Source organism: Symphalangus syndactylus, chromosome 4, assembly GCF_028878055.3.
Source record: "Symphalangus syndactylus isolate Jambi chromosome 4, NHGRI_mSymSyn1-v2.1_pri, whole genome shotgun sequence".
Taxonomy (NCBI): Eukaryota; Metazoa; Chordata; class Mammalia; order Primates; family Hylobatidae; genus Symphalangus; species Symphalangus syndactylus.
Window position 1 is genome coordinate 59,273,529 of NC_072426.2, and position 144,179 is coordinate 59,417,707.

General features: G+C 37.3%; 1 protein-coding gene across 4 annotated transcripts; it reads right to left on the reverse strand.

Moving 5' to 3' along the window:
• Window positions 1-10,054: 10,054 nt before the first annotated feature.
• Window positions 10,055-102,731, reverse strand: UGT8 (UDP glycosyltransferase 8). Of its 4 annotated transcripts, none has more exons than XM_055274738.2 (6): window positions 102,126-102,731; window positions 65,364-66,187; window positions 24,904-25,046; window positions 23,288-23,364; window positions 20,759-20,978; window positions 10,055-12,690 (listed from the first exon to the last, which is right to left on the reverse strand). In XM_055274738.2, exons 2-6 carry the CDS (start codon window positions 66,183-66,185, stop codon window positions 12,327-12,329), a joined length of 1,626 nt encoding a protein of 541 aa, XP_055130713.1. In that variant the 5' UTR covers window positions 66,186-66,187; window positions 102,126-102,731; the 3' UTR covers window positions 10,055-12,326. The 4 variants fall into 4 exon arrangements, with proteins under 4 accessions (XP_055130713.1, XP_063494027.1, XP_063494028.1 ...); XM_063637957.1 differs by having other exon boundaries at window positions 102,044-102,682; XM_063637958.1 differs by lacking the exon at window positions 102,126-102,731 and adding an exon at window positions 101,043-101,948.
• Between the last annotated feature and the right edge of the window lie 41,448 nt (window positions 102,732-144,179).

Genomic DNA, 144,179 nt, shown 5'->3' on the forward strand with positions numbered 1-144,179 from the left:
GATAGTATTAGGGTTATGATTTGAAGAGGAAACATTTGGTCAAGGCAAGGGTGAGGACAGAAGTGGGAAGAGGTGAGAAAAAAGATGGTAGGTAGTGGGAACTCAAGAAAGAAACAGATACTAAAGCATATGTTTATTAAAAATAGCATAATACATATGAGAAATTGCAAATGACTATATTGAGCAGGTAGGAAGTGTAGAAAGTAAAAAGAAATGAGTTTGGAGATGCAATTAAGCACCAAATAATGAAGGGTACTATGTGCCAGTCTAGGTTTTATCTTACTGTGACTAGGGAACTACTTAAAGACCTTGAGTAATTATAAATAGAATGATCACATTTGCATGTGTACACAGATAATTCAATAAGTGGAAGGAAAATAGGTTGCAAGAAAGACAGCCTGGAAACAGAGCAAACAATTAGGGAACAGTGGCAATAAGCCAGGAAAAACATGCTAACCAGCTGCATGAAGGCAACAGCAACAGAGCAGATACTCAAAAGATATCAGGGAGGTAAACTAACAAGACTTCGTTACTGGTCGAAGATGGTTGGTGTGGAAGGCATCTAAGGTGACACAAGGATTTATTGGCTTGAGTGGTGGTATTAATTCTGGTGTCACTATTTAAGAAAGGAAATGAGGAAGAGGATGAGATTAGGGAAACAGGGACAAGCATAGACTGATGTTATTGAGTGTAATATATGTGCCAGCCACTGTTCTTCTGCCACAGTTTTAATCCATCTTTATTTGCTGCTGAATTTCAAGCATGAATCTCCAACCAGGCTTTCTTGAGTTCCAGATTTGTATATCAAAATGCCTCCTAGATATTTTCACTTGGATAGCTTGAAAAATGAGATTAGATTTAGGCACTAAAGAGAATATGTGTGTGTTGTTAATTTTTGCTATATTTTTTTTTTCACTGAAACTATAGAAAATAAGAAAAATAGAGGTATGGATACAAATAAGTTAGGACAAGTGGCAGCAAGATGAAGAAACATCTTTGGAATTATTTCTTTCAGTAAGTAAAAAGAGATAACCTGCTGAAACCAATGGAGGTAAATTGGCAAATTAAAAAAAAAAAAAAAAAAACTGAGGGGAAAATGGTGAAGGTTTGAAATAGCTACGGACAATAAGAGAGGGAGCCAAAATGGAACATCTAAAATGGTGTGCAGGTATCATTGACAGTTCAACTAAGATGAGGACCTTGACCTGTGGAATTTCAATTTTAGTAGCACCAATCCATGTGGCTATTTGATTTCTGTAAAATTTCTTATGAGTCCAGGTACGGGAGTGGAGAACACAGGTGGTTATCCAGGATTGGACTTTTGCTTCGTGAGTGTAGCAGGAAAGTAGAGTCAAGTTTTGTGGGTGTAGACAATAACTGCTTCAGTTAGAGATCAAAGGCCCAGAGTGATTATCAAATAAAATGTATCCACGAGGGATCTTTTAGATTGGCAGGGAAAAAAAAGGAGCAGTTATGAGCTGAACATCAAGACAGTGTAGTGGGAATGGGAACTGGAATGTTAAGAGGCTAAGAACACAGAGGAAATTTTAGAGCAGAGTATTTCAGAAGTGGGGAGACCCTGGGTGATGCAAAGACCCAGGTTTGGAATGGAGTTGCTGACTGAAGAGGAAGGAAGGAAAAGTCGAGGGCTTGGACAAAACCAAGGGAATCTGATATTAATTTGTCAGATGGCCCACCCAGTATTGGAAGGACTTTCAAGGCCACTAGTCCAACCTCCTTAAACAGAAAAGTATATTAAAGTGTGACCTTCAATAAATGTTGGCCACAGAGCAGGCATCCTGAGCATGAAATAGTCACCCATCATAGAACATCCTATGCAAATGATTTAGCTTAAGTTCTCTAAAGCAAGTATAAGTCAGTGATAACTTTCTGTTTTTTAAGTATTATTTGCATACAGTAGTTTGTGTTTCTTTTGTTTTTAGAAGAAAATGGTTGACATGATTTGAAGGGAAGGAGCTTTTGATTCCCTCTTGGACAAAAGAACTTCAGCAAAAATCCTAGAGGGAGAAGCAATAGGGGATGTAACAAATATTCTCTTAGAGTTGACATCTAAATGACTTTTCATTGTAGAGGCATGGAACCAATCTAAATTCTCCCACTTCATCTTGTGTTACCTATCAGACAGTTAAATCCTATTTTTTTAATCCTCATATAAATGTAGCTCTGGGCTTAATATGGAAACATTTTTTGAATATGGATTAAAAAAAAAATCTGTTTGCAGTTTTTAATTTATTTGATTGTACCATCATCTGCCTCTAGTGGAAGAAAATTCAAGGCTGTTTGCTTTCCTGGCCTCCTTTTCTCACTTTCTCTCCAAAACGAATCAGGATCAAGGAAGAAAAATCATTTTCTTTCATCCCTAAGGAGGAGTAGTATTGGTTATTGCCAGTGTCTAGGATATAATAGACTCAATGAGCTAGAACCATCTAATCAAATCTTTGTAAAAGGGGTTAGAAGGTACTGTACCTGCAGGGGCTCCACACACAAACCTGAAACTTTTCCTAATTCTATTACTTTACAGTCTGTGTTATTTACCTGTTGGTAGAGAAAAGATAATGAATCTGAGAGCTATTAAATTAATAGTCAAATGTCATGATTACTTATTTTACCACATTTCATTATTGCTCTCACTTCAGCCATACAGAAGTTTGGTTTACCTATCCCTTTCCTTTCAAACATTTGGGAAGCTTTAGAAACCACACTTGGTATAATTCTGGGATGTGGGTTTGGTATTTGGAATGCATACTTTTGTGAAATGAAGATTAATACAAATAGAGTAATAACTACTCAAGCAAAACCAAAAATTGCAGGAAGAAGCAAGTGCTAATTGAATAATGTGTATGGCTACAGTTAAAATCTCTAAAAAATATAATACATGACATTTGGTTATTATATTTCTTGTATAGTAACTCCTTAATGTAGTGATTTCTCTTTCTATACCAAAGACAACATTATATAGTAACCCATGCACACCTATTTAATTCATGACTGCCTAGATAATTGTAATATTATACTTACTCTGACACTGTTATTTCTTTCTCTTTTTTTTTTTTTTTTGAGATAGAGTCTCACTTTGTTGCCCAGGCTGGAGTGCAGTGGTGCGATCTCAGCTCACCACAACCTCTGCCTCCCAGGTTCAAGCGATTCTACTGTCTCAGCCTCTCAAGTAGCTGGGATCACAGGCACCCACCATCGTGCCCAGCTAATTTTGTATTTTTAGTAGAGATGAGGTTTCACCATGTTGGCCAGGCTGGACTCGAACTCCTGACCTCAGGTGATCAGCCTGCTTCGGCCTCCCAAAGTGCTGGGATTACAGGTGTGAGCCACTGCACCCGGACTGTCACTGTTATCTTGAACATGCTGTCAGTCAGTACTCTTAGGCATTTATATTTATTTACTATGTTAAGTAAAAAATGGTTTATAAATTGTTGCAACTGCTGGATTCTTTTATTACCAGATCGTATTCCTTTTCATATTTTAAGAAGAAAAAATTCTCATTTCTCTTCTGCAAACTAGCTAAGAAGAAGCTGTACACACTAAAACTGTTTTGCAGATTTCCCAAGCCAAGAACAAGTAAACTTGAGTGCTATCCTTTTGTGTATCTACAATACAGCTCGAATAGAGAGCCTTTACATTACATCAAATCATCTGTAACACAAGAAGCTTAACACCAGCTGTTTTGAAAGTTGTGCCATATGGCCAGGTATCGAACACTCAGGAACATAAACAGGTATCTTGGGGAAAGTTACTGAATAGTTAATGCAAAGCAGATTGTGTTACAGTAATAAACTAAAGAGCCAAAAGTAAGACTGAGATCAGTTAGGAAAGTTTTTTGTTGGTTTGTTTGTTTTTGCTTAGCATAGTGGTCACATCTGTTCATCATGTATACTCCTATCAGAGCAAACTACCTGCAGTTCCCCAATGTGCCACACTCTTCCATAACTCAATGCCTTTGACCATAGGGTCATGCCTTCCAAAAATTATCTCTATGTATTTCTTTACCTGGTGAGCTTCTATTTTTTCTTTTTGACTCAACTGAAACAATCCCCAGGTGGAAACTTCTCTCACTCTCCTCTGTTTCAATAGCACATTGTCTGTACCTATATTACAATATATATTCCTTTGCTTATTGAAACTGCTTACTTGCTGGTTTTGTCCCCTGGAAGTCAGAAACTATGGCTTCTTCATCCCTACATTTCCAGTATTACATACAGAGCCTGGCACTTCGGAAACAGAAAACAATGTTTGTTTGTGTTTTAATAAAGGCAGTACTTAGAGCAGTGAGATCAAGAGAATAATAAGAATACTGACAAAGGAATATTATTTGGTGGTGTTATAAATGAAGAAACATATGATTTTGTATAAACTAATAAATTTTACTAGCTTAGGAGTGTAAGAGATATCAGTATGTTCAGAATTATTAGCAAAATAAGTAGGTATCTTTTGATATAATATTAAGAAATATTAGACAGAAGGTAGCAAATGAATGTAAACAAGGGAAGTGCAAAGACTGTGATAAAAAGGCCATTAAAATGTAGCCAGATGGAAGTTCCTATAACAGTTTTAGGAGAGAAAGAAGATCCAATGAATATATCAAAAACTACACTACCAGTGAAGAAGAATATTCCATTACAGTGCTTATGTTAAGGAATGAGGCAAACAGAAAATGAAAACACTAGATTAGGTATAAAACGTCATGAGAATACAGATCACAGAAGAAAAATTATTAAAGTAAATGATCAGATAATTCAAGTAGAATGAAGAAAAGAGGTAAACTGGATGTTGAAAGAAAGGAAAGGAGCAACTGAAGTGGTAAAGCGATGTGCAATGAAAGCCAAGGTGGAGGTAAAAAAATATCTAGGTATGTTTGAGGACCGGAAAGAAGACCAGCCCCAGGACAAAATGCTGTTCTGAAAGGTGTAGATGTTTGGGTTAACATTGAAAATTTGAGGTGAAATATACCAAACTTTGTTATTTTCATAGACCTTGAAGTCTTTTTCTATGGGCTGACAACAAAGCAAATGGTTATTTAACTTACAATGAAATCCAGAGCCCTCAAGGAGCAGAGACACCCCAACAAGAACAAGCGGAGCTATTTGATGCTGATAATAACAAGATGTACTCCTGCCTGGAACTAGTAAGAAAATTTGGGCTGACTGGTAAGAGGATTCAAGGGCCGGAATATCAATAATGTTCAAGTGACAAGTAGTCTTGGACAATGTTCTGCATTACAGCCCAAAATTAACAGGCAATCCACATTTTCAATTGTTAGTTTATAACTGAAATCCAAAACAAAAGTTTATAGAAAAACCTGGAAAGTAGCAATAAACATGGCATCTCAAGCCATACACAAGGATAATTAGAGTTTTAAAAACTGACAATCATTGCTTAATTGCACGAATAAATGGGTTATTTGCAGGCTATGGAAAAGCATATTATTGCATATTATTTAGTCTCCTTTTGTACTTGATAATAGGATTTTAGGATGACACTCTTAATACTGTTAATTTTTTTTTTTTTTTTTTTTTTTTTTGAGACGGAGTCCTGCTCTGTTGCCCAGGCCGGAGTGCAGTGGTGCGATCTCGGCTCACTGCAAACTCTGCCTCCCGGGTTCATGCTATTCTCCTGTCTCAGCCACCCGAGTAGCTGGGACTACAGGCACCCGCCACCATGCCCTGCTTATTTCTTTTTGTATTTTTTTAGTAGAGACGGGGTTTCACCATGTTAGCCAGGATGGTCTCGATCTCCTGACTTGGTGATCTGCCTGCCTCGGCCTCCCAAAGTGCTGGGATTACAGGCGTGAGCCACCACGCCCAGCCAATACTGTTAAACTTTAAAGCCTGAGTATTATAAAGTGGTGATGTAAGGCTACTACTCATTTAACAGAAATAAGAAATTAAAGCAACAGAAATAAGAAATTAAAGCAACAGAAATAATAAATTAAAGCAACATAAATTGCATGAAATCTTAAGGAATCTAAAATACCTTTTAAAATTGTACTATTTCCCCCATCTGTTTCTTTTCTATTTAGTTTTCACAGAATATGTTGTGCAATTTGAACAGATTTACTGTACATATCTAGGGGCAGTTTCTTAACCAGTGAGGAAGAGCAAACATACTAGACCTGGCATCTGAAAGCTGGTAGATTAATAGAACACACAACTATAAAATAAAATTCCGTGTCACCTAATGCTAAATTTATTTATGATTGGAGAACAAAAAAAATTTAAATTTCTGTGATTTACCTCTGATATAAGAAATGATAGCCAGCAGAGAGATGTTCTGCACCTTCTGTCTTGATATGCACAAACATGTGAGTTGATGCCACCTACACTTCCAGTGGTATAGCCATATTCTCAGGTAGGACACCCATTTATGTTGAAATTTGCATCACTAGAACATGCATGACATAATGTGGTCCATATGCTTATAGATTCCTAGATATTGCCAAAGTCTTGCACTTGCCAAATTCCACTGACATCTTTGTGTCTTACATTCAAGACTTTTAAAGGTTTTTGCTTGATCTTTGCTCCTTCCCACCTTATCTCTGATGAAATAATAATTTAAAGAAAGATGGATGACCATTCCAAAATATAGATTGCATAGTTGGGGACCCACCTATCCAATTCAGATAAGCTTCTCCAGAACATCACTGAAACATACCAGAGAGAATAAAAATACAGTTTGAAAAGTATGAGAGGAATTCTGAGGTAGTTTTTGATCTGTAACCACTCACTGCTGCTTCCTTCCCAGGTTGTCCTTGCCTTTGCTATCCACACCTTTCTGTTCATTGCTACAGGAAAGACAATTACTGCTGCAATCCTAGCTTCAGATACATTTTTGAGTACCTGCCACCTATCTGTCTTGGGCTTTTATCGTGCTCTAGCGAACAGATGGCTGCAGTTCTAGCACATTTTAACATTAGAGATGTGAGTGATGTTACAGAATCAGAGACAGTACTCATTTCCTCGTACCAAAGGATCCTGTTAGGAGCATCAAGAATGAATGTTTGAGACAGGCGTCCACAGGGGAAAGCCAATGTCTCTATTTGTACAGGTAGTCGTCCAAAAATTTTAGCTGACCAAGTTGGGGATAAGAAGATTATATGTGGCTTGATAGTTTAGTGATCATTGAGCTATGCCCCAAACAGTTCATTCAGTGCCACATCCAGAGCGTCACACAGTGCCCTGAGGGTGTGCAAACTCATTCAGTGGTAGCCCTCCTCCCAATACCCATAAGAAGCACCATATGCACATCCATTGTTTTTGATCTTACACACTAAATGGCATTCATCTAGTACAGATAAAACATTTTTTTAAAAAAAAGCTAGATATTTTCTTAGTTTGCTTTTGTAAATTACAATGTTTGAGTTTATTTTATTTCCACGTTGTTAAAAAACAAAAGCATCTGGCTGGGCACGGTGGCTCACAGCTGTAATCCCAGCACTTTCGGAGGCTGAGGTGGGTAGATCACTGGAGGTGAGGAATTTGAGAGGAGCCTGGGCCTGGCCAACATGGTGAAATCCCGTCTCTACTAAAAATACAAAAATTAGCTGGGCGTGGTGGTGCATGTCTGTAGTCCCAGCTACTCAGGAGGCTGAGGCAGGAAAATCGCTTGAACCTGGGAGGAGGAGGTTGCAGTGAGCTGAGATTGTGCCCTCCAGCCTGGGTAACAGAGTGAGACTCTGTCTCAAAAAAAAAAAAAAAAATCACTGGATACACATTAGATAGATAGGCACAACCTATGCACCATAAACTTGAAAAGGATAGGGCAGCTTGGAAAATACCTAAGGGTAATAGAAAACCCAAGAGAGGAAACTGAAAGCTTGGAAGCAAGAAGATGGGAGAGAACAGGTAAGGAAGGTTGTGTCATGTCAGTAGTACGAAATCTGGACCTGAAGTATGGCATGCTCAAACTCAAAATTAATTGTGCTTTCTCAAATGGTGCAACTGGTGTATCCATCCTCTTGGATTCATACAATTTATTCAGAGGTACCCAAAGTAAATTTCTTTCTTGCCTTCATCTTTGAGATTGCAAATAAGTCATTTGCCAGTTGTAAGAAAAATGTTATTTATACTATAATCTAAGTGTAGTTTAAATTTCTAAATCTCAAAATGTTTTCCATTTTAGAGTAAGAAGATGGAAGTACAAGAAATAATACATTCAAAGCAGTGACTTGATTTTATTTTGTAACAATTTCATCCTATTTATTCCTAATATTTTAGCAAGAAGTGTTATGGAGGGTACATCTGACCAAGTTTCTAAACTTACTAGTCCTTTTGAATTTTATTTAGTTTAAAAAAGCTAGTTTTTGTTTCTTAAAAGACTTCAAAAAGTTCATAATACTGTCATTCTTTTAAAAGAATTGAGAGACCATTTTAAATTTTTTAAAAATCAAATTTCAAAAGAATTACGAGGATAATTTAAATGCTAACTACACACATAAATATATATAAATGGTATTAATAATACATATTTTTGTTCAACTTAATATATGTCTTTAGCATTTGTTTTTCCTACTAAAAATACAAAAATTAGCTGGGGATGGTAGCACATGCCTGTAATCCCAGCTACCTAGGAGACCGAGACAGGAGAATTGCTTGAACCTGGGAGGCGGAGGTTGCAGTGAGCTGGGATTGCGCCACTGCGCTCCAGCCTGGGCTACTGAGTGAGGCTCTGTCTCCAAATTAATTAATTAAGTAAATATTAAATTGACACAGTGGAACTGAAGTCACCTCTGCTGTCAGGAATATGGAATAATCACTGCACAAAATAGGGTTACTGAAAAGTTAAAACTAATTGTAGATAGAAACTAACACAGAAATAAAATACTTTCAAGTCTATAAAATTCAGCAAGAACTTCAGGTTTTATTGGTTAATAAATGAAAAACCCGAGATAATATATTACCTGAGATTAATGTTGATGTTGGACTTCTTTGAGTAGACAGACATTATTATAATTGTTTTCTTTGAATAGCATAATTCTACAAGTAGTTCTGATTTTTCAGTCTGAACTTGGATTATATACTACTATATTGAAAATAATCTGCTGGTTTTATTTATAATAAGGAAGATCACTAATCTTGCAGGATACAGTATAAATGAATTATCTCTTACATCATGTCTGCCTTACCCAAAAGTGAAGGTATGAGTCATAAAAGTATTGTGTTCCTTTGGTTTCCATATTTTAAAAGCTAGGAGTCTTGGTACAAATACCCATTACCTGCCCTGCTAACCCCAACTCAGTAACCCAAACACCCAAGTGATCGGGGATTTTTAACACTTGCAGGACTGGCAGAAAAATGACAATATGAATACTTTAATTGTGTGGACATCTAAGTCCTTTCTGATTAAATTTGTTGGAAAAATGTTTTTGCTGTCAAAAGTATCAGTAGTATCTTCACATGAAATACATGTCTTCAAAAGCTGGCTAAAATGTTACCATCTTGGAAACATGATAAGCAGCTCTTTAATGCACATTTTGGAGAAGTTTCAATAATAGAACTCCTATAATTCTCAAACTTCATCATATGAAATGTAAAATATTTCTATTTCAGACTGTTTTTGATTATATCAACTGCAAATAACCATTCTCTAATGTGATTTTATATTTACAAGCTGGTTGAATTACTTAGAAGCTAGAATGAAATATGAATTATATTTTCAGTAAAACAGATTGTTGGATTATCCCTTGAGGTTTTTCTTCAACTTATTTTGGTTCTTTCATTTATAAACCTTTTATTTTTGAAGTGGAGTCATTCAGTTTTAGTAGCATTTGGGACTGAGCGAGTAGCTGAGTTTTGAAGGGAATCTCTAGCTTCAATCATAAACTATTACTTTAACCCAAACATTAGCTCTTTTCAACCCTGGACATCCAAATCCTGCCCCTGTGTCTATGTGGAGGGATATTAGAAGCTGCCACTCTAGAGGAAAAATGTCTTAATTCTCATTTGTGTTTTACATGATGATAACCAGTTATGGGAATATTTTAATAGTTGCAGAAACTCTTTCTAAATAATAAATGAATAAATACTTTCTTGAAAACTTTACTTTATTATAGAATCTAGCCCAAGTGTGGAAAATTTAAAAATCACCCTATTTACCAAAACTGTCTAACAATAATCCTACTAGAAACAAAAAACAACAACGATCAGTAAATACCTACACTTAACATTCTTAATTCTGGAACAGAATTTTAAGATCCATGTTGATGTCCTTGTAAGGTAAATCCCTCTGTTTAACAATAAAAAAAAAGTCTCACATTTAACACATTTTTTCCACACTCATAAATACATACAAAATTTGGGAGACCTGTCTTAGAAACACGTTTAAAAGGAATATATATAATATTATGAAATAAAATCTGAATAAAAATTTTATTCCAACAACACTTCTCTATTTTAAATCATGTTTATTATTTAAGTTTTTATCACAGTGGAGATTAACTTATGCTTAATCATCCAATCAGTGCCTACTGTCAACTTAATCAAATTCCAAAAACGTAAAATCAACTCATTCATACACTCTAAGTCCTCTTACTATCCCACCATTCATTGCCTGTGTCTTTTTTCCCTTTTAACGGCAACATCGTAATAAGATTGTGAAAAGGTATAACTAATAGGTTTCTATGTATGTATAATACCATTTCTTCAAGTATTCAGAGAGCAGTACATTTGTCTGCATTGTACATTAGAAAACTACTTGTGATATTATTTCTAAGTGCAGGAGAGCAGCTCCTGGTGGGAGAGTAATGAAGTTGTTTGTCATAGTGTATGCCAAAGATTTACAGCACTCTAGAATTTTCACAACTCTTCCATGTTAGTGAGTGACATTAGGTAAATGTTGTATTTGCCTACTCTCAGCTATCAGATGTGGGATTTCAAACTACAAACAAATAAAGCATACACTCAACCAACAAGGGTAGTGCAAGTGCTAAGTAAACAGAATGACATGGAATAAATTCATAGTTGCCAACTAGTGAATGCTTCAGCAGGGAGGCCCTGATTTTATGATGTCTGTGACTTGCATCCCTGTTCTCAAATGAATACTGTCACTGTTCCATGTCAGCCACAATGACCGGAAAAGGCTGCTGGGGTGAGGGCTGAGGGAATGAGGAAGATGATAGGAACTCATTTTCACAAACATGTGGTTCAATTTATCTGTGACGTCTGTATATAGTGTAAAGTCTGATTTGTTAACAAGATCTCAAACCTCTCCAGAAAAAGCAGGTACCAATATGGAAAACTGCAAATGTTCCATTTAAAAGAATTAAATGTTGGCACCTACGTAATATAGATTGTGTGGCCCAGACAATAAAAGGGATCAGAAGATGGTTTTTTAAAAGTAAAACTTTGGAAATGTAACACCTGAACATTCAAAAGTTACATTATAGAAAAGCCAACAGTTACATAAACATTCAACAATACAATGGTGCTGTTTAAAAATGCCCTAGAAGCAATAATCTTCAGTACTTTGAATAAAGTCAGAATTTCATTGCTTTGTCTTAATTATGCATTTAACATATTGTTACTCATTAAAATGAAATAGAAAAAATTATAAAATTCTTCCAGAGGAAAATTATTGGTAGTGGGAAAACAAAAGTAAAATGTGAAAACCATTGTATACATTTACTTAATTATATGTTTTTCCCCCAGAAGTGGCCATACTCTATCAGAAAAGAAAAGCAATAAAAACAACAACAACAACAAAAAATAACTAAAACAAAAAATACAAAAAACTGTGCCATTTCTTTTTTTTTTTCTTCCTCTGCATCCAGTTTTTTGGGGAAAATGGTCTTTCATAGTAGTGTTCTGAGTTCACACATATTAAATGCTAGAAAAGAAAAATCTGGATCCTGACTATCCTTTTACTTTATTCTTGGGTGTGTTGTACCCTCAACAAATGTAACAAGCAGCCAGTAAAAATTCTCTTAATTAGGACGCGCACACACACACACACACACACACATATTAAGAAAAATGAAACCATTCCTGATCTGGGACACACACATATCAAGATTTAAAACTAAGGTCTGACACAGTCACTTAATTGATTTAAATAATTAAGGCTTCTAAAAGGTTCAGTGCCAAAACTCTCTACATCAGTATCTGAATAAAATACATTTCTGCATTTTAGGTTTGTGCTTTTTACAGCCATCTTAATTCCACAGAATTTCATTAGTAGATCTCATAAGGGCATGTTAGAATTGTTTACTGATGTTTTACTTTTAGTAGCTGTTAGACTAAATAATAGCAATAAAAATTCAATGAGTGAACCAATTTATTTCTATCACCTGGGCTGTTGGCTCATTTCACTTTCTTTTCATGTTTAATATGGCCATTTCTTTTGTACTTGCCATTGAGGATTCCATTGTGGTAATGTCCATTAACTGTGCTATGCTTATTTCTAGACCACAGACTTTTGATTTTTCTGTAGATAAATTTTGTCACCCAAGACAAGAGAAAGTATAGCAAGGCAGCACCAAGCAAAAGCACAAAGGCAATATCCAGTAAAAAATACTGACAAAAGGAGATTTGATGGACAGCGGCACGTAGGTGATGGGCTCCATTGTGACGAATAATATAGTCTATCCAATAGATAGTTCGATTGACAGGGTGACCAGGTTGATCCTTGTGAATTTCCGAAAGCTTCTGGGCCCTCTGACGGTAGCTATGGAGAGGGGACAAAACACAGAATGATGGTGTTTATAATAAAGTTCTATATTTATGCATATCTTCATTTAAAAGGGGGAAATAATTAAAACAACTATTCTTTGGTAAGTACCTTGCATGTACAAGCACTGTGTTAAGTGCTTTAAACACATTATCTTATGTTAACCCAATAAAATGTATTTTAAGTTGGTGAGAAAAATGAAAATCAGAGACTAAGTAACTTGATTATGTTACAAAGTGAAGACCCAGAATTTTCCGACTCCAAACCCTATGCTGTTTCCACACTACATTACATGTAGTTCTTTTCTCCACATACTTTTAAACAATATAAATCAACAAGTTTCAACAAGGATGGAAACTAAATTTATTAGATTCTAAAAGAAAGATGGAGAAAAAGACACAGAACTTCATTCTACCACTTTTTTAAGCAATAATATTTAATTTTGTTTTAATTTAAAATAACGTTAAATATGGGGTGAAGATATATTAAAGAGATAAAGAGTTGGGAAACACCATGAAGTCAGATTTGATGTTATATGCAGTATATATGTATAGGTAATGTATGCATGTATATATGTATAAAGAAAACACCCTCTTAAATGATTAAAAGACCAAGGAAAATGGGGAATCACCAAGTGATAAAATATAAGCATTTTATTTTAATCTAAAAACATGTGACTGCACATTCGTGTGCCAATCTTTGACAAACGGCTAAAGCCCCCTTGCATGAATTCATGACTGAAATTTGTATTGTTTAGACATAAGAAATAATTTCCACCTCGAGAGATACAAAATCTATCATGGAGGATATAGCACTACTGAGTTGTGCATTATAGAGGAACAAAAGATTGGACATGTGTGAAGACCTGATAAACTCAGAGAAGAGTGTAAACTAAATCATAAAAGTGGGAGAGTGAGAATATGCCCAGAACAAATTCATTTGGAAAAAGTATGAAGTTTAGTTAGAAATTAGATTGGAAGAAGATGAGTCTTCCCCATGGGTATTGTGAATGACAAGATATAATAGCTTCTTTCTTAGAACCAAAGAGCCATTAGATCAGGGAGACTGGCTGTTAAAGCAGAGGGAAGATACTCGTGATGGAAAGTCCGTTAAAAAGACCTCAATAATGGCCAATGAGAGACTGACTAAAAAAATGGTGGTGGGATTAGACAGAAAAAGGGAAGGGAAATGGTGTAGTAGAAGAGTTGGCAGGAGTTGGTAAGTGTGGATTAAATGTGAAGGGAAAGGGAGAGATCATATGTAACTGCAATGTTTCCATCTTGAATGACTCACATGGCAGAGTTAATTAACAGGACACAGTAACACAGAACACGGGGCATGCTGCTGGAAATGATTACAGTTTGGGATGTAATGAAAGGAAAGGGCCACAGAGCCACTAGAAATGTGAGGATGGAGCTATGAGGTTACAAAGCCTAATGAAAAATCTACTCAGATATTTATGAGTTGATTTGATGAGCCTTTATTTTTTATTATTTGACTCTAGACCTAAACATTAAGTTTTAACAATTATGCAAATAAATTTGAGAGGCAGTGAACAGAAGGTTGTTAGGAGTGAGAGAAAAAACAAATGAAGGCTATTACATAAGAGTATGTAATTAACAGGCATGTGTTCTCTCTCTTCAATGCCTCATAAGAAAATTACAACCAGATAATAAATCTAGTTGTATTAAAAGTATAAAAACCTCACCAAATATTAAAAGGCCATCCTCAGTTGCTTTGTAATTTATCATAATTTCTAACTGATGGCAAAAGGGAAACTAGAAAGTTTCTACTACTCCATTTTATGAGAAAATGCTTATGGGGCAAAGGAGTATCTTTAAAATACAAAAATGAAATGTGACATCTTAGAAAATAAAATCCACTCTTCAACTCTTTGCTATTGTGAATAGTGCCGCAATAAACATACGTGTGCATGTGTCTTTATAGCAGCATGATTTATAGTCCTTTGGGTATATACCCAGTAATGGGATGGCTGGGTCAAATGGTATTTCTAGTTCTAGATCCCTGAGGAATCGCCACACTGACTTCCACAATGGTTGAACTAGTTTACAGTCCCACCAACAGTGTAAAAGTGTTCCTATTTCTCCACATCCTCTCCAGCACCTGTTGTTTCCTGATTTTTTAATGATGGCCATTCTAACTGGTGTGAGATGGTATCTCACTGTGGTTTTGATTTGCATTTCTCTGATGGCCAGTGATGAGGAGCATTTCTTCATGTGTTTTTTGGCAACAACGATAGACTGGATTAAGAAAATGTGGCACATATACACCATGGAATACTATGCAGCCATAAAAAATGATGAGTTCGTGTCCTTTGTAGGGACATGGATGAAACTGGAAAACATCATTCTCAGTAAACTATCGCAAGGACAAAAAAACAAACACCGCATGTTCTCACTCATAGGTGGGAATTGAACAATGAGAACTCATGGACACAGGAAGGGGAACATCACGCTCCGGGGACTGTTGTGGGGTGGGGGGAGGGGGGAGGGACAGCATTAGGAGATACACCTAATGCTAAATGACGAGTTAATGGGTGCAGGAAATCAACATGGCACATGGATACATATGTAACAAACCTGCACATTGAGCACATGTACCCTAAAACCCTAAAGTATAATAAAAAAAAAAAAAAAAAAGAAAAGAAAATCCAATCTTTTATTTTAACAGAGATGGAAAAGGAGGATAAAAACAATCTTAAGTCTTCAGGTACCTTAATGTCACTGTGTATATAACCCTTTCTCTAGTGATGATTAAACAGATTAAACAGATGCTTTAATGGGAAATCTGACTTCTTGTACTCTTGAATAAATTATTAACTCATACGGAACTCCAATATGTTCACTTGGTCCTAGATAACTAGTTATCAGAAAAGCTCTTGACATCTGACTCAGCTTATCTGAACAGGGACTTTCATCAGTCAGAATCTTAGTCCCACCTAGGAGTAGACTTATAAAGCTGTATTGCTTACTAACGGATTTCATTTTGTATGACTATTCTGTTCAGAGGAGGTCCATGGATCAACTGGAAAGGAATATTGGAGAATTCACAGATAAATTTTTGAGGGGCAGGTATTTTCCATGCTGAAACTTGTCTCAAATTTAGTGTAGTGGCACTGTCCCATGAGCATAGTTTATTTTACAACTCAAAATTCCTTCCAGTAAGAATGTGAATATTGCAAAAAAATAGTGTGATTAAAATGGTCACTCCAGACACCTCTTCAGTTATTCCAAGAGATCTCTTAGATAAAGCCTCTTTTAATAAAACAATTACCTTGTAAGAGGCTCACATGTACATTAAATTTTACAAAAGTATAAATATCTTCTAATAAAAGTTGACCACAGGTTGGATATGTGCTAAGTTAATAATGATCAACTCTCCATCTTTCTAACTTATTTTGTAATAATAAAAGCTCCACACTCAAAAGAATCCTCCCAAACAAACAAAAAAGCAATAGGCTTTTATTAAATGAATCCAAAGCATTAGGAAGCAGAGATGTAAGATGTGTAATTTTACTTAAGTTGTGGATTAAAAAAAGGAATACTTCTTGGGGTTTTTGTTGTTGTTGTTATTTCTTCTAAAAAAAGAGAAAACAGAATACATGTGCAGAATGTGCAGGTTTGTTACATAGGTATACATGTGCCTTGGTGGTTTGCTATACCTATTGACCCATCCGCTAAGTTCCCTCCCCTCACCCTCCATCCCCAACAGGCCCTGGTGTGTGTTCTTCCCCCTCTCTGTGTCCATATGTTCTCATTGTTCAAGTCCCACTTATGAGTGAGAACATGCGGTATTTGGTTTTCTGTTCCTGTGTAATGTGCTGAGGATGATGGCTTCCAGCTTCATCCATGTTCCTGGAAAGAACATTACCTCTTTCCTTTTTAATGCTGTATAGTATTCCATGGTGTATATATACCACATTTTATTTATCCAGTCTATCACTGATGGGCATTTGGGTTGGTTCTATGTGTTTGCTATTATAATTGGATTGCAATAAACATACATGTGCTTGGTGTCTTTATAGCTGAATGATTTATATTCCTTTGAGTATATACCCAGTACTGGGATTGCTGGGTCAAATGGTATTTCTGGTTCTAGATCCTTGAGGAATTGCCATACTGTCTTCCACAATGGTTAAACTAATTTACATTCCCACCAACAGCATAAAGCGTTCCTATTTCTCCACAGCCTCACCAGCACCTATTGTTTCCTGACTTTTTAATAATCACCATTCTGACTGGAGTGAGATGGTATCTCACTGTGGTTTTGATTTGCATTTCTCTGATGATCAGTGATATTGAGCTTTTTTACATATGTTTGTTGGCCACGTAAGTGTCTTCTTTTGAGAAGTGTCTGTTCATAACCTTTGCCCATTTTTTAATGGGGTTGTTTGCTTCTTGTAAATACGTTTAAGTTCCCTGTAAATTCTAGATACCAGACCTTTGTCAGATGGGTAGATTGCAAAAATTTTCTCCCATTCTGTAGGATGCCTTTCACTCTGATGATAGTTTCTTTTGCTGTGCAGAAGCTTTAGTTTAATGAAATCCCATTTGTCAATTTTGGCTTTTGTTGCAACTGCTTTTGGTGTTTTAGTCATGAAGTCTTTGCCCATGCCTACGTCCTGAATGGTATTTCTTAGGTTTTCTTCTAGGGTTTTTATGGTTTGGGGTTTTACATTTAAGTCTTTAATCCATCTTGAGTTAGTTTTTATATAAGGTGTAAGGAAGGGGTCCAGTTTCAGTTTTCTGCATATGACCAGCCAGTTTTCTCAGCACCATTTACTGAATAGGAGATCCTTTCCCCATTGCTTGTTTTTGGCAGGTTTGTAGAAGATCAGATGGTTGTAGATGTGTGGTGTAATTTCTGAGGTCTCTGTTCTGCTCCATTGGTCTATATGTCTGTTTTGGTACCAGTACCATGCTATTTTAGTTACTGCAATCTTGTAGTATAGTTTGAAGTCAGGTAGCGTAACACCTCCTGCTTTGTTTTTTTGTTTTTGGTTGTTTGTTTTTGCTTAGGATTGTCTTGGCTATAGGGGGTCTTCTTTGATTCCGTATGAAATTTAAAATAGTTTTTTCTAATTCTGTGAATAATGTAAATGGTAGTTTGATGGGAATAGCATTCAATCTATACATTACTTTGGGCAGTATAGCCATTTTCACAATATTCATTTTTTCCTATCCATGAGGATGGAATGTTTTCAATTTGTTTGTGTCCTCTCTTATTTCCTTGAGCAGTGGTTTGTAGTTCTCCTTGAAGAAGTCCTTCACATCCCTTGATAGCTGCATTCCTAGGTATTTTATTCTATTTGTAGTGATTGCTGAATGGGAGTTCATTCATGATTTGGCTCTCTGCTTGCCTATTGTTGGTGTAAAGGAATGCCTGCGATTTTTGCACAGTGATTTTGTATCCTGAGACTTTGCTCAAGTTCCTTTCAGTTCAATAAATTTTTGGGCTGAGACGATGTGGTTTTCTAAATATAAAACCATGTCATCTGCAAACAGAGACAATTTGACTTTCTCTCTTCCTATTTGAATGCCCGTTATTTCTTTCTCTTGCCTGATTGCCCTGGCCAGAACTTCCAATACTATGTTGAATAGGAGTGGTGAGAGAGGGCATACTTGTCTTGTGCTGGTTTCCAAAGGGAATGCTTCCAGCTTTTGCCCATTCAGTATGATACTGGCTGTAGGTTTGTCATAAATACCTCTTATTATTTTGAGATATGTTCCATCAATACCCAGTTTATTAAGAGTTTTTTACATGAAGGGGTACTGAATTTTATCAAAGGCTTTTCTGCATCTATTGAGATAATCATGTGTTTTTTTGTCTTTGGTTCTGTTTATGTGATAGATTACCTTCATAGATTTACATATGCTGAACCAGCCTTGCATCCCAGGGATGAAACCAACTTGATCATAGTGGATAAGCTTTTTTTTTTTTTTTTTGAGACAGAGTCTTGCTCTGTCGCCCAGGCTGGAGTGCAGTGGTGCGATCTGGGTTCACTGCAAGTTCCCCCTCCCAGGTTCACGCCATTATCCTGCCTCAGCCTCCCCAGTAGCTGGGACTACAGGTGCCCACCACCATGCCCGGCTAATTTTTTGTATTTTTAGTAGAGACGGGGTTTCACCATGTTAGCCAGGATGGTCTCGATCTCCTGACCTTGTGATCCACCCGCCTCATGCTGCTGGATTCGGTTTGCCAGTATTTTATTGAAGATTTTCACATCGATGTTCATCAGAGATATTGGCCTGAAGTTTTCTTTTTGTGTTGTGTCTCTTCCCAGTTCTGGTATCAGGATAATGCTGGCTTCATAAAAGGAATACTTCTTTTACAGTATTAGTTACTTGGTTTAAACTAGAATATCTCGGACACAATATTAGTGAAGCAAACCAATATTTTCAATAATTATCACCTGTTAAATGTGGAATATTATCACATTTGAAACAAAGATAAATGACTTCAGTTTATATAATGACTTTTAGCAAAGGACATGCTACACAAATCATTGGCATTTTTACATTGACTAAGACATCTTTCCATGTACAAAATCCTTTCAGTTAAATATTTAAGGTTTTCAAGTTACATGCAATTAACTCATCTGATATGTATACTTTTGGGAATGATATAAATTTATTCACTGCATTGAATAACTCTTAAATTAAGCACTTACATATCTTCAATATTCTATAGCTGGAATTTAATTGCCATGTGACCTAAGATTGTAACCTGTTCTTGCTCTAATTCAGCCTGGTTCATGCCTCACAAAACACGGCTGGACTAACTTCTTGCGAATAACCTAGATTTTTGCTCTTTCCTTTTTATCTGACCCAATCTCAGCAGTTCTGCAACTGTTTCCCCATAATTCTGCTTAGGGCTATATTTTACAAACTTTCCTGAAAGACTGCAGATAGATACATACATACACACACATATTGATACATGTATGATGTATATGTATGTGTGCATATATATATATGAAATAACACCATGTTTTGAAAAGCACACCTTTAAAGAAAAACTATAGATAACAGAAGAAGGGATATACTTAGGCAACCCTAGTTATGGAACACATTGCTCCAATGGCAGAGCTGTATCCGACACTGGATCCTTTAAGAGTCCAGAGCATGAAGGTCACCCCTGAGCTCACATAAAGGCAGCATAATGAACTTCAGTTGAATTCAGCATTTTATATGCAAGATGCACCCTTTTATATGAAATAATTTTTCTTATTATTGGCTGTTCCTTAGAATGTGGCAGTGTTTCTCAAGTGTTTCTCAAGTGTTAAGCCATATCTCCTAGGCATAAAAAGAAAAAGCTTATACGCTTCTAATATTTAATGCTATTGGAAATGCAAGATAAATTAAATATAATGTCTACAAATGAAGAAAACTGCTGCTTTGTTTTAAAATTACACAGGCCAGTTCTTCACCCTTTGAGACTGATTTGTGAACTAGCTTAACTCAGGACCCATCGATAATTTAAAAAGCAAAATAAAGATTCTGATTCATCATTCACCTGTGTAAATAAATCTCTGTATTTCTGCAATACTCAGTGCTAGGGAAACCCAGCAACACCAGGCTTACCATGCAGTACAAAGAGCACTGTCTTGGGAATCAGACAGTCCTGGCTTCTAATTTCGACTACAATTGCTGTGTAAGCCAAATTACTTAAGTTCTAATATCAAGTGCCTTGCCTCTATAATGTGGATAATAAAAACTGTGACATACAGCTGTTATAAGTATGAAAATGAAATAAAGCACATAACATTTGACACAATGTAGATATCCAAAGATTATTCCCATTGCAGTTTCTCCCTGTTTGGAAGATCCTTGTAGAATATTATCTGGTGTCATAACATGGTGGTCAAATGACTGCTGTTTTCATTTTCTAAATTATAGAAAACATGCATAAAGCATTATCATAGGAATCTAAAGGATATTTCCATAATTTGATAATTTATTGAAAATCTATTGAAAATAATTGGCTACTGACAATATACTGTGGTATGTACGTTCATCAGCTTTAATGTTAATTGAAACCTTACCTGGGATTATTGATAACTTTCACTAGTGCTTCATAGAGCTCTTTTTCAGTAACTGTCTTCCATTCTAGTAATATCCCCATGCCTTTTGCCTGTACTCTGGTCATAGTATCATAATGGTCTCCAAAGAGTGGAATTCCCACTACAGGCACACCATGATACATAGTTTCAAAAATACTGTTCAAACCACCGTGGCTCAGGAAGGCTTTAATCTTTGAATGCCCTGAAGAAAGATGAAAAAGAAAACAACTTACAACATTATTACTCTACAGAAGAGATTTTCCCAGAAATTTATTAAAAATCGACACTACAGTAAACATGCATTTCAGATAAAGGATTCCTAAAGGTGTAATTTCACTGATTCCTGCTCTACACCAATTAAAATATTTGTTATATACATAATTGTCAGATTTTGATATATCAATTAAAAGCCATTTTTAGGTAGTTGAAATGTACATTACTATTTTTAACACAAACTTTGCACGACTAACAACACATATTTAAATGGCCCATAATTATTACGAAGCCAACGAAAGCAAGAAATGCCAAACAATACCAGAGTGAAAAAATAGACATCTACCTTCTGGCTACTCAAATGTTTATCAATATTAAAGTCAAAAACACTTTTTAAAAAAAATGTAAAAAAGGGCTGGATTCCAGAAGTCCATGAAGAGTTTGTGTGCTTCTCCAAAAAGAAATGTTGTAATCACTATTTACAACATTCAAGTTCTATCAGCATTAATATTTCACAATTTTAGGGTTTAATTTTACATTTATGTGCTCAAACATGTAGAGATAAAGATTTATAATCATTTATAAGACATGAGACATCATATAACATTTAGTTGTTATAAGAATAAAAGAGATAATTTGTCAAAATTAATATGGAAGTTCAAAACCAAGATTTGTTCTCCTGGTAAATGGCCCACATTTCCATAAAAGGGATCAAAAGTTGGCATTAGAGTTGTAAAAACAAAACAAAACAAAAACATTGTATTTAGGATATATGTTATTGGCCAGAAAGAAATTATAGCTAGCCAAAATGTCGACCTTTTAAAATACACATGTGCCAGGTACAAAATTAATATGTGTGGGAACCATGGTCTCAGTGGTGCTCCCAGAGCTCTTCCATTCTGAAGTCTAGTGGAATTGGTTAGTCAGTGTCTCTAGCCCTTACCCACAAGTGGCTTTTCTGACTCTTAGGTCCAACTAAAGGATCTGCCCTAGAAGTGGATTTCAAACTTTATTTTTAGCAAAAACCCCTCTCTTTGAACAAAACCTAGCACCAAGCCCAACAGTAAAATAAAGCAGAGCTGCTGTGTAAAAAGGAGGGGTGGCTACGAGGGGCGGGGAAAGACATTGATTTGGTTCCTACTTCTCATCCCGGAAGAATCTTTTGATCATAGTTAGAAGCTATTAGAGGACTCACAAGGATCATGCCTATTGTTAAAAAAGATACTGATCTTGAAAAAGTCAGAGAGCTGACACTGAGAAGCCTAGAGCAGCTATCGACTTGAGGAGAGTTTTCAGGCATGGACCTTGCAGTAGAGCCTCACAGTCAAAAAAAAGAAAAAAGAAAAAAAAAACAATAACAAATGGAAAACCCACACACAATGAAAGTTTAGATGTTCATACATAACAGTGTCACACTGTCGCACTGAGATAGTTGATAGGTTATCTTAAACTTCCTGCTTCTTTCCTATCTTCTAAGGAATCTAAGTCATAATAGTAAAGCCATAAAAGATTTAAAAATAAAAAAAATACAAGGATCAAGAAAGGTAAATTGCCTTGTATTCTTTTTTCTTCAGTTTTAGCATTTATAGAATAGTATTATAATAAGCTAGATGAAAATAAATTATATACATAAATAAAATTCTTTACTGGTTTTCAGTTAAATTATCTAGATTCAAACACACTTAAAAGATATGCATACACTAATTATTATTTTAATTTTGAGAATCAAAATCCCCAAGATTAAATAATATAAAATGCTTCAAAAATGCCCAATGATTTAGGACTAAACAGAGCAGATAATCCAATTAAAGTTAAAATAAATTGACTGTTCCCGTGGTCTTCTGATTCTCTTTGGTTTCAGACAAATGAATAACTTCTAATTTCTCTTGGTTCTCAGACCATCTGTAATAAACCTGTAACCTAAATCTACAGTCTTATTGTTTTAACTGTTCTACTTTCACCTGATTACTCTAATTAGGTATAATCTTATTCACTACTAATTTATATAGTTCATTAAGTACATAATTTCCAGATAATTAAAATTGATGGCTGGTCTAAAAATTTTAATACAGAGGCTCAAAGGTTCACATTTTGCAAAATGTTTTCCAATAAATAAAGAGTTAAAATTTTGGCCTCAAATTTAAGACTTGAGATACTGGATAAAAAACATAATAACTCTACCATATACTACACACATACTGTATGAACCTCTCAAGTAAAAAAAAAAAAAAAAAAAAAGTCACATTTACGTAATTAAAACCTAACAGCCAAGTAAGTAACCACACATCACTGACTTACCAAGCAGGTCATTTTGTGGTAACCATTCTATGAGTTTAGTGTTGCTTCCTAGATTCTTTGGTTTGGGTCCAGAAAACCTAAAATGTACACCAGACAATTAGTCTTTTAAAAATCAAACCTTACTCATAGTATGGGCTCTCTGATTAAGTATGAGATTTAAAATAAATGTTTGATGATCTTTTGTTGATATTCTTAAGAATGAAACCATGCTTTGGTAACAACAAATATTTGATTAAGTTTCTTTTTAATAAAAACTTTCACTGGTTGGAGGAAAAACAAGAAATAATTTGCTTACATAGAGATCTATTTTCCATTGGTTCCTCATGCCTATACACATGCAGAGATGGGAAAAACAAACAAACAAACAAAAAACAAACAAATAAACCTACACTAGAAGTTATTCCCCACAAGCAGCCAGAAGCTGGAACAAGAAGTGGCAGGGAGGGCTGCCACTGCTATGGCAGTCAATATCCCTAAATCCTTAACACCCTGAGTCTGAGGGAAGGCACAAGTATTGAAAAAAATCAGAAAGTTCTCTTCTTTAGCTTCACCAGAAATAAAAGTTTTGTGGGGCAAAGCACATAATTAGGTTGCTTCCTGCCTGATCTTTAAAAGATAAAACATAAATATGCTTAACAACTAAGAGGGTGACAAAAAAGTCTGAATGGAGTAGACATAAACTGTCCTAAATGAAGCAGAAGAGGTACTTTCTGGAGTTAAGCCTAACAGAGGAAACCCAATGGGACTGGAATCTGAAGGGAAAAGTCCTGAACAGTTAGAATAAAATAAATATCATTGCATAGTTCAGCCAGGAGAAGTGGGAGCTAATCCTTACTCATATGTTATAAAGGGAAAATCTCTATTACTCAAAGCCTACTTGCAATGGCTTGAGGGGCACTTTCTTCCATTCATGGTAGTAACTATGGGACCAACGTTGTATCCCTAGAGTTCAACAGTGGTAGTACGTGTTCAATAAATACACGCTAAATAAAGTGTTCATGTCTGATATTTCACCACTGGGTTGGAAATTCCAAAGACAGTCATGTGTTGGCAATGCCTTCCAAAAGAAGCTGGGGTCAATCTATGGTTCTGTCTTAAACTGTGTTAAATGGTAAGTGATTGTGTTTTTAAACGCCGGGTTTCTTAAATAAAATAAATCAAAAACATATGTAAAAGAGACAAAGTGGGAGCCCAAAAGAGTCCACGGTATTTTAGGTATTCGTTAATCCATCATTTTCTTCCTCATTTCAAAACTGATTTGAAGGAGTATATAAAAAGGCATGCAATTAAAACTAATTTTAAAAATCATAATAAATAATAAAAGAGTAAACGAGGGTAGAACTCTGAGAGAAACATTAAGTATGCATCTGACACAAAGAAAAGTCATTCTGAATCATATCTTCTTTCTGTGCTATAGGTCAGAGGTTTCTTTATCCATCATAGAGCCTTATGAATTAATTCCTAGATTTCAATACGCTAAGAAACAAAATGAAAGTCAAGAGCATCTTGCTAATCTTGTCAGGGAAACAATGTGCTGTGCTTTACTGGGACCTGTGGACTAAACAAGGAGATATTGAATGTCAAGAGCAAAGAAACAATCTACATTGTTACCTTACCTCCAAATCACTTTTTGAGGCAATCTCCCCAGAGCTCCTGCCAGTTTGTTAGCAATGTCTTCTGACAGATACTTGACACCAGCTCCAAAAGACACCAAGACAAAGCCATGTTCATTAGCACCATTTACCCATCTTTGGAGATCCTGTAAATCAAAACATGGCAGTAAGTTTTACGAAGACCAATCTAGTTTATAATTGGTGTTATTAACAGCCCAGTTAAAAAAAAACACCTTTTAAGTAATTTTCTTAAACAATTAGAAAGTAAAGGATACGATATTTTCTTCTAAATAACTGCTTTTGTTTACAACATTTCATCTGATAATGCTAACTGAAATGAGGATATATGGTTTATTTGGTAAGATCAATAAGTAACAAAAACAACTTAAAAAATCAGTAGCTAAAGGCTTAAAATCTCAGAAAAAGGGCAAAAATTGGAAATGACAAATGATGCATGGTCAGAAAAAAATTTGTATGCAGACACAGGCAAAAGATGTGGATTAAACATATGAAAAATCAATCATACTGGCAAAAATTTGTTAATGCATCATTTACAAATTTTTGCCAGTATGATTGATTTGCATTGAAAATCAAAGCAGTTCATTTTAAGAAATACCATCCTTACTTCATTTTATTCTATAGGCACAAGCTTGTTTTTAATGATGTCATCCCTTTGAATAAATCTTTGCCAAAGACACCCAGCTTCAGTTTCCCATAGGAAAACAAATAGAGACACGGCACGTTGAGGAACACATTAATTCCACTGTAAGAATGACACACTTGCTGTCCATTGATGACTCCTATGCCATAATGCAGTCATGAAAGCAGAAGCCTGACTCATTGTGTGTTCATAATGTGTAGAGTGAGCTGCCACAGTTATATCTCACAGACCCTGCAGGTCTCTTGCTCAGTAAGAATGAGTTATTGCCATGGCTGTGTCAGCCATGCTTCTGCATTTCGCAGCACTTTGTAGCATAACCTGATTTGTAGCTAAGGAGTACTGCACGATAAGAAGTATCATCACAGCCAGGCACAGTGGCTCACGCCTGTAATCCTAGCACTTTGGGAGGCCGAGGCGGGGCGCATCATGAGGTCAGGAGATGGAGACTATCCTGGCTAACACGGTGAAACCCCGTCTCTACTAAAAATACAAAAAAAAAAAAAAAAAAATTAGCTGGGCGTGGTGGCGGGCACCTGTAGTCCCAGCTACTCGAGAGGCTGAGGCAGGAGAACCTGGGAGGCGGAGCTTGCAATGAGCCAAGATTGCGCCACTGCACTCCAGCCTGGGCGACAGAGCGAGATGCTGTTCCAAAAAAAAAAAAAAAAAAAAAAAAAAAGCAGGGTCACGATGGCATCACTGCACAGCTTAATTAAGTATTTAATGGAACATTAAGCCTAGGTTTTCCTTCCTTTCCCTTTTTCTCTTTTCTATTCATTTTATCACCAAAAGAGATTTGTATTAACTTTCTCTATTGCACTCAGCAGGGGACAGGAGACCACATTTTATGTCCCTCAAAAATTAGCGAATAATGTCACTGCATGACCGAGAGTGATGACAGAAAGGAGGTACATCCTTCTAGCTACTGAATGAGTAAAATAGGCTACCATTATTTGGTAGGGAAGAAAACCTTACCAAAACATCGTATTTTCCAGGAAGCTCTATTTATAAATACAGATAATCTTTGACTTATGATTTTTCAACTTTATGATGCTGTGAAAGCGATACTCCTTCAGTAGAGACTGTACTTCAAATTTTGCATTTTGATCTTTTCCAAGGCTTGTCATATGCCTGGGACAGTGACAGTGAGCTGTAGCTCTTAGTCAGCAATGCAGTCATGAGGGTGAATGGCCAAACACAACTGTATACTGTCTTGGCAGATGATTTTCTCCAAGTGTAGGCTAATGGAATTGTTCTGAGTACGTTTAAGGTAGGCTAGGCTATGACGTTGGTATGTTAGGTGTATTAAACACATTTTGACTTAAAATATTTTCAACTTATGATAGGTTTATCAAGACAGATCCCCATTGTAAGTCAAAGAACATATGTATATAAAAGAAATAGAGACTATATCAATTTTGAATTAAAACTTTTATATTCTGCTACATTTACCAAGTATATGTAAGATGCTGAAAATTTAAGTGTTATGCATAGGTTGAAAGTAATAAACAAGAGCAGAATGATTTAAAACTTTATGTACAGTCGTAAGTTAGATGCACTTAAATATAAATGCTACACAGTAAAATTATATGAATACATATGGTGTATGTAAGCACCATATATAGCCTCTACTGATACATAAAAGAGTAGAAAAAATTATATTCATCATGTTTCCTTCAGGACAAAAACTCAGTACTTTTAGAAGATATTATTCCACTTGGCTTAGAAGGAAGAGTGGGAATCAAGGTGACATGCAAACTCCTATTTCCTGAGTTAGAGATGAAAGGCTAGAGCAGAGATAGTGAGCAAGTGGATGCCTTACTGTCCCTCAGTGTAACCCCTCCCCATGATCTCTAATCTTCAGCCGAAATTCACAGGACATTTGGTGTGATGGATGCTTTATGAGAACATTGAAGGGGTTGGATTTTGGATTCGGCTGACAAGCAGGTGATTCTGCAGTCATGAACAGATGCAAGAGCCAGAAGTTGAAGCAATCTTAAATTTGCTGAACTCATGGCAAAACTTTGAAATTGGAACTTCATGAAAAGTATACTGATATCTTCCAGTGGTTTGGGAGGCCCTCAGGATATCTTAGCTATATATAAAAATACAAGATTTTTTGGAATGTAAGACCGAGTTATAAAAGGCAAATTTATTTAATAACAACTCTTAGAAAACAAACTCTATGGTAAATGTGTTCAACACACACACACGCACACACACACAAATCCAAACTCCAGAAATGTAACATTTTTAGAAGTAAAAGTACTTCTGCTCCTGGTCAAATATCTTCTGCTCCTGGTCAAATACCAAATTTTAAAACTGGACTAAATAATTCATTTATAATAGCAACAAAATTCATAAAGACCTAAGAATAAACCTAACAGAAATATACCAAATATACACGAAGAAAACATGAAAACTTTCCTAAAGGACAAAGAACGAAGGAAACCTGAATAAATGGGGACGATGGAACATGATGACAGAGACAATCAGCTATTGATTGAAGAAAAAATATGAGGTTCTATCCCTCCGCTAGTAGAAGTCAAAGAGGGATTAAAAGTTAAACTGAATTATAATTTTTTTTTTTTTTTTTTGAGACAGAGTCTCGCTCAGTCACCCAGGCTGGAGTGCAGTGGCACGATCTCGGGTCACTGCAGGCTCCGCCTCCTGGGTTCACACCTTTCTCCTGCCTCAGCCTCCTGAGTAGCTGGGACTATAGGCGCCCCCACTAGGACTGGCTAATTTTTTGTATTTTTACTAGAGACGGGGTTTCACCGTGTTAGCCAGGATGGTCTCGATCTCCTGAGCTCGTGATCCGCCCGTCTTGGCCTCCCAAAGTGCTGGGATTACAAGTGCAAGCCACCACGCCCGGCCTAAAAGTTAAATTGAATTATAATTTTAAAAAGACACTTTAAAAATCAACAAAATAATTAATAGACTGGCAGAAATATTACAATACACCTAATAAAGGATTAATACTAAAATAAAATAGGGGGAATAAAACCACAAACACCAGAAAACCAGAAAGCACCCAATTCACAGACAACAACTAAACGGCATAAACATTAAAAGAACCTTTGTTTCACATGAATAATCAGAGAAACAAGTTCAAATTGTTTTCATATTGTCTATATAGTACTCTGTTGATATTTAATATTTCATTAATATTTAATTCATTTTAAAGAATAGAACCTAGAATTTACCCTTTAGATACTATTTTTTTGTAATTTTCTTGTAACTGTTTCTGTTTGTTTGCTGGAAGGATAAATGTCTTTTCTTAAATGACCTCTGGGTTTACTGTTATTAGCAAGCTTTTCCCACTTCAAGATTATCTTTTAAATGGTCCATATTTTCTTTTCATAATTTTACAGCATCATTTCTTTAATGTTTTAATCTTTTATCCAATGAGAATTTATTTTGAAGGAAAGAATAACAGTGACATCCATCTTTATTTTTAACCAAACGGTTAGCCAGTCTTCTCAACATTAGTTATTTAATATCTCATCATCTCAATTATTTGAAATGCCACCCTCACAGTCTGTTTCTGAATTCTATTCTGTTCCAATGATCTATCCATCTCTGTGCCAGTACCAAAGAATTTTATTTTACATTTTTATATTTGCAATGTTAGATTTTATTACTTTTCATTTTGGGGATTCTGTTAGTTACTGTTATACTTAGCATATTTTTTAAGGACCCATTTTTTTGATAACTCATAAATGGCCATTTACTATCAGTACTACTACTACTTAAGTAAGTTATGAATATTTGTGCATAAGGTACAGAATAGGCCTTCCATTTCACTCAATACAGGAATTTAGAAATTGCATCGTCTTGTACAGTAGACCAGCACTGCATGCACATTTCTCCACTAGATGGCAGGACAGGAATGGAGCGACATCTGGGCTCAACCTGCTTACATGCCCAATCCCAGACTACCTCTATGGGTACAGGGGAACCTACACCAAGGGGAAAAACTGACATTTTCAAATTGAAAAGAAAATGATCACAATAAGGCACCAAATACCGAACTGGAAATCATCAACACCCATAGGCACTCCCCTCACTATATCAGAATGAATAATTCCATTCCTATGCAATTTAAGTAACAGATACCTACCTATACTTAGCTATAAAGTAATTTTCTATGTCTTTTGAAAAGATAACCTCACAATAAAAATAATCATTTTATCTTCTTGTAGGATTAAGTCATCTGTTTGAAGTCTTTTATGGGAAAAGGTAGCATAATAAGGAAATATGAATAATATACATTCTATTTCCTATAATCAGTTGCTATATGTTAAGTATTTGCATTTATTTTAATGATCGTGATCCAGATAGACACTGATTTGTTTCTAGTATTGCCAGATTTCTTATCTTGGAGTAATTATATACCAAATGCCTTGACAGGACCACAGGAAGAATGAAGTAGTGAGGAGTGTGTTGTCCTCCCATGTCCCTCCATGTGGTGCTGTCCAGCTTAAGCCAGTAAAGCAGCCTGGCTCTGTGAGGCTGGAGATGGGGCAGAACAGAAGTTAAGTAATGCACCAGAGTCAGACTCGGGGAGCAACTACTCCCAAAGTATAAAATTTTCATTATTTTCAGGTAATGTTTTGATATTAGGGATGCCAAACAATGGAAGATGGTGAAAAAATATTCAAAGAAGTGGAAAGCAAGATCTTGAAACTTTTAAAGTTGGGTAATGCCTTCTTAAAAATATACTCATTCCCCTATCCGAAAATAAACAAATTTTTTTTACTCATTGTGGCCAATGTAAAACACATCCCAATGCAAGAAAATCATAAGTAGCTTCTTAAAAAATGAGCTTCAGAAACAGTGCAAGAATAATTAAAAGTTGAATGGTGCAAGCCCAACTCCATCCTTGCTATCCTGGATTCTGAGGACATCAGAGTCTTTTAGACCTCTAGAGAGGATAACAGGTCTGAGGTGTGGGGACACACTAGGCTGTCATGTTTGCACTCCAGATCTCTCTTGATACCAGCCTGCAACCCAAACCCACTCTTTTCTCTCCTCCAAGAATGGGAGCCTTGAGAAGGGGCCAGCACAGTGGAGAAACCTATAACACTGCATCCTTTGTTGGCCCCATCCATTCTGAGGAAAAGAATGCCTGGACTGTGAGAGAATCCTACACAGAGATGATAATGGGAGATGAGGGGGGTGGGTGTTGGAGTTCCTTTTCTTATTCCCAACACCAACATCAATAGGCCTCTTTTCCCATTTAATGTTTCTGATATAAAGAATGCTCTGCTTTGGTCAGGTGGGTTGCAAAGAATTTCATTCTGCAAAATTTAGTAGGTAAAATGACAGTGAATATTTTGATAGAAAATGCTCTTAAAAAATCTTGGGATATCAAATGTGATCTCTGACTACTGCTAATATAGTTAACCAAGACTTATTAAACAACAACAACAAACAACACTGAAAATATAAAGGTCACCATTCAAAATAAAAATGCACCAATCATTGTTTTCACTGATTTGTTTGGCAAGAGGCTTGCTTCAAACCCCAATTCCACAATTTGCTGTATGATCTTAATGATGCCACCTATTCCCTCTGAGGCCCAGCTTCCTCATCTCTAAAAATACTTATGATACTTTACAAGGACATTGCAGAAATTAAATGAGATTAAATATATAAAAGTGCTTTGTCAACTAAAAATTATGCTGTTCTTTTCCCTGGCCATGATAGCTGATAAGTAATACACAGATTATGGAATGAAATGATATCCACATTGAGAAAAGGAAAAAAAAAAAAGGTCATTCTGCACCAAGATATTTTCTCTCAGTTATATTTGTTCACTATGTTTTAGATTTTTCAGAATAAAGCTCTTTAAAACACATAAATGAAAAGTAGTACAAAAAATGTTTACATGCAGCATCAAATCTAGTTTTCAGTTTTTCAGAAAACTCAAATGATTTCCCAGATCATCTAGAAAGGTATAAACTACAATTACCCTATAGAAGCAATAGAGACATCAATGTCAAGGCAATGGTTCTACTTTCAAAATCTCAAAAGATGCCTTCAACGCAGTGAAAGTTCAGGAGAATGAAATAAGCACCCAGAAGGGTGTATTCATTTCCACTGAGATTCTGCAGTATTGGTTTTTCTTCATTGTGAGATTGATTAATTTTGCCAGTACAGTTACAATTAAAATAAGTAAGCAAAATTTGAAACCCTGATTTGACTTTGAAAAGTTAAAATTTCAAGGTTCTTAAGACCTTCAAGGAACTGAACACAAGCAGCAGGGACATCCCGAGGATACGATGACGGCAAGGTGCTGAGGAGATATGGAAAGTAACCACGAGATAGAAAAAAAAAGGACAGAAATAATAAACGGAGGTGAAACTTTCACCAGAAAAAAAAAAACACTAGGGAAATGACATCTAAATCTTTCTTATGTTACAAAAGAAAATTGATTAATGGACTTGGAAACCCACCTAATTTGCTGGGTCACTATTTGATAAATGATTATTTGATAGCCATGACCAGCTGCTATGTACCATATCTGACACTTGGGACATATCAAAGAATAAATAAACAAAATGTTCTGCCTTCAGAGAGTTTATATTTTTTAATGAGGCCGTACCTACAGTAAGTAGATACGGGGAAATGAAGAGCAGATAAAGTATTGAAACTTGGTCTCAGATTCATCAGGTACCAATATTTTATCTACTCTTCACTCCCCCAAATACAGCCTGCCTTGGGTGCCTGAAACTTCCCCCTCACGGCACAGTTCTTTACCAAGATCGCAACAAAGTATCACCTCTATTGTTCTCCCCTGCGAGACCTGTTCTTTGAACAGGGCACCTACCACACTTCTTGTAGCATGTGAGTTTATGCACAAGACTTTTCTTCTCCTAGGTGTAAGATGCAGTAGGTGCTCAATACTTATTTCTTTTAATAAATCAAGAAAGCTAATAGTAATCTAAGTCTTTGAAAGGATAAACAACAAGTACACTGATTTATTTTGCCATTCAATTAACAGGATAAATAACACTGTCTTTTCCCTAGAACTTAAAACAAACTATTGAGCACTTTAAAGAAATGTCTCCTTTTAAAAATCAAGCTTAGCTACTAAATTATGTGACCTACATAAACAAAAGAAAGGCAGTCTTGCTAGGTAATCTGTCTGCCTTCTTTCTTTCCAGAAAAAAAAAAAAAAGAAAACACCCAACTTTTTTTCATGATAATCAGTATTATGCCATAAAGACACACAGATTTACATAGCTTCCAATTCTGACTACCAAGGAAAAATTAGTAGTGTGACAGCAAAGAAGTCTTGTACATAATGCCTTAATCAAACGATAAAAGTGGACATCATCAATAATGAAGCAAGTAAAAATCACGTACCACCTAATCAGATGCAACATGCAGAATATAGCATCCCTTCTGTGATATTCCTGTAAGGATGCATAACCTGAATCCAATTATGAGGAACATATGATAAACCCAAATTGAGGGACATTCTATACAACAGGCCGATATCCTTCAATAACATCAAAATAATGAGAATCTAAGAAACACTGAATAAGTGTTCAAGGAGAAGGAGCCTAAAGACATAGCAAATAAAGGCCACTGATAATTCTGAACTGGATCCTTTCCTTATTAAGGACATTATTAGTGGATCTCACAAAACTTCACTGAGGTGTAAAACTTAGATGGTAGTAATATATCATTGTTAATTTCCTTATTTTTATGGTTTGTATTGTGATTATGCAGAAAAATGTCCTCATGTGCTATATATATATATATATATATATATACAAAATGTATATCAATGTATATGCAGAAAAATGTCCTCGTGTGCTATATATATATATATATATATATATATACAAAATGTTTATCAATGTTTTGGAGGGTGACAGGGTATCATATAGAAATCTTATTGTCAGATGGTTCTGGTAAAAAAGAACTTTGAACTGAGTTTGCAAATTTCCTGCAGACTTAATACTATTTTAAAAATAATCTATTGGGGGATTGTTATATTACAAAAGAAAAATTAAATAAAAAGAATACAGCTTTCAATTTAACAATTCCACATGAGAAACATGGTTTACTATCAACAAGCATTACTACCAAGTAACAAACACCACCACCTAGAATAAGCCCCTGTAACCAATAATCTTCGTTTCAAAACAACTTATGTGGACTTCTTTTTGTCTCTAAAAGCTTCCCCTTACTCCAAACCCCTCAGATGCATGCATGGTCTGCAACAGCATGCATATCCAGCATTGCAGACCCTTGCTATTCCCAAATAAACTGTTTTAGAGAAAAAACACACAAAACAAACAAAAACAAATATCCCAGGATTCTGGATGATGCAAACTAAATAAATAAAATTTTATTGTGGAAAAATCTAGATAATCGATTAATTTTTATTTTTAAATTTAAACTTCCCTCCATCAATTTAAGCATCTGAATAACATAATGAGCTGCAAATTACTTTACAAAAAAAACAAAACAAAATAAAAAAAACTAGGTACCGGGAATTGGTAAGCGTTCTACTTTGTAAAAACAATGTAGGGAAATATAAATTATCAGTCATAAGTGAAAATTATAAAGCCATTGCAAAAGACATAGGAATTATATTGTGTGGCAGACTGTATGCTCCCATAAACAGCTAAATTAGTATTTCCAGTCCCACATGTGTTTTCAGAAAGTCCCCATCAAGAGGTGCTATGCCTACACTGTATAAACTTGGGCAGGTAAGCTTTGGCTGACTCGTGACTTCTCTGGTCAATTGATCACAGAAGTAATCCTATGTGACTTCTAAGGTTAGATCATAACAAAAGATACACTTGACACCTACTTCTCTCTCTCTTGCAAAACTCACCCTTCTTTTCCAAACACTATGCCATATCAGTAAAGAAGGCAACATGAAGACAAGGGAAGGTGTTGTAGCTAATAGCTCAACTAAAGTCTCAGCCAATAGCTAATTTTAACTGCCAAACATGAGATTGAACAAGCCTGAGAATGATTCCAGCCTCTAGCTCTCAAGTGTTCTAGCCAATTCCCCAGACAGTATAGAGCACAGAAAAGTTGTTCCTGCTATTCTGTCTGAATTCCTCACCTGTAGGTATAATAGATGGTTGCTTAAACGTTACTAGGGTAGATTTTGCAGCTCTAGGGGCTGAAATGTCTCAATGCATGTTCACTTGGTTTCTTTCTCAGGAATCATAAATGGGATCTGAAAAACAGCACTAAGAGATCCACATGAGGTCCCTAACATTTTTTTTTCTCATAAAGATCAGGGAGAATAGAACATAACCAACAGTCACTGAATACCTACTTTGTGACTTTAAACCTATTAAGTTATCTCTTCTAAGAAAATACGAGAGTGGATAAAGTTGAGGCCCAATAATACCAAATAACCTACTTCTAATCCATTAACCTATGGTCTTCATTAATACTCCAAAAAAGAAAATGTAATACTTACTACACGTCCAAATTAATTCCCAAAATAATTCTGGTAGCTATATTCCCTTTTGAAGTCCACTGATATTACCAACAAAGACAGAGTGCACTGCAGATCTTGTTTAACCTGCATGCATATTCATCAATAATTCAGTATCAGTTAACAAACTTTTACTGGTCACCTTCTATGTGCCAGGCACTAGGTGTCAGGAATATAACAGAGCAAGATATGGTTTCCTCCTCAGAAGTTCACAGTCCATTTCAGATTCATGAGCTTCATTAACAGCACATTAATACTGCCTCTGCCCTACTTCCTCCCTGAAGACTGGGGAAATAAAGAGCCTGAAAATAAATAATAAATTTTCCAAAAATGCACTTATATTAAATCTCTGTAAATTATAGCCCAGTTTTCTCATGATTTCAGAGTTGAATTTCTAAAGGAACAGTTTAGTGACAGGCAATTAAAGGTCGCACACCAACATTTCCAAACCAATTAGAAATACATTTATAATCAGTTAAATTATATGTCAAAAATTCATTGGCAACTAAAGAATCCCTTCTTAAAGAAAATTTCTTTTTTTCTAATGTAATACTGATATTTAGCATTTCTAGATTATACATCTATATAGAGAAAGACAGTAAGTGCAGGACTTGGCTAAAACAGGTCAAATTCACATAATTTCCAGGGTAAATCACTCAAATAGATCCTTCCAGGTCAATGACAGTATCAAAGTATACTTGAGTCAGCTTCTCTCAAATGCCTAATGTAGTATGTATAAAGCTAGGCAAAGGCCACAATATGCAATAAGGTCATATCCTATGACTATAACCTCATGGATATTTCCATTAGCTCTAGTGTTTCTATCTTATGAGCATGAATAGCATATATGTTCAAGGGAAGAGAAGTCTTTAACTTTTATGGGGTAAGTGATTATATAGACTAGAAAACTAGGAACTTGATCACCCCTTCTCCTTCATCTCACTCCCCACTTTTCATAATCTATTTCTACAACTATTCAGGAAGTAAACTCGTTTGCAACAATGTCAATGATCCAGAAGGGTATGGGCAATGGTGCATTAATCCTGGGATGAGTGACTTGGTCATCTCAAGGAAAGATTTTGTATCTTGGGCAGAAACATGCAGAGCCATGATACAGTGCCTGCTAGACTGTGTACTCTTCCATGTGCTACCTTATATAAAAACAATTTAAAAATAAATCTTATTCTTTTCCTACATAAACAATGAGATTAGAATAAGATAAAAATCCTAACTGGACCCAGCAAAGACTCCAATGTTAGAATAAACATCAGTTATCAAACATAGCTATTTGGGGTTGCTATGACCCTCAGCCTCCCCTAAAGGAACTGACCTGCCAAGAGCACTCTTTCTTCTCATTATATTATATACAGCCAATTCTGTGGAACTAAAATTTGGATTTATGTGCTCTTCTAATCCTTCAGTACCATGACTTCTTTCCATTAATACAATTTATCACTATGCTCACAGAGAAGTCTGTTATAATAGAAGTATATCTTTGAATAAGCAGCCCAAAATGTACTTTCTCACCAATTTCTTATCTTAACTCCTAGACCCACCCATAAAAGTGCACTTCCCAATGCCAACCAGTTTATTTTAAAAGTCCTATTAAAATACTCTCCATTCAATGCCAATGCTCAAGTTCTCTACACTAGTTACTTAAAAAAAAAATACCCACGAGAAAAATCTTGAAATTTTCATTGGTCCAACTACCAGCTGACATCCAAGGTCCTTCTGTTTCTTACTTCCTACTTTGATCAACACTACATGGTTCTACATTCCCTTAGCTTATCCCGTCCCTGACCACTCTGGTGACTTTATTCTCTCTGATTTCCTTTCTTAGAAATACTTCCATCTATTGAAATTCAACAGGTCCTTCAAGCTCAGCTCAAATGCTAACTTCAACAGATCCTTCCAGGTCAGTTGAAATGTCACTTACTATATCAATTCATGTCTAATTATGCCAAATTTAAGAATTTATCTTCTTTGAGAGTACTTTATAGCTTCTTTGGTTCTGTTCATATTTGAACGTGTGATAAAATTATTTGTATACATATGTCATTTTTTTTTGCAGACTATAAATTCCTCTAATTTCAAGGCATCCAAAATAGTGTATTCCCCATAATTTGTGTACACTCAATAGTCATCTGATAGCTTATAATTTTCATTGTTTGCTAAATCAAATCCATAAAAAATCCATCAACTCATAAGAGTTTATTCCAATAATTCATTTGTAAATCTTTTCAGAAATCTATGCACATTTTCCCAAAATGTTATTGTTATACATGATAATTTAGGATAAAATTACACTTCAGTATTTCCGGTATATTTTGGATGGACGATTACTTCAAAAGACATCTGGAAGATAATTTAAGGTCCTGGGTACCACAAATTAATATTCTTTACTTCTAATCCTGGGTGTCAGAGAATGACAGACTCTCTGCATATGCTTAACAGTGAGCATGTTAAAGAGCTTATGAATCTAAGATACGTTTGTAACAGAAAGGGCAGGAGGAAAACCCATATCAGTGTAGTTCAGCAAGAGGGCAGAAGTGGTGTATATGTGGAAAACTAGTTTTTCTTGCTTTTAATCTTGAAATTGCCTTAAATTTCACATAAAATGAGATGTGAGACTTCTATATTTATAAAAGAGAAACATGTATAAAGAAAAAAGCTTAAGTAATACTTACTAGAAAAGAACACTTGAAGTATTCCCAATTGTGGAAAAATGGAAAGAGCCAATCGTAACTTGTCAAGTCTTTTCAAATCAAACTGCATATTTTCTTGGTGTACTTTATTTTACTACGTAACTTCACAGGAAAATTGGTAACAGACACTGCTCACTAGAATGAAAATTGAAAAAAATGTGGAAGTAATTTTTCCCCACTAAATTAACAGCTACAAGGAAAAACTATGCTGGCAAAGGTCTCAAATATCTTGTCAAGTTCTAAAAACCTGAGTCTAAGATTAGGCAATTGGGGAACACAAGTACAGAAGGAATGTTAAGTAAAGTAGAGATAAGATCTTTCCAGGATCAATCAAGTAAGGAGTTTTTGAAAAGGTGAGTTTCAGGTAGGAAAGTCTATATTAGAGACAGGAAATGGCAGGATGAAAAAGGACGTTTTGGGCAAAGGAAATGACATGTTCTATGAAAAAAAAAGGTGTTGCAGGATAGAAAAAAACTTGCATATCTGCAGAATCAAAACCTTTGTATGAAAAAGCAAGAAAGAAATATATCAGTGAAAGAGTAGGTGCAAAAGATTTTTTTGTTTGTTTGTTTTTGTTTTGTTTTGTTTTTAAACAAAGCCCTGAATTTATGAGTTCGTTCTGGATTCCTGTAACCTGAAGACTGTGACAAACTGAATATGCCACAAAATAGATTAAAAACCAATGACCAAAAGTCAGAAACATCCCCAAGAAAACAATTCTTTCTAAGGAATGGGAAATCATAGTCATAATATTGGACTAAGTATCTCATAAAATATAAGAATACATATATTACACTTTAAATAAAAATTGACAAATCAACTTTAATATATTTGTTAGTTGTAGTAACAGACTGCTTCAAAAGATATGAGGCTTTAAAAAATAGCTCACACCCACTTATGGCTAGTGTTCCATTATTGGAATGCTACGCATGTGGGAGTTATTTATATCCTACTGCTCAAGTCATCACCAAGTTCTGATTTTCCACTCATGCAAAAATTCAGAAAATTGCAACCTCCGGCATAAATGGGTTAAATAGATACAAATGTGGAAAAATTCCTTAATAAGTGCTATTTGCAAAACGTTCCAGGAAGATAACATGCAGATAAGATGCTAGGAAAAGGTCTCCAAGGCCAGCCAATTGCCAGGCATTCTGAAATAATGCAACTCCAAAGGCAACAAATGTGACTACACAGCTGGAGTCACTGCAAAAGATTTAGCACCTGAGGAGAGGAGAATCAATGATCCTAATACACTTGAAGTCCTCAGGGCAATTGCAGAATCGCCATGTGAGCCCAGGGTGGGTAAAATCTCTGCATACCAACGAAAGTGGTTAAAAAACCCACTGATCCAAAACATTGCTGCTTTTAATTAGCAGCTCTCATACAATTTTATATCAGTGTTTATTGAATTTAAATAATCACATATAAATCAGTACTTCTCAAAGTGGAAAAACACCAAAGTGTACCAAGGAATTAATACTATAAAGACATAAGATGAAATTTTAATTTTAATTCATAAAGTTTAAGGGTTTTTTTTTTAAATAAGAAGACAAACATAGGTAGATCACTGTGGAAGACACTTCCTCCACTTCCTTAGTAACAACTTTCAACTTTTAGCTGGGCATACTGCAGCCAAGCTAAAGACTACATTTTCTAGTCTTAGCTGAAGGTAAGTGTGGACACATAACCAGCCAATGTTCTGGTCAATGAGATGTAACAAAAATGCACCATTTGGTGGCTAGAATGCAGCAGCCATCTTGAACGTGGGGTTGAGTGTTGCACAGGAGGATGGTAGAGCAGAGTGTTGAAGGAGCCTGGGTCCCTACTGATTCTCAGCATTGTCATACCACTCTGGACTGCTTATCTCAGAACTTCCTTTATGAACACAAAAATAAACTTCCACTGTGTATAGCTACTTACTTTTTTTCAATTATGTGTGTTAAAACATAATCCTAATTGATGCAACCACAAAGAGGAATACAAAACAGGAGACTTCAAATAAATCAATAAATGTTCACGCTTCTGATTGACTGTAAATATGGCTAGGCCAGTATCACTCAGATAGGCAAACTGATTCCTCTGTGGTGTGCAGGTTTGAGAAGGACTGCAATGTAAATTATTAGTATAATACTAATCTGTCATTTGAGTTGCTTTAAAACTAGAATACTCTACCCACGCTACATTGGCAACCTCTAGTACCCTACGGATCAGAAATTGCATATCCAATATGCAATCCAGTATTATCCCCAGCATCATTAATTTTAAAGAAAAGCTAAAATCATATTGTGTTAGTAATTTATTTTCCAGCTGAGGAAACTGAAGCAAGATATTAACTGCTAGGAGGTAATCAGAAGCAGAGTTAGAATTAAGCTCCAGTTCTATGTTCTAGCCCAGTGCCCTCCATCCTAAAATATTAGCATGGCCTTATACTCTGTGAAATAATCTAGGCTATTTAAAGTTCCTCAGAAGAATAAAGTTAATAAATTGAAGCAATTCATATGTTTTTACAAATTTGCTCAATGGTAAGAAATTATGTTATATTATATTCCCCAAAGTTACATTTCTTTTTCTTCCCTTATGCCATATATTTGAAGGGACAAACAATGATATACATAAAGAAATCTTAACCAATTTCGCAACTGGTAAACACTTTGTAGTTGCTGGTCATTCTTTTCTTTCCTTTAAAAGAATTTGTTTTATTGCATAGGCATTAATCTACCCTAGGCTCTGCAAGTGAAGTTTTAAAAACATGTCAACAGCTTGTTCCTCATAAATATATTCTTATTTAATTATAATCCATGACAAAATTGAAATAAATTATATACATCCGAAGTCTCATTTTTGTGCCATAATGGCAAGATTTAAAAAATAATGCCTTTCCCCAAAACTATTACAATACAGCCTAAACAACATTCATTAAGTATCCTGAATCTGATTTGACTAAAACAAAATAAATAATAGATTTTCTGTATGTCTGAGATGACATATTAATGATACTACTGAACATACATGCTCATGCTGACAGCATTTGCAACCCCTCCTTCCTCACCACAGGCAAGAAGTGCATACTCTTCATTTCTCATATGCTTTTGAGTATTAATAAGGCACATAAATGTTATCACATACTGATCTGCTCAGAGTAAGCTCAAATATGTTGGAATGGCATTCTATCGTATACAATGAAGAGACATAAAGGGAATCAAAACAAGAAATCTTTTATTATATATGAAAAGTCAACTAGGCAAAGGACCTCAGAAGGCAGGCTGAATTAAGTGGATTTTAGAGTCTTCAGGAAATAAGAAAATCTCTCTGGCAAACAGTGCACCAAACTGATATCAACTAAACGTAAGAATAAGCAAGAACACGACATTGTCCGTGAATTGGAATATCCATCTATGTTCACAAAATGTCTTCCAGAGTTATGTTAATTAACAATCAAGAACAAGGACAAAGCAATAAGAGGATATAAGGGACAGAGGCTTGGTGATGCCTAAGAGCCAGTAGCCTGAGTTCAAATTCTGTCTTCTACTCCTCACTGGCTGTGTAATCTTCACAAATTCCAGTACCCTAGGGTCACTTAGCCTCCTTGGACTTCATGCTAATCTGAAAATGGAGACACAAGCAGTCCTTACCTTCTAGGGATGTTATGAGGCTTGAAAGAGCTAATTCTGGTGGCTCATGCCTGTAATCCCAACACTTTGGGAGACAGAGGTGGGCAGATCATTTGAGATCAAGAGTTCGAGACCAGTCTGGCCAATGTGGTGAAACCCCACCTCTACTAAAAATACAAAAAAATTAGCTGGGCATGGTGGCAGCTGAGTAGTCTCAGCTACTCTGGAGGCTGAGGCAGGAGAATCATTTGAACCTGGGAGACTGAGGCTACAGTGAGCTGAGATAGCACCACTGCACTCCCGCCTGGGTGACAGAGTGAGACACACACACACACACACACACACACAAAAGCTAATTCATGTAAATTGTTTAGAATGGTAACTGGTATATAAAAGCATTCAATGAGCATTGGCTATTATTATTTAACTGTCATTGTAAGTAATGACATAAAAGAAAATCAGAAATTATTACTATAGATCCTCAGGAAGGAAGCAGTTGACATCTTTTATAACATCTCAGGCAATACTACTGGAGACTACTTACAAATTAAAGTTATAATTGATATATTTTATAAAATCTCTACAGATGTCAATATGACTTTCTAAAAAGAATAAATTATTTACCACTGAAATTGTCAATCTGTTTCTAGTTGTGTATACTTCTACAAACAGAATCAAACTGCTTTAGAATGAAGAGTTCAGACTAAATCCCAGTGACGGTAACATGCTTCTTTCCCTAGATCAATTGTCATGTTTCTGAATTCCAAAAGATTTAGTTCTGTCTCAATCTCTGAAACTTCACAAAAGCCTCTCCCCAATGATTGTGGAAGTACATTTCTGCAGGACTATGACTCCAACATGAACGTGGCAGTGGCCTCAACAATTTTGACCAAATTGAAACAAAAAATACTGTCATTTCTAGGCATATCAAAAAACACTACATCATAATCATGAATTATTAGCATCACATAGCATGGAAATCTATTTCAACAGACTTGCCAATTTGCTTTCTCATCTCTGGTTTTGTGAGAGAATTAGAACTAATGCCCTATCCAAGGTGTCTATTGTGTACAATGAATTAACTTCTCTTGAATGCATCTGGAAATGGTACTATCTCTGTGTCTTTCTGCAGGGCTTAATTCTCCTGTGAAACCCCAGTTGTGAAATGCTACTTCTGGAAAATAATTTTTTTCATTAAAACAGAAATTATGCCCATGATACTCTTTATGATTATTATCATAATGATAACAACTTCACTGTTTATCACACTGTTTCTATGACATTAAGGCTGAAGTGTTTTATCATGCATATATACATATATATACAGATATACGTAGGTGTATACAGATATATATATATGTTCATCTGATATACCTTAAATTAGCAGCTTTTTTTCACATTGAATTTCAAACAAATAAATAGTTTATGTTGCTCTTTTGTTCAAATAAAGATATCTGATTCAGGGTTCTTTTAATTAGCAATGAAAATAAATTAGAATTTTTTCCCTGAAAGGCACTTTTGTTCTGTCACTAATCAATCCTATGGAAGTTTTTCTTTAAGTATCATATCACACATAAATCTTGCAAAACAGTATATCTAAGTATATCTCCTGAGCTAATTCACTTTGAAAGATCAATAAATAGATACTCTGCAATACTTCTTATTACATATACTACATACTACATCATATGGAAAAAGATATTGTGTCTCTGTGCAGTTATCTATTTAATTGCTTACATCTGACTTCCTGCTTAAAAATGTACATTATTGTTTCATTCTCTCTTCTGTACCTTCAACCTAGACAAGCTCTATCTCACAGTATGCACTCAATAAACATTTGCTAAATCAACAGAGTCCTGAAATGTGTAAAATCTACCTATTTCACTAATCTATCCCTATACAACTCAGATAAATAGAAGCCGTACATGTGTATCATATCAAGGCACAAATCTAACAAATCTAGCCTTTGTGAAATTGTCTTTTCCCAGATGACATGTCAACTTAAGGTAACTGGTATATATTTGATGACTACTTCTTTAGTATAAGCAGGTTTTTCTATGATGACCATAAGAAAATTTTCCTTGTCTCTATTTCTCTTTTCATCTTGTATAAAATATTAGAAATGTTAGTACACAGTTACCATTTGTGGTATTTTTCTAACAATGTGATACATAAGCACAAAAAAATATTATGTGTAATATGGCGTGATGAAAAAAAATTAACTCTATAGTGTCCAAAAACAGTGGTTAGAAATACAGGCATTCAAAAAGACCTGAGCTTGATATCTCGCTATGTGACTTGAATGAAATTACTCATCTTCTCTTACCTGATAAGGAAAATGGGGTTGTCAATACTTCTTACACCTCACAGGATATCATGAGGATAAAATGAAATAGTACATGTAAATAACACTACACTTCATGGTAAGCACTCACCAACCAATCACCACTGGGATTGTTTTAAAGGGAACTTGGTAGTGAAACTCTTGATGCTTATCCTCATTCAAGAAATGTTCCCATGGCTTGCTAACAACTTTTAACCAATATTTGGATTTGTTAATTTTTTTGCTCATTGAATGTTCTTCAACATAAACACAGTCTGAATTCCCCCTCAAAGGTTCCTTATATTTTCCAAACCTTGAAGATGGTTAGGAAGTCTGTCTGTCTGTGAATTGCATGTGTAGAGTGTTATAATTAATTATAGTAGAAGAATATAGCAGAATTAACTATAGTAGAAGAAGCTGAAAGTAGCTTTAAGGAGCTAACAACCAGATTAGGAATATTAAGACATAAAGATTTGAATGTATAACTACATGTGAAAGTAGTGCCTAAGAATGATAACTTAAGAGGCAAGTGGGCCACTTTCAGCTGTAGAGGGACCATGCAGAGATGTATGTTGACAACTCCATGCTCAACACACCCTGCAGATATGAGGCACTCAATAACCATTAACTGAAAGAGATGAAGGATAGGTGGGATTTTAATAGGCATAAAGCAAGGGATAGAACATTTTAGGCAGCAAAAGGCTTGAAAATGCATAGATCACAAATTATAAATTGTATCAATTCATCCATTCAGTGTATGATTATGAAAGGACTATAATATACCAGCCTCAGGGAGACAATGAGTGCCTACCTCAAAAGGTCCAAATGAGGGGCCAAGAACTCATCACAGTCCAAGTAGGGAAAGGTGAGTAAAAGAATCATTGCAATTCAATGTGATATGCTAAAATAGGTTACGGGATTCAGACAAAAACATCAAAGGGTCCAGGAAGCCTTCCAAATGAAGTGATGTTAAAAATGGGAAACAGATCAGTTTACCTGAAGTGAATAACTGTGAGGCATAAAATGAGAAGGATACCAATGAACAGGTAGGTCTGACTGCCAGCATCAGATATTCCTAATCTGGTTATTAGCTCCTTAAAGCTACTTTCAGCTCCTTCTACTATAATTAATTATAGCACTCTACACATGCAATTCACAGACAGATTTCCTAACCATCTTCAAGGTTTGAAAAATGTAAGGAAACTTTGAGAGGGAATTCAGGCTGTGTTTATCATCATTTACACATGGGGCCCCAAAAGAACTATTTCTCAAGACAGAAATGGCATAAGAAGTGCTGTGTTATTTGCAGATTATTCAGTCATTGTTTTCAGTGTAGATTAGATTCAGAGAAGAATGGCACCGTGGCTGAAGGGTAAAGCCTGGAAAACAGGTTACTAGGTACTGCAGTTGTTCACACGTGAGGTCACAGCAATTTGCAGAAAATGGGAGCAGAAATAAAATAGAACAGAAAAATATAGATGACATTTCTAAGGAGGAACCACCAGTATTTGTTGAAACCAGAAAGAAAGAAGCATTAAGAGTTTGAGAAATGTGTATTTCATGTTTGATGTGTTGTGGCTTTTAAGGGATCCAAATAGCATATTAAAAAAGAATGCCTATGTTAGCCAAAGTGATTCCCTTTCTCTAACTCTTATGTAATATGCTTAGTCTTAGTTTTTCCACCACCTGAGAAACTGATGTAAAAACTACAAACGCATTTATTTGTCCAACAGATTCACTGAGTACCTACTGTGCATAATGCCAAATACATACTGTGCTCAGCACTATCAGAAGGAAATACAGTTGGAGTGATTTATCTTTTGTTTGTGAAATACGATCTGAAACAATGCCCTGAAGCTATTTAAAGGCTAACTAGTATTAGCTTCACTCAGAAAAATGTGATAATATAACATTTTTTCTAATCCCCATAAGTTTCTCTTTATCAGTACCAAATGGAAAAGCACAAAACAAGAACAACTTCTTCTGGTTACTATACAGCTCAGTGCTATTTTTTTAAAGGACAGTCCTGCCTAATTATTAGTCCCAACTGTAATTCAAGTGGCTTATTTAGGTGCACTATCATTCCCCAAACCTGTGTAACTATTAAAATTTAAACTTCTGTTTATAGTACTTCTTTCTGTTCTGAATATGAGTGCCTAATTACCTAGAAGCCACTGCCATTGACCCGCATCCAGACATTGTTTTTATAACTTAATATAAACAAAAAAGTCAGAGAGTATGTGACTGTGCATCTTAAGTCCTGGGCACTACTGTTTCATAGTTTTTACCTTGGACCTTCACCTACAATTATACAAACTAAAACAACATTAAAATAATAAGAACCAAAAAAGCCTTTGTTCTTCTTTCAAATATCTAAAAAAGCTATTTCCCATTGTGGATAAAAATAATCCTTTAAAGGAGTAGTTGTTTCTAATTTTGTTCTGATTGAGGTATGATACTAATCAGAGATCACATAGCTGATCTCAGAGACCCATAGATAATAATTCACAAAATAAAAATACCATATTCTGCATTAAAAAGAATTTTTCTAAAATATTGTCATTAAACAATTCCACACTATTTATTTTCTATCACTTTCCCCTTAAGGGCCTTTAAAACAACAATGTTTTTGAAATACATTTTTCTCATATACCAAAAGAAAGCCAAATGACAAGCGAACAAATCCTATTGCTTACAAACTAAAACAGCTACAAGAGAGAAAGATGAAATAAATAAAATGAGCTTTTATTTACTGCAGTGATGAGTGCTAGTTTATTCAGCTGTCCATGCTGGGTGATTCAATATACAGCTACTCATTCAAGTGAAAATATAGGAGGATTCAGGAAGCAAAATAGTCACAGCCTGAGAAGTTAGTTGGAAAAATATCAGGTTTAGCTGAGCAGTCTCATATTGGAAGAACACATCAATAAAACTCTACCCCCAAAAACTGTAATCATATGTTAATCTTGCTGCAAGCTAAGTTATAGCTACTGCTCATTGAGGGCCTAATATGTGCTGAGCATGGCAGAAAATGTTGCTTTACTCACTTTATTATCCCATTTAAACTGCAAAACAACACTATAAAATAGATCGTTTCCCTTAAAAATGAGAACAGAAGACTCAGAAAGTCCCACTATCTCAAAGATATAAATCGCTAAAAAAAAAGTCAACAAAGGTTAACATACGTTGAAAAAGCCCAGCATCTTTCAGCTACACGTTGCTGCATCCGACCTTACAATTCTATTACATACATAAGGATCCTGTTAACAATTTTAACAAGAGGAGGCTGTTACTCAAGCATCTAGGTAGCACTAATTCCCATCTACTTTACAAGGATAATAAGCCCCCTTTCCTCTTTTTATTGATATTTATTTATATCCCTTTAAATTTCCAACTTAAAAACTATTGAATGTCATCTTGAAACATCTCGAATTCACTTTTAAAACTATCAGTCACGTTGATTTTATTTTCAGTACACAGATATATCGAAAAATATAATGTCTACCAACTTTTCCTTTTTCTGTCAAAGTGTAAAAGAAAATGAGAAGATTAATTCAGGCAATAAAGAAATTTTGATCTTATAATTTATTCAAGTTTGTTTCTGTTTCAGGTTCCAAAAATCTAATAAATTTTTTTTCTGTTCCATTCTCCTCTCTCGTTTTTCTCCAGTTTACTACAGTGGTTTACTACATGGGTTACTACAGTCACTTTACTACAATGGTTAATCTCTCACTTTATGAATCAATAAATATCATCAATAGATTAGAGGTCTTCGTATCACTGTAACCCTGGCCAGATAAACGTATATGAATAAACCTGTGTCTAGCATCCAGCATCCATTAGGGTTTACAGACACCACAGTTTTTTAAAAACTAACATATTATGAAAACTTTCTAGGTCTAACATTTTAAACTATGAAATAACTCTCTCATAGTTTCCATGAATTGGAGTCTATGATTGGGTCATTCAGGGCAGTTACCAAACTCAAATTTAATATAATCAAAATTCCAAGTATTGCTTTGACTGTGGGAATAAAAACAAAGTGAGACCGAACAAAGAGGGACAGATTTCTCCCACGGATGAAAGGGAAGGAATAAGCTCCTAATGATGCTCTTATTTTAGGGTAACGTTGTCCATGAAGATAGTAATGCCACCAATAGTAGAGCTTTTGTGGTTCTTTTAGCAGCAATTGATTATCAATTGATAAAGATTCATTACAAATTAATTCAGGCTTTAGCTTTAGCCTTTTTAAAGGCTATTAATTTTAACTATTAAATTTAGATATTGTCTGCCAACCTTTTTTGAACACAGCACATGCAAAAGTTTAGTAGAACTTCTCCACAGAAATACTCTACGACTGATAACAATGACTAAAATGCCACAAAGATCAGAGATTCACATAAGGTAAGACTAGCCTGTCCTTTTGGTGATATTTTCTAAGATAGGTCCTGATATGGTTTGGCTGTGTCCCCACCCAAATCTCACCTTGAATTCTCATGTGTTATGGGAAGGACCCGGTGGGAGGTAATTGAATCATGGGGGCAAGTCTTTCCCGTGCTGTTCTCATGATAGTGAATAAGTCTCACAAGATGTGATGATTTTTAAAACAGGAGTTTTTCTGCAAAATCTCTCTCTTTGCCTGCCACCATTCACGTAAGATGTGACTTGCTCCTCCTTGCCTTCCACCATGGTTGTGAGGCTTCCCCAGCCAAATGGAACTGTGGGCTCTCCATTAAACCACTTTCCTTTGTAAACAGCCTAGTCTCAGGTATGTCTTTATCAGCAGTGTGAAAACAAACTAATACAGGTCCTTTGGTGAGATCTCCTAGCGTATGTCTTTGAATTAAATAAAATCCAGCTACCTTAGGGTATATCATATATTTTTTTTAACTTTAACACTTAAAAAATCTCTTATTTTACTTTGGATGTCAGCTAGGGCCTACTTGAGTCAATAGCTATAAATATATTCCTCCTGGAAAATATAATAGAAGTAGAAATCTGAGAAACTTTTTTCTTCTAAAAAGCATATTTTTACATGAAACTATCAATCTATAAGATCTTAACAGTAAAAAGGGAAATGCACTAAATATGAAACTAAACTGAAGTCAACAATTGACGTTCCCTGCACCCAATAAGGCATCCATCATCTTGATTCCAGTTCATTGCTTTCATGTGATCCCCTTCTCCTCCAGGCAAGCTCTGTTTCAGGAAGACAACGCTAGGCAACTAAGGAGAAGTAGGTTTACTGTGTGCCAAGTACTTAACACAATTTATTTTGTTTATTGTTTTACATTTCATGGATAAGTTGAAGTTGTGAGAAATTAAATCATTTTCCCAATGACTTAAAACTAGTAATAGTAAACCCAGGATTACAACACAGGTTTGCCTTGTGTTAAAACCTGTGCTCATTCTAGTACCAACGAACCTCCTTAGGTCATCTCAAAGATGGTTTCCAAAAGGCATCATGTTCAGTTGTTATGGAAAAGTCAAGAGACAATAAAAGAAGAAAAGGCAAAGCAAAATAATGGGAAAGATTACAAAACACAGATTCTTCATTACAAATTAACTAAAGGCCAGCAAGGCTACCTTTCATGGCACTACTTTCTGGATACATAATCCCATTCCAACTCTTGGCTTCAACTATGCCTAGGTTTAATGAGAATGTGAATGTTCTTATGTTAAACAAGAGAACCAGGGATATCAGAACACCTAGAAGATGATGTAGCGGCAGGTTCTTCGAGTATCTGACTGGAATAGGTCCTGATACTGAATATATATTTGCTGAGAGAATTGACGAATGACAGAAATGAGTGAATGGAGTCTGATAATGAGTGTGGAAGAGAGTCAGAGACTGCTATTCTTTATTTCCATTTGGGTGTTCTTTCACAAATGGAAAGGACATTGGAATCACAGTGAGCTAGAAAACTTACAGATTGCCTGAAAGATCTTTGAGGGCTTTAACGGCTATGGCATTTTATTTTGTATCTCCAGCATCTAATGGAGTCTCTTGCAGTTGATAGGTACTCAATAAATATTTTCCAAAAAGTAAAAGAATAAGCCAATGATATAGGTATGAAGGGCTGGGCATTTTCTTTTACAAGGATAAATATTCTCTACTAAGATCCCCACTGTATTAGGAAAGTCTGTGAGAAATCCTCAGTGAGCTTGGAATGGAAGCTAGAAAATCTTCTGCAGTAAGAGATATGTAAAAATGCCAGTCAGGCCTGAGTATAAATGGGCCACAACAGACCTACAAAACTTAGTGGAATTACAAAATGATATAGAGAATTCATCACCCAAACAAGTAGCCAGTGGGAGGAATTAAACTTTCCAATAAAGTAGAGAACATTCAGCATAACCAAAGATGAGAATGACCTAAAATGTCAGTCATGGTAGGAGGAAGGAGGTCCTTGCTCTCTGTCACAGGAGATGAGTTTAAAAGTGAGACAGTGCACAGTGTCTTACACGTGGTGACCTTCAATAAATTACTATGGAAAGAAATGAAATGAGCAAGGAAAACAGATGGAGGGAGGACAGATGAATGCTCCTAAAATTTGCCTCGTCTGGAGTTTTTCGTCTTACTCCTGTTAATGAGCTTTAGTTACTGGGTTCTCCAGAGGGTCTTGATGTCAGTTACCTAGTAAACATTTTCTTAGCACAGATCCAGAAGTCAGGGATGGAAAAACTACAGTGGAACACTGTTCCTTACTCCCAGGCCCTAATGTCATACTCTTCAGCACCCTATGCATTCCTTCATAGCACTTCTAAATGTTGAATAATGGGATTCGTAGTTTAATAAGGGCAAAAATCAAGTGTGTTCTGCTAAATCTTGTCTTCTCAGGAGCTAACACAGTCACTGGATTTAAATGAATACATGATTTACTATTTTTAAGTGTCATTTTCTGGTCTCATCATAATGATAAAAGGATATTTTTTGCTGTTTTAAGTAAATAAAACAAGCACCACATGTCATTCTAAATGTATACCATATATGTATTCTATGGTAAAGTTAATTTCAAAAAAAAATCTGCCAGAGGTTTAAAATATATTAATCTGGTAGAAAACATGTATGAGGTTACATATTTTAGCCTGTAATTCTGAAGGTTAGTTTAGCCCAAACTCTTTATTTTGCAAAAGAATAAACTGGGCCTATCATGATGAAGTAGTTCTGGAGCAGTGTCTCTGTTCTGTCAGGTTATTAAATTGTCAGTATTCATTGCTTTCAGCATGCCTGCCTCAAAAATGTACTTGCTGTTTTTAACCTTCGTAGGCTTGGAAATAAAATAGCCAAGCTGTTTAGCAGGTATATAATTGGAATAAATTAACTCTGCGTGATGAAGGCCTAAGGGCAGCTACTGTGAGTCAAGTAAATAAATGTTAGTTCCTGGACATTTTGGCATTTATTTTGGCCTCTCAAACGTCTTTGTGACTTTCTTTCTAGCTCTTGGTGTCATTCAGGTAAATGAGACCTCCAGAAAAAGTCTGTTTATTACTGGAGTTAGTAGAAGAAATGACACCAAAACTCTAGAGCTTTGGTTTTCCATTAAATGTTCTCTTAAAAATGCAGCTCATGAAAAAACTAAGTGTGTACTTACTGAATTTCAGGAAATCACAACTTCATTAATTCCCAAAATGTGTATTTCTAAACAAGAACACATACTCAACAAAATATGTACATTCTAAACAGCAACATGGGATGTGTCCGGCCTATTTTATTCTCAAATCAGAAAAGAAATAATTAAACCTACAGGAGGATGTTAAGCATCATGCCAGACATTGTAGCATTCACTATTACCTGTGAATTCACAATGGCCGTGAGATGTGAGATGCAGATGAAAATGCTGCCTTACCTCCTTCCTCAAAGTTTGAGCCATAATCACCCGTAGGAGTGGACCATAAAACTGGTATTAGGGGCATTCACTATGTGTCTTCCTAATCCTCTGGAACCATCACCTCTCTGATTTTTACTAACCAGATTATGCTGCTGGTATTGATTCTTCTGACTAATGCCTCACTGTTACTAGACCTCCAATTTCAGTATAAAATATTCACTACTGCTTGAAAGGTAATATGTTAAATTGCTATCAGCCATTAACACATAGTGGTGAATGAATGTCTTTTCCTTTATTCTTTGCTGCAGCTAAGTGTATCTGAGGTTTAGAAACAAAGTGGTTTAAGTTTAAGAAAATAAAAAGACAGAGAGAGAGAAGGGAATAGGGAATTTTGGAGCCTGAGCCACAATAAGGTTAACTGAGGATGCTACAGTTGGTTTGTGGCCCCACAGGGTTCCAATGTAGGGTAAAACAAAGCAGAGTGGAGAAGGCAGCGGGAAGTTTGGGGGAAGGGAGAGGGGGCAGCAGAATGCTGAAATGGAGCAGAATAGAAGAAAGTGAAAAATAGAGAAATCAAAGGCTAAATAGAAACAATTTTGATAAGGCTGACCATATTTTAAAGAGATTACGGATTTCTGTGAAGGGATAATATCAAGAAATTATTTCTAGTGAGTTAAAACATTTAGTTAAATATTGCCTGCTTTACACATTCAGCACAAATGCTTATAATGAAACACTAATGCGTAAAGATTATTTATTTATGGTTCTCAAACAGAAATGGTATTGTATCAACTCCACTGGGTACGCTTTGTCCGGTTTGATTTTCTAATTAGCAATTCTTAGCATGATTAAATGCTAAATACACAGCTGTGTAAGGCTTCAGCTGGTAGTAACCAGTAGTGCCTAATACTGACTTTTTAAAGAGAATAACAAAAGTACTCAAATACTGGATATAAACCTTTTGAGGCCTTATTCCCTATTCAGCTGAAAGAAGTAATCAACATAAGCACTGATTGTATACAATATGTGAATAAAGCTTGTATCTATGTATTATTTGTCATTTCTGTTAAAAAGTTATGTGGACTAGATGGAAAATAAGCCTAGCTTAAATAATGTATTCAGTTGAAATCACATATATAACATATTACCATGATTTCCATTACACTGTAATTTTAAAAGACTAAAGTTATTGCTAAGCAAGTCTAGAGGGATAAACTATACCATCCGTATCAAAACATTATCAGAATCCCATATGTTCTGAAAAATGAGCTTTGTATTCATATGAAAAGTTGTATATAATCTAGTACATAAATAACTTCTCTTTTCATTTTTACATTATCTCTTCTTGTAACATCTAATGCTTCTAAAAATTGGAAACAATAGAGACTTTTCTGTCTTCATAACAGGAAACTGACTCAAATTACATATCAGAATAAATTTCTGCTCTTTAAATTTGTAAATATCTGGTAAACAAGCCTCATTTGAAGTTTTATTTACAAAGCAAGTTACTTAAAACTTAGCTGAAATAAATGGATCTTTTTTTATGAGGGGGAAAAGCATTTGAACTTTACCAAAATAAATTTGCAAAAGCTTGAAACATTTTTCTATAATTTCAGTTTTTTCCTTAAAATGTTTCTAAATAAATATTTTACAAAATCTTTTCCACAAATTCTCTATCACAAAAAGCTGAAAGGTATAATTTTTAAAAGGTAAGAAAATTATGTATATGGCTTGATGCATTTCAAAATTCTCTTTAAGATTAAACTTGAAGAAAAAAGGTCTTTCAATAAAAATGGTAATTCAATTATATTCTCGGGGGAAAAATATGTACTTTCTGTATTGTACAAAATCAAATAATACGGTGGCTTGAATTTTTTTTTTTTTTGAGACAGAGTCTCACTCTGTCACCCAGGCTGGAGTGCAGTGGCACAATCTCAGCTCACTGCAACCTCTGCCTCCGGGCTTCAAGTGATTCTCCTGCCTCAGCCTCCTGAGTAGCTGGTATTACAGGTGCATGCCACCATGCTCAGCTAATTTTTGTATTTTGAGTTGAGATGGGGTTTGATCATGATGGCTAGGCTTGTCTCGAACTCCTGACCTCAAGTGATGGTGGCCTGAATTTTTAATCATTGGTTTTTAAAAAACAAATATTACTTGTCTCAAGGCTATTTAAAATTATTGCTCATGGTTTACTAAAAAAAAAAAAAACAGTTTCACTAGTACACAAATTGGAAAATTGATCCTTTTCTATGCCTCTCGCTTGTCCATCCTCTGCAAGACTCCATCTTTATGAATTATCAGAGATCTGCCAACTGCACTAGAAGTGAGAACGATTTAAGAATGGAAGTCTGTATAAGGTCCAAAATTTTCTCTTTCACACCATCACTGAAGTGGAAGACACTTTAAAGACCGTCCAAGCCCTATCACTGACCCACTCACAATTTAGTGATAAAAAAAGGTAAAGTGATCTTGTCAAGGACTAGATATTCACCTGGTTCCCAGTGAGTACTCTGTCACCTCTACCAATGGTCTGATGCCAGAAATGTAAGTAGATTTGTTAAAGGAGAGTATAAGTTTAGTCATTTATTACTATATATCTACTTAGCAACAACTAAAATTGTCCAGTGACTCAGGACCACAGGTATACATACCCAACTAACTCATGGAAACATCCAATTCACCAACACCAATAAAGGATGGACCTATGATATCATTTTTTCTAGTTATCTTTTATCCTTTCCTAGTCATGACTTCTCAGAATTCTTGGAGACTCCTCTTCCTTCCTCCTCTTCCTTGGAGAGTCAATAAGCCACTGCATTTATTTCCATGGCTTTACTATAATCTCTTGGAAGGTAACTCCCATAACTGAATACCCAGCATTGACCTTTCCTATCAACTCCATGCTCACATGTTCAAACATCAATTTGACTTTTGAATCCCCTCATATACCCACAGGTTTCTCAAATTCAATATGCCCCCAATTAAACAATGTATTTTCCTAAAGAACTTCATCCCTTACTCTTTCGCATCAAGGAAATGCCATCCACCAGTTGCTCAAGCAAGAAAACTGGGTTTTTAGGACCGCCCATCACTCAACTTCACCCCATTCAATTCTACCTCCCAAATATACTTGGAATTATCCCACTTCTCACCATCTCTGCAGCCATCAATGCACCTCTGAGCTACTGCAACATTCACTCAATTGATCTTCCCTGTCTCCTCTCTTCCCCTTTTATTGTTTTTTTTCCACAAAGCAACCAGAGTGATTCTTTTTTTTTTCAGACAGAGTCTCACTATATCCTCCAGGCTAGAGTGCAGTGGCGCCATCTGGGCTCACTGCAACCTCTGCCTCCTGGCTTCAAGTGATTCTCCTGTCTCAGTCTCCCGAGTAGCTGGGATTACAGGAGCACACCACCATGCTTGGCTAACTTTTTTATTTTTAGTAGAGATGGGGTTTCACCATGTTGGTCAGGCTGGTCTCAAACTCCTGACCTCTTGATCTGCCCACTTTGGCTTCCCAAAGTGCTGGGAAGACAGGCGAAGCCACCACGCCTGGCCCAGAGTGATCCTTTCTAAAAGTAAATCCAATCATGTTAAAGCCCATCTAAAGCCTCAGAAGGAAATCCAAACCTTGGACAGTGAACAAGGCTTTGCATATCATCTCTGTTCATCTCTCTAAGGTCACCTCAGTTACTCTACCCTAGCTCCATGCCATCAGCTTCTCAGCCCCCACTGATCTTTCTCAGTTCTTCAAAATGTAAAGTCCTTCCCACTTTGGGATGGGTGTTGGTTGCCTGGAATACTCTCCTTCCATCAGCTGTCTCCACCTTCTCAGGAGGCATTACTCTGATCGCCTGAGAAGACTCCTCATTTTCTATCACTGCATTCTTTTGGCTTCTGTTACAGCAGTTTAGCTTTGGAAATATAAATCATATTAATTTGTTTACATCTTTATTATTTCCCCTATTAGACTAAAGCAACACAAACAAAAAAACTATGGATTGCACTTAACATTGCTAGCTCAGTGCCTGGCACATATTAGGTACCCAATAAATCTGCACTCAATGTATAACTAAATGGCCATCTATCCTTTTTAAGTGTGGCCATCTCTTTGTGGTTTGTAAAACCTTTTCAATGTTATACATGTGAAAAAGTTCTAAGAGGACTTTGTAGTTAAAAAAAAAAAGTCAAGTCGGTTTATCTGTTTCTCATCATGGCCTGAAAACGGTAGTCAAGGAATTTAGTTAGCCTCAAGGTTTTAACAATATTTATCAAGTCAATTAAGTTGCTTTTCACTGATAAAAAGTCTGGAAATTTATAGTGTAATAAAAGTTTTATTCCATTTTTGCAAAATAAATTAGGCAACTGTATTGGCTTTTGCAACTTCGGATTACATTAATTCAAAACATATGTATTGAAGCCCATACTGTGCAAGCACTGTAGTGCTAGGAATGAAAGTGGGTGGGACATAAAAGTTGACTGATCTGAGATCCCTCAGTATTGCTTCCTCCATTATTTGTTTCTGAAAGATTTACAATTCCTTAGAACCTAATGTTTTTCTTAAAGATCTGTGCAAATCAAATCTTTTTAAATGCTATCAGAAGACCTTTTCTCTAAATCTAATTCAGTATAAAATAATTCAATAGACATTTATTAAGTAGTTACTATATTCAATGAAGTATAGAACCAAGTCAGCTTACTTTGTAAAGTTTATTTTTACTCTATCACATATCCAGGGAAGAAAAAAGCAGAAGAAAATTAAGGGAAGTTAGTATCCACCATGTGGTCTTAAGTTTCCCCTCCTGCATACACCATAATTTTTCTGAAAATCCACCCTGTCAAAGGCCACCCATATGAAATACTATATGTAAATGACCACTTTTATAGGAACTTCTTTGAAGTTTTAGGACAAAGGAAGACATGCTTGTCTGTCTCTTTTTCTCTCTCCTATCTAACAGCAGTTTCATCTCTCACAGCTCTTTCTAGAATAGATGCTCTGTTAACCAACTAATTAACTCTCTATGTTTATATTAATCAGAATTCTTGAATCTTCTCCTCAAAGTGGTTCCTACAAACAGCAATAAATGCTGCTTTACCAAAATATACCCGAAGGCCAAAAGCAAATGGTGAAGATGAATTAAAACAGGGAGAAGAGTTGAAAGTTATTAGTTCTGAGGCCCTTACCTATTACTGACATGGCTGTACATGGCCATTCTATTTAGATCTATATCTTAAAGCAAGAATTGATCATTCAACAGCATCATCTTAGTTTCACAAAATGGAACTGTAAGGTAATGAGCTGTTCAAATCTACAATGTAATCCAGGGCTTTTTTAGTTATTGAAATCTAGATACATACCCATTTGTTTGGGTGCAATTTACACTGAAAATAACTTTCTAAAACAGAGAAAATCTTTAATTACCAGAAAAAAGATTCTCATACAAAATACATTATGCAATGCTATTAAAATTTATGGATCACATGGATTGTATGAGTTTAAATTAATGGTTCTCAAATAGTGGCTGGTCCTCTGACCAACAGTATCAGCATTACCAGGTAACATGGTACAAATTATTAGACCCACCCCAGATCTACTAAGTGGCCTACAATCATGTGCTGACAAGAATTTCATGGAATTCTGATCTAAACAATACTGAAAGAGAATACAATACTGAAGGAGAATACAAGGGATACAATGGAACATTACTTTTCTTTTATTGTTGTTTTTGTTGAGATGGAGTTTCACTCTGTCGCCCAGGCTGGAGTGCAGTGGCACGATCTCAGCTCACTGTGACCTCTGCCTCATGGGTTCAAGCGATTCTCCTGTTTCAGCCTCCAGAGTAGCTGGCACTATAGGCATGCACCACAACAACGCCCTGCTAATTTTTTTGTATTTTTAGTAGAGATGGGGTTTCATCATATTGGCCAGGCTGGTCTAGAACTCCTGACCTCAGGTAATCCGCCTGCCTCAGCCTCCCAAAGTGCTGGGATTACAGGTGTGAGCCACCGAGCCCTGCTGGGATATTAGTTTTAATGACAAAAACCACAATTACTTTTGCACCAACCTAATAAATAATATAGGAAGAAGTCAGTATAAATATTGGGGTTGGTTGCTGAGTCTGAACCTTAGAAGAAATTACTAAGGCTTTTTTGGCATTTCTAGGTTACTGAGTCTAGTTCTTCAGGGTCTGAGTGTGGAGGAGATTCAGTACAATGCTGGGCTAGAAGGAGGGCAATCATGTATTTGCCTAGAGTTCTCCCCTAAACTCCCTCAAAAATGAGAATCACAGAGTCAGGAGAATGGATAGGTGTGGAGCCAGCAGAAGAGGGGCTGGAGTCCCAGTTCCTCCACTGAAAGGCCTGAAAAATCACAGTGTCCCAGAGGTTAAAGAAGCCAGCATTCTGATGAAGCTACTCCCTTAATGCTTCTTTCTACCCTAGAGAAGATATATCTATCAATTTCTGTTCATTTCTTAAGAAACTCCAGGTGATCTAAGAACCACATATCTCACACAATTGTCATCGTCCTTCTACTTCAGTAAGAAAAATAATGGAAGAAAGAAAAAAATGATCCCCAAGATGGAAACAGACGTACCAGTGTCAATTGCCCGAATGAAGAGAGGTGAAACCATAGATGCTCCACATCCCTCCTATATCTCTATCCACTCTCCTGAGAACCATTCTTCTCCTCGGCATGTGGAAAATAAGAAGTGATCAGTGATTCCATACTCTTGGCTCACTGTAAGTTACAAGGGTTATTACAGCAATAATAAGAGTAATAGAGTAATAACTGCCACCACCAGGTATTGTCATGGCTCTCATATACCAAAAGTCCTCTGAAGTAAGTACTGACATGCTATCCTCATTTTAATTAGGCTGATTCCTTTATCCAAAAGAGTCATATGAAGGTAAGACTAAAAGTCAGGGCCATTTGACTAAAAAAGCCCCTGTTTTTCCACTTTGGTATTTTGTACAACAAGGAACATACCTGGAGAGGTGAAATACAGTTTTTTCATATACAAAGCCAGAAAATAGGTAGTTTGTCTTCAGTGCCACTGATTTGTCACAAGTTCATGCTTACACCACAAAATCTGAGCTCAGAAATAGATCTGACAAACCCTTTGGCAGTAGCAATTTAAATTTCATAAATAGACCTGTTTGGCTTGGAATAAGAGTATTTGTGAAGAATATCATCCCCCAAAACTAGTGTCAACAGTAATTTAATTGAGAAAATTGTCATTTCTAAAAATTATCAGTTTAAAATATTTCCCTTAAAAATATTGCCAGTGTTTGACTTAATACCTAAATGAACAATTCTCTAGGGCTTATTAAAGCTTAAAAACTTAACAATGTGTGCTGGGGTTAAAATCATGTCAGATCTTGCAATATCAATTCAAAACAAGTTTGTTTGATTCTGTTCATATATTGGATCTCCTATCATATCAGGAAATCCTTGTAAGCCCATAATGCTTATAGAAGCAGATGACAAGCTATTAAAAACTACAATGTTGCTTAGAAAATTTCTGTATCAGTGAACTGAACAGTTAAGTCATTGACAGTTTCAATAGTGCTTGATTTACTTACTTCCTGGATAGATTTCTTTAACAAGAAATTTGGTTTCTTACTACAAATTTGGTTTCTTACTACAAAATAATAAGAAAATACATGATTAACCTATAAAGCGTCTGCAAAAACATTTTACATTAATGAATTCCCTTAGAGAATTTATTTTTTCTGCCAAACTATCAATTAACAGTTCATTAAATATTAAACTTTTATTGAGTGCCAACCACTTTTCAGGCATTCAGGCTATAGAATATCAACCTTTTGAGGTACTCACATTCTGGTTAAGAGAGCCATCCAACAAACAAACAAACAAACAAACAAACAAACAAACAGTAGTTAAAGTACTATCATTTCTGAACTCAGAATTAGTAACTGGAATGAAATTATTAGTCTCTTATAAACATTGTCATCCTCAATTTTCTGACCCCCACATAGCTAACAACATAGCATAGTACTACTATATAGATGAAGCTTTACATCTCCAGCTTTAAATTTCATAAGACAACAAATTGCATATGTAATTATCAATAAAATGGCCTTAATTTTCCACATCTGCTGCAACCCTAGACCAAGTCTTTTACCCCCAAGGACCCTGGTCCCATATCCAAGCCTAGAGACTTCTTTCATTAATGGTGAAATCAGCTTTCAATCACCATATGTAATAGGAAGTAATGGCTTCTATGTTAATCAAGGTATAGAAAGCCACTATTTTGTTTCTTCATTTCATTTTTCTTCTCATAAACTCACCTGCTCACAGTGGCTAATCTAATAACTCTGTTGCTCAATCTCTCATTGTCCCCAAGATCATTCTCTGAGGGAGTCCAGCAAATAACAAAATGACAAACAGTGAATATCTCCTGGTCTAGTCCTTGGTCCCATGTGCTTTCTTATCTCTGTTTATCTGTTATCTCTCGCCAAGACTATGCTTCCTTAAATAAAAATGTCTCCACAACTGGTGAACCTAAGATGCCCTAATACTCCTAATGTGGAAATATAGCATCTCTGAAGAGCACCAAATGAGTGCCATGCTGCCTCAAATCATCTTTCAAGACAGCAATAGCTGGCCTGACTTTCAATACTGTCCCTGTTTATATGCATATTAGGAAGAGAGAAAAGACTATTTTCGTTCACAATTGGGTAATGGTATGGTTATCTTCTTTTCTCACCATCAGTAACATTAGTTATTCTAATTCATTAAAATAACTTAGTACCAGCTGGGGCAGTGGCTCATGCCTGTAATCCCAGCACTTTGAGAAGCCAAGATGGCCTGATCACTTGAGGTCAGGAGTTTGAGACCATCCTGGCCAACATACCGAAACCCTGTCTCTACTGAAAATATAAAAATTAACTAGGTGTGGTGACACACACCTGTAATTCCAGCTACTTGGGAGGGTGAGGCAGGAGAATTGCTTGAACCCAAGAGGCAGAGGCTGCAGTGAGCCAAGATCACGCCACTGCACTTCAGCCTGGGTGACAGAGCAAGACTCCATCTCAAAAAAAAAAAAAAAAAACAAAAAAACTCAACAACTTAGCATGGATTTTGGGGTTGCTTAATGGCTGGGACAGTATACAGACACAAATTTAGAACAAACAGATGATAGTTATAATATTAACATTGTTGCACTAACTGAATCACCTATTTTTGGCAACTATTTCTATTTGATACAGTTCATTAAATATTAAAGTTTTATTGAGTACCAACCATTTTTCAGGCACTCAGGTTATATAGTATCAACCTTTTGAGGTACTCACATTCTAGTTAAGAGAGCCATGTAAAACAAACAAACAAACAACAACAAAAACAGTACACCAACAACAAACAGTAGTTAAAGTGCTATTAGGTGCTATAAGAGTTCAGGGCTGTAGAAGTTGAAAAGTGGCAGAGGGCAACTGCCTGGCAGCCTAGGCCATTTCAGCCAATGGGAAATCATCTAAAAAGTATCACTTGAAACATTTACTGTTTAATAACTATTAGATTCCCTGAGTAAATATGTACTATTCTTTGGTGGATTATCTGCTAATAAAATTAATAAAAATTAAAATCACTTTCCAATTAGATGTCATTATTTCATTCACATTTAATATTTAAAGGATCTATTTGGCCAGGCACGGTGGCTCACACCTGTAATCCCAGCACTCTGGGAGGCCGAGACACGAAGATCACAAGGTCAGGAGATCGAGACCATCCTGGCTAACACGGTGAAACCCCATCTCTACTAAAAATATGAAAAATTAGCTGGGTATGGTAGCACTTGCCTGTAGTCCCAGCTACCTGGGAGGCTGAGGCAGAAGAATCACTTGAACCTGGGAGGCAGAGGTTGTAGTGAGCCGAGATCATGCCACTGCACTCCAGCCTGGGCGACAGAGAAAGAGATTCCATCTCAAAAAAAAAAAAAAGAAAAAAAAAAAGAATCTATTCGAATAGGGGCCTGTCTACAGACCTCCTTCTTGATCAAAGGATTTTTATTTTTTTATCTTTATCCATGTTCTCTACTAGCCTGCAATGATAGAGTAGGTAAACCACTATATGAATGTGATCCAACTCAGAATGTGATTCAACTCAGAATTCTTCCCCTTAGTCCACATCGTTTAAAGACTCCTATTAGAGGCAGCCAGGTAGTAGATGATAAGTTGTCTTTCCAGGCACATTTCTGACATGCATTTTAAAATGATTTCTACTATCAAGGCACACAATTTCTTCACTCTACACTGACACAACATTTTGTAATCAAAAGCATTTGAATTTAGGCTGATTTAGTTTATCAAATCTCTAAAGCATAAATAAGAGTCCATATGGTTTCATTTGACTTGAGTATTAAGCCCTGACAATCTTTGAGAGATATAAAATAAATAAGATTCAAAAAACTGCTGTCTCTGCATGGTTTTATCCACAATTATAAGTAAGTAAATGACTAAAATTAGTGACAAGAGATGCAATCACCTTGAAAAAACACCTAATAAACAGAAAAACAACCCACATTACACCTGACTTTGCCACAGACTATCTGTGTGGCTTTTGATGAAGTCTTTGTATCTAATATGTGAGAAATGGATGGACTATTCCCTATCTCTATTCTACCTACTTTAAAGGAAAGAATAAACAAAATGAATGGAGCCGAACTATATGCTCTCTACAGGATTTCTTTAGGATCAAACATTGTGAAAGCTTATTTAAAATGTCCTTTATAAATTTTCTCTACCCTTTCATCCCAGGTTGTGAAATTCAGTCCCACTGTCCAATCATTTACAGACATCTGGAAAACCTAATCTATGCCCAGTGTAAGATACCAGGGCAATTAACAATTAAGCTGCTATATGTGAATCATGTGTTCTATGCAGCTACTTTCTGGGCCCTCCTGTGTTACTGTCACAACAATGCCCTGTAAATAATACAGGCATTTGAGAAACTCATTAACTTTTAGAATGAAAAGGTACAGTTTATTATCTCAAATAAATCTACTAGAAAAATCTCACTGGGAACACGTGTTCATAAGCATATAAAACAACATCAGAATAAGGAATACCTGAAAGAGTACTGCACATCATTCTTCAAAATACTCCCTGCTCAAAAACTATAAATAACATTCTGTAATGAAAACAGCCCTTCACAATGATAATCTAACAGACTTCCAATAATAATAATATACTTATCTATGTCCACATACTATATATAACACATGCACACATGCCATGTCTGTGCATGCAACCAAACTAATTGGCACAAAGCAAACTTTGTAAATAAAAAACACATTTCAAAAGAACCACTACAAATAGCACAGAGGAAAAAGAAGAACTCCACAAAGAAAGTCAAGCCAGTGTCAAATGAGAAATTATGGCAAATTAAAGGATATTTTGAGTAATACCTTATGTCAAGTACCAAAAACCACTAAAAAGATGTTTTTCATGTAAAACAAAATAGTGACACTAGTAAGGACATCTGTGTGCAGAGGAATCCAAGAGAGAAAAAAATGCTTGGATGGTAGAAAAAAAATTCTCACATGCTATGCATCTTTTTGAAAGGTAGAGTATTGAAAATAAAACAAAGTATTTTCCTACACTTATACTGTGTCATTCAAGTTGCTGCAACTCAAGACAAATATACAGCAGGAACTGGAAGGAATGAAAAGGCAATCAGGACAGGACTTTTTTTTTTTTTTTTTTTTTTTTTTTTAGACAGGGTCTCACTCTGACGCCTAGGCTGGAGTGTAGTGGTGTGATCTCAGCTCACTGCAGCCTTGACCTCCTGAACTCAAGTGATCCTCCCACCTCAGCCTCCTGAGTAGCTGGGACTATAGACATGCATCACCATACCTGGCTAATTTTTATTTATTTATTTATTTTTATTTATTTATTTTTTTTATTTTTTTTGAGACGGAGTCTTGCTCTGTCCCCCAGGCTGGAGTGCAGTGGCGCGGTCTTGGCTCACTGCAAGCTCCACCTCCCGGGTTCACGCCATTCTCCTGCCTCAGCCTCCCGAGTAGCTGGGACCACAGGCGCCCGCCAACACACCCGGCTAATTTTTTGTATTTTTAGTAGAGACAGGGTTTCACCGTGTTAGCCAGGATGGTCTCGATCTCCTGACCTCGTGATCCGCCCGCCTCGGCCTCCCAAAGTGCTGGGATTACAGGCTTGAGCCACCGCGCCCGGCATAGGTTTCACTATGTTGTCCAGACTGGTCTCGAACTCCTGGACTCAAGTGATCCTCCTGCCTTGGCCTCCCAAAGTGCTGGGATTACAGGCATGGGCCACCGTGTCTGGCTCCTTTTCATCATATGCTTCTTCTTCAATCAAGTGACCGAAGAAGAGAGACATCACCCAGATGAAAACCAAAGGGAGCTGGCAGAAGGGGAGTGTTCTAGCTGGGAAAAGATGATGGCCTAGAGAGAACAAGCATGATTTGTGTAACATTTTAAACGTCTCAAAGGCAAAGACACACCTTGATTACCAAATCTTTTAGAAGCTGCTTCTAAAATCTGATTTTAGCTACCTTTAGGAAGGTGACTCTGCCAGAGAAGATTTGAGGATTCAAAATGAGCTTGGATAAATTCATGAATGGCTAAGATAAGCTGAGATTAATCCCTATCCTTTACAGTTGACGTCAGAGAGAACAAGTGTGCCCTCATAGCCTCCAGTGGCTGTATATATTTGAAATGCTGTGGGTGTACAGGCCATTTCTATGTTTCCATGTTACATGAAATATATCAATATATTATTTATTAAATATAACTCTAATGGCCATACTAGAAAAGCCTACAGGTCGTATATTTCTAATCACCTTATTGCCTCATGACAAAATTCAGCCATGTGATTGTCCTCATCTATATGAGAAAATCTGGATTTACTCTTCATCAAAGCCCTGACAGAATTTTTAATATGTAGTACCAGAGCTAGAAATCAACAATTTAGCAAAATTGTTTTGAGTGGCTATTTCCAGAGGTAGGATTAAAAGTAATTTGAATAGAGAAAGTCTCACAACAAGCCCTACACTTCCTAGTAAATGGGATCTGATGTTGAGGTTAAATTGGGAGATTCAATCTGAGGTTAGAAAACTCACTACAATAGGTATGTGTATGCCTTCTGCTAATGTGGGTTACCTAATAAAAAACAAGGATGGTGAACAGAATATCAAGGGATTTACTGTTGGCTCAACCAGTAAAAAGAATTTAAATTTGACATAGAGAACAGAGTTTCTTAAAGTGCCATTGATTCCATCATTGAAATGAAATTGCAATAGAGCATGCTTTCCTTAAAACCATTACATTTACTTACTAGCTTAAATTAACCGACTCCCTACTTTGATGGAAGTTACCACCTCACTTTCATTATTGGACATAAACTAGTGGTAATAACCTCCCAGAGAAGAACCTCTGTTCACTGACCCGAAGCTAAACATACATACCTGTAATTGTGCTATTTGGGGTAGAACAGAGGGGATTCTGTGTGTAATTAAAGATAAAATCACTTATACTCATTAAAACTAACCATTTAACTATATTCTCCTCACATACTATAACTATTACTTAATCAGAAAACTACTTCCCAGCCAGTCTATTGACCATATGGCATAGTGGTCTTTTCAGTATTATAGAAATGCTCATTCAAAGCAGGAATGTTTCCCAGGGAAGTGGTGGACCCACATGAAGGGACTTTGGAGGCCCCATGTCCTAATCATCTTTTAGGGTACAGTATATATACAATATATATAAATAACAAATCGTATCTCTTCCAAAAATCAAAATTGACTTTTACATTAAAAAAGAATTACCAAGGAATTCAGCAAACCTTACTTCTGGTAGTGGGCTGGCCGGTTTGGTTAGGATTCCTCCTACATAAACAACATTAGGCAGAGTGGGTCTTGGGAATTCCAGTGCTACGTCAGTACACAGCATCCACAGGCTGGACCCATGAACCAAATCATACATGGACTTCTCTGGCAGCAGGTTGTACTTCTGCATTATCCTTTCGTATTTGGGAAGAACCAGAAAGCTGACCCCTAATCTGGAAATGAGGTAAACACCGGTATTTTTCATCCTTTGCAGCAAGTTCATGTGGTCTGTGAGGAGTGAGTTAAACTCTGGGACATATGCTAATGGAGCAGGAGCACCCACTTCAGCAGGATACCAAAGGCCAGTTGAAAATACAGCATATTTAACCCCTAAAAGATGAGCTATCACAAATCCACACATATCATTAGGGTCCACCAGCAGCAGGTCAAACTTTTCTTTCTTCAGACCCTGGATCAGGGCATGGTTGCCAACCATCATGTCACAGTTCTTAGTATAGTGATCCAGTATGTCAAACAGTTCGATTGCTGTCAATCTCCCAGAGAAAATATTCCGCATCTTGGACTGTAGGAAAGCATCTGAGGTGGTACTGTTAAAGATCCCTGGGTAGCGCTGGAGGCTGTAATGATTAGATGGGGCGATGTCTCTGCCTTCAGAGAGGAGGAACACTGTATGGTGGCCTCTCTCATGCAAGGCTGAGGCTAGTGTCTTGAAAATGTACATATGGCTTTCGAACATAATTGGCGGCACGATGATGATTTTGGCAGCCTTCGCTATCCCAACAGCACTCCAAAGGAGCATGAAATATGGAGTGTAAGACTTCATAGCTGTAACAACAACCAGAAAACAACTTAAAACAAAATACAATGCTCACCATTCAAAACAAGCAATCACAAAGCATTTTTCCCCAAAAATATCTGATCTAATACTTTGTCTAAAAAAAAAATCACTATTAAAAATTATCCTGATATTTGTTCTAATTACCTCTTTATTTTTGAAAGATTAATTATGTTTAAGTATAGAATTGAAAGCAAAGCTGACATAAGCTGAAATATATTAAAAATGGCTGTTTGGGAAGAAAATTGAATTAGTAAACTATTTTCAAATATTTGAAATAACATTTTGATAAGGTTGAATGACATATAATATATCTTTTTGGAAGAATATCTATGAAATATCTATGGAACATCTGTTCATCTTCTAATCGAATGTCAATGTTAATCCCAGGAAGAAGAGCTGACCTTTTTAATTTCCAGGTATATCAGCATGCGTCTCTTATTTAAATCATTTTAATTCAATGGTTACATTTGCAGTTATAATCAAAGCATACCAAAGAAAGATGGTTTTAGAAAATAATTATTTTGAATGGTAGTTTGGTAATTCTGCAGAAAAGACTCTTTTCCAGAGGAAAAATGATCTTTAACATATATTTTCCCTTTACCTAAATACCATAATTGTCCTAGCAATCTATATTTATGTAATCTATGTCAATTTGCTGATGCATTTCAGGGCATTATGTAAAAGAGAAAATTTTTTTTATTATACTTTAAGTTTTAGGGTACATGTGCACAATGTGCAGGTTTGTTACATATGTATACATGTGCCATGTTGGTGTGCTGCACCCATTAACTCGTCATTTAGCATTAGGTATATCTCCTAATGCTATCCCTCCCCCCTCCCCCCACCCCACAACAGTCCCCAGAGTGTGATGTTCCCCTTCCTGTGTCCATGAGTTCTCATTGTTCAACTCCTACCCATGAGTGAGAACACGTGGTGTTTGGTTTTTTGTCCTTGCGATAGTCTGCTGAGAATGATGGTTTCCAGTTCCATCCATATCCCTACGAAGGACATGAACTCATCATTTTCTATGGCTGCACAGTATTCCATGGTGTATATATGCCACATTTTCTTAATCTAGTCTATCATTGTTGGACATTTAGATTGGTTCCAAGTCCTTGCTATTGTGAACAGTGCTGCTATAAACATACATGTGCATGTGTCTTTATAGCAGCAAGATTTATAAACCTTTGGGTATATACCCAGTAATGGGATGGCTGGGTCAAATGGTATTTCTAGCTCTACATCCCTGAGGAATCGCCACACTGACTTCCACAATGGTTGAACTAGTTTACAGTCCCACCAACAGTGTAAAAGTGTTCCTATTTCTCCACATCCTCTCCAGCACCTGTTGTTTCCTGACTTTTCATGTTAACAGATACGTGTAATAAAGTTGTCTTTTATTGTTTTTAGAGATAAATATACTATACGTGGGGATCATATAGTGTGCAAATACACCCACTAACCTATTCAATATAATGAATTCTTAGACTCTAAATTAGACCACCAAATAGAAAAAAAGATCTAAACAATTGCTCATGCAAACTGGACACATTTCAAAAATCTCAAAATAGATTTATACACACATCACCAACACACATATAACCAAATTGATACCTATTTTTACTCCTTAGAATACATTAACCCTCCTATTTGTATCAATTCCCAACATCTAAATGCGGTTTTAACAACTATACCTTCTCAACATTCAAACACTGCAAGCAATGTAAAGAAATCAATATCAGGCAACTAATAGATTCTTCCAATAACAAGACTGAACTCTAAAATACATATATTTCCAGATGCTTTTTTCCTCTCCTACTCTAAAGAAAGTTTCAAACTATTTGAAAGTTGAAATTATACCACTAAGAATAAGTAAAAGTAATGTACATTACAAACATATAATATAAATGTCACATTATTGTAAGGGCTTTAAAAATAATTAACTTTGGAGAAGATACTGATTCTATAGTAAAGTTGACTCTATAATTACAAGATCAGTGAAGAAAGAAAATTAAGGAGCTGATCTTAGAAAAACCTTCCAAATGTTTATTCTACTGTACTGCCTCACCTATGTGTCTCTCCAATGTTGCCTTCTCACAAATCTGAAGAAGGAAAAAATGAGAGATTTTACAAGGAAATATTATGAACTCCAGGGATAAGACTAATGCCAAAAGAGGTAGGTATTCCAGCAGCTACTGCTCACTGCTGTCACTTCTTGCATATTCGAGAGGTGAGTACTTGATGATGGAACAATGGTAGAAAACTGCTCTCCCCACTGGTTTCTGGATCTAGCTGAGCAGACCATAGGTACACTCTGTTCAGCTAGAGTTAAAACTAGTTTATCTATCATAAATAACTTAAAACAAAAATGATCATAGAGAACAAATCCTTTCACTGTGCTTTTGTTTAATTCTTCCTTTTCAATTTTAATATTTTATTTCAGTAATTACTACAAAGTAAAAAGAAATCACATAAGTTTTAATGAACTGCTTATATTTTAGAATAGCACTGTCAAGATATAATTATCTTATATTTTAATATAATTATGTTATTATAATAGCCTATATTATTTATATTAAAGAAACCTGAAAAATACTCAATAGAAAGAAAACAAACTAAGCAATACAAATAAAATATGCAGACATATAAAATGCACCATAAACAAATATAATGACGAATGATAGAAATACAACTTGCAACATACATAATAGATATTTAACTTCCCTAAGTATTCTCCTGACTTCATTTAGTGCAGGAGAGGATTATTACCATCTGCAAATCTCGAAGTTATGTCAAATTCTCAACAACTGGGGACTGGTTAAATAGACTGTCATTCATTCACATAATGCAGCCACTAAAATAATCTTATAAAAAGAATATGGCATAAGATATTCAAGATTTAATGTTGACTGAAAATTAGGATACTAAACATTATAAATACCATGTTGCACTTTGCAAAATATATACATGTGTACACATATGGGAATGGTACTTGCCAAAATAGTATTGTTTTTCTCTGGATAGTGTGAATTATAAGGGTTTTAACTTTTTCCTTTTATATATTCACAAAGGAATCCACAGTGGGCATGTGTTACTCTTATTGAAATAAAAATAAATATTATTTTAAAGTAACATATGATGAAAAATACCTCATTCACAATAACAATAAAGTGTACAATATACGTTTTACACTACCAACATAGAATATTTGTTGGCTATAACATGGCCAGACTTCCCCTGAAGATATATACACAGGAATATTTTCTAAATGTATAGAAATACTTTTGTTTTCACAAAAGAAAATATTCTAAAAGTTAATCCTTCCCATGTTATAAATAGATTGATACATTTCTTCCAAATCCCACTGGATGATTTGTTGTGTTTTGTTCGAAATTTAATCAAAATTATACCTATGTTCATTGGAAAAATATAAAAAGACAGAATACATTTTTGAAAAATAAATAGTAATGATTTGGGATATCCATATAAATCTTAAAACATATTTTAAAATCCAGTAATTAAAAACTGGAATTAGCCCAAGAATTCTACATGAAATCAATGGATCAGTGTAGGAAGCCTATTGGAATTCCCTGAATAAATATAAGCATAATAGATGACAAAGGAAGTACCACAAATAGATGAGGAAAGAACAACTTATTCAATAGTGTTAAAAATTTGCTTTATATTTGAAAAATAAAATCACTATATTTTTTACCTTAAACCTTCCTTAAAGTAAACTGAATAGCATAGTGTTACAAGTTTTTTAGATAAATCCATTAAAAATATTTAGCTTTAAAGGATTATCTGGAAAGAGAAAAAAATAAGCATAAAGCAAAGAAAACAATCGCTTTTACAAATATTAGATATAATTGTATAATCATTAATATTTTTGGAATGTTTAGAACATCTGGAGCAAGCAGAGGTTTCCAGTTTAAAATGGCAGATTAAAGCAAGTGTTTCCATTCCTTTTCTCCCGAAGCTCCATTGGAAATTTGAGTGAAGAATATAAAAGCAAATAAATACACATGAGTTCTGAGAAGTGGTATGAGGCACTGACAGAGCTATAGTGGAATGACTGAACAAATGAACAAATTAGACTTGTCTCTTATAAAACCGGCAAGGATGTTATTTTTAGTAATAATGCTCAACTCTTGCAAAGGCACAGTGTAGTCTTAAGAAGTTGGTGAAAATGTAAACTGGTGTAAATGTTCTGAAATACAACTGGCATATTATTTTATAACACTACAGAAATACCAATACTTATGTACAAAAATGTCCATTGCATTCATAGCCAACAGCAAACAGCCAGAAACCACTATAAAGCCAACAGTAGATTAATTTAATTACAGTATATTTTTATGATGGAAAATTACAGAACTATCAAAAATAATGTTTGAAAATAATTTTAATATCAGAAAATACTTGTAACATAACACTAAGATCAGAAATAAAATTGTGTATATGATATATACATACATGTATATATAAAGTGATTATAATGATAATGAAGTAAAGATGAAACTGATGACAGTTTTAAGGTTATGGACTTGAACAATTTTCTTTCCTTTTCTTATATTTTTCAGGATTTTCAAAGATTTCTACCAAAAGTAGGTAATTCTTATAACAGCTATCAGCTGGCACATCCCTGGAGCTGGAGCCTTACTCTCATCCTCCCTTTGGAGTTAAGCATCTTAAAACATCAGTCTCTATTTGCTGGTCTCCACTTACTCCCCAAATGTTTACAGTCAACCTTTGAATCCACCACAGTTCTAACCAAATTCTTACTGTTAAGGGCACTAACGCTTCCCAATATTCACACAAATGCCCACTTTCCACTTATCTATTTGGACTTCCCTTTAACAGTAGCCACTAGTGATTCTCTCTTCCTCTAAATTCTCTCTTGGCTTCTGGGATACTACTGCTACTTGACTACAAGATTCTGGCAGTGGAGTAATATGCTGCCAGAATATGGAAGAAAATCCAAAATTCAAAGAATGTACAAAAATTTGAAGACTCTACACAAACTGCATTATCAGTCTACCCTTTTTTCTTCCTATTAAAAATTATTTCTATGCTTGCTTTCAAGACAGGAAGCCAAAAGCATTTTAATAGGTGTGTCTACCACTCACCACAGGGAAGGCATTTAACATTTCAGTGTGAATTAATTTGGGCAAAACAGTAAGAATATCAGGATATTGGGGTGGTACTGTACTTAAATGTTGCACATCCAAAACGTTCATCTGTAAAAGTGATTTCTCCAAGGCCAAAGGAAGGGTTTGTTTGTTTTGTTTGAGACGGAATCTTGCTCTGTCACTCAGGCTAGAGTGCAATGGCATGATCTCAGCTCACTACAACCTTCACCTCCCGGGTTCGAGCAATTCTCCTGCCTCAGCCTCCAGAGTAGCTGGGATTACAGCCACACACCACCACGCCCAACTAATTTTTGTATTTTTTTTTAGTAGAGACAGGGTTTCACCATGTTGGCCGAACTGGTCTCGAACTACTGACCTTGTGATCTGCCCACCTCAGCCTACCAAAGTGCTGGGATTATAGGCATGAGCAGCCCAAAGGAAGGGTTTTAAACACTTAGAGCTCCAGAAAACAAGTTAGATTAGCCATAATGCTTCTGTGCCTAGGTATCAATGGTTCATATATGCTGAAATTTGATACAGGAATACCCCAATATACTACTGAAATATTTTAAAGATGAAAATAGAATTTTATAAATCCCTTGTATTTCCCATTTTTCCAAAGAGACTAAAGCTAAAATACCAGAGTTTAATACCATACATGGGAGCCAAGATGGCCAAACAGGAACAGCTCCAGCCTACAGCTCCCAGCATGACTGACGCAGAAGACGGGTGATTTCTGCATTTCCAACTGAGGTACCAGGTTCATCTCACTGGGGAGTGTTGGACAGTGGGTGCAGAACAGTGGGCACAATGCACCGAGCATGAGCCGAAGCAGGGTGAGGCCTTGCCTCACCTGGGAAACACAAGGGGTCAGGGAATTACCTTTCCTAGTCAAAGAAAGGGGTGACAGAAGGCACTTGGAAAATCGGGTCACTCCCACCCTAACACTGTGCTTTTCCAATGATCTTAGCAAATGGCACACCAGGAGATTATATCCCCCACCGGCTCAGAGGGTCCTACGCTCACGGAGCCTCGCTCATTGCTAGCCCAGCAGTCTGACATCAAACTGCAAGGTGGCCAAGAGGCCAGAGGAGGGGTGCCCGCCATTGCCGAGGCTTGAGTAGGTAAACAAAGTGGCCGGGAAGCTCGAACTGCGTGGAGCCCACTGCAGCTCAAGGAGGCCTGCCTGCCTCTGTGCCTCTGTAGACTCCACCTCTGGGGGCAGGGCATAGCCAAACAAAAGGTAGCAGAAACCTCTGCAGACTTAAATGTCCCTGTCTGACAGCTTTGAAGAGAGCACATAGCTGGAAATCTGAGAACGGACAGACTGCCTCCTCAAGTGGGTCCCTGACCCCCGACTAGCCTAACTGGGAGGGACCCCCCCAGTAGGGGCAGACTGACACCTCACACGGCCAGGTACTCCTCTGAGACAAAAATTCCAGAAGAACAATCAGGCAGCAACATTTGCTGTTCACCAATATCCGCTGTTCTGCAGCCTCTGCTACTGATAACCAGGCAAACAGGGTCTGGAGTGGACCTCCAGCAAACTCCAACAGACCTGCAGCTGAGGGTCCTGACTATTAGAAGGAAAACTATCAAACAGAAAGGACAACCACACCAAAACCCGTCTGTACATCACCATCATCAAAGACCAAAGGTAGATAAAACAACAAAGATGGGGAAAAAACAGAGCAGAAAAACTGGAAATTCTAAAAATCAGAGCGCCTCTCCTCCTCCAAAGGAATGCAGCTCCTCACCAGCAACAGAACAAAGCTGGATGAAGAATGACTTTGACGAGTTGAGAAAAGAAGGCTTCAGATGATCAAACTACTCCGAGCTAAAGGAGGAAGTTCAAACCCATGGCAAAGAAGTTAAAAACCTTGAAAAAAAATTAGACTAACTAGAATAACCAATGCAGAGAAGTCCTTCAATGACCTGATGGAGCTGAAAACCACGGCACAAGAACTATGTGACGAATGCACAAGCCTCAGTAGCCAATTCGATCAACTGGAAGAAAGGGTATCAGTGATGGAAGATCAAATGAATGAAATGAAGCCAGAAGAGAAGTTTAGAGAAAAAAGAATAAAAAGAGATGAACAAAGCCTCCAAGAAATATGGGACTATGTGAAAGGACCAAAGCTACGTCTGATTGATGTATCTGAAAGTGACGGGGAGAATGGAACCAAACTGGAAAACACTCTGCAGGATATTATCCAGGAGAACTTCCCCAATCTAGCAAGGCAGGCCAACATTCAGATTCAGGAAATACAGAGAACGCCACAAAGATACTCCTCGAGAAGAGCAACTCCAAGACACATAATTGTCAGATTCACCAAAATTGAAATGAAGGAAAAAATGTTAAGGGCAGCCAGAGAGAAAGGTTGGGTTACCCACAAAGGGAAGCCCATCAGACTAACAGCTGATCTCTCGGCAGAAACTCTACATGACAGAAGAGAGTGGGGGCCGATATTCAACATTCTTAAAGAAAAGAATTTTCAACCCAGAATTTCATATCCAGCCAAACTAAGCTTCATAAGTGAAGGAGAAATAAAATCCTTTACAGACAAGCAAATGCTGAGAGATTTTGTCACCACCAGGCCTGCCCTAAAAGAGCTCCTGAAGGAAGCACTAAACATGGAAAGGAACAACCGGTACCAGCCACTGCAAAAACATGGCAAATTATAAAGACCATCAAGGCTAGGAAGAAACTGCATCAACTAATGAGCAAAATAACCAGCTAACATCATAATGACAGGATCAAATTCACACATAACAATATTAACTTTAAATGTAAATGGGCTAAATGCTCCAATTAAAAGACACAGACTGGCAAATTGGATAAAGAGTCAAGAACCATCAGTCTGCTGTATTCAGGAAACACATCTCATGCGCAGAGACACACATAGGCTCAAAATAAAGGGATAGAGGAAGATCTACCAAGCAAATAGAAAACAAAAATAGGCAGGGGTTGCAATCCTAGTCTCTGATAAAACAGACTTTAAACCAAAAAGATCAAAGGAGACAAAGAAGGCCATTACATAATGGTAAAGGGATCAATTAAACAAGAAGAGCTAACTATCCTAAATATATATGCACCCAATACAGGAGCACCCAGATTCACAAAGCAAGTCCTTAGAGACCTACAAAGAGACTTAGACTCCCACACAAGAATAATGGGAGACTTTAACACCTCACTGTCAACATTAGACAGATCAACAAGACAGAAAGTTAACAAGGATATCCAGGAAATGAACTCAGCTCTGCACCAAGCGGACCTAATAGACACCTACAGAACTCTCCACCCCAAATCAACAGAATATACATTCTTTTCAGCACCACACCACACCTATTCCAAAATTGACCACATAGTTGGAAGTAAAGCTCTCCTCAGCAAATGTAAAAGAACAGAAATTATAACAAACTGTCTCTCAGACCACAGTGCAATCAAACTAGAACTCAGGATTAAGAAACTCACTCAAAACCATTCAACTACATGGAAACTGAACAACCTGCTCCTGAATGACTACTGGGTACATAACAAAATGAAGGCTGAAATAAAGATGTTCTTTGAAACCAATGAGAACAAAGACACAACATACCAGAATCTTTGGGACACATTCAAAGCAGTGTGTAGAGGGAAATTTATAGCACTAAATGCCCACAAGAGAAAGCAGGAAAGATCCAAAATTGACACCCTAACATTACAAAATTAAAAGAACTAGAGAAGCAAGAGCAAACACATTCAAAAGCTAGCAGAAGGCAAGCAATAACTAAGATCAGAGCAGAACTGAAGGAAATAGAGACACAAAAAACCTTTCAAAAAAAATCAATGAATCCAGGAGCTGGTTTTTTGAAAAGATCAACAAAATTGATAGACTGCTAGCAAAACTAATAAAGAAGAAAAGAGAGAATCAAATACACGCAATAAAAAATGATAAAGGGGATATCACCACCGATCCCACAGAAATACAAACTACCATCAGAGAATACTATAAACACCTCTATGCAAATAAACTAGAAAATCTAGAAGAAGTGGATAAATTCCTTGACAAATACACCCTCCCAAGACTAAACCAGGAAGAAGTTGAATCTCTGAATAGACCAATAACAGGCTCTGAAATTGAGGCAATACTTAATAGCTTACCAACCAAAAGAAATCCAGGACCAGATAGATTCACAGCTGAATTCTACCAGAGGTACAAGGAGGAACTGGTACCATTCCTTCTGAAACTATTCCAATCAATAGAAAAAGAGGGAATCCACCCTAAATCATTTCATGAGGCCAGCATCATCCTGATACCAAAGCCTGGCAGAGACACAACCAAAAAACAGAATTTCAGACCAATATACTTGATGAACATCGATGCAAAAATCCTCAATAGAATACTGGCAAACCAAATCCAGCAGCACATCCAAAAGCTTATCCACCATGATCGAGTGCGCTTCATCCCTGGGATGCAAGGCTGGTTCAACATATGCAAATCAATAAATGTAATCCAGCATATAAACAGAGCCAACGACAAAAACCACATGATTATCTCAATAGATGCAGAAAAGGCCTTTGACAAAATTCAACAACCCTTCATGCTAAAAACACTCAATAAATTAGGTAATGATGGGACATATCTCAAAACAATAAGAGCTATCTATGACAAACCCACAGCCAATATCATACTGAATGGGCAAAAACTGGAAGCATTCCCTTTGAAAACTGGCACAAGACAGGGATGCCCTCTCTTACCACTTCTATTCAACATAGTGTTGGAAGTGCTGGCCAGGGCAATCAGGCAGGAGAAGGAAATAAATGGCATTCAATTAGGAAAAGAGGAAGTCAAATTGTCCCTGTTTGCAGATGACATGATTATATTTCTAGAAAACCCCACCCTCTCAGCCCAAAATCTCCTTAAGCTGATAGGCAATTTCAGCAAAGTCTCAGGATACAAAATCAATGTGCAAAAATCACAAGCATTCTTATACACCAGTAACAAACACAGAGACAAATTGTGAGTGGACTCCCATTCACAATTGCTTCAAAGAGAATAAAATACCTAGGAATCTAACTTACAAGGGACGTGAAGGACCTCTTCAGGGAGAACTACAAACCACTGCTCAATGAAATAAAAGAGGATACAAACAAATGGAACAACATTCCATGCTCATGGGTAGGAAGAAACAATAACGTGAAAATAGCCATACTGCCCAAGGTAATTTATGGATTCAATGCCATCCCCATAAAGCTACCAATGACTTTATTCACAGAATTGGAAAAAACTACGGTAAAGGTCATATGGAACCAAAAAAGAGCCCACATTGCCAAGTCTATCCTAAGCCAAAAGAACAAAGCTGGAGGCATCATGCTATCTGACTTCAAACTATACTACAAGGCTACAGTAACCAAAACAGCATGGTACTGGTACCAAAACAGAGATATAGCTCAATGGAACAGAACAGAGCCCTCAAAAATAATGCCACATATCTACAACTATCTGATCTTTGACAAACCTGACAAAAACAAGCAATGGGGAAAGGATTCCCTATTTAATAAATGGTGCTGGGAAAACTGGCTAGCCATATGTAGAAAGCTGAAACTGGATTCCTTCCTCACACCTTATACGAAAATTAATTCAAGATGGATTAAAGACTTACATGTTAGACCTCAAACCATAAAAACCCTAGAAGAAAACCTTGGCAATACCATTCAGGACATAGGCATGGGCAAGGACTTCATGTCTAAAACATCAAAAGCAATGGCAACAAAAGCCAAAATTGACAAATGGGATCTAATTAAACTAAAGAGCTTCTACACAGCAAAAGAAACTACCATCAGAGTGAACAGGCACCCTACAAAATGGGAGAAAATTTCACAACCTACTCATCTGACAAATGGCTAACATCCATAATCTACAATGAGCTCAAACAAATTTACAAGAAAAAAACAAACAACCCCATCAAAAAGTGGGTGAAGAATATGAACAGACACTTCTCAAAAGAAGACATTTATGCAGCCAAAAGACACATGAAAAAATGCTCATCATCACTGGCTATCAGAGAAATGCAAATCAAAACCACAATGAGATACCATCTCACACCAGTTAGAATGGCCATCATTAAAAAGTCAGGAAACAACAGGTGCTGGAGAGGATGTGGAGAAATAGGAACACTTTTACACTACTGGTGTAAAAGTAAACTAGTTCAACCATTGTGGAAATCAGTGTGGTGATTCCTCAGGGATCTAGAACTAGAAATACCATTTGACCCAGCCATCCCATTACTGGGTATATACCCAAAGGATTATAAAACACGCTGCTATAAAGACACATGCACATGTATGTTTACTGCAGCACTATTCACAATAGCAAAGACTTGGAACCAACCCAAATGGCCAACAATGATAGACTGGATTAAGAAAATGTGGCATATACACACCATGGAATACTATGCAGCCATAAAAAAGGATGAGTTCATGTCCTTTGTAGGGACATGGATGAAACTGGAAACCATCATTCTCAGCAAACTATCGCAAGGACAAAAAACCAAACACCACATGTTCTCACTCATAGGTGGGAATTGAACGATGAGAACACATGAACACAGGAAGGGGAACATCACACACCGGGGACTGTTGTGGCGTGGGGGGAAGGGGGAGGGATAGCATTATGAGATATACCTAATGTTAAATCATGAGTTAATGGGTGCAGCACACCAACATGGCACATGTATACATATGTAACAAACCTGCACGTTGTGCACATGTACCCTAAAACTTAAAGTCTAATAAAAAAAGATGAATGCTTATAAAAAAAAATACCATACGTGACTTCCAGTTACATTACTTTTTTTTTTTTAAATATGTTAACTCTCTTTATTTTGTATTTTTATTTTTAACTCAAGTTCAGGGGTATAAGTGCAGGTTTGTTACATAGGTAAACTTGTGTCACGGGGGTTTGTTGTACAGATTATTTCATCACCCAGGTATTAAGCCTACTACTCAATTATTTTTCCTGACCCTCTCCCTCCTCCCATCCTCCACCCTTGTTATTTAAAAAAAATTGGGGAATCACCTTTTACTACCACTTGAAAGAATCATTCCTCTCATTTCTCCAATTCAAGAGCTACTCATTGTTAGTAACTCCGAACTGGAAAGCATTCATGTGGATGAACCATTGAACCATATAAAAAAAATGACAAGCACATAAACTACATGAAATAAGTTGATTTTTGAGAGTCTATCATCTCAGAGGCTCAGCAATTCATTATTTTAAACAAGAATTAATCAAAGTATCTTTGCATTAAGGGAAAAACAAAATAAGGGCTTATGGAAAATATAAAATCATGTCTGTATATGGTGAATCATATTTGGAAAAATGAAGGGGATGATTTAGTTTAAAGCAGATTATGTAATCTGAACAGCTGAGGTTCTCAGTACTTTTAAGTTTCCCTGGCATTTAGTATTATGTGGACTGCAATAATGTGAGCAAATACACCAATCAATTGCCACCAGAAACTTTGTACTATATAGAATATTGTAAGAGAAACTTCATCTCTCTTCAAAGCACCCCCTACATGTAAGCCTTGGAAAATGCCATCCAGCAAAATAAAAAATAAATAAATATAAATTCAGTAAAATAAATATTGATTATCTTTACTGGTGCTTTTAAATAAATATAAATTTTATTTTAAAAAATCTATTTTTCTGCCTTTCCCTAGTATGACTTAAGCTCCATAAAGGTAGGGATTTTAGTTAAACTTGGTAATTGCTTTATTCTCATTGCCTAACTATGTAGTAAGCACTCAACATTTATTTACTGAGTAAATGACTGCAATTATTACTTTGAAACAGGACATATAGATGAATCACATGCATCTACACTACCAGCCCCACTTTTTTCTTTAATTTTAAATAAATGAACCTTCTAATTATATGAATTGTCTTACTTTTGAACAAAATTCTGAATCAAAAGCTGTTTCCTGAGGCACTGAAGTTATTTACACAACTCAACTACAGAGAAAATTCCTGGGCTAATGTGTACTACAGGTGGAAGAAGAAAGTAGCAAGTAAAAGTACTGATTTCATTAGAGCTTTTCCTTGAATCTGGGGTCTTTCATTTTACACATTCACAGTAGTGTTATAAATGACCAAGATAATTGCCATTACCTTCAGTAATAACAAGAATTATGAAAGGAAACTAGAACTTAGATGCCAGGCATAGGCACATGAGAGACAGTTGTGGCCTTTGTTCTTTCTTCCAGTAATAGTATCCCCCACTACTTCAGTTTGGCTTATAGCCAAAAACACGAAAGACAATTTTTCTCTACCTCTCTAATAGCTGGTTTTAGTCACATAAATAAGTTGTACTCAGTGAGAGTGAAACGGAAGCAGAATTGCTATGTGCAATTTCTAATGTATGCCCTTGGAGTTTCACTTTTCACCTTCCTGCCAGCTGGAATGAGACATGGTAATTATTAACATCCTAGACCATACAGACAGAATTATAAACCAGAAAAGGTGTAACAACAAAGACACTTGGGTCCTGAGATTGTGAAACCATAACACCAGCCCTGCCTGCTTATGCCCAAATTATTGTGTGTGAAGCAACTAAGCTACCTTTTCTAAGTCACTGAAGCCCTAGGGGGACTCAGGATCCTGGTTTGCCTAGAACTGGGAGGGGCGGGGAGGGGGGGGAAGTTTCCCAGGATGTGGGACTTTCAGTGCTAAAACTAGGAAAGTCTTGGGCACACGGGGACGAGCTGGTCACCCTATAACTTTGACTTAACATACAAGTGTCAATAAACAGCAGCTGTTTTTAATTGCTACATGCCTTCCCCCTGCATTACCAGCTTTCTAAACATTATCTCATTTCATATTGAGATCACATGAAGGCAAGAAAGTGGCTCCCACTTTACAGATAATAAGACTGAGAGGATAAAAACTTGACAAAGATCTAGTATCTAGTAACTTAATGTACTCGTATCCCACCATGTGAAGAGAGAAAGAAAAGAAAGCTTAAAAAAAATTGTTAACTGTGGACAAACTGGGAAAAACTAAGCTTTATATCTACTTGGTTGTTAAATAGCCCTTGTTTTAAATATGTATCTTTCATCTGTAAGCAATTCTTGGTAATCAAGTTATTTATGATGGCTATTAGCAAGTAAACTACTAAAAGCAAAGAATCCCCTAAAATCACTAGAATGGGAACATACTGATTTGAGGTAGGAGAAGAAATAATTCAGAAAATTGAGGCCACCTGTTGTTGGTTAAAACTGCCACCTGCCCAAAAAAAAAAAAAAAAAAAAAAAAGTCTGGCACCTTTAAGAGTACAATCTGGGTGAAAACCTTACACAGAGAGAACTCAGTTTGGCTGTCAGCAGTTAATAAATACAGGTAACTCTAGATTTTCAAAATCCTCCACATTACTAAATTAATGTTTTTCATTCCATCAGAAAAATTATATTTATTTGTATAGAAGCCCACAGCTTAACTGCAGAAATAAAACTGAAAAATGCTGAATGCAAAGGAAGAAGGAATTTCGTTCCATTTCACAAACTTAACGAAATAAATTAATCCAAAGTTCCCTGTCAGAAGTTTTTGGTCAAAATTTCTAACACAATCACTTTTGTTTTTAAAATATTGCTTTGCCTGATAACAAACTCATTTAAAAGAGCATAAAGAAAAATACTGTGTTACTATTCCATTCCTTAAACTAGTATGTCATCTTATGAAAAATAAGATTAATAGAAATCTCTACGAGTATTACAGAGGCAGACCTTTCTTTACACACATGAAATACGAAAGGAAGAGACCATTAGAAATACCACTCAAAAAATTCAGTTTTGCACCTGGAACATTCATAAGTGCCAAGAGGAATACAAAAGAACCTCTTCTTGAAGGAGAGGTTATAAAGAAAGTTGTTGTTACTGTTGTACCACTCCAAGCTAGTTGCACTTACCACTTCTTCAACACAAGTATCTGCAGTTATCTCTTTTCAGACATCTACAGTACAGGTGGTGAAGCTGTAATGAGAAACTCAACCCTATTCGCTTATCAGTGATAGCTGGCTTAGGCCCACCTGGGGAGTTTCTCTGCAAACATTAAGCAGGAAGGTAAGATAAAAACAAAAATATAGTGAGAAAATAAAAATAAGATAATACGAATATCAACAGACTGCACTCAGTACCTTGTATATAGTATGTATCCAATTAATGCCTGATGATGGTGATTAAATTTAACTATTTAAAACACAAAGATACAATCACCTAATGAAGTTGTTTTCAAATTCTGGCGTCCAGAAGAATCACCTCAAGTACTTACTGAAAATACAGGTTCCAAAGTCACCTCAGCAAATAAGCTGTTATGGAGTCTAGGGAGAAACCCAAGAATCTGCATATTTAGTAAGCAGCTGGGGATATTTATGCAATTCTCCCACTGGATTGACAGATAGGGATCTAGCACTCGCTACTTATGTGCAATAAGAGAAATACAGGTAATACAATGAAGGTAATGTGGATCCAACTATCAAGACCTGAATTAAAGCTCAATTATCTTGGGAATTTAGAAAAACATAATGCACATAGCCCCAGATTCCCAGGAACTCAGAATAAACAATTCCAAACAACTTTCTGTTTAAATTTCTGTATACAAAGTACCAGCAGTCTCTCAGAAGCACATAAATATTTTTAGTACTTAATTAGTAAACAGAAATAGTAGTTCCTTTCATTTTCATTTTGTTTAATAGTCAACTTCCCCATTATTACTTAATTAAATTCTAAACTAATTTGAAGTAGTGTGTTAGAAAAGTATTATCAAGATCAATTTAGACAGATAATTAAAATAATTGTTAATGTATATATAAAATGTTGAGGTTTTTTGGACATGTATGGTACTTGGTAGCCTAAGATAGTCATCTTTTCAGTTAGCTCACAGTTCAAGTAGTTTAAATTATAAAGATATCATTTTAAGTGACATATAATGAAACAAAAAATAAAATGATTGCAGCATGCATCTATGGATCCCCAAATCAGTAGCCTTTGTAATTTAGGCCAAGTCATTTAATTTATGTCCCTAATTTTCTTCACCTATCAAGCGGGGCTATGAAATTTGATAATTTAAAATATCCCTTACTAATCTAAAACTTACTGGGAAAAAAAGGGTTTAAGAATAGGTTTAATGAGATTGATATCTTTGGTTCATAAAAAGTAGTTAAGATCAAACCAATGAATTCTAAGAAACAAAACGAAAAGAAAAAGAATTTACCTTGATTTTAAATTTTAAGTTATAGAGGATCATTAATGTGAAGACACATTTTATAGGGACACTATTAAAATATAAATTGTGGCTCAGCAGAGGGCCCCATCATACTTATTTATGAAACAAGCTCTCTAGTAATTTGGGACTACTGGTGCTTGGAGTGCATTTTGAGTAAGCAAGGATTTACAGCAAAATCAGGAGGCTGAATAAAGAGTAATAAAATGATCAATAACATGATTAAGCAAATCAACAATACCAATAACATATTGGAAAAGAAAATATTTTTAAATTAAACATAGATGAAAGGACAATTTGCTTAAAATAATAAAAGAACCTAATAGATCTAATGTGCAATTTTTTTAATGGACCTATATGTGGTAGATGGGCCAATCTTTGAACATATGGCTATAGTCCAACCGCACATAATAATCACCTGGGAAGCTTTGGAAAAATAGAGATGCCTGAAAACCTGCCATCTACAACACAGTTCAATCAAATCAGAATTTCTGGGGATGAGGCCTAGGACTAAGGGTTTTTGGCTTTTTTAAATCCTCCTCCCCTTTATTCCCTGTGATTAAAAATTAAGAAAATCTAGGCTACACTTATACAATGTCATAGCAAAGTATACCAAAATAAACAACTAATTCAACCCTGTTTTTTTAATAAACTGAGAAATGTGTGGGTTTATCTGAACTAAGAATATTTGTTGATGCCTCAATAACCAATTAGTAAGTAAAATAAGATACGAGTTTAGGTTATAAAACTAACCTGGAAAGCATTTTAAAATCTAAACTGAATTTTTCTTTTGTCCTTAAGATGATCAGAATCTTTTCATTATGCGAGAAAAGTGAATTGACGAGATATCTGGTATCATAGAAAAGTGGGTCTCAAACTTCAGCAGGCGTCACAATCACCTGGAGGTCTTGTTAAAACACACACTGTGGGGCCTGCCCTCATGGTTTCTGATTTTACAGTCCTGGGATGAGCCCAAGAATTTCCATTTCTAACAAGTTACCAGGTAACACTGATGCTTCTGTTCCAGAAACCAAATTTAGACAATAAGGATAAAAGTTTGTAATTTTTAAAAAATGCAATTTTCCTTTTTAATAAAGAAAACAGTGGTATTAAAACTTTCGTCTTGATCACATACCTCATTTTAAAAATATATATGTATACATATTTATATATATGTAAATATGTGTCTTCCAAGTATCTATGATTATACAGGTAAGAATCTATGTCTTCCAAGTATCTATAATATATGTCTTCCAAGTATCTATAATATATGTCTTCCAAGTATCTATGATTATACAGGTAAGAATGTACAGTTTTGTGTCGTCTAATATCTTATTTTTTATTTATTTTTTTAAATTATTATTATACTTTAAGTTTTAGGGTACATGTGCACAATGGGCAGGTTTGTTACATATGTATCCATGTGCCATGTTGGTGTGAGGCACCCATTAACTCGTCATTTAGCATTAGGTATATCTCCTAATGCTGTCCCTCCCCCCTCTCCCCACCCCACAACAGTCCCCAGAGTCTGATGTTCCCCTTCCCGTGTCCATGTGTTCTCACTGTTCAATTCCCACCTATGATGAGAACGTGCGGTGTTAGGTTTTTTTTGTCCTTGCGACAGTCTGCTGAGAATGATGGTTTCCAGTTTCATCCATGTCCCTACAAAGGACATGAACTCATCCTTTTTTTATGACTGCATAGTATTCCATGGTGTATATGTGCCACATTTTCTTAATCCCTTCTATCGTTGTTGGACATTTGGGTTGGTTCCAAGTCTTTGCTATTGTGAATAGTGCCGCAATAAACATACGTGTGCATGTGTCTTTATAGCAGCATGATTTATAGTCCTTTGGGTATATACCCAGTAATGGGATGGCTGGGTCAAATGGTATTTCTAGTTCTAGATCCCTGAGGAATCGCCACACTGACTTCCACAATGGTTGAACTAGTTTACAGTCCCACCAACAGTGTAAAAGTGTTCCTATTTCTCCACATCCTCTCCAGCACCTGTTGTTTCCTGACTTTTTAGTGATGGCCATTCTAACTGGTGTGAGATGGTATCTCATTGTGGTTTTGATTTGCATTTCTCTGACGGCCAGTGATGATGAGCATTTTTTCATGTGTCTTTTGGCTGCATAAATGTCTTCTTTTGAGAAGTGTCTGTTCATATTCTTCACCCACTTTTTGATGGGGTTGTTTGTTTTTTTCTTGTAAATTTGTTTGAGCTCATTGTAGATTATGGATGTTAGCCATTTGTCAGATGAGTAGGTTGTGAAATTTTCTACCATTTTGTAGGGTGCCTGTTCACTCTGATGGTAGTTTCTTTTGCTGTGTAGAAGCTCTTTAGTTTAATTAGATCCCATTTGTCAATTTTGGCTTTTGTTGCCATTGCTTTTGATGTTTTAGACATGAAGTCCTTGCCCATGCCTATGTCATGAATGGTATTGCCAAGGTTTTCTTCTAGGGTTTTTATGGTTTGAGGTCTAACATGTAAGTCTTTAATCCATCTTGAATTAATTTTCGTATAAGGTGTAAGGAAGGAATCCAGTTTCAGCTTTCTACATATGGCTAGCCAGTTTTCCCAGCACCATTTATTAAATAGGGAATCCTTTCCCCATTGCTTGTTTTTGTCAGGTTTGTCAAAGATCAGATAGCTGTAGATATGTGGTATTATTTCTGAGGGCTCTGTTCTGTTCCATTGCTCTATGTCTCTGTTTTGGTACCAGTACCATGCTATTTTGGTACCAGTACCATGCTGTTTTGGTTACTGTAGCCTTGTAGTATAGTTTGAAGTCAGGTAGCGTGATGCCTGAGCTTTGTTCTTTTGGCTTAGGATTGACTTGGTGATGTGGGCTCTTTTTTGGTTCCATATGAACTTTAGTTTTTTCCAATTCTGTGAAGAAAGTCATTGGTAGCTTGATGGGGATGGCATTGAATCTATAAATTACCTTAGGCAGTATGGCCATTTTCACAATACTGATTCTTCCAACCCATGAGCACGGAATGTTCTTCCATTTGTTTGTATCCTCTTTTATTTCATTGAGCAGTGGTTTGTAGTTCTCCTTGAAGAGGTCCTTCATGTCCCTTGTAAGTTAGATTCCTAGGTATTTTATTCTCTTTGAAGCAATTGTGAATGGGAGTTCACTCATGATTTGGCTCTCTGTTTGTCTGTTATTGGTGTACAAGAATGCTTGTGATTTTTGTACATTGATTTTGTATCCTGAGACTTTGCTGAAGTTGCTTATCAGCTTGAGGAGATTTTGGGCTGAGACAATGGGGTTTTCTAGATATACAATTATGTCATCTGCAAACACGGACAGTTTGACTTCCTCTTTTCCTAAATGAATACCATTTATTTCCTTCTCCTGCCTGATTGCCCTGGCCAGAACTTCCAACACTATGTTGAATAGGAGTGGTGAGAGAGGGCATCCCTGTGTTGTGCCAGTTTTCAAAGGGAATGCTTCCAGTTTTTGCCCATTCAGTATGATATTGGCTGTGGGTTTGCAACAGATAGCTCTTATTATTTTGAGATACGTCCCATAAATACCTAATTTATTGAGAGTTTTTAGCATGAAGGGTTGTTGAATTTTGTCAAAGGCCTTTTCTGCATCTATTGAGATAATCATGTGGTTTTTGTCTTTGGTTCTGTTTATATGCTGGATTACATTTATTGATTTGCGTATGTTGAACCAGCCTTGCATCCCAGGGATGAAGCCCACTTGATCATGGTGGATAAGCTTTTGGATGTGCTGCTGGATTCGGTTTGCCAGTATTTTATTGAGGATTTTTGCATCAATGTTCATCAAGGATATTAATCTGAAATTCTCTTTTTTGGTTGTGTCTCTGCCAGGCTTTGGTATCAGGACGATGCTGGCCTCATAAAATGTGTTAGGGAGGATTCCCTCTTTTTCTATTGATTGGAATAGTTTCAGAAGGAATGGTACCAGTTCCTCCTTGTACCTCTGGTAGAATTCAGCTGTGAACCCATCAGGTCCTGGACTCTTTTTGGTTGGTAAGCTATTGATTATTGCCACTATTTCAGAGCCTGTTATTGGTCTATTCAGAGATTCAATTTCTTCCTGGTTTAGTCTTGGGAGGGTGTATTTGTCGAGGAATTTATCCATTTCTTCTAGATTTTCTAGTTTATTTGCGTAGAGGTGTTTGTAGTATTCTCTGATGGTAGATTGTATTTCTGTGGGATCGGTGGTGATATCCCCTTTTTCATTTTTTATTGCGTGTATTTGATTCTTCTCTCTTTTCTTCTTTATTAGTTTTGCTAGCAGTCTATCAATTTTGTTGATCTTTTCAAAAAACCAGCTCCTGGATTCATTGATTTTTTGAAAGGCATTTTGTGTCTCTATTTCTTTCAGTTCTGCTCTGATCTTAGTTATTTCTTGCCTTCTGCTAGCTTTTGAATGTGTTTGCTCTTGCTTTTCTAGTTCTTTTAATTGTGATGTTAGGGTGTCAATTTTGGATCTTTCCTGCTTTCTCTTGTGGGCATTAAGTGCTATAAATTTCCCTCCACACACTGCTTTGAATGTGTCCCAGAGATTCTGGTATGTTGTGTCTTTGTTCTCGTTGGTTTCAAAGAACATCTTTATTTCTGCCTTCATTTTGTTATGTACCCACTAGTCATTCAGGAACAGGTTGTTCAGTTTCCATGTAGTTGAGTGGTTTTGAGTGAGTTTCTTAATCCTGAGTTCTAGTTTGATTGCACTGTGGTCTGAGAGACAGTTTGTTATAATTTCTGTTCTTTCATATTTGCTGAGGAGAGCTTTACTTCCAACTATGTGGTCAATTTTGGAATAGGTGTGGTGTGGTGCTGAAAAGAATGTATATTCTGTTGATTTGGGGTGGAGAGTTCTGTAGGTGTCTATTAGGTCCGCTTGGTGCAGAACTGAGTTCAGTTCCTGGGTAACCTTGTTAACTTTCTGTCTTGTTGATCTGTCTAATGTTGACAGTGGGGTGTTAAAATCTCCCATTATTATTGTGTGGGAGTCTAAGTCTCTTTGTAGATCACTCAGGACTTGCTTTATGAATCTGGGTGCTCCTGTATTGGGTGCATATATATTTAGGATAGTTAGCTCTTCTTGTTTAATTGATCCCTTTACCATTATGTAATGGCCATCTTTGTCTCTTTTGATCTTTGTTGGTTTAAAGTCTATTTTATCAGAGACTAGGATTGCAACCCCTGCCTTTTTTTGTTTTCCATTTGCTTGATAGATCTTCCTCCATCCCTTTATTTTGAGTCTATGTGTGTCTCTGCACATGAGATGGGTTTCCTGAATACAGCACACTGATGGGTCTTGTCTCCTTATCCAATTTGCCAGTCTGTGTCTTTTAATTGGAGCATTTAGCCTATTTACATTTAAAGTTAATATTGTTTTGTGTGAATTTGATCCTGTCATTATGATGTTAGCTGGTTATTTTGCTCATTAGTTGATGCAGTTTCTTCCTAGCCTCGATGGTCTTTACAATTTGCCATGTTTTTGCAGTGGCTGGTACCGGTTGTTCCTTTCCATGTTTAGTGCTTCCTTCAGGAGCTCTTTTAGGGCAGGCCTGGTGGTGACAAAATCACTCAGCATTTGCTTGTCTGTAAAGGATCTTATTTCTCCTTCACTTATGAAGCTTAGTTTGGCTGGATATGAAATTCTGGGTTGAAAATTCTTTTCTTTAAGAATGTTGAATATCAGCCCCCACTCTCTTCTGTCATGTAGAGTTTCTGCCGAGAGATCAGCTGTTAGTCTGATGGGCTTCCCTTTGTGGGTAACCCGACCTTTCTCTTTGGCTGCCCTTAACATTTTTTCCTTCATTTCAATTTTGGTGAATCTGACAATTATGTGTCTTGGAGTTGCTCTTCTTGAGGAGTATCTTTGTGGCGTTCTCTGTATTTCCTGAATCTGAATGTTGGCCTGCCTTGCTAGATTGGGGAAGTTCTGCTGGATAATATCTTGCAGAGTGTTTTCCAACTTGGTTCCATTCTCCCCGTCACTTTCAGGTACACCAATCAAACGTAGGTTTGGTCTTTTCACATAGTCCCATATTTCTTGGAGGCTTTGTTTGTTTCTTTTTATTGTTTTTTCTCTAAACTTCTCTTCTCGCTTCATTTTGTTCATCTTCCATCACCGATACCCTTTCTTCCAGTTGATCGCATCAGCTACTGAGGCTTCTGCAGTCTTCACGTAGTTCTCGAAACTTGGCTTTCAGCTCCATCAGCTCCTTGAAGCACTTCTCTGCATTGGTTATTTTAGTTAAACATTTGTCTAATTTTTTTCAAAGTTTTTAACTTCTTTGCCATTGGTTTGAATTTCCTCCTGTAGCTCGGAGTAGTTTGATCGTCTGAAGCCTTCTTCTCTCAACTCGTCAAAGTCGTTCTCCGTCCAGCTTTGTTCCGCTGCTGGTGAGGAACTACGTTCCTTTGGAGGAGCAGAGGCGCTCGGCTTTTTAGAGTTTCCAGTTTTTCTGCTCTGTTTTCTCCCCATCTTTGTAGTTTTTTCTACTTTTGGTCTTTGATGATGGTGATGTACGGATAGGTTTCTGGTGTGGGTGTCCTTTCTGTTTGTTAGTTTTCCTTCTAACAGACAGGACCCTCAGCTGCAGGTCTGTTGGAGTTTGCTAGAGGTCCACTCCAGACCCTGTTTGGCTGGGTGTCAGCAGCGGTGGCTGCAGAACAGCAGATTTTTGTGAACCGCAAATTCAGCTGTCTGATCGTTCCTCTGGAAGTTTTGTCTCAGAGGAGAATCCGGCCGAGTGAAGTGTCAGTCTGTCCCTACTGGGGGGTGCCTCCCAGTTAGGCTGCTCGGGAGTCAGGGTCCCACTTTAGGAGGCAGTCTGCCCGTTCTCAGATCTCCAGCTGCATGCTAGGAGAACCACTACTCTCTTCAAAGCTCAGATGGAAATGCAGAAATCACCCATCTTCTGCGTCGCTCACGCTGGGAGCTGTAGACCGGAGCTGTTCCTATTCGGCCATCTTGGCTCCACCTCCTGTCTTCTAATATCTATGTGTGTGTATATATATATATATATGGATATATATGGCTATTTTATTACATATATATCTAATAATTAGATATTATGTATATCTATCTAATATCTATGTGTGTGTGTGTATATATATTTATATATATGGATATATATGGCTATCTTATCCTACAGAATGAGATGTGGGTTTCTATTTCTGCAATTCCCCAAGACTAGCCTGGTACAGTTATCTCCACGCATCTGCATCATGTGATAAACATTCAGCAAACAATATGGAAATTATTTGTTTTGATTCTGATCCCATCTTTACACAAGTGAGAAAAGTTTCATAAATCATACAACTGAGGTTATCTGAGGCTTTACAGTCTAACATGTATACATTTTATTTTTAAAAAATACAAAACAGCAATTGACATTTTAAAATGTTTTGTTAGGACTCTTCATAATTCTCTTTTACTGGGATTTTAATTAGTAGAATACAGCAAGTGAATCTGGAGAATATCCACATCAAATTTTCATCTTCTTCTGCAATGAAACATATTCACATGTAGGAGAAACAGCTTTTCAATACAACATTACTAGAGATTCTTAAGGCTACAGTAATGTTGTAGAATCACAAAAGCTCATGGGATTATTTCCCCCACTAATTAAGATATCCTTTCTTTACTATCACTAGTTTAAATGTATTTTTAACATTTACATTAAGAGTCACAAAATAAATTTTCATGTAATGTCTCAAACATGTTTTCAGGACAAAACTGGCCAAACATAAACAAGCAAATCAGAACAAGAAACAAAACTCTAGGTATTTTCCTATTCAATTCCTTGAAGGTCTTCACAGGTGAACAAATAACAAACTTCCCTATTTTATAAAATTCTATCATCATCACTAGGACAAGGTTGTATTAGATAGGTTGAGTATTAGATAAAAAACAGCAGTTATCTTAATCCCCAGACGTGGAAAAATTTTGATAGTTTCTGCAGAAAATCAGAATGAATTTCTTTGATGTTCCTTTACTAGCAGGTAAGAATGTACAATTTTGTGTCTTTTAAGTTTCTATGATTATAACAGATATTCACCACAATGAGGCAAGTCCAGAGAAAGTCTCTTGTATATCATTGCCATTGTCTTGTGAAAATAAGATAAATATATTTAAACATTGACACAATATGTTTATGCCAAAATGATACCAAAATTTTAAAAACCATATATTTTCATTAAATAAATGAGTCGCAATTTAAAAACTAAAGATAGGTGATTTCAAACCCCTCATTTGTAGAGAAAGGGGCAAAGTCTCTATGGGGTGGTTGTCTTTGCATTACACAGCTAGTTCAGTTATTCGCTGGCAGAGTCGGAACTAGCATTCAGGTTTCCTAGGCCCTAATCCAGCATCTTCTATCTGTACCATATAAACACCCTCCAAAGTTGTCACTGCCATATGTCAGATAATAGTTTGACTTTTTATTGAATTCTGTGATACATGAATCAAAATAGCAGTCTTTGTAAAGCCTTGGTCATGACTTTATTAAACTTTTATACTGTAAAGCCTTAGATACTTAGACTATGAAAAAATTACAATACATTTTGGCTCTAAGACAGAAGATTTCTAGCATATATTAGGTTACTTATTAAATGAATGACTGAATTAATTCTAAATGTTACAAATACTCACTGTACAGGCCACCAGGAAATCAACATGTCTGGTTCAAAATGTCTCCCCTTCAGTCTCCCTTTGGAGGGAGTAGTAGGGGTAGAATAAGGACAGGACTGCATTTAAGTAGTATTAAAATAAGCTACATCATTTTTGCTGGCAAAAATAATGGTCAAAAGTATAAAGCATTTAGAGCCCATATAGAGGCTGGACAACCAAATCCTAGTGATGGGTAGATGCCTATCCCATTTCCACTCTATCCAATCCCTCCCCCACACAAATTTGTAAAGGCAATCACTAGGATCCCTCCTCTGAATTCCCTACAAGAGACAGAAAAATTATCTCCAGAAAAGCAGAAGGGAGAGAAAAAAGGCAAGGAGAAAGCAGGACAGCCAGAGGACCTTGTTTCTGTATATGGCACATAGTTTAGAAGTTTGAAGAAAAAGTATATTCAAAGCATATATTCAGATAAAGTCTAACTGCTTAAAAGAATATAATGACCTCTCAAATGCCTTCAAGAATTATTTAAAACTGGCAAATTAAACAGACAAGCATTACTTCTGATTAATAATCTTACCTAGCTTATCTCTTTTTTTTTTCTTTTTACTTTAGCTGAGGAATTTTCTTAAAATGTATTGTTTTTTTAAGAGACAAGTTCTCACTATGTTGCCCAGGCTGGAGTGCAGTGGCTATTCACAGGCATGATCTCCACAGCACACTACAGCCTGAGCCTCAACTCCTGACCTCAAGCAATCCTCCCATCTCAGCCACCAGAGTAGCTGGACCTCAGACCTGCACCACTTCACCTGGCTTAAAATATATTCCTATTCCTATTGCTCTGCTCAGAGGGAGATGGAAAGGGAGATATTCTGACCAGAAGAATTCAGCAATTATCAAAGGAGGAAATAGGCACAAAGAACGGAAAAAAGAATTATTCATGGGCTGGTGCTTTGATTTAATTGCTATAAAAGGTCTATGGGGAAGTGGGGAGTTGGACAATTAGAATGCTTCCTAAGTTATCTTCCTCATGCATATAATCATTATTTTCTCCAACTATCGTTTCATGACATTAGGCATACTTACATTGAAATGTAAATACAAAATAAAAACTAAATACAGTTAATTATCACCGTGATTATTTTCTTTTATTAGCATTACCTAGAATTAGTTGTGAAAGAACATCCATCTATTAGAAGCCCCAGGTAAATTTAAAAAAGAAAACTTACTAAACCATTATAATTTTATAGTAGAGTTCCATGGAACTATTATATAATCTTTCTATATATCAAACTTTTTTTTTCCATTGTGACTAAATAATGTAGCAATCCCTATAAGATATGTTGTTCCTATATAGAACACCTTGTTTAAAAAAAACAGGGGAATGTTTCAAGTTTGAATGATGCAGTTCTGGAAAAAACAACAGGAAAAAATCAGAATACGTATAGAAAATTAGGAAACTTACCCTTAACTGCCTCATGACAAACTAAAGATACCATTCAATCATATTTGAATATCTTCTCTCTGATCAATAGTGTTTGTCCAAGGTATATGAGGAGACAAGAGACTCCACCCTCTAAGAGTTCATACTCTTCTTAGAGGGAGAATGAAACCTAATGGCTAACATCAATATATGTACAAATCAAAGTCACAGAAAAGTGACAGAGACTGGGAAGCCACAGTCTGAGGTGGGACTTGAGTGTCAAAACCTTGGGTGAGAATTTGGAAGTGCAGAAGAAAAAAAAGGCAGGACATCTCAAGCGGGGGGGATATCCTGAAATGAATGCCCCAGTGGGTAAACAGAATAGAATCCTATTGAGCAGTATGAGAAAATAAATAAGTCTGATCAGAAAGCAGCTAGAAAATAGAAAGCCTCGAAAGCCACTCTAAAAATTTTGGATCCTCATGTGAAAATAAACACATAGTCAAATCACACTCAAAGAAGGCAAGTGGGTCCGTAAGGACAAGTGACTGATGGTTACGGGCAGTAGGAGGTAATGGAAGGCCCAGGTAATGGTGAAAATGAGTCATTCAGTACCATTGGTGAAGAAGTGATGTGGGACTACACCAAGACATCAGGAGGTAAATGGAAAGACTCAGGCAAGGGAAGAAGGTCTTCATGAAGGACATAGTGATCAAATTAGGAATAGATTAGATAAAAAGGGTAAAAAAGAGTGAATTCCACAACACCAAAATCTGTCTTTGAAGACTGAGGCAAATGGGGATGTCAGATCTGAGTTAGGAAGTTGAGCTGGGAACTCTAAGCTCTTGAGAGTATAGAAGAAATCACAATTAGAAATACAGATTTTTGAATCATCTATATATAAATAAAAATCCAGTCTATGAGCATGAATAACTACACCAAAGGAGTGAGAATAGAGAAAAGGAGAGTTGCTGAGACAAAAGATGTTAATAAAAATTCCAGGAAGGAAGAAGAGGCACAACCAAAGATCAGATGGGGAGTTATCATTAGAGATGAGAAAGTGGAAGGAACTCTCAAGGAGCAGGGAAGAAGCATGGAGCAAAGGAGGAGATTACTGAGGACTACAGAGAGACTACTTAAAGGTAATTTCAGTGGGATCAAGGTTCAGCATTCCCAGAACACGAGACAGGTGGTGAGCTATAGTTCAAGAACCTGTTCTAGGCAAGAAGCTTTAGTTTTAACATCAAATCCCCGGACTGGATTGTCATTTTGACTTCAAAAGGTTACTTGGGAGTCTATCAAGTTATGAGCTGTAAAATGCTACTACCTATAGGGCTATGCTTCAGGGGCAGAATGAGGACTAAACAGTAGAAATATATGTGTAATAGATTTGCAAACTACAATAAAGCTGTATGAGTCTAACACTTTACTAGGGGAGACCAAGTAGTATCTCTAATATAAGATTAGTGTCAGAGATGGTTAACTATAACATTTTCCCACCAATATTCCTAGTAAACTTCAGCCCTGCCCTGGCAAGATGTTCCTTATTTTGGACATTGAGGACCACAGGCATGTGGGGTTTTTTTGTTTGTTTTAATTAAATTCCTTCTCAGATCAATACCATGGTTTCCTGCTATAACACACCCAGTTTACATAAAGCCCAGATGTGACACTGAAACACTATTCTTTTCTTCTTGAGCTTTTTTTTCCCTCCATTGTTTTTCCCTTCCTTCTCCCCATCTTGTCCTTATCTCCTGCTTCTAACTTACTTCCCCTTCCAGTTTCTCTCTCACTTTATCGCCATTAAGATACATTCTCACAAATGTCTACAAAGTATTTTCAAAACCAAGAGTCAGTGATTAGCATGAATATTCCTTAAAACAGTTTTACTCTTGGCCTTTATCCATACATTTGACCATTCTTCCCTCCTTTTGAATAGACAGGCAAACCTGTTTGACTAGTTTTCCCCTAAGAGCTGCTCCCCAGAATGGCTTGATGAGAACAACTCAATAGGGACAGCAGCACAAATGCAAAATCTATGTAAAACACAAGGGCCTTCTTCATAAAGAGAACCCAGAGGCAGGGCCTGCTGCGGAGCAATAACTGCCTAGTCTTAGAGCAGCTCTCTCAAAGCAGGAAGACACCACCACTGAATCACTCATTCCGTTGCTAGTAAAAAAGTTTTATTTAAGTAAAATTGAATTCTTCCTGTTGATGCCTCTCCTCTGAATAATGAATATTATGAGGATGAGGGAGAATCAGATTAAGACTTAAGTGTAGAAGTTTAAAAAATTCCAACAGATGAGACTATATTCAAGATGTGTTACAGAAGTGTGTCCAAGTTTGTTGTTGTTGTTGTTGTTGTGTGTGTCTGCTTAATTAAACCCATTAAAAATTTTGAATTTGCAAAGCAGTTATTAATAAAATCAGAATAGGATTTTTTCTATGGTAAATTGTATGTTGATATTGCTTTAAATTTCAAAGTCCCTGAGTATATTTAATATATAATGTGCTTTAATGTCACTAACCACAATTTTTTTCTGTAAACTATTTCTAACATACAGAAAAATATAAAGATTAACATAACAAACATCTGTATGCCCATCACTTAATATTTAAGAAGTGTTAAATGTTTGCCCTATTTTCTTAAATTCTATAAATGCGACTTAACTTATAAAAGCTGAGTTTATATACAACTTTTCAGGAAGCTATTACAGAACATATAGCATATTTGCACACTTGATTCTACTTTGTAAATTCATGTGCACATTATTTAAACTTAATATTTCACTTGGAAGAAAATTAGCCCCATAATTTTTACTTATTAAAGCAAGTTATAGCTTAGTGTAATAACTAAAAAGTCATGATTTTGTGTCTTGAAATATTTTGAGTATTAAATTTCTTCCAAACAATTAAAAAGTACAAAATGATTTCACAAATATTTTGTTGTATAATATTCCCAAATCAAGCAAATATTTACCGAATCAGATATGAATGTAAATTTCTTTAATGAACTTGACTCCTTGCAGATGCATTTCTGTTATTTATATCAAGTCAATGGAAATAGATTATACCTTCAAAATAAAATCAATATAGTGATTATTCCAAATTAAAACTTCAGATAAATAGTACAATGCTACAAGAAAACAGTATCTCTGAAATGTTCCTACTATACATCTTTCTATCTAATCTAAATGTTTTAATATTTACATAAATGTCCATCCAGAGAATACAAACTGACCTACACTGTCCTAGATGCCCTGCCATTCATAAACCAAAGGTACCATTTTTATTTTGGCCATGCACTCCTAAATACTTACCTAAGTGTGGCATTCTGTATAAGTCAATTTCAACTTGGCATCTGTTATCTCTGTAAGGGAATGCTGAGCATGACAATATATAGTCTAAAACTGAGTTGGTGAATATACAACATGGAACTAAAAGAAATCCTAAACTGAAAATCACCTGCTTAGATTACTATGCTTTACAAATAACAGGACCACAAATAATGAAGGACTAAGCACAGTGGGAAAAAAAGAAAAGCACTGAAACACAACTGCAAAATAGAGAGGTGCTGATAACGAAAAGTATGGCTAGCGATTTTCAGGTAAAGAATATGATCAAATATTAAAACTATAGATATAAAATTCATTTCATCTTAAAAATATGGAATATCTAATTTTGTTTTATTCAACAAACATGTATTGGGACAACAAATTTTTATTATATGCCTTATAGCCAATTAGTAAACAATATGCACTATGTGCAATTGTTGGTTGAGTCCCAAACCAGTGCATAGATGTAAACATTTTCTCAAATTATGCAATAATTACAGAATAAAAAATTTATATACATATTAAAATAGAAATCTAATTTAAAATGTTTATTCATCTCTAATATAAAGCATCACTTCATCCAAACAGAAAATCCTAGGAAAAAACTAGGTATATTTAAATATTACCATAGTAGTCTAAATTGGAAAAAAAAAAAAGCAAACAAACCTCTACAAATCAGTCCTTCCCCTACTACACAGGCTAATAATTATTTTTCACATGTTGATTTTTAAGACCCTATGAGGTATAGATGTGCCTTCGGAATCATCAAATATTAAATTACATTTTGTTAAATTTTGAAATCATCTGTATTGTTTTCTGAGTTTGTTTTCAGCTAATACTAAAATGTATAATCAATGTCCTTATAGATTACCTAAGGAGCTAGAACACACTTAAAATACTAAGAGTACTTTAAACAAGACATTAGAAAACTGTAGGTTTAATTACCAGGTGCTTTTTAAACACAATGTATATGCCACCAGACCCTCCCAACTGGTGGAAGCATGGATTGTCCTGAGAAACCCAACATCTCTGCAACGCTCTTGAGGCAACTTCCACTCTCTCTTCAAGGACTTTTGTTCAGTTGGCTCCCTCTGCTCCCTTCAAAACTTTCAATGGCTGCTATTCTACTGGCTTCTAACCAAAAAAGCCAAAAGTATGATCAAATTTTCATCTTAAAAATATATTTTCAATCACTGTCTGTGAATTCTGAGAGCAAGTACTTGTGAAAGCAAAAATCACTACGGCCCTTCTAATCACAAATCCAAGTCCTGGTTTCCATAAAACAGGTAGCATTTGTTAAACACAAACGAGTAACCTCCCAGGCATTGTGCTTGATAGATTTTATCTCATCTGATCCTCACAGTAGCCCTATAAAGTAGGTGCTTCTCCCCCCATTTGGTAAATGAGGAAATGAAACTAAATTGTGAGCTCAAGGTCACAGAGCTATTCGGGGCTCGAGAGGGCGTGGGAACCGAGACTGTCTAATACCCCCTCATTTCAGTACCTGACCTTCTCACTTTCTGAAATTTTCTCATTTTTCAGCTGCTTTTAAAAGTTACGCCCTCCTAATTCTCCTTTTGCCTCTCTTGTTCTGTACCTTCTCATTTTTCTTTATTGCTTCCTATTTCTCTACCCAACTCTGAAATTTTAGGATCTCCCGAGGCCTCTGTTTCCCTATTAACTTTTGGTACTTGCCCTGGAAAACCTATCAACTTTCACGGTTTATAATTACCTATACACTGAAAACTCCTAAATGTTTCTGTGTGTCTCCCCATTTATCTACCTACCATTTATCTACCTGCCTTTCTAGCCCAGGACCTCTGTGGTCAGAACTCACATACAATGTTTCACTGGACACACATCTCCAGTTCGATTTTCTATAAGCACTTCATGTTCTACATGTCTAAAACTGAACTCTATCACTCTTGCTCTCAAATCTGGATCTCCTTTTAAGTTCCTATCCCATCCTCCTATACCACCCACTCCCAATCCTCCAACCAAATTGGTCACCTAATCTTAGAGGTTCTACCACCTGAATATCGTTGTAACCAAACTCCTTTTTTTCATCCCACTGCCAACACTTTGGTACAAGGACCTCAACCTCTCTTACCAAAGCCACCCCAATATCTTCTAAACTACCATTCAAATCTCACATTCCTCAGATCCATCCTTCTAGATTGCTGTAAGAGCTGTTTTCTCATCACATAGCTCCTCTGTTTAAAACAACCTTGAACTGAAAAAAGTCCATACTCCTGAGGATGGCAAACAGCCCTCCATGATCTTGCTCCTGCCTCCAGTGACTCATCTTTTATGTCACCCTCTAAGAAACTCTCAAATCTCCTGTCCCCACAAAGAATTGACCACTTCCAAATTTCTGCTCAGGGTACTGTGTGTGTATCTTTATCATGGCACTTACAGAACAGCCAGCACTATACTGTAGATATTGAAAAGAGCCTGTTTCCTCCTTGTCTCCCCCTTTTAAACCTACAGCCCTCCCAGGGCCTTAATTGTATGCACATCCCCAGAGCACAGTGCTTGGCACACAGTATGCTTTTAACAAATATTTGTTGAATAAAAGAACGAATGTTTGTGAAATGCTTCAGATTAAGGAGGTATGATTACCACTGTTTTCAAGACCAAATTAAACCATTTTAATCATATTTATTTGATTATGTACCTCCTCCATAAGTAGATTTGCAAAATAATATTTAAGTAATTCATGTAACCTCAAGTATGGTTAGCAGGATTCTCAAATCATACTTCTTATTCTGGACTTCCAAGGTAGAAAAATATTAACTACACTACATTATAGTTAGTAAGTTTCAATGGCAGAAAGTAATATGTAAAATATTCTAGTATACATATTCCTAAACAAAGACAATCTGGCCTGTCATAAAAAAAGTAAACTTTTCTTTAAAGGCTTCTTCAGTTTCTCAGAAACACCAAGATTTTCCAGAAGACTGAACTGTCTGAAATTAAGACACCCTCCTAAAGATCTCATACACAAATTTTTTCTATAAAAGGTACATTAAAACCTTTTATATAGAGGTCACCCTTCTGGAAACCTAAACATTTCAGCTCACAGTCCAAACCACAAATAAAGCACGTAAACAGAAAGTGTCTGTCACAAAGTCTACAGGATTTACACTCAGGCAATAGCCCACATCATTTAATGGAAAAAAAGACAACAGATAATATAGCAGCAGGGCCCACTCAGTCTGACAGCAACAGAAAGTGATAGCCGATAACAGAAAGAGGATCCAGAAAAAAAAAAAAAAAACATAAAAAGAAGCATGGTACTTCTGTCTCCATCCTAGTATTTCAACCCAGCAGGCTGAGACCATTTACTATAAACAAAAACAGCTCTATACACCTCAGCGAATAGCACTATTCAATTCTTTATGAATTCATAAAGACAACCCAACAAGAAAGAATAACTTATATCCAATATTCTCCAAGGGAACAAGGAAGACAGTAAGATTTAGAAATTGCTTGTGGGTTATAATGGCTCTTTTTTTTTAAGTTTCAGTAATAAACGGTGTGAAGAGTCAGCTACCTAGAAAATGTGCTTATGTAAATAAGTACCAATGCAGATGATGTCAAATAAATGAGAGATTATATCTTGCATAAATAACCAAAAGTTCTCACTCTCCAAGGATATCTTAGAAATTCCCAGGTGTATGTTGGAAAATCTTAGTATGAATTAAAAAGCAACAAATTGATATTATTTGATAAACAGGTGCATGATTTTAAATAGCATTTGAGGAGTGAAGGTGGGATTTTTAGCAATATTTAAATGGTAATGAAGGCTGATAGTTGTTCATAAGGTGCAATAAAATGTTTTAATTTAAATTACTGGGAAATGTAAACTGTCAAAATCTTTAAACAAAAAGTAGTTTTTATCCAAAAAAATTGTCATAAGCATCTTTATTTACTGCATTGGTTTATTTATTCTAAGATGCGTACCAAACTTAAATACAACAAGCATGGTCCTCTGGAAATCTTAGATTTAAAAAGAGTTTGAATCTGTATAGTAGTATTACCTGGAAAAAGTCAGAAGTATAGTTTCTGCTCAGTTATCCCCAACCTCCTAATAGAGTATCAAGCCTTTACTAACTATCGGGGCACTATGCTTTATTGTAGTTTTTAAAGACCTGTATAATACTAAGTCACACAACACTAGATGTCAACTTAACCTTGTAGGTGGCAGGCAAATCATACAATACTAGAGTGTTTTTCTCTGGCATTATCTAGAATAGTTGCTGAAAACAGACACATTCCTAAAGCAAAACCTCAAACCATCAAGAGATAGTTTCTATAGGAGAAAACTAAGCTGGCTAAGATTTAATTCAAGTAACACAAAGTTCTGGTCTCCTTTACCATATAATATTAAGATGCATGACTCTAATCTTAAAATCTCCTGGGGACAAAGTATGGTTACTCTTAACACTTAAAATATTGGTTAAAGATAACTATTGGATACTGGGCTTAACTGAGTGATGAAATAATATGTAAAACAAACCCCTGTGACATGTGTTTACCTATGTAACAACCCTTCACATGTACCCCAAAACCTAAAATAAAAGTTTTTAAAAAAGAAAAGAAAAAAGGGCACTTTCTATCCTTCCTTCAAATGGTGGTCATTTTTTTCTGGGGATACGTCAGAAGCACGCCAATTCTGAGTGAATATAGACGTTTTTGAACATGAAATTATCAGAAATGATAACAACAATTTGGCATCTAGCCAAACTGCCTAACATTCACGTCCTTGATACTGAAAAACTGGTAGTACAAGGTGACAGCCTGAGGGGACTGAAGATTTTTGGAGTATTTGGAGTAGTGTGTTTTTTTTCTAATTTTTACCAATAGGACCCCCAGAAATAAAAGACTCTATCGTCATTGCTAACACTGGCTCATAATAAAGGTGATTCTCCAGAGCACGCCTGATTTGATACCGCCACCCACTCCTTCCCTTGGCGACATTTTCTGCTGAGTACGCCTAGTTACCGCAATCCAGCCATTCGCGTTAGTTCTCAGAACTCTCACAGAAGTTCTTTACCTTCTCTCTTCTCCCCGCCTTGATGCTGAAAGGTGATGGGAACTCGCAGTACAGGTACAGAGGCTATTCCTTTCCTAAGGAAGTGCTGCACAATGGCAGGTTTACCGTACTCAATTTTATAAACCCTCAATTAAACCAGCGAGTTTGCGATATAGAGATTGGGTACCCCGCCCGCCTCCTCGGATTGTCCTTTTGCCCCGACGCACTGCATCTACTCGCACTCTCCGATGCGGTTTGCCTCCTTCAAATCCAAAACACACGTCCCAGGCTCCCTCGCCGCTCCTCCAGTCCATGGACGGCGCCCTTCTTTTTGCCAGCAGCGCGTCCTTCTCTCCCCGCCCGCAGGCGCTCACCTCTTCTCTAATCCCGGGGGCCCGCACAGGCTTCTCGAATGCAAGGGCACCCCGTACCATTCCCAAATCGGCGCGGGGACCCGTGAAACCCTGCCACCACTGTACACTGTCCATTGTCGAGGGTCGCGCGGGCACGCGGAAACGGCGGGCCCCGAAAAGTCTCAGCGAGCTTGTACAGCCCCAAGACATTCCCCACCCCCAACACATCCCGCTCTTGTTCCTCCTCAGGGGGAAGACGGAGTAAAGGGGAGTTGAAGAGGTCCCGAAGCTCCTCCTGGTCCCCCACCTCCATCCCTGCCCTGGCAGCTGGCTCCGGCCTCTGGGCTCGGCGGTGCCCATCCCTTCAGGGGTCAAGTACAAGGTCCTCGGCCGAATCGCCTCCCCGTTATACCCTCCCTCTGCCTTGGGCGCACAAACGCGAGAGAACCCTCGAACGGATGCCATATGGGAGAAACAGGATTGCTGGCGCTATCAGGGACCAGCCTAAAAAGATCTCCTTCACATCCCCCTCAACCCCTAGCCTTTCTCCCTACCCCGCCAACCTCCACTAACCACTTCTAACTTCCTCAGCCCAACCCCATCTGTGCTTTCTAATTCTTACCGCCCCCCACCCCGCCCCTGGACAGCAGCCAGTCACCCGGCACTCACCTCAGGGAGCAAACAACGCCCCTCTCCTCCACCCAGCCCGCCCCTCTTCCGCCCGCTGGAACGGCGTGGTCCCTCCGCTCACCTCGTCTCTTGGCTGCCCCGCGCGAGTTTGAGTGTGTGTCTGCCGCGTAATTGTATCCGGGACAGAAGGGACCTGTGTTTGTGCGCTGAATCAGGTGTCGCCGCCTTCGGTGGTTCGGAGACGTAAGGGAGGCTTCGGAGTTAGCGTGTTGGCTAAGGAGGGCTCTCTGGGTTCACAGTTGATAGCAATGCTTTAACCGTGTCCTCCCTCGGGTCCGCGGCGCGCCTGCTCGTCCACAGCTCCCAGCGGGCGGCCAGGCCCCCCGCCCCCCAGCCGCGCCCCGCCCTGCGCGCGGCGAGCAGAGCTGGAGCGCGCCGCTGTCCTTCCGTACTTGGCTCAGCGGGGCACGACACTGGCCGCCACGCGCTCAGCCTAGCATCACTCGCCTCTGACTGCGAGCGCCTCCAGCTCCCCCGGCTGGGGCATGGATGCAGACGCGCCTTCGTACCACGCGCTCGCAGGCTGGGCGAGGGGCAGCACGCTGGGATCCGGCCAGTCGCCCGCTGAGCGCGGTTGGCTTGCAGGCTGGGACTTTTCGCGAGCCCTCTGGGCGCTCGAGTTGCGAACTCTGACACCGGCACGTGGCCCCGCCCACTCTTCCCTCTCTGCGAGGCGTGTCCCGCGTCCTTTCTGCCACCACCCACGTAGTCCTTGTGCCCGCCTTTTATCATCAAGGCGGCTCAGTAAGCTCTGCGTGTTGATATCGCGCCTTTTCTCATCTTCCTACCTTTCCTGCCTCACTCCTGCTGAATCCGTTCAAAAGTTATACTTGGGCAAGTGGGTGGAGGAGTTAGGAAAATTAAGAGAGGGATGCTTAGGTGAGTAGGTACCTGCACTGCCGCCAACCCAGGCTTCAATTCTGGCTCTCTTGAAGCGGAAAGCGTTAAAAAACGCGAGTTTGGGGATCTTGAAAAAAAGTAAATAGGGTTGCTGGGCTGAATTAATATCCCTCCTCTCAAGCTCCTGCTGAAAGGGCCATTCATGCTTTTCCTGGTTGAGCCTGTGGCGACTTTATTCTGACGAATCTGCCTTTGCCAGCCCCATAACCTTGCCAAGTTGGCGTCTTGTCCAGCAAGCAACTGTGCCCAAGGAAGTCTCTCTGTGGCGCCTCAGACCTGAGAGGCCGAGTGTCTTTGAGCGCCTGAGGTAGATTGTGAGTTTCATGAAAACCGAGAAAGTCTAAGAGTGTGCGTGTGTGTAAGATATTTTATATATGTATCATATATATCATATATATGATATCTATATAACGTGAACTGAATTGTTTATTGTTTATGTTTCATGTCGAGCATAAATTCCAGAAGCTAAGATGCTGCCATAGCACACAAACGTTATGCGTTTAAACGTTGGAAATCAAAAATGCCATGTCAGATCGTTCTGTCCTTGTTCCAAAGTGAGATTCAGAAATAGGTTGGGATTTTCTGCCCTTAGATAAGAAAACGGAAATTGTATTTTACTGTATATGTTATCAGTTAATGATAAATAAAAAAACTAATAACTGCTGTTATTATAAAATCCGTATGCTCAAGAATGTTCACCGATGGAGAGATCTTCAAATGCCATTTCAAAAAAGAAAATGCACTTTTCTTCTTTGCAGATTAGGAATTTGAACATATTCCCTGTGCAAAATGCAGGGAATATTTTCACAGCCTTTGTACCTGATTATCATACTCTCTATTTATTTCTTATTTAAATTGCACTAGAAAACCTAAAGTAAATGAAATGTAACATAATAAAGAAAAGAGAACTTAGACATTTACTTTAAAAGCTTTATTTCTCAAGGGTCAAGCTTCAGTTTCAAGCTACTGTTTGATGATGCATATGTAAATTCTTGGTAGAAACTTGATCATTTGCAATTAAAACAACTTTTTTCTTTTATTTTATAAAAATGTTTAAAATTGTTTCGCCACATCCTTGCCCTTAAAATGGTGTAAACTGACCATTCTGTAAGGTTTTTGTCAGATTTTTGGATAGAGGAATATATATTATGTGTAGATATGTCCATGTTTATTGTTTCTCTGATCGATCTATTGTTGTCCATGTTAAATACTGATTATTGAATTTCTCACATCTCTACACAGTAAGGGTGTTCCATAATGTAAAACAAGTTTAGTCAATCATCGTATCAATAGTTGAAATACACTTTTGGAGTCTGAAATGATAAAAGCAAGAAATCAGTGAGGTTCACTTCACCACCCCACCCCACTTTTCCTTTTTTTAATGGTCCCACCTTTAATTGTTAACATTATTGACTACATGGTTGAATAAATGAATAATGAAAACATTTGCTACTTCTCTTTAAGGAAGGATGCATATTTTCCATATTTAATGCATCCTTCAAAGTGGCATCCAGATTAAACAAGATTCTCCCTGTCATTTTTAGTTTGTAGAATGTTGAATGGGAAAGCATAGCCTGCAGTGAGAAAGTTTCAGCCAATGTGGAGTATGGTATTAAAATTCCCTCATTATTTCTGTGGACCATATATATCAATATTCTCAACTGTTATTTTTTTCAGAAATACTTGTTATAATTATTCACCCCATATAACTTTATTGGGAAATATAAACAACCATATGTGAGATATTATATAAGCTTTGTAATCATTCACCATTAACTCTGGGATCAGACTCCCTAGAATTTGAAGAAGGAATTAATGAAATCAAGTGTAACTTAATAGTAGCATTGATAGAAATTTTAAAATCCTCTTAAAGTTTCTGCAAAGTGTGATCCCCCCTTACACTCAAGTTAAAGGAGAATGTTAACAGCCTGTCTTGTCTCTGTGGACAATGGACCTTATCTATACTCCCCAACTCCAAATTCCTCAAGTTTATTACAGGCCAGCGAGCTCCTGCACAGCTGCAGAGTCACAAGACCAATAAGTTTAGGTTGCAAGACATGTCTTTCTCAAGATGTAAGAAACGTTGTAGTACTTGATTAACTGCCTTTGTTTCTCGCTTCTGTAACTTGCTTCCCGCCTCACGTAGTTCCCACCTTAAGATGTTTAAAAGTAGGAAAAGCCCTTAGTTTGGGGCTCATACTTTCTGGACATATGTCCGGCTGGGCTGGTGATCACCTTAATAGACTCTCCTGAACCTTTTTCAGTCTCTCCAGTCTTTGATTGTCTTATAACATCTCTGGGGGCTCATCCAGGATTGGAGACGGCACATTTTTCTGTCTCCTTTGCCTGTGGGCTAGAGCCCCAGGACAGGGGAGATCTGGGGTCCTTGGCCCCGCCAGGAGAGTTTCAGCCCGGAAGGAGAACTGCCCTCCCGCGTTCTGGGGCCTTCCCCCGACAGCACAAATGGAACCAGTGGAAGGGGCTGCAGGACGGTCACAGGAGCAGCGCGCAGACATCTGAAACACGGTAAAGTTTGGGCCCTAAGACAAGACCCTTCCCATAAGGACGGAAGGGGAGCCTGATCACCTCCCAGGGCTTGATGACTAATCTGACCTGAGGGGGTTGGGACAATGGGAGAGGCCCACTGATTCGGACAAAACTCATGCCCTAACCGACACCAGATGCAGGTGGGTCTCGCAAGTTGGTCAGAAAGGAAAACAGTTCCAGGGACAGGGGAAGTGTGTGAAAGTGTGTGAAAGAGACAGTCTCAGGAGAGACCAATGCAGGGCGTGACATGGGGAGGCACAGATCTCTTAGTGTGGACTGTGTGCTGTGAGGCGAGTGTGGGAAAAAACAGACCTAGAACACTGCATACAGCCCATAGGACCAGCTTTATGGCTGCAGCTAGCTGTAACAGTAATTAAGGCACTCTCCTGGCTAAGCAGCATCCACCGTGGCTGCAGCTAGCTGTAACAGGAATTAAGGCACTCTCCTGGCTAAGCAGCATCCGAACTTCCTGTAATAGGACCTGGTCTGGTGGATCCAAGAGTGAAAGTGACAGTGAAAGCATGCCGTGAGGGAGGAAACGGGAGGAAAAGCGTCAAAGCCTACTCCTCTAGAGTGCATGCTGAAAAACTTTTAAAAAGGTTTTAATGGTGATTAAATGGTTAAGCTAACTCCACAGAAACTGCGAACCCTTTGTGAGATAAACTGGCTATCTTTTAATGTAGGTTGGCTGGCCGAGGGGACAGTACACAAGGAGCTGTCTTTTAATGTAGGGTGGCTGGCCGAGGGGGCAGTACACAAGGAGATAATTGGCCAAGGGTTTCAGGTAGTCACCGGGCTTGGAGAATAGCCCAGGCACCCAGATCAGTTCCCATATATAGACTCCCAGCTAAGTGTAATTCAGACCCACCCTAAGTGGCTGCAGACCTGCTTTGAGACCTACTGTCAGACTCTAATGGTCTGGACAAAACCAGGAACCATAGAAAGAGACTGCAAGTCATCAGAAAAAGAAAAAGAGTCACAGGAAAAGCAGAAAAAACCTGTCCTACAGGCCCCACCCGAAGAGTTAGAAACTCTACTCCCTATGCACCAATTTATCCATCTTTGGCAAGGCTTAGACAGGAGGCTCAGACTCAGAAGAAAGCATCCCTCAGGCAACACCACGCAGAGAGAAGTTAGAGCCCTTACCTGAAAAGCCAAGGGAGGAATTCCAGGGGGATGAGGTTGGCTATCTTAGGTCAGGTCATGCCCAAGCAATGCACATGCCCCTCTGATAAACATGGGGACAAATATATTTGAATGCACAGAATGAAGTCTAAGGGGGAGAATGGCTCTTCATTTATCAGCCCTTCTCTACTACTGATCTCTGAAATTGGAGACAACATACTCCCTCCTATACAGAAAAGCCTCAGGCACTTATAGATTTAATGCAGTCCATTTTCCTAACTCACAATCCTACCTGGGTTGATTGCAAACAACTTCTTCTGTCATTATTTGATATGGAAGAGCACCAAAGAGTTACACAAGCCACCCTCCAGTGGCTGGAGAACAATGTGCCTGCAGGCACAGGAGATATCAGGCAGTATGCACAACAAGCACTCCTGATAGAGGCTGACCCAGGCTAGGACCCTAACCAGGCTCAAGGGCTACAAAGTTTGCAGTGGTATTGAGAGGCACTCCTAAATGGAATAAAGACTGGAGGGAAAAAGGCCACCAATATCAGAAAGGTCTCAGAGGTCCACCAGAAGCCAGATGAAAGTCCCAGTGAATTTTACGAGAGGCTGTGTGAGGCTTACCGGCTTCATATGCCATTTGACCCTGAGGCTGCTGAAAAACAGTACATGGTAAATATGGCATTTGTAGGGCAGGCCCAGGGAAATATCAGGCATAAATTGCAGAAGTTAGAAGCTCCACAGGCATGAGTGCTACTCAGCTTACTAAAGTAGCTACAAAGGTGTACATTAACCGAGATCAGGAGGCAAAGAAGGAAGCTAATTGGAAGCTTAAGGAAAGGCAGATTTACTAGCAGCAGCCCTCATGGGAAGGGAAGCTGACTTTGCAAGGAGGTGTGGGTGCAGTCGTGAAAGAGGCCAGTCTGGACAGGGATTTAAGAGCTGGCCAAGGCTAGAAAAAGATTAATGTGAATGGTGCAAAAGGAAAGGACACTGAAAGGATGAATGTCAAGAGAATAAGGAAAATGGTCAGGACCATGATATAAGAAAGCCACTGGCTGAGGGCTACTGCACCTGGGAAAAACCCAAAACCTTCTGCACCTACTGTGGAAGGCAGGATATAAAGTGTCAGGAAAAAAAGGCTCAAATCTGCTTTAAAAGTGTCCAGTATTTAGGCTTCTGTATAAGCGAAGGGAAAAGATGGCTCAGTGGTGAATGAAAGCAGGCAGTTTATGTGTTTCCTAATCCAACCACCCGGCGCCAGATAAGAAAGTTCCTAGAGGCAGCAGGGTTCTTCTGCATTTGGACCCTAAATGTCTTGCTAATGGCAAAGCCATTATATGAAGCCACAAAGAGGGGAAAAAGGAGCGCCCCTCCTATGGGGAAAAGAGCAGGAAATGGCCTTCAAAGAAATCAAGAAGGCTTTGATCCAGGCCCTGGCATTAGGACTGCCAGACATGAAAAAGCCTTTTTACCTGTATGTTCATGAAAGTTAAGGAATAGCTACAGGAGTCATGGTACAAATACTAGGGTCATGGTATTGGCCCATGGCATATTAGTCCAAAGGGCTAGACTTGATGGCTATGGGATGGCCACCCTGTTTCAAGGCATTGGCAGCCACTGTCCTGTTAGCAGAAGATGCTAACAAGCTCAAATGGGGACCAGGGTTGGTAATTCAGGTTCCCAACACGGTCATCACCCTGATGGAGCAGAGGGGGCATCACTGGCTTTCTAACCCTAGGATGTTAAGGTATCAAGGGCTTTTATGTGAAAACCCCTACGTAACCTTGGAGATTGTGAATACTCTAAATCCAGCCACACTGCTGCCAATAGAATGGGTAGAGCATGGAAAGCCCACATTGTGTGGCCCAGGGTATGACTGTTGTGTGGAAATACTGGATGAGGTTTTCTCAAGCCGAAAAGACATAAAGGACCAGCCCTTAAAAGACCTAGATGTCGAATACTTTACTGATGGGAGCAGCTTCATATCTGAAGGTGTCAGATGGGCTGGATATGCAGTGGTAACACTGAATTCAGTATCTGAAGCCCACCCTCTGTCAGTCGGAACTTTAGCCCAAATTGCTGAGCTAATAGTTCTCACTAGAGCATTGCTCTTGGCAAAAGGAAAATCAGTAAACATCTATACTGACTCAAGGTATGCTTTTGCCACTTTGTATGCCCATGGAGCCATATATAAGGAAAGAGGGTTAACTACTGAAGGAAAGAAAATCAAAAATTAAAAGGAAATAGAGCAGCTCTTAGAAGCCGTATGGGTTCCAAAAGAAGTAGCAGTCATCTATTGAAAAGGGCATCAAACAGAAGGAGGTGATGAGGCTAAAGGAAACAGAAAGGTGGACAGAGAAGCCAAAAGAGCTGCAATGACAGAGGTAACTAAGAAGGAAGAGGAAACCCTTACCATGCCTTTACTGGAGCTTCCCCTTACAGAACCCCCTAACTATTCCGCTAATGAAAAGGCTTGGTTTGAGCAGGAGAGTGGAAGTTACCAGAAAGGAGGTTGGTGGAAGTTCTCAGATGGGAGGCTCGCCATCCCAGAAGCAATAGCCCCCCCGCCACCCCAGTTCATGAAGCATTTTCATCAAGGAACACATATGGGGAAAACTGCGTTAGAGACTCTTGTAGGATGGCATTTCTATGTGCCACATCTAATTGTCATCACTCGAACCATTTGTGAGCCACAGCAGGGGCCAACACAGCCCCCAGGGATTCAAAAAACTGAAGCTACACCTTGTGAAAACCTGCTTGTGTACTTTACCAAGCTGCCTCGAGTTGGAGGCTACCGGTATAGGAGACTAATGTTTGTCTGCACTTTCTCAGGGTGGGTCGAGGCATTTCCCACCAGGACAGAGAAAGCTCGGGAAGTAACCAGGATCTTACTAAAGGACATTATTCCTAGATTTGGACTGCCTCTAACTTTAGAATCAGACAATGGCCTGGCATATGTGGCAGAAAATAGTACAACAGTTAATGCAGATGTTAAAAATCAAATGGAAACTACATACAGCTTATCGCCCACAGATTTCTGGAAAAGTTGAAAAAATGAACCAGACATTCAAACAGCTGTTAAAGAAGTTTTGCCATGAAACTCATCTAAGGTGGGATCAGGTGCTCCCCATGGTCCTTCTCCGAGTCAGGTGCACCCCTACTAAATTAACTGGTATTCACCCTATGAGGTAGTATTCGGCCGACCACCTGCAATTATAACTCAGATAAAAGGGGATGAGAGCAAGACTCCGTCTCAAAAAAAAAAAAAAAAAGAAAGAAATTGGGGGATTAACCTTAAGAAGGCAAATGCAAGTCTTAGGTGAGGCCATGCAGGAAACACGAGGGTGGGTAAGAAAAAGAATACCTGTTAGCCTCACAGATGCAGTACATCCCTTCCAACCTGAAGACTCTGTCTAGGTCAAATGATGAAACCCAACCACTTTAGGGCCTTTATGGGATGGCCCCCATATTGTGATCTTGTCTACCACCACTGCTGCTAAAGTTGCAGGTATCACACCTTGGGTTCATCATAGCCAGCTGAAACCAGCAGCAGCCACTGCCCAGGACCAGTGGACCAGTCAACAAAATCCAGACCACCCGACACTGGTGAAACAAAGCCACGGCTGACAAGGACAACTGCCCTGCTCCAATCACACAATCACACTGGAAGCTGGTTGGTCCACGCACAACTGAAGCTTGAGAAAACATCAAGCCCTGCTCTAGTCACACAACTGGAAGCTGACTAGTCTACTCACCGCCGAAGCCTGAGGAAGTCAATGGTAGATAAGTAAATGTGGATTGAATTTGCAAACAATAGTTATACTCCTACTTGTACTGATTTATTTTGCTGTCATGTTATCTTTGTAAATGCTGCCAAGCTTGTTGCCCAAAAGGGTGCCCATGCATAGTATAAGTTTAATCATATTAGTAATACTGAAGCCACTGACACTTTCACCTATGGTTATAAAAGGGGAGCAGGATGACTGTCATCACTGTATGATAGAAGCCTGGTCCAGAAAAGCTGTGACTAAAACTCTGTTATACCAGACCTGCTATGAGTGTACAGGGACTCATACAGGAACTTGTGTCTATAACCAGACTAGTTACTCAGTCTGTGATCCTGGAAACAGGCAGCCCCAAGTATGTTATGACCCAGAGTTCTTGCCCTATGACTTCTGGTTTGAAGTCCAAATTGGCGAGCCCCTAATGCCATCATACACAAACCCCACAGAAACCAGGGTCAGTAAACTTGTAAACAAAATGGAATTATTCCCTTACTTGCATAAAGGGCCTGTCTTCATACATTTTGATGGCTGCCAAGCTGCACATCTCAATAAACTAAATAATATTGGGACCATCTGTAAAAATCTAGGACAAAAAAGAGTCAGCACAGAGCCGCCAAGGCCGTAATAGGAGAGCCCAAAAAAGACTGCCCTGATTGTGATAATCAGTGGACCACACATGAATTTAATCAGCACCTATACACAGGAAGGGTTGCTCTATTTGCCAGCCAAGAGGCAAATATAGGGTGCACAACTGTAACGTGCAACCCACTCAATCTGACAATACTAAAGCCAAATATGCCTTTCTGGACTAAAGGGTATAAAGGGTTACTAATTTTTGATCAGGCGGGAGCACTCCTAGGACTTAGTATTCCTCTAGTCATCACAAAGAAAACCCAAAGGACCCAAATTCAAGTTAGCCCGATACAACAGTTTAGATTTTATAAATCTTTCAGTAAACACTTTAATCCTGAGTATCAGAAATTAAAATTCCTCCTATATCAGCTGAAAATCTGCTTGCCCAGCTAGGCAAAAGTATTGCTAATAATTTACTAGTTAATTCATGTTATGTATGTGGAGGTACTAATATGGGAGATCAGTGGCCCTGGGATGCCAGAGAATTGATGCCACAAGACAATTTTACCTTGCCTGAATTTGTTACAAAATTCAGCAAATCCAAGTGTTTGGCTATTAAGGAACCCCATCATCGCAAAATACTGTATCGCCCATTGAGGCAAGGCCTTTCAGACCCAGGTAGGGGAAACAACTTGCCAAGGTCAACAATATTTCGAAGAATCTGAGAACAGAACACAATGGAGAAGCTTTATAGACAATTCCTCTTTGTCAGATTTTAATCCCTTTTTGCAGTTCCCAACACTAAATCAATCATGGTACCAGTTAGATGCTCCAGCTGTTTAGAGAGCACCTGCAGGGTTATACTGGATCTGTGGAACAAAGGCTTATCAATTACTACCCGATAAATGGACAGGGGCATGTGTATTAGGAAAAATATAGCCATTCTTTTTCCTACTCCCACTGCAGCAAAGGGAAAATCCAAGCTATTCGGTCTATGATGAAGGCAGAAAAAGAGTCAGAAGAAATGTGTTTACAAAAATAAGTACTGTGGAAAAAATAAATACTAACATTAAAAAGGACATTGAAATGGGGAGCTGGAACAATAATGAATGGCCCCCTGAAAGAATTATCAAATACTATGGACTGGCCACCTGGGCACAGGATGGGTCATGGGGATACCATACTCCTATTTATATGTTAAATCACATCATAAGGTTGCCGGCAGTTCTGGAAATTATAGTCAATGAAACAGCCTGAGCCTTAGGCTTGCTAGCCATACAGGTGATCTAGATGAGAGATGCCATTTATCAGAACAGGTTAGCACTGGATTATCTTTTAGCTTCAGAAGGAGGAGTTTGTGGAAAACTTAATTTAACAAATTGCTGCTTACAAATTGATGACAATGGAAAAGCTACATTTGTGTCAAGCACCAAAAGGAGAGAATGAAGAAGGAATTAATGAAATCAACTACAAACTAATAGTAGTAGTAATAGATATTTTAAAATCCTCTTAAAGTTGCTGCAAAGTGTGACAACGCCCTCCCCTCCCCACCCCCGGCCTTACACTCAAGTTAAAAGAGAATATTAACAGCCTGTCTTGTCTCTGTGGACAGTGGACTTTATCTGTACTCCCCAACTCCAAATGCTTTAAGTTTATTACAGGCCAGTGAGCTCCTGCATGGCTGCAGGGTCACAAGACCATTAAGTTTAGGTTGCAAGATATGTCTTTCTCAAGATGTAAGAAATGTTGTAATGCTTGATTAACTGTCTTTGTTTCTCGCTTCTGTAACTTGCTTCCCACCTCACGTAGTTCCCGCCTTAAGATGTTTAAAAGTAGGAAAAGCCCTTAGTTTGGGGCTCATACTTTCTGGACATATGTCCGGCTGGGCTGGTGATCACCTTAATAGACTCTCCTGAGCCTTTTTCGGTCTCTCTGATCTTTGATTGTCCCACAACAAATTGAACTTCTGCCTCACCATTTATTAGCTGTGTGATTTTTTGGCATGTTACCTAACTTCTCTGTGTTTTGATTTCTTTATCTGTGAAATGAATATAATAATAGTGTCTATTTCATAAAGCAAGACATAGCTCATGGCACCTAGTAGTGCTCAATACATGTTAACAGTATTCTCTATCTACAACTTTAACTGGTAATGGAGAAAATTATACAGCTTTCTAAGTTTTGTTGGGGTTGTTATATTTATTGACAGATTTAATTGGGAATTTTCCTGTTACTGGAGGCAGCACAGCATAATGGAAAATATCCTTTTTTTAGCTCCCTTGCTACCTTTTTTGTGACTGCAGGACTGATTTTTCATACAGTGTTCTGACAAGACCAAGTTCTTCTAATACTTTGCCTTTTATTATAATAAGTAACCTAGTGTTTCTTTAAAACAGTTCTTACATTCATTTTATTCATCTCACTAGCTGTACTGCATTCATTCATCTAGCAAATGTTTGTTAAACACCCAATTTATGCTGTTTTAATAAACACTGTAGAGAATTTGCTCCCTTAACCCCCAACAAAAATTATTTTATTGATTCTGCCCTTAACAAGCTGGGGAAAGAAGTAACTTAAAACATTTTGAAAAAAATATAAGTATATAGGCATACTGTATTTAAATGTAATCAATGGTCAAACACGTAATAAAAACAAGTAGTGAGGAAGAAGAGAAGGTGATTAATATTAGCTAGACTTGTTAGACAAAGGATATTGGGAAAGATTGTACTTGACGAGGGCATGAAGAACAGGTAGGTTTTTTAGTTCTTCAAGAGCTAAAGGGTATTTTGTCTGAGAATAAAATAATGTATTAGTAATACTTCTTGGACAATTGTATAAATCAAGTGAATAAACCTACTACCTTAAAATACATAATATTGGCTGGGTGCGGTGGCTCACGCTTGTAATCCCAGTACTTTGGGAGGCCGAGGCGGGTGGATCACGAGGTCAGGAGATCGAGACCACAGTGAAACCCCATCTCTACTAAAAATACAAAAAATTAGCTGGGCGTGGTGGCGGGCGCCTGTAGTCCCAGCTACTCAGAGAGGCTGAGGCAGGAGAATGGCGTGAACTCGGGAGGCGGAGCTTGCAGTGAGTCGAGATTGAGCCACTGCACTCCAGCCTGGGTGAAAAAGCGAGACTCCGTCTCAAAAAAAAAAAAAAAGCACGTAATATTATAATTTTAAAAGTACCTTCTATATATTAAACTTGAAATATATTGCTTTGTTAAATTGTACTTTTCATACTGTTTCAATCGAAATGAATAAACAGTTGAGCACTATAGGTGTAGGCCCTGTTAGACAGTCCAGTCACAAATATGAATGTGTCATGATCCTCTGATCCTCAAGGAACTCAGAATTGTGGGAAATAAGGGTAAATATATTACACATGTAAAAATAGAAGATGATGAAAGCATGGAAGTAATACAGAGAAGTAAGATAATTGTGTGAGAAAGTTTCAGAAGACTTCAAAAATAATTGACACTTGAACAGTGTTTTAAAGGATGAATAAAAGTTCTATAAGTCAAAAAAAGAAGGAAAATTCAATTAGAGGGAATAATTTAGTTATTACATTTCCCACTCTAATGAACTTCATCCATTTTTGTCCATAGTTACCTTAATATATTTTGACTCAAACATTTTCTGATAAAATTACTTACATTCATTCTTTTTCTCATTTTCAAGTAGAAATAGTAGAGACATTACCCACTGACAAAATAATATATGAATGAAAGAGTAGACCATAAGATTGATAGATACATGTATTGTAATACATGTATACATCTTTTCGCAGAAGGAGAATGTGGAAATGGGAATAGGTTTTGTTTTGGTTGGTTGGTTTTTTCCAATTTTTATTTTAGATTCAGGAGGTAGGTACATGTGCAGGTTTCTTACGTGGTTATAGTGTGTGATGCTGAGATTTACGGTATGATGATGTTGGTAGTTTGATAGGAATAGCATTGAATCTGTAAATTTCTTTAGGTAGTATGGCCATTTTAATGGTATCAGTTCTTCCAATCCATGAGCATGGAATGTTTATCCATTTGTTTGTGTCATCTATAATTTCTTTTAGCAGTGTTGTGTAGTTCTCTTTTCACCTCCTTGGTTAGATGTATTCCAGATATTTTATTTTGTGTGTGTGTGTCTGTTGTATGTAGGATTGCATTATTGGTTTGGCTCTAAGCTTGAATGTCATTGGTGTAGAGACATGCTACTGATTTTTGTACAGTGATTTTGTATCCTGAAAATTTACTGAAGTCAGGAATAGGTTTAAAATGAAGACTTTTTGAAAAAGAATGCTAGAGAAAAAAGAGTGTGTTCAAAGCTCTACATGAGTTTTAGGCATTTTATAGTAAATGCAACATGGTTTAAAAAGTTTTTGTGTGTTCAGATATTAAACTACTTGCAAGAATATACTTTTGTAATGTCATGATTAATGAATACTTTAAAATATACAAATTTTCCTTTAATACTTTCAAAAATGATACCTCCTAAAATAAATTATTAATGGTACACTTTTACATCAAATGACCCTGTAATGAAGACCATGTAAAGTAGAATAGAGCAGAATGGATTTAAATTCAATCATAGAGAGAAATATGGGTGGCTATACATTCCAACACCCCTTTGCTAACAGATCCAACTATTTGAATATATTGTGATGGGGCACCTTATAACTCTGACAACATCACTGACTTCACAAACCAGCTCCTCTTTGAGCTCTTTAAATGTGATTGTCTATTTTGGAGACCTGAGGAACATAGAGCATCTAAATGTACACAAAGATTCATTAGGTCTAATTTGATGCTGCTCTCCGTAATAATAATGATAAAAATTATGGCTTCTGCATTGAATCCTAAGTAGTGTTTTCCAGGTGCAATTACTGTGTAATTTTAATTATAAAAATCCTTGAGGTAGGTACTGTTATTATCCCTGCTTAAGGTAGAGTAGCAGAGGGTTTAGGAATGAAACTTACCTAAGGTCACTGCTGGAAAGTTGCAAAACTGAGAACTGAATTGAGGTCTGTTTGAGTCAGTGATCACGCCCTGAACTACGCAGGCCATTAAGACTGGATCTCACAGCACAGTTTAAATCTTGGTAGGAGGAAAGGTTGAAGAGCATGAATCCAACCTGGCCATTTGAGAAACCCTACAAATACAAGAAGCACATAATCCCAGACTGCCTTTTTATGTCTCCTTTTTTACCCCAGAACAACTGCTTTATAAATAAGTCGTGGTCCAAAAATGTCCATGATAATCGGGCCTTAATTTCCTATATATCCAGTTTTAATATTGTGCCATTTTTTTGTTTTAATTCCCATTTCCTGCAGATTCTGACTTGCTATATTTATAAGAACACTAAACCTGATAGTAAACAGAAAGAAGATCATGCACAAAGTCTATACCATCACATCTTCACCTTCTCTTTTTGCTTTTTCATTCTTTCTTTCCCATCATCTCTTATTTTCTTCCAAACTCCAGTTTCTTGCTTTCAGTTTTAACTATATACTTCAAATTTATAAACTATACACCACAGCACATTTTCATATGTGTTAATTAATTTATTTCATTTCTAATAATTTATTATATTTTGTTAAGCATTAGAGACTACATTAGAAAATGTTGATCCATGGATCAAATTTTAATAGAGAAGGATCAGAGGAGCAAAAAGGGATTTCTAGATCTTTGAAAATGATAGAGATAGCTGTATTGCCTGACAACTTCTAGACTCTCATTAAATATTTTATAAACAGTCTAAAGGAATATCCCATAAAGGATCAAACCAAAAAAGCTCAAATTTTTAATAATTTTAATTACATGATTATATACATCATGTAGACATATAGACATCTATATGTCCTTCTAAAGCAACATGTATTTTCATGATTAGAAAATAGCATCAATGAAACTCTACTCTCTAATCTAATACCTAGTAGTTGAATCTTTTTAAACAATTTCAAAAACTTCATGATGAACTCTGCTGAGTTGTAGGAAATCTATGGAAATAGAAAATCTATCTTATATAACCCTTAAACCTTTCAGGACTGGAAAGTTTGCTATACTGGATTGTTAGATAGCCTATATTGAGTTTCTGATAATTCAAGACCAATCAAGATTTTAGAGGAGAATACTGCATGAGGTCAAAGTTAAGGCTATACCCAAAACACAGCTTTCTTGCCATTCATTTTGTGGGTGTTACTTACTATTATAGCCTGTCTGGGTTTGGGCTGTAATACCTCCTGAGAATAAAGAGCTTCATAATATAATACCTTAGTATCACCATAATTTATTTTATTTTATGTAAATAAATTGCAAGCTCCAGGAAATACCAAGTAGTTCTAATATTGCAGCACTAGGTGAATGAGGTCACAATATCCTCCTTTTATTTTATAGATGCTAATCTTCACCCAGATCTTCTTTTAATTGTCAACTTCTATGGCAGCTCTCAGTTCCATTAAGCATAATTCAAAAATATCAAAACTTTCTGACCTGTATCATATCCCCCCGGTACCATGGTTTCTGTGCTTCCCAAAAGAAACAGTTTCTCACATAGTCAGCTTACCCTTTTTTTGTTTGTTCCATGACAGAGTTTCACTCTGTCGCCCAGTCTGGAGTGCAGTGGCATGATCTCGGCTCACTGCAACCTCCACCTCCTGGATTCAAGCAATTTTTCTGCCTCAGCCTTTCGTGTACTGGGATTACAGGCGCCCACCACAGCGCCTAGCTAATTTTTGTATTTTTAGTAGAGACAGGATTTCACCATGTTGGCCAGGCTGGTCTCAAACTCCTGACCTCATGATCCACCTGCCACAGCCTCCCAAAGGCTGGGATTACAGGCATTAGCCACTGCGCCTGACCTAGTCAACCTAGTCTTATTTGAAACTTCTGTGGTTTGAATGTGTCCCCCAAAAGTTCATGTGTTCAAAACCTAATCCCCAGTGCAACAGTGTTAAGAGGTGGGGCCTAATAGGAGGTGATTGAGTCATGAGGGCAGAGCTTTTATGGATGGATTAATGTTGTTGTCTCAGTAGTGGGGGAGTTATAAAGTGATTCTGGCTCCTGGTGTCTCTTTAGCATGTGCTCACTTGCCCTTTTACCCTTCTGCCATGAGATAATGAAACAAGGATCCCTTCATCTGATGCAGCTTCCCAATCTTAGACTTCTCATCCTCCAGAACTTTGAGCTAAGTAAATGTCTCTTCTTTCTAAATTACCCAGTCTTTGGTATTCTGTTGTAGCAACAGAAAATGGACTAAGGAAGGTTACAGAAGACTTCAAAATCCACTGTTATTTTTAGGGCAATACCCTCTGCTTTTTAACATAAAAACCACTTGTATTAGTTTTAAGAAAGAAGTAAGGGGCTTGCCCTGGCAGATTGGTATAAGCAATATTTTGTGTCCATGATTTCACTTGGTTATCTTAAAATAATGATGCTTAAGTAGTGACTTTCTCAGGTCAGGCTTTAGCTCCCAGATGAAACTACTAAGTATGTTTGTTTGTACATGTCAGTCCCAAGCCTGACCCTCCCTTGGTCCACAAAGAAAGTATTTTCTGTATCCATGAGAAACAATAAGCACTAAGGACTTTGCCCCTAGTGTTCAGACTTATTATGTTACCTGTGTGTATTTTATTTTATGATTGGAATCTCATTGTGAGTATCTCCATTGCCTTGTTTCTCATTCATTGCCTCCCTTAGTTTCTGTAACAAAGAACTATGGCATAGTAAACAAACTGTCTAAAGGAATATTCCACATAAAAGGGCAAGCTAGGTAGAAAAAGCCTGGCCAGTTATAGCATATTTCTGTTACATAAGGACATCAGTTTGCATATATTTTTCCAAGATATAATCAGAATTTGAAGTTCTTACTGTAAACCAGATACAGACTATTTTTACAAATTGGTTTTTTAAATGTGATGGCTACAGACTCTCCATCCTAAGCTGATTGCACTGAGTGATTGCTGACCTGCATCTTTCTAGGGTGAAGCCCCCAGGGGACAAGCAAAAGACCCTTGGTCACAGCCACTTCTAAGATCCTTTCCTCTGCTGCCTCCAAGTTGAGGAAGGAACATATACCCTGAAATTGTTCTAGAGCTACAGCAGGCTGCCCAAGAGTTCCAAGCCACAATCTCCAGCCAGCAGTCAAAGGGGACAGGAGCCCACAATTTCAGAGCATTGAGAGGGCACACAGCTGCAACTATGAGGAAAGAAAGGGGAGCCACACAACCAAGCCAGCATCTACCAAGAGACCAGTATACCTAAGCACCTCCTACTGGATCACATCCCAAAACTTCAACTACAAATATACCTTGCTAACATACCCTACTGTGAAACCAAAGACAACAAGTCAGTGAGAGTCAAATAAAGACTCTGCAAAAGGCATTGGCCCTGTGAAAACATCCATAAAAGAAGTCTATTGACTGTACTCAATCTATGCCTCAGTTAAAGGAACACTCACATGCAGAGGTGAGAAAAAAACCATGCAAGAACTCTAGTAATGCAAATGGCCAGAGTGTGGTATTGCCTCCAAGCAACTGCACCAGTTCTCCAACAAGAGTTTTTTTTTTTTTTTTTTTTTTTTTAGACAGAGTCTTGCTCTGTTGCCCAGGCTGGAGCGCAGTGGTACAATCTCAATCTCGGCTCACTGCAAGCTCTACCTCCTGGGTTCACGCCATTCTCCTGCCTCAGCCTCCCATGTAGCTGGGACCACAGGTGCCCGCCACCATGCCCGGCTAATTTTTCGTATTTTTTAGTAGAGACAGGGTTTCACCATGTTAGCCAGGATGGTCTTGATCTTCTGACCTCATGATCCACCTGCCTCAGCCTCCCAAAGTGCTGGGATTACAGGCGTGAGCCACTGTGCCCAGCCAAGAGTTCTTAACTAGGCTGAGCTGGCTGAAATTACAAAAACAGAATTCAGAATATGGGTAGAAATGAAGATCAAAATTCGGGAGAACAGCAAAACTCAATCCAAGGAAACTAAGAATCATAGTAAAATGATACAGGAGCTGAAGGACAAAATAGCTGATGTAAAAAAGAACCTAATGAATCTGACAAGGCTGAAAAACACAATAAAAGTATTTCACAATGTAATCAGAAGTATTAACAACAAAATAGACCAAGCTGAGGAAAGAATCTCAGAACGTGAAGACTGGCTATCTGAAATAAGACACTCAGACAAAAATAAAGAAAAAAGAATGAAGAGGAATGAGCAAAACCTCTGAGAATTATGGGATTATGTAAACGGGCCAAATCTATGAATCGCTGGCGTTGTTGAAAGGGAAGGGAGAAAGCAAACAAACTTGTAAAATGTATTTCAGGATATTGTCTATCAAAAATTTTCCAAACTTGCTAGAGAAGCCAACAGTCAAATTCAGGAAATACAGCGAACCCCTGCAAGATTCTACACAAGATTATCCCCAATACCTGTAATCATCAGATTTTCCAAGACTGAAATGAAAGAAAGAATGTTAAAGGCAGCTATAGAAAAAGGACAGGTCACTTACAAAGGGAACCCCATTAGGCTAACAGTTGGCCTCTCAGCTGAAATCCTACAAGCCAGAAAAGATTGGGGACCTACATTCGACATTCTTAAAGAAAAACAGAAATTTCATATCCAGCCAAACTAAGCTTCCTAAGTGATGGAGAAATAAGATCCTTTTCAGGTAAGCAAACGTTCTAGGAGTTTGTTAGCACCAGACCTGCCTTACAAGAGATTTTGAAAGGGACACTAAATACAGAAAGGAAAGACCACTACCAGCGAATACAAAAACATACTTAAATACACAGACCAGTGACACTATAAAGCAATCACACAAACAAGCCAGAATAACCAAGTAACAACACAATGATAGGATCGAATCTACACATGTCTACACTAAGCTTGAATGTAAATGGTCTAAATGCCCCAGTTAAAAGGCACAGAGTGGCAAGTTGGGTAAAAAAGCAAGATCCAACACTGTCTTCAAGAGATCCATCTCATGTGTAATGACACCCATAGACTCAAAGTAAAGTGATGGAGGGAAATCTACCAAGCAAATTGAAAACAGAAAAAAAGCAGGAGTTGCAATCCTAATTTCAGACAAAACAGAGTTTAAATGAACAAAGATCAAGAAAGGCATTACATAATGATAAAGGGATTAATTCAACAAGAAGAACTAACTATCCTAAATATATATGTACCTAACACAGGAGCAGCTAGATTCATAAAGGAAGTTCTTAGAGATCTACGAAGAGATAATAGACTACCACATAATAATAATGACAGACTTAAAGACACCAGTGACAGTATTAGACAGATCATTAAGCCAGAAAATTAACAAAGATATTCAGAACCTGAACTCAGCCTTGGACCAAATGGATCTGATAGACCTGTACAGAACTCTCCACCAAACAACAACAGAATGTACATTTTTCTCATTGCCTCGTGGCACATAGTCTAAAATCTACCACATAATTGGATGTAAAACAATCCTCAGCAAATGCAAAGGAACTGAAATTACACCAAACACATTCTTGGACCACAGCAGAATAAAAGTAGAAGTCAAGACTAGGAAAATTGCTTAAAACCATGCAATTACATGGAAATTTAACAATATGCCCCTAAATAACTTTAGGATAAATAATTAAATTAAGGCAGAAATCAAGAAGTTCTTTGAAACTAATGAGACTAAAGATCCAACATACCAAAATCTCCAGGATACAGCTGAAGTAGTGCCAAAACGGAAATTCATAGCTGTAAATGTCCAAACAGTTAGAAAGATCTTGAATTAACAACCTAACATCACAACTGAAAGAATTAGAGAAGCAAGAACATATCAACCCCAAATCTAGCAGAAGACAAGAAATAACCAAAATCAGAGCTAAACTGATGGAAAATTAGACATGAAAAACCATTTTGAAGATCAACAAATCCAGGAGTTGGTTTTCTGAAAAAAAATAATAAGATAGGCTGCTAGCTAGACTAATGAAGAAGAGAGAAGATCCAAACAAACAGAATTAGAAATGATGAAGGGGATGTTAATACTGATCCCACAGAAATAAAAATAATCATCAGAAACTACTGTGAACACCTCTATGCACACAAAATAGAAAACCTAGAAGAGGTGGATAAATTCCTGGACACATAAACCCTCCCAAGACTGATCCAGGAAAAAACAGATTCCCAGAACAGAACAATAATGAGCTCCATAATTGAATCAATAATAAATAGCCTACCAACCAAAAGAAGCCCAGGACCAGAAGGATTCATAACCAAATTCTTCCAGACATACAAATAAGAGCTGGTACAATTTCTACTGAAACTATTCCAAAAAATTGAGGAGGAGGGACTCTTGAGTAGGTTTATTTTATGAGACCAGTCTCATCCTGATACCAAAACCTGGCAGAGACCCAGCAAAAAAAGAAAACTTTGTGCCAGTATCTTTGATGAACACTGATGCAAAAATTCTCAACAAAATATTCTCAAACCAAATCCAGCAGCACATCAAAAAACTCATTCACCACAATCAACTTGGTTTCATTCCCAAGATGCAAGGTTGATTCAACATATGCAAATCAATAAATGTGATTCTTCATATAAACAGAATTAAGACAAAAACCACATGATTATAGATGCAGAAAGGCTTTTGACAAAATTCACAATTTCTTCATGTTAAAAACTCTCAATAAACTAGGTATTGAAGGAGCATACCTCAAAATAATAAGAGCCATTTATGACAAACCCAAAGTCAACATCGTACTGAATGGGCAAAAGCTGGAAGCATTCCCCTTGAAAACTGGCACAAGACAAGAATGCCCTCCCCTACCACTTCTATTCAAGATAGTATTGGAAGTGTTGGCCAGAGCAATCAGTCAAGAGAAAGAAATGAAGGGAACCTGAATAGGAAGGGAAGAAATCAAACCATCCCTGTTTGTAAATGACATAATTCTATATCTAGAAAACCCCATAATATTGGCCCAAAAGCTCCTTCAAGTAATAAACAACTTCAACAAAGTTTTAGAATACAAAATCAATGTACAAAAATCACTAGCACTCCTGTACACCAACAACAGCCAACCTGAGAGCCAAATCAGAAAGGCATTACCATTCACAACTGCAACAAAAAGAATAAAATACCTAGGAAGACAGCAAACTAGGGAAGTAAAAGATCTTACAATGAGAATGACAAAACACTGCTCAAAGAAATCAGTGATGGTACAAATAAATGCAAAAACATTCTGTGCTCACTGATAGGAAGAATCAATGTCATTAAAATGGCCATAACTGCTCAAAGCAATTTACAGATTCAGTGTTATTCCTATGAAACTACCAAAAACATTCTTTACAGAATTAAATAAAACTATCTTAAAATTCATTTGAAACCAAAAAAGAGCTCAAATAGCCAAGGCAATCCTAAGCAAAAAGAACAAAACAGGAGGCATCACATTACCTGTCTTCATACTATACTACAAGGCTACAGTAACCAAAACACCATGGTGCCAGTACAAAAGCAGGCACACAAAACAATGGAACAGAATAGAGAGCCCAGAAACAAGGCTGCACACCTATGACTATCTGATCTTCGACAAAGCTGACAAAAACAATAGGGAAAAGACTCCCTGTTCAGTAAATGGTGCTGGGATAACTAGCTGGCCATATGCAGAAGATTGAAGCTGAATCCCTTCCTTACACTATATAAAAAAGTCAACTCAAGATGGATTAAAGACTAAATGTAAAGCCCAAGACTATAAAAACTCTGGAAGACATCCTAGGCAATAGCACCCTGGGCATAGGAATGGGCAAAGATTTCATGACAATGACGCCAAAAGCAATCGCAACAAAAGCAAACACTGACAAATGGTATCTAATTAAACTTAAGAGCTCTGCACAGGAAATGAAACTATCAACAGAGTAAGCAGACAACCTACAGAATGGGAGAAAATATTTGCAAACTATGCATCTGAAAAGTCTAATTCCAGCATCTATAAGAAACTTAGACAAATTTACAAGAGAAAAACAACCCCATTAACCACTGGACAAAGGATATGAATAGAAATCTTTGAAAAGAAGATATACATGCAGCCAACAAGCATATTTTAAAAAGCTCAATATCACTGATCATTAGAGAAATGAGAATTAAAACCACAACAAGATACCATCTCATGCCAGTCAATATGGCTATTATTAAAAAGTCAAAATAATGGATGCTGATGAGGTTGCAGAGAAAAGGGGAACACTTATACACTGTTGGTGGGAGTGTAAATTAGTTCAACCATTGTGGAAAGCAGTATAGTGATTCCTCAAAGAGCTAAAAGCAGAACTACCATTTAGCCCAGCAATTCCATTGTTGGGCATATACCCAGAGGAATCTAAATCATTCTACCGTAAAGGCACATGCACACAAATGTTCATTGCAGCACTATTCACAATCACAAAGATATGGAATCAGCCTAGATGCCCGTCAGTGACAGATTGGATAAAGAAAATGTGGTACATATACACCATGCAACCATAAAAAAGAATGAGATCATGACCTTTGTGGACGGATCTAGAGGCTATTATTCTTAGTAAACTAACACAGAAACAATATTAAATACCACATGTTCTCACTTATAAATGGGAGCTAAATGATGAGAACTCATGAGCACAAAGAAGGGAACAACAGACACAAGGGTCAACTTGAGGATGGAGGGGTGGAAGAAGAGAGAAGAGCAGAAAAAAAATAACTGTTGGGTACTAAGCTTAACACCTGGGTGATGAAATAATCTGTACAACAACTGCCTGTGACAGGAGTTTACCTATTTAACAAACCAGCACATGTACCCTGAACCTAAAATAAGAGTTTTTAAAAAAGTGATGGCTAATTAAAGATGCCCCTTGTTATGTTTATCTAATCTCTATTTTTTAGACCAAAAATAATCCTCTCTTCCAGATCATCTTCCCCGAAGCATTTGGTTAAAATATTGCCTGCCATTGAACATACCTAGGATTTCAGAAATCTGTCCTAGCACAGATCAAGTGAAAATTTTAACAAAACACAGATGGAATAAGATGGCTTCGTAAGTTTATGTTTTCATGTAACCTTTCTATTCCAAACAAAAATGAAGAATGATAAAATAAAAAAGGAAAAAAAATGAGAAATTAAGAAATGAGGAAAACATTTTCATGAACTAGAAATAAAACACAAATGCAAAGCAAGGAACCAAGCTGAGGCCAAGGGCTGTGACTTCTAAGACAGAACATAGATGGTGATTTTGGAACTAAGGGTGCATATAGCAGATGGACGCTAAGGTGATTCAATGATTCTCACCCCCTGGCATTCACGCCTTCTATAATTCCCACTGTATGTGTGTAGTGGGAATCTGTGACTTGCTTCTAGTCACTAGAATATGGTAAAGATGTGATATGGTTTGGCTGTGTCCCCACCCAAATCGCATCTTGAATTGTAGTTCCTATAATCTTCATATGTCGTGGGATGGTAATTGAATCTTGGAGGGGGTTAACCTCATGCTGCTGTTCTCATGATAGTGAGTGAGTTCTCACGATAGTAAGTGAGTTCTCACAAGATCTGATGATTTTATAAGAGGCTTTTCCCTCTTTGCTCAGTACTTCTTCCTGTCATCATGTGAAGAAGGACTTGTTTGCTTCCCCTTCTTCCATGATTGTAGGGATAATTGTGAGATAATGAATGTGTGTTGTTTTAATGTGCTGAGTTGGTGGTTATATGTTATATGAGAATACCTAATATAGTACCTTACACAAGAAAAGGATCAAGGCCAGGTTTGCTGCTTGAAACCAGGGCAGAACCAGCACACCCACATATGTGAACAGTGTCTGAAGAAAAAGGCTGGTTACCTGGTTAAATAGAAAACTATGGCTATAGAGAAGTATGAGAAATCAAAACCGGGAATTGAGTCAAGTTGCTAGTAGCAGCTGGATCTTTGAACCCACTCCCCACACCTATCAGTACCCTTAAAAATGCTGTTATAGGCAGGGCATGGTGGCTCACACCTGTAATCTCAGTGTTTTGGGAAGCTGAGGCAGGAGGATTGCTTGAACTCAAGTTTGAGGTTACAGTGAGCTATGAACTATGATCATGCCATTGCACTTCTAAGCAACAGAGCAAGACACAGTCTCTAAACAAAAAAAGAAAAAGAAAGTTGTAAAACTTTGTTCTGGATTAGTGGATCGGGAGTACCAAGTGACGGCAATTTCAGGTACTTGAAAACTATTAGTCTAGGAAGCTGAGACCAAATAAAAGAAAATCATTCCCTCCAGTCGAAAGAAGACGTATACCTAAATTCAAAGATTTATGAAGAACGCTACTGCTAAGGAAGGCAAACAAAAACCACAGTGTCCCAGCATGAATTCCTTGCAGGAGAAATTAATTATATGGAACAGTTATGCTTAATGAGGAAATAGCATCTATTAAAAGTCATTAGAATTTGAAAGCAGAAACACGTCCTAATAAAAGTTTGAGCATGAAAACGAAAATGGAAATCTTAAAAATAAAAGTTCATTATATGGAATAAATTCTACACATTTATGAAGAGAAATCAGCAAATTTGAAGATGAGAAATTCAATCCGGATGGAGGAAAGGAACACACACAGAGACACATAGACACATATACACCAAAAGGCCTGAAGAACATATTGACTCAATGATATATGTAACTGGAGTTTCAGAAGAAAAGAAAGAAGGAAATATCAAAAGAAATATAAAATATTAACTAAGAATTTTTCCAGAATAGAGAAAAGAGTGGGTCCTCAGATGTTAACTAGTATCTGCTTTTCACTAGATAGAGCAACCAGCACCTACTAGAAGAGAAAATGTCATCAGTGATCGCTGAGGAGGCTTGAAAAGTTTTAAATTCTCAGGCACTACTCCAGATTCACCAAATTAGAAAGAAATGCACCAAAAAATCTCCAGTCTTCCCAAAATTGATAACCCCAATCTAATCATGAAAAAAATCATCAGACAACCGTCAATAGAATATTCCACAAAATATCTGCCCAGTATTCCTCAAAATATGCCAAGGTCATCAAAGAAAGAGAGAAAGAAGAGAGAGGAAGGAAGGGAGGGAGGGAGGGAGGGAAGAAAGGAAGGAAGGAAGGAAGGAAGGAAGGAAGGAAGGAAGGAAAGAAAGAAAGAAAGAAAGAAAGAAAGAAAGAAAGAAAGAAAGAAAGAAAGAAAGAAAAGTATAAGAAACTTGCATACAGAGCAACCCAAGTAGGCATGATGACTAAATGCAATGTATCCTGGATGGGATCCAAGAACAGAAAAATAATATTAGATTAAAAATTAAGAAAAGATGAATAAAGTATGAATTTACTTAATAATCATGGATTAATATTGGTTAAGTAATTTTAACAAATGTACCACATCAATGTAAATAATAAGATGTTAATTATAAGAGGTGATAAATGTGATGTATATTGGAATCCTGTACTATTTTAACTAGTATTCTGTAAATCTAAAACTATTCAAATATTTTTTTAAATTGTTAAACATAGAAGTTTTCAATTTTATTTTGATTATCAGCCAGATTTAGATTTATTTTATCCCATCATGTTAAAGATGAGAAAACTGAGACACTTGAATTGTAAGTACTCACCTGATTCTAATAATTTTAGAGATAATATGTTATTAAATTATAATTGTAAATTGTGATTACAGGTGTTTTTTTCAAATACCTTAGAATTAAACATAATTTGTATTCTGGAGTTTTAACTAAACTATAGCAATATAACAGTGAGCGTTTAATTGCAACAAATGCTTATTTTTATTTATTTATTTATTTTTATTTATTTATTTTTTTTATTATACTGTAGGGTTTTAGGGTACATGTGCACAATGTGCAGGTTTGTTACATATGTATCCATGTGCCATGTTGATTTCCTGCACCCATTAACTCGTCATTTAGCATTAGATGTATCTCCTAATGCTGTCCCTCCCCCCTCCCCCCACCCCACAACAGTCCCCGGAGTGTGATGTTCCCCTTCCTGTGTCCATGAGTTCTCATTGTTCAATTCCCACCTATGAGTGAGAACATGCGGTGTTTGGTTTTCTGTCCTTGCGATAGTTTACTGAGAATGATGTTTTCCAGTTTCATCCATGTCCCTACAAAGGACATGAACTCATCATTTTTTCTGGCTGCATAGTATTCCATGGTGTATATGTGCCACATTTTCTTAATCCAGTCTATCGTTGTTGGACATTTGGGTTGGTTCCAACTCTTTGCTATTGTGAATAGTGCCACAATAAACATACGTGTGCATGTGTCTTTATAGCAGCATGATTTATAGTCCTTTGGGTATATACCCAGTAATGGGATGGCTGGGTCAAATGGTATTTCTAGTTCGAGATCCCTGAGGAATCGCCACACTGACTTCCACAATGGTTGAACTAGTTTACAGTCCCACCAACAGTGTAAAAGTGTTCCTATTTCTCCACATCCTCTCCAGCACCTGTTGTTTCCTGATTTTTTAATGATGGCCATTCTAACTGGTGTGAGATGGTATCTCATTGTGGTTTTGATTTGCATTTCTCTGATGGCCAGGGATGATGAGCATTTCTTTGTGTGTTTTTTGGCTACATAAATGTCTTCTTTTGAGAAGTGTCTGTTCATGTCCTCTGCCCACTTTTTGATGGGGTTGTTTGTTTTTTTCTTGTAAATTTGTTTGAGTTCATTGTAGATTCTGGATATTAGCCCTTTGTCAGATGAGTAGGTTGCAAAAATTTTCTCCCATTCTGTAGATTGCCTGTTCACTCTGATGATAGTTTCTTTTGCTGTGCAGAAGCTCTTTAGTTTAATGAGATCCCATTTGTCGATTTTGGCTTTTGTTGCCATTGCTTTTGGTGTTTTAGACATGAAGTCCTTGCCCACGCCTATGTCCTGAATGGTATTGCCTAGGTTTTCTTGTAGGATTTTAATGGTTTTAGGTCTAACATATAAGTCTTTAATCCATCTTGAATTAATTTTTGTGTAAGGTGTAAGGAAGGGATCCAGTTTCAGCTTTCTACAGATGGCTAGCCAGTTTTCCCAGCACCATTTATTAAATAGGGAATCCTTTCCCCATTTCTTGTTTTTGTCAGGTTTGTCAAAGATCAGATAGTTGTAGCTATGCGGCATCATTTCCGAGGACTCTGTTCTGTTCCATTGATCTATGTCTCTGTTGTGGTACCAGTACCATGCTGTTTTGGTTACTGTAGCCTTGTAGTATAGTTTAAAGTCAGGTAGCGTGATGCCTCCAGCTTTGTTCTTTTGGCTTAGGATTGACTTGGCGATGCGGGCTCTTTTTTGGTTCCATATGAACTTTAAAGTAGTTTTTTCCAATTCTGTGAAGAAAGTCATTGGTAGCTTGATGGGGATGGCATTGAATCTATAAATTACCTTGGGCAGTATGGCCATTTTCATGATATTGATTCTTCCAACCCATGAGCATGGAATGTTCTTCCATTTGTTTGTATCCTCTTTGATTTCATTGAGCAGTGGTTTGTAGTTCTCCTTGAAGAGGTCCTTCACATCCCTTGTAAGTTGGATTCCTAGGTATTTTATTCTCTTTGAAGCAATTGTGAATGGGAGTTCACTCATGATTTGGCTCTCTGTTTGTCTGTGATTGCTGTACAAGAATGCTTGTGATTTTTGTACATTAATTTTGTATCCTGAGACTTTGCTGAAGTTGCTAATCAGCTTAAGGAGATTCTGGGCTGAGACAATGGGGTTTTCTAGATATACAATCATGTCATCTGCAAACAGGGACAATTTGACTTCCTCTTTTCCTAATTGAATACCCTTTATTTCCTTCTCCTGCCTGATTGTTCTGGCCAGAACTTCCAGCACTATGTTGAATAGGAGCGGTGAGAGAGGGCATCCCTGTCTTATGCCAGTTTTCAGAGGGAATGCTTCCAGTTTTTGGCCATTCAGTATGATATTGGCTGTGGGTTTGTCGTAGATAGCTCTTATTATTTTGAGATACGTCCCATCAATACCTAATTTATTGAGAGTTTTTAGCATGAAGGTTGTTGAATTTTGTCAAAGGCCTTTTCTGCATCTATTGAGATAATCATGTGGTTTTTGTCTTTGGTTCTGTTTATATGCTGGATTACATTTATTGATTTGCATATGTTGAACCAGCCTTGCATCCCAGGGATGAAGCCCACTTGATCATGGTGGATAAGCTTTTTGATGTGCTGCTGGATTCGGTTTGCCAGTATTTTATTCAGGATTTTTGCATCAATGTTCATCAAGGATATTGGTCTGAAATTCTCTTTTTTGGTTATGTCTCTGCCAGGTTTTGGTATCAGGACGATGCTGGCTTCGTAAAATGTGTTAGGGAGGATTCCCTCTTTTTCTATCGATTGGAATAGTTTCAGAAGGAATGGTATCAGTTCCTCCTTGTGCCTCTGGTAGAATTCAGCTGTGAATCCATCAGGTCCTGGACTCTTTTTGGTTGGTAAGCTATTGATTATTGCCACAATTTCAGAACCTGTTATTGGTCTATTCAGAGATTCAACTTCTTCCTGGTTTAGTCTTGGGAGGGTGTATTCGTCGAGGAATTTATCCATTTCTTCTAGATTTTCTAGTTTATTTGCATAGAGGTGTTTGTAGTATTCTCTGATGGTAGATTGTATTTCTGTGGGATCGGTGGTGATATCCCCTTTTTCATTTTTTATTGCATCTATTTGATTCTTCTCTCTTTTCTTCTTTATTAGTCTTGCTAGTGGTCCATCAATTTTGTTGATCTTTTCAAAAAACCAGCTCCTGGATTCATTAATTTTTTGAAGGGTTTTTTGTGTCTCTATTTCCTTCAGTTCTGCTCTGATTTTAGTTATTTCTAGTCTTCTGCTAGCTTTTGAATGTGTTTGCTCTTGCTTTTCTAGTTCTTTTAATTGTGATGTTAGGGTGTCAATTTTGGATCTTTCCTGCTTTCTCTTGTGGGCATTTAGTGCTATAAATTTCCCTCTACACACTGCTTTGAACGTGTCCCAGAGATTCTGGTATGTTGTGTCTTTGTTCTCATTGGTTTCAAAGAACATCTTAATTTCTGCCTTCATTTCATTATGTACCCAATAGTCATTCAGGAGCAGGTTGTTCAGTTTCCATGTAGTTGAGTGGTTTTGAGTGAGTTTCTTAATCCTGAGTTCTAGTTTGATGGCACTGTGGTCTGAGAGACAGTTTGTTATAATTTCTGTTCTTTTACATTTGCTGAGGAGAGCTTTGCTTCCAACTATGTGGTCAATTTTGGAATAGGTGTGGTGTGGTGCTGAAAAAAATGTATATTCTGTTGACTTGGGGTGGAGAGTTCTGTAGATGTCTATTAGGTCCACTTTATGTAGAGCTGAGTTCAATTCCTGGATATCCTTGTTAACTTTCTGTCTCGTTGATCTGTCTAATGCTGAGAGTGGGGTGTTAAAATCTCCCATTATTATTGTGTGGGAGTTTAAGTCTCTTTGTAGGTCACTGAGGACTTGCTTTATGAATCTGGGTGCTCCTGTGTTGGGTGCATATATATTTAGGATAGTTAGCTCTTCTTGTTGAATTGATCCCTTGACCATTATGTAATGGCCTTCTTTGTCTCTTTTGATCTTTGTTGGTTTAAAATCTATTTTATCAGAGACTAGGATTGCAACCCCTGCCTTTTTTTGTTTTCCATTTGCTTGATAGATCTTCCTCCATCCCTTTATTTTGAGTCTATGTGTGTCTCTGCACGTGAGATGGGTTTCCTGAATACAGCACACTGATGGGTCCTGACTCCTAATCCAGTTTGCCAGTCTGTGTCTTTTGATTGGAGCATTTAGCCCATTTACATTTAACGTTAATATTGTTATGTGTGAATCTGATCCTGTCATTATGATGTTGGTTATTTTGCTCGTTAATTGCTATAGTTTCTTCCTAGCCTCGATGGTCTTTACAATTTGGCATGTTTTTGCAGTGGCTGGTACCGGTTGTTTCTTTCCATGTTTAGTGCTTCCTTCAGGAGCTCTTTTAGGGCAGGTCTGGTGGTGACAAAATCACTCAGCGTTTGCTTGTCTGTAAAGTATTTTATTTCTCCTTCACTTATGAAGCTTAGTTTGGCGGGATAGGAAATTCTGGTTTGAAAATTCTTTTCTTTAAGAATGTTGAATATCGGCCCCCACTCTCTTCTGGCTTGTAGAGTTTCTGCTGAGAGATCAGCTGTTAGTCTGATGGGCTTCCCTTTGTGGGTAACCCGACCTTTCTCTCTGGCTGCCCTTAACATTTTTTCCTTCATTTCAACTTTGGTGAATCTGACAATTATGTGTCTTGGAGTTGCCCTTCTCGAGGATTATCTTTGTGGCGTTCTCTGTATTTCCTGAATCTGAGTGCTGGCCTGCCTTGCTAGACTGGGGAAGTTCTCCTGGATAATATCTTGCAGAGTGTTTTCCAGCTTGGTTCCATTCTCCCCATCATTTTCAGGTACACCAATCAGACGTAGGTTTGGTCTTTTCACATATTCCCAAATTTCTTGGAGGCTTTGTTCATTTCTTTTTATTCTTTTTTCTCTAAACTTCCCTTCTCTCTTCATTTCATTCATTTCATCTTCCATCAGCGATATCCTTTCTTCCAGTTGATCGCATCTGCTACTGAGGCTTCTGCAATCTTCGCGTAGTTCTCGAAACTTGGCTTTCAGCTCCATCAGCTCCTTTAAGCCCTTCTCTCCTATTCTAGTTATCCATTCATCTAATTTTTTTTCAAAGTTTTTAACTTCTTTGCTATTGTTTTGAATTTCCTCCCATAGCTCAGAGTAGTTTGATTGTCTGAAGCCTTCTTCTCTCAGCTCATCAAAGTCATCCTCCATCCAGCTTTGTTCCGTTGCTGGTGAGGAACTGCGTTCCTTTGGAGGAGGAGAGGTGCTCTGTTTTTTAGAGTTTCCAGTTTTTTTGCTCTGTTTTTTCCCCATCTTTTTGGTTTTATCTACTTTTTGTCTTTGATGATGGTGATTTACAGATGGGTTTTTGGTGTGGATGTCCTTTCTGTTTGTTAGTTTTCCTTCTACCAGACAGGACCCTCAGCTGCAGGTCTGTTGGAGTTTACTAGAGGTCCACTCTAGACCCTGTTTGGCTGGGTGTTAGCAGCGGTGGCTGCAGAACAGCGGATTTTCGTGAGACCACAAATTCAGCTGTCTGATAGTTCCTCTGAAAGTTTTGTCTCAGAGGAGACCCGGTTGAATGAGGTGTCAGTCTGTCCCTACTGGGCGGGGGGGGGGGTGCCTCCCAGTTAGGCTGCTCAGGGGTGAGGGACCCACTTTAGGAGGCAGTCTGTCCGTTCTCAGATCACCAGCTGCATGCTGGGAGAACCACTACTCTCTTCAAAGCTGTCAGTCAGACAGGGACATTTAAGTCTGTGGAGGTTCTTGCTGAGTTTTTGTTTGTCTGTGCCCTGCCCCCAGAGGTGGAGCCTACAGAGGCAGGCAGGCCTCCTTGAGCTGTGGTGGGCTCCACCCAGTTCGAGCTTCCTGGCTGCTTTGTTTACCTAAGCAAGCCTGGGCAATGGCGGGCGCCCCTCCCCCAGCCTCGCTGTCGCCTTGCAGCTTGATCTCAGACTGCTGTGCTAGCAATCAGCGAGACTCCGTGGGCATAGGACCCTTCGAGCCAGGGGCGGGACACAATCTCCTAGTGTGCCGTTTTCCAGGCCCGTTGGAAAAGCGCAGTATTAGGATGGGACTGACCCAATATTCCAGGTGCCGTCTGTTTCCCCTTTCTTTTACTAGGAAAGGGAACTCCCTGACCCCTTGCGCTTCCCGAGTGAGGCAATGCCTCACTCTGCTTCGGCTCGCGCACAGTGCGCTTCACTGACTGTCCTGCACCCACTGTTAGGCACTCCCTAGTGAGATGAAACCGGTACCTCAAGCAAAAATGCAGAAATCACCCGTCTTCTGTGTCGCTGGGGCTGGGAGCTGGAGACCGGAGCTGTTCCTATTTGGCCATCTTCAACAAATGCTTATTTTTAAAGCCCTTAAAATGGTACTGAAAAATGGTGTGGATTTCAAAATCAGCCCCCATTAGTATTAAATAAATAAAAATCATCTTTTTTTTCTTTTTATTTATTTATTTTTTTTCCTTACAGAATCTCACTCTGTCTGTTGCCCAGGCTGGAGTGCAGTGGCGTGATCTTGGCTCACTGCAATCTCGGCCTCCCGGGTTCAAGCAATTCTCCTGCCTCAGCCTCCCAAGTAGCTAGGACTACAGATGCGCACCACCAGGCCTGGCTAATTTTTGTACTTTTAGTAGAGATGGGGTTTCACTATGTTGGCCAGGCTGGTCTCCAACTCCTGACCTCAGGTGATCCGCCCACCTCAGCCTCCCAAAGTGCTGGGATTACAGGTATGAGCCACCATGTCTGGCCTGAAAAGCATCCATTTTTAAAAGAATAGGAGTCTATTTTCTGTTTCCTCTTTTCTCCTTAAGTCCTCCCTTCTTAAGTATTTCTTAACATTTTCTACTTTTCTTCACACCCACTTCCTGGTAGTTTTCCTAGAAGGGAATCACCTCCACACACAAGTTCTCATCCCACCGATCACACTTACAACATACTTTATTGTCAACTGATTTTTCTTATTATCTCTGTCCTCTAACATGCCTCCCTGTATATCTGGCTAGCTCACAGAGACAGCTATCTCTAGTGAAAAGAGCTTTGGAATTTTACACTGGTACTGTCCTTACTAAGTATGTGTGAACTAAAGTGTATCACATACAACCATTGCCTCAGTTTTCCAACTTGCAAAATGGCTACAGGATTCCCACTTCACAGAGGTGTTGTAAAGATTAAATGAAGTAGCTCATATATGAGAATATTCTAAAGTATTTGGTATATTATGGATGTATGTCACCAAATTCCACTTCTGAGAATGCTTTGCAGTTTCTAAGGAAACCCATACACCAGCTGTCCCCAACCTTTTTGGCACCAGGGATTGGTTTTCTGGAAGACAATTTTTCCATGGACAGGGACTGGGGGTGGGGGATGGTTCTGGGATGAAACTGTTCCACCTCAGATCATCAGGCATTAGTTAGATTCTCATAAGGAGTGTGCAAGCCAGATCCCTCGCATGTACAGTCCACAATAGGGTTCCTGCTCCTATGAGAATCTAATGCTGCTTCTGATCTGACAGGAGGTGGAGCTCAGGGGGTAATGCTGCTTGCCCGCCACTCACCTCTTGCTGTGTGGCCCACTTCCTAACAGGCCACAGACCAGTACTGGTTTGTGGCACAGGGGTCGGGGACCTCTGCCATGCACTATATAGGAAAAAATATAGTTACTTCTTAATTGACCTTCAATGGTCAAATCAGTTTTTTCTAAATTGATTAAGCCTTGGTGTGGAGAACTTGGATATAGTAGACACTACATTAACTGAAGTCTTGTAGGTTGTTGCTACTCAACTTCTAAATGTTATTCTTCCCCAATATATTTAGACATGGTGAAAATGAAGTACACTGTTCAACCATGCCTTCCTTTACAACTCAATTTTAATTTCATTTCTAGGAAACAACTTCCTTGTATGTTTTCCCACAGACTCTCAATACAACGTAGAATAATAGTATGATGTAACATGGGCACAACTAGATAATACATAGCATCATTACTAACTGTATTAACCTAAAATTGTATAAATTCCCAGATTCAAACCATCTGAAACATTTGGAGTAATTGCCTACGTTTTCCTCCAATATAATTTCAAGAGTTTTGTATCTTATAGCCCAGAGGTTCAAGCTAAAACACTGTTACTGCTGACTGCTAATTAAATCCACCATCAAAGATTCATGATGTATTATGGAATCTCAAGTTTGGTTCATATTCTTGGAGCTCCATATACTGAATGGTTTCTATTCAGTGCATTCTATTTAAGTTTATGCATTTCCATGAAGCTGAGAAGGATCTTGCTGAAAAGGCCCCAGAGTTTTCACAAGAGTGGATACTGAATATTTGCTATATTCATTCACTTACTTATAAATATTTATTGAGTATATTTTATTTTAATGCAAAGATTATAAGATATTGGTTTTTGTCTTAAAGTAGGTGACAGCCTAAGAGGGGTGAAGGGAAATAAATAGGAAGGAGAGAGAGAAGAGCAAATCATTGTTATAGAGAAAGAAAATTCTAGTAGCGCTAACAGAGTAATATGGAAACAGAGCCAAAAAAGTGTTTGAGAAAGTTTTCTGGAGAAAAATGACATTTGAACAAAATTTGATAATTTATTTTCAAACTAATAGAAGCTACCATAAAATTTAATCTCCATGAGTGGATGGACTTTGGCTTTTATGTTCACCTTTGTATCTTCACTGCTGGAAACCTACCTGGTTCATGGTATGCTAAAAATCCTTTGTTAAATGGATGAATAAATGAATGGCTACTTGGCAATAGGAGCAGCTGAATGAAAACATTTACTTCCTAGAGAGTTAAATAATATCTTTCATGGCAACTCCTGACACCATTATGTTTTTCACATAATTTGAAATGTAGCATGAATCAAGCTGATTAACCAGATGACTCCATCTTAGATCATTCAAATTTCCATGGTGGCCATGAAGAATTTTAGGAAATAGGAAGGATCTGATAATAAGAATAAATAAGAAGTCATCTTAAGTTGAGAAAAAGGCAAGCACACCTGCTTATTCCACTACAATTCCCCACAAATACATACATTTACATGGCTTGCACTGGTGGACCAAATATTTATATGATGAAAAACTCTTACAGAATTTTTTTTGGATCAGATGAACAGAAATAGAAAGAGGAAAAATTAGAAACTAATTGCAGACATTCGATAGGCATTCAATGCAGACATTGAATAGACATTCAATCTTTGAGATACAACCTGAACTGACTGCATCCTTTTGTAAAACCTTCACTCCAGCAAAACTAAAGAGTCTCCAAGCTATGGACATGTGCTATATGGTAAAATAATATGGAGAAAGTTGCAGAACATATGCTTCCATGTTTCCATTAAAAAGAAATACTAACCATCTTTGAAATGTCAGCTCCATGGTGAGGCATTCCTGAAATGATCTCCCCGACTTCCATCATGCACCCATAGCTCTTTGGTCAGGTCTTTCTCTTGAAACTAATAGAGTCTGTGCTGATTTAAGTACATCTCAAATTCCTTTAAGAATGTGAGTTCCTTGTAGACATGAATGATACCTTTTCATTTTAATATTTGATCTTACCTCTTATAACTTCCCCTCAAATACACATACTCACACATAATCATTTCCTGAGTGAATGTTGAAAGAAAACTATAACCTGATATACTTACAGAAAAAGAGACTTGATGTTTTCTAAAATAAGAAATCATGAAGAAATACTGATACAAGACTTATGATGGCAATGCAAGATGTAAAAGATGCTATGCAAAATAAACAGAAAGGTAATCAGAATGTGTGATATAAATATGTTGCAATGATAAGAGTACTCAGCCTGTGCAACATGACAAAACCCCATCTCTACCAAAAATACGAAAATTAGCAGGGTGTGGTGATACACGCCTGTCATCCTAGCTACTCAGGAAGCTGAGGTGGGGGGATTGTTGAAACCCAGGAGGTTGGGGCTTCAGTGAGCTGAGATCGTGCCACTGCAATCCAGCCTGGGTGACAGAGAAAGACCTTGTCTCAAAAAAAAAAAAAAAAAAGAAAAAAGAAAAAGTAAAAAAAAATAATACTTACTGATTCTGATAGACATATTTTATTAAAATCAGGGAATTCATGTTATTTATTTAGGGGAAACTATATCTCTGCTTCTGATAGCTACAGAATCAATAGCTTTTACACATCATCAAAATGGCTTTTGATCATCACTTGAAAGTTGCTGCATGCTTCTTATTCCTTGTATCAGTTAGGATGCTCTCATCAGCAAATACTGCATTATGCATCTACAGTAGCATAAATAATAAGATCTTGATCTCATGTAGTAAGAAGCCTGGAGGTTGGAGATCCGAAGTTTGGTGCAGTGACTCAATGGTGATATCAGGATTTAGGCTTTTTCTATCTTATACTTTTATGGTTGCAATATGAATGCCATAGCTGCACATCTAGTATTCCAAGCCAGAAGGCTAGGCAAAGACAGGAACAGAGACGTTTTTCTTGAGCACTTCTCTTTTAAAAGGAATGTCTTTATTAGAAGACTTCTTTTTTTTTTGAGACGGAGTCTCTCTCTGTCGCCCAGGCTGGAGCGCAGTGGTGCAATCTCGGCTCACTGCAATCTCCGCCTCCAGGGTTCACACCATTCTCCTGCCTCAGCCTCCCGATTAGCTGGGACCACAGGCACCCGCCACCAAGCCCAGCTAATTTTTTTTGTATTTTTAGTAGAGACGGGGTTTCACCGTGTTAGCCAGGATGGTCTCGATCTCCTGACCTCGTGATCCGCCAGCCTCAGCCCCCCAAAGTGCTGGGATTACAGGCCTGAGCCACCGCGCCTGGCTAGAAGACATTTCTTAACAGATTTCCCTTCTCACTGGCCAAGTTATAGAGTGCAATAACTGACATAAAGGAAGGGCACTACTATGATGTGCTCAGACAGTTGAAATACACCCACTAGTGCTGGCACACCATGCCTGAACAAAATCGAGATTCTATTAACAGTGATGGAAGAAAAATAACTCTTGGAAAAGAAACCATTAGTGCCTATAACATCACAAAAGGTAGTCTCTGTAATTACTGTGATATAGACAGTAGATATTTGTTGGCCTTGATTTCATTAATTAGTAAAAATACCTGAAAATCCATTATTGGTTTAATGCTTACCTTCAAATGATTTTGTTAAAACTTGGGTGAAGTGCTGGTAAGAGCTGTGAAATGGCAGAGGTAATCATTACATTTTAACTCTCAATGCCTATATCAAGTAATATAAATTAATGAAACATAATTTTAACAAAAATACCAGAACTTAGACATACACATGAATGTTTTCCTATAAAGTGCTTACCTTGAGAAACTGAATACTTCCAAAGTAGCCACTGGTCAAAGAAGGCCAGAACTAATCTTCTTTTTCTTCTTCTTTTTTGAGACAGAGTCTCACTCTGTCGCCCAGGCTGGAGTGCATGCAGTGGCATGATCTTGGCTTGCTGCAACCTCTGCCTCCCAGGTTCAAATGATTCTCCTGCCTCAGCCTCCCGAGTAGCTGGGATTACAGGTGCCCACCACCACAACCAGCTAATTTTCATATTTTTAGTAGAGACAGAGTTTCACCAGGTTGGCCAGGCTGGTCTCAAACTCCTGACCTCAGGTGATCCACCTGCCTTGGCCTCCCAAAGTGCTGGGATTACAGGTGTGAGCCACCGCGCCAGGCTAAGAACTAATCTTAAAGCATTGCCATTAGCCTATGGCATAGCTCTTAGGACTATTTTTAGTAATAAGAAATCTTTGTCTTTCGTGAATAAATTTGCTTATTGGAAATACATAAATGCTATTTTGAGCCAAGCCGGGAGAATTAGATAGGTAGTCAAGCTGTGTATGGCAATATTTTGGTCCAAAAATAGTGACTACTAAGAAACATCTTATATGCTTATTATAGCTTGTTAACATACTCTAGAAACAATTCCAAGTGGAATATTCTAAACCTACTTTGAGAACAGACAGGAAGGGCATCCTAAAATCTACTTGAAGGACAATATTATTTTAGGCAGTTATATTAGAAATTATGTTTAAAATCAGTTTGTATGTGTATAGTTACCTTCAAAACAAACCAATTTTAATACTAGCCTCAAACATCTCAGCTTAGCATAAAATATATATATTTAAAACTATATCTTTGAAGTAAGATAATTATTACAGACATTTCTCCTAAGTGCTTAGAACATAATAGGCACTTGATAAATGCTATTGGATAACTGAGTTGCAGTCAATCTTAAGTAAGTAATAGATTGAAGAACACTTGCTTGAAAATAGAAATTTATTATGATTTTATGATTATTACCTGGTAGCAAATGTAATCTTCCTATTGACTTAAAGTGTTGGGAAATTCAGCTTATGGGGAAGTAGCCTACTTAAATGTGTCATAATAGACCCTATATTTTTCATTAGGCCTGTTACTGTCAGATTCATAGATATACTCCTACATGAGAAACTTCATAATATAAAATAATTTCGTAGGTTTTTAGAAGCAATATAGATTACATAGATCCACAATTGCATATCTGAGCATGGACTTGGCCCACACATTGGTAGCAACGATGAAAACATTATAGATTATATAGCCATCGTAGTTGGCACAGCCCTTCACAAGTTAAGTAGTTTGCTCTGCCGTGTAAATGTCTTAATTACCGAAGTAAGTAATTAGAAAACCATAAAGTTATTTAGAACTTTAGATGTTCACTTAGAAGTCATACAAGTAGTATTTATGAAAATTACCCTGGAGGAGCAGTAGTGTAGTTTTCTTAACAAAGTGGTTGAGTTTGATTTTAACTACACTTAAAAGAAGGGAAATCAGTCCACAAAGAAAGTTAGTATCAGTGAGTATGCCTCCAAGATGTGGAGCTACTCTTCTTTTTAACTTAAATATATGGCAAACATTTTAACTTAAATAACAGGCAAATATAAAATAGTGAAGGATGGTCAGATATTTTGAAAGTATAACTGACATAGGATCTTAGTGTATTATGTTTATATTAATTTGATGAATATTTATTGTACCTCAGTGTAAGATGTTTCCATAACAGATTGTTTGCCTTTGGCCTGTTGCAATTTCCTACTTTGTTTTTCCAAAAAAAAGTTATTTTAAGTTTCCTATTTATATTCTAATTTAATGCATACACACATGCACATATATATAACACAGCACATCACTCTGGGCATAAATGTATTTTTAATCACAAGGACCCTAAGTTTGTGCCTTACCTACACATTACTTCTCTTAATATGTTAGGAATCTATGTAGAGTTGGAAACTACTAAATTAAACATTTCTGAAAAACTATATCTTACTCTGACATTTACCAAGGAAGATGTTTAGCACATGGTTATTTTTTTGTTTTTGTTTTTGTTTTTGTTTTTTTGAGACGGAGTCTCGCTCTGTTGCCCAGGCTGGAGTGCAGTGGCACGATCTTGGCTCACTGCAAGCTCCGCCTCCCGGGTTCATGCCATTCTCCTGCCTCAGCCTCCGGAGTAGCTGGGACTACAGGCGCCCGCCACCACGCCCGGCTAATTTTTTGTATTTTTAGTAGACGGGGTTTCACCGTGGTCTCGATCTCCTGACCTCGTGATCCACCCGCCTCGGCCTCCCAAAGTGCTAGGATTACAGGCAGCACATGCTTATTTATTGACCTGATCTGGCCTGGAAGATAAGCACCCTCTCTCTGCGTTCTCTCCACTTGTACAACTTTAGAAAAAAGCATTTCTTCGTTTTGAGTCTTTTTCTCCATTCAATTAATGAACAATTTATGGATTTTCTGTATTTGCTATGAGCAGCCCTATTTTGCAATTGTATACTGTCTCTGCTAAAATTGACATCAAGAATCTCTGTGTTTTCCAATTATTCACCCCAAAGCTAGTTTCTTCTCAACACATACTACACGCACATATAGACACATTTATATTTTGGCATCCTTCCTTTCACGTTAGAAAATATTATAAAAATACTCTCTTGCCTCCTTTTTAAAAACCTCTTTAATTTTTTTTTAAGTTTACCAGTTAAATTGTCACTGAATGAGATTTCACGTATGAAGTCCAAACACATTGCCTTGCACAAAAATTCCATAAGCTGTGATTATGATTACTATTCTTAGCACTGTCCCATTTTAGGAAAAAATTAAATAATCCAGAGGAAATGAAGAGTCACAAATTTATAACTTTACTCTCTTCCTCTATATGTATAAAATAAAGTAATATTTGTGTTTAGAAAGCTAAATATCTGCTCAGTTACTTCTCAACAGCCATTTCAGGTAGTGAGAACTACTCAAGGAAGAAATATGAAGATTTACTGTCAATCCTGATGACTTGAAATACCTGAGCTACATCAAGACTTTTACACCAAAGCAGAATAGAAGGAGGAAATACATAATAACTGCTTTTAAGAAATAGATAGCCAATTGATTAAGCATTTATTTTGCAGACTCTGTTTTACTGCAATAGTAGTTTTTACCTGAATTAGGTTAGTATGTGGATCTAAATCTGGACACTAGTATCTTTGCTTATCTTGCACCTGTATTACATTGTTTTAATCACTTTAGCCTCATCATTTTTCTTTTCTTAATACGGTTTGATTATAAAAAGTGTAAAGAATTATCATCATTATGTTATCATTATTTCTGAGGTGTATATGGATGCATTTTCTTATTTAATGATGATATCATGCAAGGTACATGTTCCCCAGGGAAGATCCAGTAGCTTTGGAAGCCTTGTCTCAGGAGTCATTTGTAGAATCATTGAAGGCAGCCTGATTATAAATCTCACATGTACTTTATAAATAAATAGTAGTCTAGGCCAAAGTTTTCCATATTGGCTCGGAGAACGTGAGATAATTAAAAGCAGGTCTGGAATTGAACTAAGAGGCTATGTTTCCCGGCCAATGATGTTACCCAACAAATAACATCATGTATGCAATTAAATACAAAAATTTAATTTATCTTTTATAATTAAGTTGTTATTTCAATTGTAAATAGAAGTCAGGAACATCTAGAGTCATTTCACACTGAAATGATAACTGCTGATATGTTCATAATAATAGTTCTTTCATCTCTGTAACACAATGGATGTAGAAAGCCAAAAAATTAAGAAAAAAAAAAAAGAGGGATAAAAATGATGCAATGGGTTTGAAGCATCACTCCTTCAGTCTTGTAGGTAGGAATGCCTAGCTATTGGTGAAAGTGCTATAGCATGTATATTATATATGACATACATATAAGGATTTTGAAAGTATATAATACACACACACACACACGATTAACAGCATACTATTCTTTTCCTTTCTCACTTTGTAATCTCTGTTCCAATATGTCAAGGTGTTCAGCTCAATGTGAAACAGATATTAATTAACCAGACAGACCTGAGCCATAACAATGCAAAACTATAGAACTGTACTTCTCAACATGTGTATATTGAGTCTTGACTCAGCACCCCACTGAGTTCTTGAGAAGGACTGAAAAGAAGCATATGAGATTGTCCTAGTCCTTTCAAGAAATAGGACTAAACATTCTCACTATGCAATATGAAGATCTTTAATATGTTCCTTGAATACCAGCTTCCCCATTGTCACTAATGTTGCCAAACCTTCATTTGTAAATTCTTCATTTTTAATTTTAAAAGGTAAGTAGTATGCCTCTCTTCTTGAAAACTTCGCCTGACTCACTTTAGTTCTCTTTTCTTCAGAAAATATCCTCTGAGCCCTTCTCAGAGTTGGTTGTTCATCTCTACTATATCCTTATACTTCTCCTAGTCTGGCCTTCATGCTGCTTTAATGTAATTGCTTAGTTGTTTGTATCCTCAAGCTAAACTGTAAATTATATAATGAAAAATATATGTACATAATGGGAAAATGATGAATAAATGAATGATAGTTGACTTTCAAATTCCTATTGTTTGAAATGTGCATATTAATTTCCAGGCATGTTACTGTAAATCCAATACTTTCTAGTTCAGAAATTGAGAACTGAGCTACAATATAATCGAAAGATTTTACTTAAATAATAAAGTCATTGTCTTGCTATATGAAGCAAATAAAATGTGTAGTTGTTAACATTTGTTACATACTGCTATGCCTGGCAGCACGCTAAGCAGTTTACTTCATTATCAAATTTACTTCTCACAGCAACTTCATGATGTGAACATTGTTCCCATCTTATACCTGGGGCCAACTGATTTTATCAAGCATAAGTAGCCAAAGGTCATACAGCTATTAAGTGATGGGGTCAGGTGCTAAATTTAAGCAATCTACCAGTCCCAGCTCTTATCTTCCATGCAATATACTTCTTGTCACTATGCTACCTGCACTAATTATTAACCTATTTCCCAGCTTCAAAATACCTTTCTCTCCTCAGCTGGCTTTGAAATTCTAAGGCTGGAAAGCCACATTTCTGCCTTTCTAGCTGGATCTATGCTAGGCTCTGCCAAGAGGGGATGCAAGACGGTGACTGCAAGGCTGGAGGTGGAAGACAGGAGACTTTACAGGCTGCTTCCCGTGGGTTTCCTGTATTCTTCTTATCTGGTCGTGCTCCCACTGGGCATATATTAGCCGGGCATAGTTCCCCACTGAAG

Bases quoted from the DNA above. Each gene is read 5' to 3' on its own strand.
- UGT8 (XM_055274738.2), bottom strand. From the start codon at position 66,185: ATGAAGTCTTACACTCCATATTTCATGCTCCTTTGGAGTGCTGTTGGG. The intron at 25,047-65,363 runs GTAAGGTTTGCT...TTTGATTTACAG, and splicing joins CGGCCAGCCCACTACCAGAA to GATCTCCAAAGATGGGTAAA. The intron at 23,365-24,903 runs GTAAGGTAACAA...TGTACATTTTAG, and splicing joins CCTCAAAAAGTGATTTGGAG to GTTTTCTGGACCCAAACCAA.